Source organism: Tursiops truncatus, chromosome 16 (assembly GCF_011762595.2).
Source record: "Tursiops truncatus isolate mTurTru1 chromosome 16, mTurTru1.mat.Y, whole genome shotgun sequence".
In the NCBI taxonomy this organism is placed as follows: Eukaryota; Metazoa; Chordata; class Mammalia; order Artiodactyla; family Delphinidae; genus Tursiops; species Tursiops truncatus.
The window spans coordinates 27187236-27329377 of record NC_047049.1 but is presented as its reverse complement, the minus strand read 5'-3'; the positions used below and the strand labels follow the sequence as shown (position 1 = coordinate 27329377).

The 142142-nt window shown below is 50.9% G+C and overlaps 1 protein-coding gene across 4 annotated transcripts; it reads left to right on the top strand.

The window, feature by feature from the left end:
- The first annotated feature begins 30625 nt into the window (after positions 1 to 30625).
- On the top strand, positions 30626 to 108579 carry PAX2 (paired box 2). Of its 4 annotated transcripts, none has more exons than XM_033841749.2 (11): positions 30631 to 30736; positions 34256 to 34424; positions 35243 to 35440; positions 62482 to 62567; positions 64086 to 64205; positions 69922 to 69990; positions 88691 to 88866; positions 91055 to 91181; positions 105371 to 105472; positions 107746 to 107832; positions 108330 to 108579. In XM_033841749.2, exons 1-11 carry the CDS (start codon positions 30694 to 30696, stop codon positions 108449 to 108451), a joined length of 1299 nt encoding a protein of 432 aa, XP_033697640.1. In that variant the 5' UTR covers positions 30631 to 30693; the 3' UTR covers positions 108452 to 108579. The 4 variants fall into 4 exon arrangements, with proteins under 4 accessions (XP_033697641.2, XP_033697640.1, XP_033697642.1 ...); XM_033841751.2 differs by having other exon boundaries at positions 108311 to 108579; XM_033841750.2 differs by lacking the exon at positions 69922 to 69990 and having other exon boundaries at positions 30626 to 30736; positions 108311 to 108579.
- Positions 108580 to 142142: the final 33563 nt, after the last annotated feature.

Sequence of the window (142142 nt, the reverse complement as noted above, 5' to 3'; positions counted from 1 at the left end):
GCTCCTGGTCCGAGGTGGAGCTGGGAACGGGGTGCAAGGCCATTAACCCTTGCTAGCGGAGCTGGGGCTCCGCTGGTGACGCAGGGGCACTGGCGGGGAGGGGGCGGCCTTCAGTATTGCATTGAGGCGAATTCCCCGCCAGGTCCAAATTGGGGGCGCGAGGAGCGGGGCATCGAGTGCCCTGCTGGCTGAGCTGTCCCACCTCCAGTCCCATTCCCCGACCCCACCTCCGGGGCCGCTCGCGGCTCCTGCGATTAGCGCTCCAGATGTTCGGCTGCGCTGGGGCTATTTCCAGAGAGTTGGGCATCTCTGTTTTCACGTGTGGGACCATGCTCCCCTCTGCATGATAAGGAAGGAGAGTACCTCGTGGTTCGATCTGGGAGTCCCTAGGGAAATCTGACGGGGTGGCTTCTTGAAGACCAGCTGAAAACACCTCATATCAGTTAGGGGAGTAGTGCCCTCTGTCAAATGGGAGTAGGAGTCTCTCCCGCTTCTTGGGAGCTTGAGCAGGAGGAGGAAGATGAGAAGCTCTGGAGTTCTTATCAAGCCCTGAGGCCAATTCGCTCCCGCCAGCTTCTAAAGGATCACCGAAAGCCACAGGAAGCAGTGATCCCAGTTTGCAAGTTGTGCGATTATTTGATTAATATCTGTGACTTCCAGTAGCCCGTAAGTTCCATGAGGCCAAGGACTGTGTTTTTACTTATTGTGTTCCCTCGGTCTAGCACTGGGCCTCAGTAGGTGCTCACAGTGGATGCTCAATATTTGCTGACTGAATGAAGGCATTCATGTGGTCTGCTGTAGTCTTGGATAATATTTTCGTGTGCTATTATCACTGAAGACAGGCCCTTCACCCCATGCTCCTAAACATGCACACACAATCCCCCTCTATGGAGACGCTTCCCAGACTGCAGGCCTTGTCTTTCTAGAAAACAGCCCATTTTTCCCCCTACCTCCATGGCGTGTCTTTCCCATTAGATAGAAGAGGACCCCAGGGCAAGATATGTCTGACACTAAGCTAGGGCTTCTTTGGCCAGCTGCCTTCTCTCCCCAGACCCCAGAAGCTAGGACCCTCTGACTTTGCCTTCCCGTGACTCTTGGACATCCTCTCCCTGCCCCCAGCTGACCCCTTCTGTCTGCATGACCACAGACACCGTAACCCTCTCTGATATTCCTGTCCCCTAGTGGTTCCAAACATACCCCCAATCCCAACACAGCCCCAACCTAGTCCAAAGCCCCGTTTCACTAAACAGGGTCCATCCCATCACCGAATCTCCCCACTCTCCAACCCAAATGGTTTCTGGTCTTCTGAGAAGAAAAAAGGGAAGGATGTGGAGACTGGAAATGCAGAGGATAAAGAGGTGGAAAAGAGAAAAGCCTGAGAGGAAACCTAGACCACTGGAAGAAGAGGGTCAGAGAAGGGCACAGAGAACGGAAGAAGAGCGCCTTAGAAATAGAGAACAGAGGCAGACGTAAAGACAGAGGAGGCAGAAACAGTGATTGGCAGAAGCAGCCAAAGAGGCCCAGACGGACAGACAGAAAGAGGGATAGAAAAGAGGGAGGGTGCGCTGGGGCCTGAAGAGTGGAGACTCGTTCTCCGGGAGCCGGAGCAGCAGCGTCGGAGAGGGAGACACCAAAGGGCGAGGGTCTGGGATGGGGCGAACCGCCGCGAGCCCGGTCCTGCCTTAGCCGGGCGCCGCCTGTCGGAGCCGCCCCGGGCCTAGGCCGCAGGGTCCACAGGCGGGCGGCCCTGAGAGGCGGCGGCGAGGGAAGCCGGAGTGAGAGGCAGCCGAGCCGCATGTGTGTTTTTATTATTATTATTTCTGATTAAAGAGGAATTCATCTCGTATCTGCCTCCTGCCAGGGGCCGAGGCGCCGCCATTGGGGTTAACGGTGCGGAAGAATACAAAAAAATTTCATTGAGGAGGATTATAAAAGTTACTAGCTGGAACATTAACAGAAGAGTAACTTGTAAAAAATGCAATATTACAATATTCACAAGGACGGCAGAGCGTGGTAAAGCTATAAAATTCAACATTAAAATCTTCCACAGCCTAGATAACCTAGTTAACAAACATGGTATTGGAACTACTTTTCTGTTGGGGCCGAGGCATACGAGCCGGGGGCTGAGGCGTATGAGCTAGGGGGCTGATGCATGCGAGCCGGGGTCTGATGACACCTCGGCAGCCGCGGGAGGGGGCGGGGCGGCCTTGGGATAGCCCCGCCCTTTCCCAACCTCAGCCTCCTCCCCAGGAAAATGGGGATAACAGCCCCCATCAAGTGTTGGGGAGTGCCTAAGGAAGCACCTCAGAACGTCTGATGGGGCTGTACACTTGTGAGGTTATTTTTGTGTGTGAAGTGCTAATTAAAGCAGACAGTTCACTGTGGATTTAGTCATGCTGAATAGGACATACATTTCTGTAACTGCAAGATGTGCATATAAAATATATGAAGAAAGGATTGTACGTGTGAATGTATACATTCCGGGTGGGCTATGTGTGCATGTGCAGGATGTGTGTACCCAGGGCCTCTGTAGACAATATATGCATGGTATGTAAATATGTATGTAGGTAGGGTATGCAGAGCATAGAGCTTTGGGGTTCAGAGTGTGTGTGTTCATAATACGTGTATATGCCTAGTGAGACTCTGTGTAGGGTTTGTATGCATAGAATCTATGTGCAGGTAAGATATGTGTCTAGACAGGATAGGTATTTGCTGAGTATACGTGAGTGCATGGTGTATTCATGTACGGGATATGTATGCTATCACAGGCACATAATGTGTCTTTTTGCAAGATGTGTTTTAAAGAAGATATATGTTTGCTTGTTTCGGTGGGCATGCATGTGCAAGGTATATATATCACAGGGCATTATGTGGTTGTGAACACAGGATGTTTGTGTGTGCAAATAGCATAGAAAGTAGGCTCTGTATGGGATAGTATGCATAAATGTGCATGTATGTGTTTAGGGCATGTGTATATGTGTGCAGTATGAGTGCATGTGAGCAGAGGGGATGTCTGTGAATGTGTGTGTCCAGGTATTTTTTGTATATTCAAGTATTTATAGAGTGTATATATGTGAGCAGAGTACATATATGTGAAGGGCATGTGCATGTGTATGTTACATGTGTGTGAAAATACATAGACATTATGTGAGATGTCTGAGTATGTGAAGTGTCTGTGGATGTCACAGAGCATCTGCTTCTATTCGGCACCCAAATACTTGTAGTGTGGTTGTTAAGAACACAGGCTTTGAAGACAGGCTGTTTGGGATTGAATTATGGCTTTGTCATGTACTAAGTACACAACCTTGGGCAAACTTAACTTCCATTTGCCTTAGCTTCCCCATCTGCAAAATGGTAATAGTGATATCACCTACTTCACAGAGTTGTTATTGGGATTAGATGAGTTAATACTTGCTGTGGTAGGCAGAATAATGGCTGCCCCCCCAATTCTAATCCCCCAAACTTGTGATTATGTTACCTTACATGGCAAAAGAGATTTTGAAGATGTGATCATGTTGAGGATCTTGACATGAGAAGGTGATCCTGGTTTATAGGAGTATGCCCAGTGTCATCACAAGGTTCCTTATAAGAGGGAAGCAGGAGTATCAGTCAAAGAATATGTGAGGACAGAAGGCGAGATCAGAGTGATGTGGCCATGAGCTAAGGAATGTGGGTGACTTCTAGAAACTGGAAAAGGTAGGGAAACTATTTCTCCCCTAGAGCCTGCAGAAGGAACACAGCCTGCTGATCCATTTTAGACTTTGAACTCAAGAAATGTAAGCTAATAAATGTGTTGTGTTAAGCCACTAAATCTGTGGTAATTTGTTACAGCAGCAATAGGAAACTAACACGCTTGTAAAAGTATGTACAAAAGTGCCAAGTACGTAGCATGTATGTTATAAGTATTTGCTAAATAAATTCCTTGGAGGCAATGCTTGAGGCCCTAGGTAAGGCCTAGTTTCTCAGTCGCCAGATTTGCCACCCACATCTAAGGCTGCCTCTGGCTACCCTGGACCCTCCAAGATTCTGGATCCTGCCAGAGCCTGTGTTTTGCCATCATAACCATGGACACAACTTGAGGGGTGGAGGGAACACTCCTTCAATACCTGCCTGCTTCTTCTTCCTTTATCATGCACTGTGGGTGGAGCTAGCACATGCATTTAGGCCTGTGGCTGAGGGGATTCAGGGGACAGGTTGAGAATCTTCAGACCTTCCCATTCACTTGCTCTTTGGACCAATCTCGGTAGGACAGGGTTGTTGTGGGGGAAGGGAAACTTGTGTGGGAAGTCGGTGTCTGAAGAGCCAGTGGAGTATATACACGGTCTTGTGCACAGAGAGCTACGCTAGATCGCTGGTCACACTTGGCCACAATTTTAGCCATACAACTCAAGCCACCAATGGGGGGAGTTCTTGCTCAAAGGACATGGCTCTTCCCTTAGCTCTCTGCTTCTTTTGCTGTCTTCCTCCAACTCCAGCTTGGAGCCCCTGGGGAATGATCCTCCCATGGTTCCCAGATGGGCACAGGGACTTTCGAGACATTGCCATGAGATAATGGAATAAGTGGATTAATTTGTACCGCAATATATTTTTCATTCTTACAAGTATGTGCACATGTGTGTGTAAGTGTGATGTGTGACCCTCAGTTTCCTCATCCACACAAAGGGAATAGTAACCCTTTCCTGCCTTCCTCACTGGATGTTAAGAAACTTGAAAGAGAACGTGCTCTATGATCACTTGGTATTGTCAGCGCCTGGGCCCTGGAGCCAGACACACATTTTCCTGGAGAAAAGAGGCAACTCCAGCCACTCTTGGGCATGGGGCAGTGCCAAGGTATAAGTGGGAAGGGCAAGTCACAAGGAATCTGAAGGACCATTGCTAGCAGTTAATATCCATTTCTTCTCACCATAGAAGATAACAGGAAGTCTGTCCCCCGAGGACACCTGCTTCAGGGCTGTGCAGATGTGTTTAAGCAAACAAATGTGTCCATAGGTCCACACTGTAGGGGTCAGTGTACACTCATGGAAGGCCCCAAGGAGATGTGACAGAGCTTTCTGGGAATGAGCCCACCCGGGGTACAAAAATAGGATGGAGTGTTCTCTTTGTGCACTGAGATGGTTAAGCACAGAACTCTGGAGTTAGAATACCCAGGCAGGGAGCTCAGCTCCACCACTTCTGGCCAGTATAACTCTGGGAGCCTAGTTAACCTCGCTGCCTCAGCTTCCTCATCTACAAAATGGAATAATAATGATGTCTAATTCATAAGGTTGTTGTGAGGATTAACTGAGACATGAAATATTTATCACAGTGCCTGGCATATAACAGGTTCCCAATAAACACTGTTGTTGACAGCGATGATGTTATTGGCATCATCATTCCTCCCCTCTTCTTGGAGGAGGTGGTGTGGTGTTGTGGCCTGTGAGCCAGAGGGACCTGGCTAGAATCGAAACTCCACTGCTAACCAGTTATATAAACTTCACCAGCTGCGCAACTTTAAGCCTCAGCTTCTTCATCTGTATAATAGGGTCAGTAATATCTACCTCAAAGGGACATCCCATGAGGATCAGAATTTATATATACGTGGCCCAAAAGCCATAGCTGGCCTTTAGCTAGGTTTGCTCGGCCTACACTGTAAATACATAGCTCATGCAGTTAATGAAAAAGTGAAAACATGCCAAAGGGTATACAGGGAAAAATAAGTCTTCCTTCCACCCCTGCCCTCTTCCTTGAGGCAACTACTATTTCCAGTTTTTGCTATCTCTCCAGAGCTAGTCTCTACAGGAACTATGTGTGCCTCTTTTTCTTTCAGTAAATGGTAACTTATACTTTGTTCCATGCCTTACTTTTTTATTTGGTTCACCTTGGAGATCTCTCCTTATCTATATACGAAGACTCACTTCATTCTTGGTTAAGGCTGCATAGTATTCCATTGAACAGATGTACCATATGTCATTTAACCAGGCTCCTAATAGTGGACATTTAGATTACTTCTAATCTGCAAACAAAACTGCAATGACTATCCTTACACATCCATCATTTGGTCATCTGCCTGGTCACGTGCTTTTTAAAAAAAATTTTAGATAGTTTACAATGAATTTCCAAGAGAAAACAAGATTCCTCATTACTCTTAAAAACTCAAACAACTAGCCATCACTGGCCCCCACTTTTGCATGACAATCCTATCCTTTAGAGAGAACTTTGCCCTCTCCAGTTGCCCCAGAACCCCCCTCCCTGCTGTCTTCCCAGCCATTTCTGCCCCACAGGCAGCTGTGTTTAGGAACCCCTGGTAAGACTCATGATACGGTGTATGGAAATAGTGTCTGGTAGCCAAGAAATGCTATTGTTACTCTTTCATGGGGAATTACTCCTCTATAGTTTTTTTGAATGGGCCTGTCTTAGGAGCACAGGTTCTTACATTCACACATGTGTGGATGGGTGGCCTTCTTGTTGCATGTGGGGAACTGGTGGTCCAAACAGGAAGAGGAGGCATGCTCAGAGGTTCCTTGCTCACAGTCACCGGCCTTCCACAGCTCTGGAAGGAGGGAGGAAGTTCCTTCACATAGATCCTGTTCCATTTAACGAAATGAAGACTAACCTGCCTGTGAGACCTGTGCTGGCCAGTACAGTAGCCATTCACCACATTTAAATTAAATAATTCAATAAAATGAAAGTTAATTTTTTTTTTTGGCTGCACCTTGTGGCTTGTGGGATCTTAGTTCCCCAACCAGGGATTGAACCGGGGCCCTCTGCCGTGAAAGTGCAGAGTCCTAACTACTGGACAACCAGGGAATTACCTAAATAAATAAATGAAATTTAAAATCAGCTCCTCAGTCACATTTGCCACACTTCAAATGTTCAACTACCACATGTGGCTAGTGGCCACCATCTTGAAGTGCAGATATAGAACATTTGCACTATCACAGAAAGTTCTGTGGGACAGCACTGCTCTAGACTGTAATCTCCATGGAGGCAGGGGCTGAGTATCTCTTGTCCACAATTGTGACCCCATGCCAAGCTCAGAGCTGACACAGAGAAGGCACTCAGTAATGGTTGTTGAATTAATGACTGAGGAATGAATGAATCAACCAACCAATGGCCCACAGGGGATACAGGCTCCTCCACAGCACCCCACTGAGGCAGGTTTTTGAGGGGAAACTGAGAATGCTCTAGGTCACAGGGGACTTCAATGCAATGCTGGAGCCTGGCTGTTCCCAGGTAGGCCAGCAGGGTCACCCCAGGACTGAGGCCTAGAAAGGAAGCAGTCACCCATGGATGGTTATTTGAGTCAGAAACCTGTGTTCTAAACATTCCTGCTGTCACTTTTGGTGAGGTCTCCGTCCTTAGAATCTAAATAAAAGCCCCTTCTGAAATGCCCCAGTGTCTGTGGGCCTGAACTGGGGAGATCTCATTAACGCCTGGGGGTCAGGGCAGAGCACTTCCAGTAGCTAGATGGGGCAGCTGAGTCCTCCCACACCCAAGCCAGAAGGTGTTCCAGAGGCTCTGGTGCCTGATCTGTTCCTGCCTAGACCTCCAGTGTACATATGTGCTGAGAGAGAGGAGAGAGAACACAGGGGCTGAGAACCTGGGTAAGAGGACAGGAGAGGACAATGTGGACACCTGTGTGTTTAGAATGTGTGTGAATTCCTGCACTTATGTGTGTCTGTATGTATCGGGAGCCATGTGTGTGGTAGGGAGCTGTGTATGTATTGGGGGGCTGTGTGTGATATGAGGGGGGCTTTATGTACAGAGAGATCGGCTACATGAGTATGGTTAGGAGGGTGTGTGTGGAGTGTGTATTGAGGGCTATGTGTTGGGGGCTGTTTGTGGTGTGTGGTAGGGGCCTTGCGTGTATTAGGGGGTGTATGTGTGGTGTGTATGTGGTGGGGGCGTGAGTGTATTGGGGGCCGTGTGTGTGGTGTGAGGGGGCTGTGTGTATTGGGAGGGCTGTGTGTGTGCATGTGTGCGGTGTGTGTAGTGTGTGTGGCTGTGTGTGTGTTGTGGGTTGTGCGGGTATTTGTACTGTGTGATGGGCATGAGCATGTCCCTCCTGTAGCCCTGCTTCGCTTCCTAACGCTCCTGGATGTGGGCCCGAGTTGGCCCCTGGAATCAACCTGGGGAGCCCCACTGTGAAACACCTCCTCCATCCATGAGGGGAGGCTCCAGCTGTTGTCACAAATGGCCTTTCCTGCCTCTTGGTTCTGGCAGGGCAATGGGGATGCTGGGTGGGGAGAAAGCAAAGACCCAGAGAAACAGACAGAAGTGGAAACAGAGAGAAAGATAGGAAGAGAAGGAAGACCTGACCAGGCCCCGGAGACCCGGTGGGAGACACGGTGGTGGATGGGGGGGGGCGGGGAGAGCGTAAGTGAGCCGGGGGGAGGGGAAATGCAGAGAGACAGTGGTCAAAGGCCAGAGGGAGAGATGAGAGGGAGAAGAGAGCGAGAGAGGGATGAGAGAAAGAGAGATTGATGCGGAGTGGGGAGAAAAGAGCGGTGGGGGCAAGCAGAGACAGTGGATCAAAGGCCAGAGACCGGGCCCGCTTTGTGGGGGGTGGGGAGGGGGAAGAAGGGGCGAGGGGAGGGGGCCCGGCGGGGGAATTGCCGGGCGGGCGCTCGGGCGCTGTGAGCCGCATGGCTCCCCGGGGAGACGGCAGACACTTGGCGGAGATGTTACTCCGGAGTTGGAGACGATGATAAATATGATAATTTGTATAAAATCTGAATGGGTCTTGTTTTCAGGGAGAATGCCTCGGATGATGAATGGGTCCGGCTCTCAGATAGATGGCTGATAAAAAGTGTATTGGATTGTTGAGAGCGATTTTAATTCTCATTCTCTACCTGCAGATGCCGCGGCCGCCGCGCTCGGCCTCCTCCTCCCTCCTGCTCAGGCGCGGGGCGGCCGGCGGCCCGGCCGGCCTCGGCGGCTCAGGAGGCTTCTGAAATGACTCTAATTACAGAGTTATTAATTTTAAGAGGAGGGTGAGCAGGGGGTTTATGATTATTAATCGAGTGCCGGCTCTCGGCGGGCGGGGCGGGCCGCGGGCGAGCGCGCTCTGAGAGCGGAGGACGGGCCGGTCCCGGGGCAGCTCCAAGCCCGGAGGGCTCCGCGGCGGCGGCGGCCAGGCCCACCTCGCACACTGGCTGAGGCTTCAGGGGACTCTGAGCGCAGTCCGCACCGCTCATCTCCACCCCCAATCCGACCAGCGGTCCAACCTCTAGCTCTGGCCCGTGCGCCTGCGCAGCCGAGCGTCCTGCTCTCTGCCGGGGAGACAAGTGGGTCCGCCGCCCCAGGCCCACGAGGCGCGGCTCTGCCGCAGGAAGCGCACCCTCCCGTCTCCCAGCTCCCACAGGTGTCGAGGAGTGTCCGTGAACCCCAAGCCTGTGACTGACGCAGTGAGGGCTCCTTTAAAGACATACAATAACAATAGCATTTATGGGAGACCCTACGTGTGCCAGGAGCTGTGCTGGGTGCTTTAATGCTTTAATTTCCCCGTGCAGAATGGATGAGTCTCCCTACTTCTCAGAGGAGGAAACTAAGACTTAGAGAGTAATTTGTCCTTGCACCCCTCCCCTCCCCAGACAACTTCCCTAGACCAAGGGTGGCGGGGGAGGAAGGGGGCAGCAAGAGAGAAAGTTCCTCTCTCTAATTCACATCCGTCCAGTCACCTTCATCCCTAGTGTCTGCTCTAAGTGATTTGGCATATTGCCTAATACATTGTCCATCTGGGAGGAAGATGTTCAAAAGACTAGGCTGCAAACTGGGAAGGCAGACACCTAAAAGAAGTCTATAAATGGTTTTGCTCCACGGGTGCCAGCGCTTTGGGAATAATATCTGCCTGGCCACCGTGACTATTTTAAAGAACTCACAGGTCATTCAGAAGAGGCCATTTGCTGTATTAGGTGGGGAATTGGTTAAATTCCAGTAAAAAATGAGACCCCTCCAAACAAAAGGCCCAGACCCCTCCTCCCCATACACACAACATTCATTTCGGCCTCACTCTTCCTAGATGGGTTAAAGATAGTTTCCACATACCTGAATCATTCCAGAGCTTCCTCAACTTTTGTCTTTTGGCAAAGATAACTCCTGACCTAAGAGGGAAAAGACAGACCTCTGTGGGCCTAGGGAAAGGAGAGACTGTAGGGTGTTTCCAGCATATAGGAGAGGGCAGTTCTCTGGCCACAGTAAGGTCAGTTCTGAGGTGCCTGTCACAGGGCCTGTTGTGTGGACCCAGAGGAGCCAGTAGAGAGGATGGGCTCATGAGTAGGGCCCTCCATACTCCTCTGTAGTTCTCAGGGCACCTTGACGGGGAGCCATATGGGACAACCCAAGTCAGGCCTGCGACGGGAGGGCATCAGGTTCAGTCCAGGGAATTCTCGTCTGTGGCTGGCGTTGAGGATCAGGATCCACAGAGGCCCAATCAGAGGCTGAGCCCAGCTGGGGTGAGGCGTGGAGGGGAGCCCCGCACCCCATATTGAGGCTGCAGGCCTGAAAGCTGGAGAAGCCTGAGGGCCCATGGGAAGGGACAAGGCCTGGTTGGAAAACTCTTAAGGTAGGGCTCCCAGCTTTCTGGTTGAGGGTTGGTGAACTTGCAGCCTCACGGAATTGGCTGGTCTGGTCACAGAAGCCAACTGTGAGTTTCCAGATTCAGAGGCCCTGAGCAGAGAAGAAGGAAGAGCGTAGAGATGGTGAAAGGGGACTGGTGTGAGGCTCTGGAAGAGAAAGGGGAGAAAGGCTTCTGGGTTTCACCAGCTGGATGCCCTGAAGGAATCCTCTCAGACCCATTCAACCTCTGAGCCACAACTAGTGTCTCTTTTCCCTCTGACTCCCCTCTGGGCACTAGGAATATTTAGCATAGCATGTGCTTAGGAGTGTAGGTTATGGAGGCAGTATCTGGGTACAGATCCTACCTTTACCACCCAGTCGCTGTGTGATTGTGGACACGTGACTAAAACTCTCTGTGCCTCAGTTTCCTCACCTTTAAAATGGGATTAGTAATAAATAGTAGGCAGAATGAATGAAATTAATATATGTGAAGCATGTAAAACAATGCCTGACATGCAGTAAGTCCTCAGACATGTTAGTTGTTTTTATTATTAACCTTGCTCCAATGGGGCACCTGGCCTTCCCTATGGATCAACAACTTCCCCGGAGTATCTTTATATCACTGCTCTTTCTACCCTTGACACCCTGTGACTCTGCAGGAGACAGTGCTCCATCAGTGCATGCGGAGACATCTGGGCCTGGGGTGGGCATCTATGTATCAGTGGTTACTATACCCCGTATTTAATACCACCCAATAATTCCATAAGGCAAAATTCTTATCCTTGTTTTATACATGTGAACACTTAGGCACAGGGAGTTCAAGGGATGTGCCCAAGATCACAAAACTGGTATGTTTTGGAACTGAGAAAGGGGGGCGGGTCTACCTCAGGACCACCTGGCTCCATTTTTCACTCTTGGGTGCCGCCTTCTTTGTCTTGGGGTTAGTGAGAAATTTTCCTCTTCTGTAGTGTGCATGAGGCTGCCTGGTAAGGGTGCATGAGATGACGGGAAAAAAGTTGCCTTCAGACATGATACATGGGGTTTCCACTTCTGTAATGGCTAATGGGGAAGAGTTTGCAAGGGGAGGGGAGGGGTCAGAGTTGAGACTGAAGATACCCAGAGATCTAAACAGACCTTAATTTATCATCTCACCCCACAGCGCGTGCGCACGCGCACACACACACACATACACACACACACACACACACACACACCCTCCAATCTGTTCCTGAATCCTGACCATCCTGCCTCCATCTCTCACATCTACCCTCTCTTCTCTATCTCTCCTAGACGTTCTTCTTCCGAGTCCTCTTCTCTTCTCTTGCTGAGACTGTTCTCCCAGTTTCTGCTGCTCTCTCTACCTCCAGCTCACTGTCTACACTTGCAGAGTGGTCTTTCCCCTCCAAATCAGATCTTTTCTCTTCCTTGCTTAAAATCCTCCAATGACATCCCATGGCCTAAAGGAGAAAATCAAAACTCCTTAGCAAAAGTGCTCCTTGATCTAGGCCCTGCCTACCTCGCAACATTATTCCCCTTGCCTCAACTCTCACATCCATATTGGTCTCACAGAATCCTTTGCAGTTTCCCAACTAGGTGGGTTGCTGCCCCATCCCCATGTCTTTGCTCCTGATCTCCTTCTGCCTGGGAATGTTTCGCCCAGGTACCCCTGCATCTAGTGTACACTTCATCATCTTTCAAGACCTCATCCTCTTTATGAAGCATTCTCTGACACTACCTGGGTCTCAATCACCCTTCCAGTCCATATCTTGACACTTTCTGGAGTTTCTTGGCAAAGCTTTCTCTTTGCCACCAGGTAATATCCTCCTTAAAAGCGGGGCCAGTGTCAGATATACCTCTATAACTGTAATAGGGAAGAACAAATCTGACTCCATATTAGATCTGTTTCTTTTACTTCAACCTTTGTATTCTACTGCTTTTGCTTTGAGTTAAGAATGTTGCCTATAGCCTGAAATATACAGGATAGCCCATTCTCAAGGCTCTGCTCTTTAAGAGTGTAACACTTCTCCATTCATATTGAGATTTTAAAAGTTGCAGAACAGAGAATAACGCCTTTCTTGTTGGAGGCTTACAGGGAACTGACCTACATGGAGAGCTGCAAGAACAAAGGATTCCAACACCAAGAAATTTGCAATAACCAGCCACGCCCCTCCCTCACCTGGCCTTTAAAAATGCTTTGCTGAAACACTTTGGGGAGTTTGGGGTTTGGGGGGGCGGTATGAGTCACCCTTTCTCCTTGCATGGCCCTGCAATAAACCTTTCTCTGCTCCAAACTCCGACGTTTCGGTATTGTTTGGCCTCGCTGTGTGTTGGACCCATGAACTTTGGTTAGGTAACATAACCCCAGTGTCCGTCACAGAGCAGGCCCAGGCGTACTGACTGACTGACCAGTGCCCTCCCACCTGAGTCAGCTTGGTCACTGCCTCCCTGCTTTCCGCAGCCCAAAGGATTCTGGTCTAGGTATCAGTTTCTCCTGTCTCTGTGCAAAAGTAGGAATTGCCTGAGTTGCCCCTTTTCTTCCTGTAGGTATTTTACCCCCTACTCCTCTAGTCCAGCTCTGTGGCTGACCAGGCCAGACAAACAAGGCAGGAGGGAGGGGTAGAAGCCATGAGGAAGAGCAAAGTGGGTTGGACCACATTGACCCAGAAGTCCCAAAGGTTGGAAATTTTCCAGGCGCCTGTCATCCCAGGGTCTGCGTGGGGGGCAGGAAAGCCTTCCTCTCCTCAACCTTGGTCCCACGGGCACAGAGGCCTTTTGGGGTCTCAGTCTCCAGCTCAGCATCCTGGGTGCACCAGAGCTTGAAATGAGTGAGACCTGGGAGGGAGCGTTCCCACCTTTGTCCACGCAGAGACCTCGTCAGACCCAAGGGGTGATGCTCCTTAACACCCTTGCTCTGCCTTTCCCTCCAGTCCGCATCTCCACTTTTCATTTCTCTCTGCTTCTCTTCTGCACGGCTCCTGTCCCCTCCCCCGCTTCTTTATCTTTTTCCCTTTCCTCCTCCCCACCCTCTGGCCTGCGCAGTCCAGTGCCGAGCCTGGCCCCTAGAGCGAGCCGAACCTGCGCCTCGCCTCTTAGTCGCCGCGGGGAGGCGGTTCAGGAAATGCGCCCTCCGCTGGCGTCGGGTCGCGGTTCTCGCTGAGTTACTTTTTTTCTCGCAGCTGTGCCCCAGAGCGCCCGCCTGGGCGCTAGGAATCTGTAAGCGAGGGATGGTCTCCGAGACCCTGCTGAAGGGGGGGCGGGGGTGGTGGTGGTGCTTCTAGCTACCGGAAAGCTGAGGGCTCTGCGCTAATCAGCCAAAGCCTGTCCTCCCCGGGTTCTTGCCTCCCTTCGCGCTGGGGCAGGAAGTTCCAGCGGCCCAGTGCGCGCCCAATAAAGAGCCGTGCGCCTTTTATTTACCCATCCCCTCCCCGCCATGGATCCAGGATGACATCCCACACAAAAAGTCCATTGCTTCCAGGGGCAGATACTCCTGTGCGCTTCGCGCCCTGGAACTTCAACTTGGAGTCTGGCTCTGCGCCGACACGGCCTAGAGCGCGGAGTGCGCAGACTGCGCTCCTCGCCCGGGCCTCCCGGGTCTTCCGCCCTTGAGCGTGAGCCCCGGCCGCCGCGGGGCGCGCTTCCACTGCTGAGCCTCGCAGGGGAGTTTTTGTAGATCAACAAAAGAGTTTGCTCTTTTGAGTTTCTTTTATTTTCTTTATTCTTTTGTCCCCTCCTTCTTAGTCTCCCTCCTTGCTCTTCTTTCTTCCCTAACGTCCCTTTTCCCTTTCTTTTCGTTCGCTTTTCTTTCTCACTGTCTCTGACCCGCTTCTCTCCGTCTTTTTCTGTATCTCCTGCTTCTATTCTGGCCCCCTCTCTGCCTCTGAGTCCCTGTCTTTCTTTGGGTCTCCCTTCCCGGACCCTTCGCTGCCCCTGCGCTAGGGTTGCGCCATCTTCCTGCATCATTTTTCCTGACTCGGCCGCCTCTTTCTCACTTTTTCTTTCTCCCGGCGGCCCCAGTCTGGCGGGCTCGGGTCCGGCTCCCCCGCCGCCGCCGCAGTGATTTATTCGCCTCACCCGGCGGAATCAGGTGCTGAACTGCGCCCCGGAACGAGGGAACAGATTTCTCCCAGGAAGGGTTTTGTGAACTAAACGATGCTAATTACGGGGTGGGGGACGCGCCGCCCGAGGAGGGGAGGCGCTCAGGGCTCAGCGCGCCGGGCGAGGGGAGAGGCCGGGGCCCGGCCGCAGCCCTCCCAGGCCGCCTCCCCTGCGCCTCTTGTCCCAGCATTCGCCTTTCCCTGGGAACTTTCCCGTCTGAGTTAACTATTAACCGCCGGCGAGAGGCAATTTTCTTCGGAATTTCAGCGATTTCCTTTTCGCGGTGGAGGCAGATTAACATGCAAATGGTGAGATGCTCGGCTTGAGTCTGCGCGCGGGTGAGGATGCCTTTGCCCCTCCAAGCAGTGTCCTTCGCGACGGCGGAAAACTACAGCGGAGCTACCCCACTCCCCCGCCCGTGCCTGGGCACGAAGCCGTGACCGAGCCACTGCCCGGCCGGTGCCCGGGGTGAAGGTGGAAAAAGCCGAGCGGCTCGTGCTTGGGGGCGGGGTTGAGGGGGGAGCTTAACCGGGCACGGCCACCCGAGGATCCCGCGACCAACACAGCCTGGTCCCTACTCGGAGCCCAGCACGCGGGGACGCCCTTGTTGGCAAACTCGGGGGAAAGCCCTTTCCCGACTGCAGAACTTCCAGACTGTCCCTCAGTTCCTCCCCCTTTGCCACTGCCGAGACCCCCCCAACACACACACACCCTGCTCTGGCTTGTGATCGCTGCAAACTTTGTCAAACTTGAGCCGCTGTGCACAGACTCCTCGCCTTTTCCTCCTTTCCTCTTGCCCGTCCGGCTCTTCTTGAAGCAGGACAGGAGGGATTTCTGGGCCTCCGGACTTGGGCGAGGACAGTTTGGGAAAGTCCAGGCCTTGCCTGGATGGGACGTTAGCCCCTGACCGCCCGCCAGGCCGCCGGACACCCAACGCGCTCCACGGCGGAAGGCTGGTGATTGCCGCGGCCAGGCTTCGCGAGGCTTGGCAGGGCCCTGGCGGATATAGCCCCGCCGCTGCCCGGGCCGGGCCTTCCGGGGCGCCGGGCCCAGCCCCTCACTACTGCAGGCCGCGCTGGGCTTGGAGACCACAGTTCAGGGCTGCCTGCCGCTCGCCGAGCCGTCCTCTGCACTCTCAGCCTTTCTAGCTTACTTCCCTCCAGCCCTCGCCCCGGGTTAGCTCTCTCCCCCGCCCGCCTCGCCGGCTCCATCTCTGGCCAGGCTGCCTCTGTCTCTCCCTACCTCTGTGTCTCTGTCTCTCTTGTTTGTTTCATCGCGGGGACACTGATTGCGCCTTATGAAGTTCTAACTGGTTTTGTGTCAGGAAGATCTTTCTCGCTGCTACCCAGCCTGGCGTGACGGATTAAACATCAACTAGTTAAATAAAAATTAATATCAACTGCCTCCTAACTTCTAATGTCATGTTGTTTATAACTAATGAACTGATTAGGGGATAAACACATCACGGAGACATTCAGCTCTCCTGCCTGGGCTCCGCAGCTGCCCTGTGCCCACTCCCCAGCACTGCCCGCCAGCTGCCAGGCCAGGAGGAGGGCGGGGGCTGGAGGGGCTGCCAGCTCCCGGGGGCTTGCTCCTCTGCCTACCTTGTGCTCTTTCTCTCTTTCTTTCTCTTTCCCTTCCTCTGTACATTTCTTTTTCTCAGTCCCTCTTCTTTTTCCCCTTCTTTCTTTCTTCTTCCTTCTTTCTTTCTCCCTTGCATTCTTCTCTGTCCTCTGCTTCTCTGCAAAGAACAGCCCATCAGACTGACTCCGCGTTATGTGTGTGTGTGTCTGTCTGTCTGTCTCTCTCTCTCTCTCTGATAGTCTGACCCCCCAACCTCCCTTTCTCTATGGGAGTCCCTACCTCTCTCTTCCCACTTCTCCACCCTCATTTGCATTCATTCCTCCCGTAGCACAAAGTGTAGTGACTAAAAGCATCCTTGTGACTGGGCTTCTGACCTGCTACAGAGCAGGAGGCTGAAACCTCTCCCTCAGCACTTTGTGAAAGACTGACACCCCCTCCCCAGTTATTTAGGGGAAAGGGGAGGGAGCTAGAATAAGTGAGGCTGCGTTTTCTATTTCTCTATTCAATCTGGAAGGGGATGGAGAAAATAAAAGGGATTTTTAAAACTTTCACCTCTCCTCAAGTCCCAGAATCAATTAATACAGGTTCGAGTGCTAAATTTAATTTTCAAGGAAAGAAAAACTACTCTGGTGTCCTTCCTCCAGGGGCTTCAGAGCCCTCTTCACACACGTCCACCTTGCCAGCCAGCCCCAGCCTGACCTGAGTGGCCTCCTGCAGGGCCCTTTTCCTAAAGATACTTAAACCAAATCACAATTGTCATCATGACCACAATAAGGCAGGAGAGCGAGTAATCACAGACCTGGCCCCGGTGATTTTTTTTTTCCCTAGGAAGCCACAACGTTTTAACTTGGTTTGCCCTGGACCGCAGGGTCTGACAAGACAATAACAACAGAAAAACCTTTTAAAACCAATTTAGCACACGTGAAAATGTAATTCTAATGAAGAATCAATAGGCTGGCGGATCATTTTTCCTGGGACTCCTTGGAGAAGCTGAGAGAGACTTTCAATCAATGGGGCGGGCAATGAGCAGAAGGGCCCTGAGAGGCAGTGTGGGACAAGGGTGAGGGCTGGGAGACAAAGAGGAGCACAGACTAAGGGAGGAGGCTGGAGGGAGGCTGAGGTGCAGGGCCTGCCCTTTGACTGGCATCACTTTGCAGGTTTCCAGGGTCCCCAAGGCTCCAAAAGTATCAGAGCCAAGAGCTAAGAAAGCTTCTTCCTCCTCTTGGTCCCACTGGTATTCGACAGGCTGCTTAGCACAATGGCCTCAGCTGCCTTCCCCCGGGCCTAGGCCCCAGCCCCGGCACTGCCCCAACCCTGGGCCCTGTGTTCAGGTAACTGTGACAAGCCGGCTCAGGAGCAGCAGGGACACTGAGCTGAGTCTGTGAGTGTCCCCAGTTCAAACCACCTGGTTCCCCAGTGGGTGCCTCCCTGCTGTGTGTGTGTGTGGAATGCTGGGTCTCAACTCCTGTTTCTGAAAACACAGGAATAAGAGCAACGAATATGTCTGTGGTAGCACTTCACATTTTATCCATCACTTCCACCCAAGTTTCTCAAGAGAAACCTGTGGGAAGGGCAAGGATTAAAACCACTATCTTAAAGCAGTGGTGACAAAGGCACAAAGAGCCCTGCAGTGGAGGTGTGACTCAGCAGGTCATGGCCCATGTGTGTGGTTCTGAGTAGGTGACAGAGGGGCTAACTATGTGTGGGAACATCTCACGTGGTGTGTATAATGGAATAACCACATGAGAATGTGGTGTGTGTATGTGTGTGTGTGTGACTAGAGTTTCATTTATGCACATCGCTCTCCCATCCTTGTCCTCGGGAATGGTGTTCTGTGTATTACAAAAGGCAAAAACTTTTTTTTTTTTACTTTTAAGTTTCCGTACTCTTACATTGGAAAATCATTGTTTGATTTTTAAAAAGAAGTAAGAAAGCAAAGAAACACGAGCAAAGTCTGAGGCTTTAAATCACATATTGTGATCACATAAGACAGTCATTTGGCCATGATTTCCCTGAAAGAGTAGAGATTCATGCTCCTGTGGGAAGATTTTAAAAATTTAAGTTGGGGAAGGGAATTTCCTGGCAGTCCAGTGGTTAGGATTCCAAGCTTTCAATGCCGAGGGCCCTGGTTCAACCCCTGGTCGGGGAACTAAGATCCTGCAAGATGCACGTGGCCAAAAAGAAATAATTTAAGTTGGGGACCACGATAAGGCTTTTGCCTCTGGGAGCCTGTGCCTCTCCAGTCCTGAGTTGCACAATTTATCTGAAGGAACTTCAGCTGAAGTGTCTGAGACGCCCAGTGAAGAGCTTCCATTCCTAACCTAAGCTGGCTCAGTAGGCCCTGTGGACCTAGGCATTGACCCTTTCTGTGGTGCCTGAGGCCTGGAGGTGTATGTGCAGGAGATGGGGCCAGCCACAGACCCCTGTCTGCACACTGGGGCTTACCTAGTACTTTCCTTGATGGCCTCTCAGTGTTACTCAGCACGTGGGATCGAGGCTGCACGAGAGTGGGAGGCCCAAAGCAAGTGAGTGGGAGTGTAAAGTGAGAAAGGGGTACGTGGGGGGTAGAAGTGGGAGCAGTTGTGCTTGAGAGGTGTGTGAGTGTGTAAGAAGGAGGAGTACAAGAAGGTGGGTATGAGCAAAGTGGTGTATAAGAGGTTTGAGGGAGAACTTGTGACAAAGGTGTGAGAGGTGTAAATTCCAGATCAGGAGAGCACGATGTGGGACAAAGCTCAAGTGAGCCTTTGATCAGGGATGAAAGCGTGAGTGTGTTTGGAGGAGGTGTCAATCTAAGGGTCCAAGAGACTTGCAGTGAGAGGACCAGAATATTGTGGAATGGTGTGGTTCAAATGGGCGGCCTCTCAGCATGGCCAGAGCTGGGGAGGGGTCTGGTAATTCTCCCTTTCCTCAGGGCCTGTGTCATCTCCTTAAGGCAAGGAAGCCAGGACTTTTTCCTTTTGTTCTGAATTTTTAAAAAAGGAAGGAAGGAAGGAAGGAAGGAAAGAAGGGAGGGAGGGAGGGAGGAAGGGAGGGAAAGAAGAGAAAAGAAAAGGAAAGAATTTGGAGCAGGAAAGGCTTGTGAGAGATTTAGTGAGCAGTTCCACAATGTATTGGCGACAGGGAATGACTATGTTGCCCAAGAAAGTTGGGGTGCGTCTGTAGGAATCTTGAAAACATGGGCTGAGATCCGGGCGTGTGTGTCAGGCTGTGGAGCAAGTGCTGGTGGAGAAAGTAGCAGGGGGCGAGCGCTGAGAGTCGTGGGGAAGGGGAACGCACAAAGTTGGGGAGAGCATGAGAGTGAAGACGCCCCTGCTTGTGAAGCTGTCGACTGACGGGAGCGAGTGACAGCGAGGAAGAGGGGGTGGGGTGAGCGGGTGCGCCGGCGTCTAGGCTGGGGATTCGGTCTCTGGGTGCCTGCGGCAGCGCGGCGGCTGCTTGCCTGCGGCGGGCTCGGGGCCGGGGTGCGTGTGCGCGCGTGTGCGCGGGGCGGAGAGCCCGGGGCTCCTGTACGCGTGGCTGTGCCTCAGCGCTGCCGGCTGGGTGAGCGCGGGCGCGAGCGGAACGCACAGCCGAGGCGGCGGGCAGCCCGGGTTATCTGAGCCGCTCGGTCTTGGGTGACTGCGCCCAGATCTCGAGGCGGCGGCGGCAAGGGCCGCGGAGGAGCCGAGAAGCGAAACCCAGGCCCAGACGGCAGCGGCGGGGAGTAAAGCATGGAACAGCTCTCGGGCCGGGCAGGTAAGAGGGAGGAGGACCCGTCGGCGCCACAGGCAAGGGGGGTGCGGGTGACCGAGAGGCATGGGAGCGGCCAAGTCGAGGGACCCCACTCCTCTTTCTTTCTGTGCTTGCCTGGCGGCGGGGCTGGGGACTGGGGCTCTATGGCCTCTTCCCACCTCTGAGGCCTCCGGGCCTTCCGTCCCAGTGTCCTCTGAATCAACTAAAAACTTTCCACCCAGAAAACGTGAGTTTTACAACTTCTCTTGGTCACTTTGCAGAACCTGGGCTTTGCTCTCTGTTGTGCGTTTAGGACTTTATCTTTCCACCTTCCTTCAGTGTAAAAATATTTTGCCTGACTGCCTCCAAGCTGGGAGCACTGGGAAGGCCTTAGTTTCTAGTGGGGTTGGAGTATGGATGCGTGTGCATGTGTGCTAGTGGGTGGGGACAGGCTGTGTGCACAAGTCTGTGTGCATATGTGTGAGGGCCTTGTGTATTTGAGTATGAACCAAAGTGTAAGCACTGGTGTAGATAATGCAAGTGGAGAGAAGGCTGCTCCCCAAATAAACGACTCAAGAGAGGCCTGGGGCAAGAGGAGGGATGGCAGGCCCCAGGGGACCCGAGTGGGGAGGAGAATCTGAAGCTGCTAAGGGAGTGGAGGGCTCCTCTCTCTCTTTTTTTTCCCCTCCACCCCTCCCTCAGGCCTGCCAACTCCACTCCATCTGCCCACTAGGTGTCCTGGTATAGCACAGGGGTGGGAAGCCAGGGACCCAAGTTTAGTTTTGGATTGCTGGGAAGGGAGAGGGTCGGATCAGGTTTCCAAGAGTTTTTCAAATAATACCACAGAGGTCAAGGACTAACTCCAGGCCCCTTTTGCCTCACTTCTCTCCTTCTCCAAATAGCCTTCCTCCTCTCCCTCCTCCCCCCATCCCCTACCAGCTCAGGCTCTAGTTCTTTCAACTGATAATCCAGTTTCCACCCTCAGCACTGCCCTTCCTGTAGCTTCTTGGCCTAGTCCCTCGGCTGCCTCCATTCCCCCTTGGGGGCCTTGTCCTCACTGGGGAATCTGGGCCTCCAGGAGTGTCAACTGTCACCTCCTCGGCTTTTAGGGATCTGGGCCACCCCTCCACATCAGAGGTTTAAGTAGGGAGATCAATAGCAAACAGTTGTAATGATCTAATTAATTATGGCAAAATTAAAAGCGAGTACAAAATCAATCTCTGATGGTGTTGAAGATGGAATTCAATTGAGAGCCCATCTGTGCACCCCCTCGACCGTATAAATACGCAGCCCAAGGACAGACCTAATGGCTGGGCCTTCCTGGGAACCTCTTTCCCCCTTTCTTCCTCTCCTGCACAGGGCTCCTCTCTCCCTCACTCTGCCTGAATCTATTCATTTTGACTCCTGCCGCCTCCTGACCCCACCCCTCCTTCCTTCCCCGTCCTGTCTGCTCAGGCTCCCGACACTCCCACTTTGCCATTTTCCCTCTTGGAAGGCGGCTCTCACTGCTTCGCAGGCCTGAGGTGTGTGAACCTTGTTCCCAGTCTCTGCAAATCTCCCGGAAGACGTAGCCAGGCCCTCTCCCCAGCGCCTCGGGAAAGAGAAGGAAGAGCGGTGGGGGCATCCTTGAGCACCTGTCCGGGCTCTCATCCCAAGTTTCCTGGCGCTCGGGATACTCCACAAGGGACGAGGGCGCTTACCCAGGGGCGCCTGCGCCTACCTGCGTCTGCCCGGGGAGCTGCTCTCCCGGCACGCTTGGCCGGGCGGCCGGGAAGAGCAGCTGCGCACCGCAATCCGTTTCCTTTCCCTCCTTTCCCCGCTTTTGCGGGGATCAAACGCCCGCCAGCCCAGCTGGAGCTTGGGGAAGTGTGGGGAGGAGCTGTGGAACTGGGCAGGGCTGGGTCTGAGAGAAGGAAACCTCCGTTCCCTTCCAAGCCGCCTTCTATCTTATTTTCACGGCTCCCCCCGCCCCGGCCCCTCGGCCCTCACCTCTTTCTTATACACTTCTGGCCGGGGCACAGCTCCCCCGGGGACCCTGCGTGCCCCAGAGGGCCCCCGCGCCCCTTTTATACCCATCCAGCTGGTTCAAAATGACAATGACACGCACGCGCGAACGAGCGTGCGTGCCTTGCGGACGCCCTGGTGCAGCCTCCGCAGCCGGGTTTGCGAAGGATGCGGGTTTTATTTAGTCTCGCTGAGCCCGTTCGGGAACAGCGAAGACCAGGAAAAAGCGAGGGAAAGGGTAAGAGAAGAGAATCGGCTACCAGGTCAGTTGTGGTCTTTGGCCATCGACGCCTCTACTCCCAGCACCGTAAAAATAAGCCCTTTATTTGATGACCTTCCTTTTACTCCACTGGCCTGTCCCAGCTGGCTCTCTGCTTCCCTGTCGCTGGTCCCCTGCCTCTCCCTCCTGGGGTCCTGGGCCCACACTGGGTTCCCAGGGATTTTTATGCCCTCGGAGACCCCTCCCTATTCCCTTGTCCTGCCGCCGGGTCCTCAGGGCCTGGGGGAGACACAGCCCTATGCCTCCCCGCCCTCTTTTGCCAGGCCTCCTCACCCCGTTATTAATTGCTGTGTTGACCGGCAGGATTGATTGGCGGCCCCGCTGGAAGAGGCTGGGGAGGCCTTGGCCTCGGTGCAGCCTCGGCTGAGGGCGGAGAGAGGAGGAGGAGGTGTGGATATGGGTCCTGAACTCCTATCTCAGCCCCGCCTGGGACACAGCCTAGACACTCACTGCACCCCGCTCACACACACCTTTACACACCCTCACAACACTCACACACTCACATGATCCCTTCACCAAGAGGCGTTCAGCCCCCAAAGAGACACATCAGAAATTCTCCTTAATCGATTTAGAAATTGAAAGAGGCTTCCTCCCTCCATCATTCATTCTCTTCACTATATTCGTTATCCGCGGGTCTAGACCTCACGACCGGCCTGCTCAGAGAGAGCAGAGCGAACTACTGGGACCTGAGCCTTTTCTCTGTGTGAGATTTACTTTGCATCTCCCCCCACCCACCCCCAGGAACAGTTGCAGAAAGTTAAGAAATAATCCTGGATGCGGGTAACCCTTAAAGTCTTAAACCAAAGCATTTTTTCCAGAAAGAGCCCGTGCCCTGACTCCTGAGAGATTCGGTTAAGCCCTTTTGTTTCAAGTTCGGGGGATGGACGGCTCTCGACCGCGGAAAGTGGAGGGCGGAGGCTTGCAGCAGCGTGGGGCAGGGGTCTAACCCCAAAGCGAAGGCCCTCCCCTCCCCTCCCCTCCCCCTCTTCCCTAAACCTTGTCGCGCGCGCGCGCACACACACAGACACACACGGCCCCAGAGCCACAGCAACACCCCTCTGCCCGGATCTCAGGCCACAGGCCCTCCGGCCAGCAACCCAAGCGATAGTGAACCCCCGGGACGTCCCGGCTCCAGGCCGAGGTGGGCGGAGGCGGCAGGAGTAGACGAACCTCGGCCGCTCCCCAGAGAGACCCCTCTTCCTTGGTTCTCTCCCTGTCTCATCAGCCTCTCTCGACACCCCCTCGTGATCTCCTCTCCCCTCCCCCCCGTGATCCCCTCTCCCCTCCCCCCATGATCCCCTCTCCCCTCCACCCCTGTGATCCCCTCTCTCCTTCCCCCCGTGATCCCCTCTCTCCTCACCCCGTGATCCCCCTCTCCCCTCCCCGCCCCGTGATCCCCTCTCCCCTCCGCTCCGGTCCTTTGTCTCCGGCCAATTCGCGGCGCCGAACAGCCTGGCCCCCGCCTGGGCGGCCCTGCCCCTCGCTTCCCTGTTTGGCTGGCGGGGCTCCCCCTGCCTTCCTTACCCGCTCCCGGCTCTGGCGCGTTCTCCGCCTGCTCCTCACGTCCGCACAGCAGCTGGGAGAGGAGGCAGGGAGGGCGGGCGCGCCGCGGACGGATCCGAGAGAGTAGATTTGGTGCTTGCTCGCAACTCCGGGAAAACTCAGCCCGCCCCCTACAACTATTCCTCAGCGACGCAGAGCCGCGCGCCCTCTCCCGCGTTTGGCCCTTTCCTTTCCTTGTACATTGGCGGTGGCTATTTCGCTTCCCCTGGTCTGCCCAGCATCTGAAGTTGCGCTCCCCCTGCCCTGCACTCCGTTCCGTTTCGGGCTGCCCCATGCTACCGTCTGCCCCCTTCCTCCGCAGCCCCTTTCTTCGAGGTGACGGTGGAGGGTAGCGCTGGGGACGTTGGAGGCCCGCCGGCACTGTCTCCCTTCACCGGCCAGGTCAAGCTCAGGGCTCAGGGCCTGGCTGAGAAGGTTAATCATTACTCGCATGGACCCTCAGCCTCACTGGGACTCTCTCACCCTTGGGGAGGAAGGGAGGGGGCAGTTAGCCAGGTGGGGACCTCGGCTTGGCCTAAACCAGCCTCTTCGGTCCTTCCAGAGACAAGTGCCTTCTCTGGTCCCGCAGCGCCTTTCGCATCCCTTTCTTTTCCTCCTCTCTCCCCTCTTCCACAGCTCCCCTTGGTCAGGCCTCTCCCCGCCGTCTCATCTGCGCTCTGGCTTTGGCAGGTTGACTGCAGGTCCTGGGAGGACCAACTTTCTTTGTTTGGAACCGAACTGGACGGGATTTCCTTCCCCAAGTCTCCACCAGCGGGCCAGCTCCTCCCAACGGTTTTGGCCTACTGGCCCAAAGGCGACTGCGCCTGAGGCCACAATTAACCCGGGTGTCGCAGGGGGCGGGGTGATATTTAACTGATTCTCTAGCAGTTGCGGTGGTGCAGTGGGACAAGGGGTGCAAGAAGTGGGAGTGGAAGAGTGGCAGGAAAGAGACAGAGAGCAGAGTGATGAACATGGACAGGGTGTGGTATCGACAACGGAAAGAAAAGAAGTCTGAAAGGGAGGAACACAGAAAGGAAAGCAGTGAGGAATCCTCTAGTTACCTTTATAGGGTAGAAGTGGGATGGGAAAAACCACCCCCTGCCCCGCCTAAGTGCCCAAATCCCTCCCTTCCCTCTTTGTGGATGGTTAGGGGTTCAGAAAATTAGGCACTTATTCCTTTATCTACTATAGAAATGTTTGGTTTTTTAAACGCTTTCCTATTGGCTAGCTCCATGGAGAGGCAAGACAGGTGTAATTATCACTATTTTACAGGTAAGAAAATTGAAGCTCAAAGAGGCAAAGGGACTGTGCATGTGGAGGCTATTACTCCTTCCCTGGGCTTTGGAGTGAGTGGCCCCTTTAGCCGTGCAGAGGTCCATAAGTGTGCGTGGGGGAGGCTGTGTCCAGGAGTACCAGAGCCTCACCGGGCCTCTTGCGCCTCCCTCACCTCCTTCTAGCTTTTTCTCTGTTGGACAGAGCCCTCCACTCCTACTCTATAGATTGCTGGCCCAGTTTCTCCTGGCTTGACCATTTTTTTCTGCTCCCCAGTCGGGTGGCCCACCGGTGGCAGCCACCTGGCAGGCCCGTGCGGCTAAGAGGCCGCTTTGGTGGCCAAGTGGCTTGCATTGTCCTTTCCCCTCAAAGGAGCTGTGAAGGGCCGGCAGGTCGCTAGGACCGCATGTGAGGAGAAGCCGGGTTAAAGGAGGAGGGGCCGGGGAAGATGAAGGCGCAGCACGTGCGCCCAGCTTCCTCAGGACCAACAGACAGAGCGGGCGGGGCCAGCAGGGAGCTAGGCCCCCCGGGCTTCACGCAGGGAGCCCAAATATTGGGAACAAAAGCGGGAAAAGAGTGAGAGCGGGAGGGAGCGAGGGAGGGAGTGAGGGAGGGAGCGAGGAAGCAGAAATTAGGGGGTCTTAGATGAAAAAAAGAAAGTAGCTTTAGGGGGAATGTGCCGTGGAGTGTGAAATTGCAGCCCATGGTGCTCCATATTGTACCAGAAGCTCTTCCAAAAAAAAAAAAAAAAACCATCCTCCAACGTGACCAGAGGGCTAGGAAGGGGGAGGGGCGGGGAGAGAATGGGGAGGAGGAGGGGAAAGGGCCGGCCGGGCTGGAGCCGGTCAGGGCGAGCTGGAGAGGGGCCAGCGTGCGTGCGCCGGCTGCTTGGGACCTGGTCGCCGAGAGAATGCGCCCCGGGGTGCACGCCGGGACCCTGGGGCGAGTGGGCCGCAGCTGTCCCGGACTTGGATTGTCAGACAAACTTTTTTTCTTTTTCTTTTTTTCTGGTGGTGGTGACTTCCAAAACTGGGAATAATTCTGAAGAAAAAGCTTGGCTGTGGAGCTGCTGCTCTGCTCTACCCCTCCGCTCCTCCTTCCTCCGTTTCTGCTTTTCTTCCCTTTGGACTTGTTTTTCCCCCCTTGGTTCTAAACAGCTTTCCCCGCCCTGAACTTTAATGCGTTTAATTTGGTCCGCGCTGTGGGGAGCATTTCCTAGGGAGATACATTTAATTTCGGAATTTCTAATCCCCTCCCTCAGAGCCCCGGCCCTGGCTCCCCTTGCCGCTCCCCGGGAGGTGGAAGGAATGGAAGGAGGAAGGTTGGCCCAGGCCACCAGGGAGGGGCTTGGCTGGGATGCTCTCCGGGCCCCCACCAGGCGCCCCCCTCCCCCACCCCCTCGCGGCCCAGCCGCCTTCCTCAACTGCTCCAGGTCAGGCGCCTGGGGCCCCAGGTCAGGGCCCTGCCTGCAGAGGGTAGGCAGCCAAGACTCAGCTTTTCCTCGCCAGGGTAGAAAGCACTGGGCCAGGGAATGGGAAAACGGAAAAGGAGCAGAAGGGTCGGGCAGGGAGAGGGTGCAATCGGGGGCACCGGAAAGGGTTTACCGAGCACTTCATGCACAGCCTGCACAGAAATGCATTTGGGAGCTCAGGGTGCTAGTCGCTCTTGGCTTGCTTGGGGTGACTTTGCGTGTGTATACTGTGGAGGAGGAGAGAGCAGCTCAATGGCGACCAAGGCCTCCCGGACACCTACACCCGACAAAGCAGACGGGAGACAACTGGAGAGCCTGGTGGCCGGAGATCGTTAGAGAGGAAGGAGGCAAGGGCGGGGGTGCCCGGCGCCAGGCAAGCCTGGCAGGGAAGGGAGCGGAGAAGGTGAAGGAGCGGAGATCCACAAGGAAGATTTATTGGGCAGATCAGATGCACAGAGGCGGCTAATGAAGCAAATCCCGAGATGGGTATCAGAGCAACTCCCCAAAAGTTTATTTGCCTTTAAATTTCCGCAGCGAGGCGGGCGCCTTGTTTGAAGTGTAAATGCCCCTAGGTTGGGGGGTGGAAGGGCTGCTTTGAAAACACCAGAGAGAAAAGGTTCATTTAGAGGCAGACGGGAAAAGCAACCAACCCTGACAGGTCGGAGCCCGGGTTGTGTTTGGGGTTGGGTTGTTTTCTTTCTTTCTCTTTCTTTTCCTCTTTCCTCTTCTTTCTTCTTTCCTTTTTTCCTTTCTGGCTTTTTTCTCCTCTACTAAGACTATAGGAGAAAAAAGGGAAGAACAGGAAAGGGAGCATCAGAGGGAGAGGGCAGCACCTCTGGAGAGAAATCCGTAGGCCAGCCCTTCAGGCTGGAGCCCTGGGAGAAGGCTGAGTCTTGGCTAAAAGGGTTTCTAATCATCGGGGAGTATTGCTCTTTGATTTTCTAGACACTTGAACAGGCTGGAGCCAAGGAGGAAGCTGCCAGGGGCTGGCTTTGTGGGAGGGTGGATGTCCAGCTAATGCAGTGCTGAGGAAAGTGTCCCAGGAGCAGGGGGAGTGGGGTTCTGGAACCTCAGGGGCTACCTGGGAATTGGACTATCACAGAAGTGTCTTCATGGGGTACATGTGTCGTATAGGTGTGTGAGTGCAACTTCCAGCACACGTTGTGCACTAAGTCCTCTTCTTTACAAAACATGAAAATCCCTCTTGCTTAGTATGTAAAAAATGCCTGTTGCCTGCACCCACACTTCTTCGTAGTATGTGTAACCTAGGGACATGTCTAGCTGATTCTAGAAAAATCTGAGTCTGTGTGTGGAGAGGGGTCCTGCCCACAGTCCAGTTTTTCCAAGAATTCAGACTCCCTAAGACAACATCCTAGACCAACATAGGGAGACCTGGAGCAAAGGGCTCCTTCGGTTCTGAGCTCCTCTCAGTAAGGACCCTTCCTCGATGTGGCCCCCTCATCCCAATTCTGGGTTAATTACCTCCCTGAAAGAAGCCCAAGGCTGTACCAGCTAATAACACCTGAGAGCCCTTTGCTCCCAGGCCCGGGAGCCTTTTCCTTTAGGCTGCCCGGAACTGTTTTCGTTTTTCGCTCCCCACACCAAGTTAGTGCGTGTTCGTGGGGTTGTGAGGCCAAAGCAAACCCGGGAGCGCCATCTGCAGGTCTCGAGAGGAAGAGACTGACCTTTGGGGCTGGACCCTGCGCCTTCCACCTACAGCCCGAGAGAACCAGCTTGGCCGCCCAAAGGAAGTGGGGGTGAGGGCTGGGAGGGAGGGGGCAGGGGGGGATTTTTCCTCCCAGAAGTTACTTCGCAGGTGGATTAAGCGGATTGGGCTCCGGAGGATCCAGGAAGGAGAGCAAATGACAGGATCTCAGCGGATCCGGCTTCCTAAAGAGTGGGAAGCTCGGAACCCTGTCGGGCTGAACCTGGCCCGAGCCCCACCCGAGGATGAAGGGCGCTCTGAAAACCCAGGTGCAAGAGGCCCTGTAGGAGTTTCCTCCTGCCTGAGTTGAGCGGGTTCGGCCCCCAACCTAGCTGCCGCCTGGGCGCTGGCCAGAGGGACAGCGGCGCGAGTTCGCGGCGCTTCTGCGGGCGCCAGGGTCGGCAGGCAGGGGCTAGAGTATCCTCGAGTACCGGCTGCAAGAGCGCAGCGCCGGCTTCCCTCAGCCGCCCTGTCGCAGACCCAGAAAGGGAGGAGGAGGGAGCGAAGGAGGGAGAGTTAAAACATCAGCTGAAGTGCCAAGATGATTTATGAGACGAGGGAAAATATTTCATAAAGATCTCCCGGATATTCTGTACTTAACCAGTTAGGAGACAAAGGGCTTCTCCTGCCTGGTGCGTGCGAGCGGACCTGAGCGAGCGAGGGAGCGAGTGCGGAGGAGGGCTGCGGAGGCTGGACCAGCTGCTCCGGCAGGAGCGGGTCCGGGCAGAGCGCGCTGCGCCTCCTGCGCTTGCTCTGGATCCGCCGAGCTGGCAGCGGGCGGCGCTCAGCCTCGTTCGCAGCCTCTTCTCCCCAGCCGGGGAGAGCGAGCCGAGCCTCGGTCTCCCGCGTCCTCAGCCGTCAGCGACCAGTCGTTCTGCACTGTCTCCCCAAGCCCCCTCCCCGGACACCCGAGGGTCCAGGAGCCAAGTCCCCGGGCTCTCGCACCGTCCATTGGGTCCCACTGAGGCAGGTGGGTCCCCGCCGGAGGTCTCGATTCTAAACCGAGCGTTCTGGGCTGTCCAGACCCCGTTAGGCAAGGGGACGAGGGAAGCCCTGCGCGCAGCCGTGCGTGGGACGAGAGAGGAAAAACCGCCGGACACTTTGCCCCGGAATGAGAATTGGGGGTATGTGGGTGGGGAGTTACCTCAGGAGGGACAGACGAAAGAGAAGGACCAGAGAGAGGAAGGAAGAACGAGGGGGAACGGAAGGGAACTGAGAGCTGAGAGTAGGGGAGATAGGAGTAGGGTTGCGGACCGAGCTCGGGGCCCCGTGGCTCATGCGGGCACTGGCCAGTGGATGGCAGGGCTGGGTGAGTTGGGACTTCGAGCCGGCTTCCGAGCGTGGCGTGTTCTGCGACCCTCTGTCGTTGCCTGAATATTCATTAGACTGGCCGCTCTTTATCCTTATCTAACGTTTATCTTATCGGCGAGTTTCGTTTCTCAATGTAGTTTTAATCCCAGGCTCCCCTGCCCCCTCCCCCTGGCCCGCTCCCCTCCCCTGCCCTCCCCCTCCCTCCCCTTCCCCTCCCCCTCCCTCCCCCTCCCCCTTCACCCGTTCCTCCCTCCCTCCCTCTCTCCCTCCCTCCCTCCCTCCCGTTTCCCCCTCCCCTGCCCTCCCCTCGCCGGCACCGGAGTGACAGGCGCGGGGCCCTCCTCGCCGAAGCTCGGGGCTCCGGCGCTGGCGAATCACAGAGTGGTGGAATCTATTGCCTTTGTCTGACAAGTCATCCATCTCCCAGCGCGGGGAGAGGGAGGGGGTCTGGAGGGGGCTTTGCAGCTTTTAGAGAGACACACACCGGGAGCCGAGGCTCCAGTCTCTGGCCGAGTCTTCTCGCAAACGCAACCCACCTGGGGCCAGTCCAGTGCTGCCGGCGTCCCTCGGCTCCCTCCCTTCTTCCCTCCCTCCCGGCCCTTCGGCCGCGGCGGAGCGCGCCAGCCTTTTCCGGGGGCGGGGGCCCGGCTCGAGCTCTCCCCTCCCGAAGGCGCCCGCTCGGACATCCCGAGGATTGCTACTTCTTTGCCAACTTCGCCAACTCACCGGCACTTGGAGCGGCCCGGCTCCCCGCCCGGCGCCCTCGGGCCGCCCCTGCTCCTCGGCTACTTCGACTGCCGCCACTGGATGAAAGGGTTCCAGGGGAGCTGAGCGAGCCGTCTCCCCCGCCCAGCCTCAGCCCTGGCCGCAGCTGCCGCGCGCGCCATGCGACCCCAGGTCCCCCCGGCCCGGCCTGCCACCCCGGGGCCGTTCTGCTGACCGCCCAGCCCCGCGCCCCGACGGTGGGAAGTTCCGGGCGCTGCGGTTGCAAGCTCCGGCAGGCCCGGGAGGAGTCCCTGCGGGGAGCGCAGCGCGGCGCCCCCCCGCCCCCGAGCGCTCCGCCGCAGCCGGGAGCCCGCTCACCCCCCCACCGTCCCTCCCTTTTTTCCTCAAGTCCTGAAGTTGAGTTTGAGAGGCGACACGGCGGCGGCGGCCGCGCTGCTCCCGCTCCTCTGTCTCCCCATGGATATGCACTGCAAAGCAGACCCCTTCTCCGCGATGCACCGTGAGTACCGGCGCCCGGCTCCTGCCCCAGCTCGGGGCTCCCCGTCCCGTCCTGGCGCGGCCCTGGCTCCCCACGCCTCCAGGTCCCATCTTGGAGGCCACCCTGGCTTCTCCTGGTCACCCCTTTCGTTCTTCCTCATTTCCCGGTGTTTCTAAAGCCCCCAGTTTCTCTCCCTTCTGCCTTGTCGCTCATACTTCTTCTACCTGCCTTCATACCTCCCTGGTGCCCATCACCCTCCTTCCTTCCACCTGCTTTTTCTTAGATAGTGGATCCACAGCCCCTGACCCTGGCTCCAACCACTCTACTCCCTGGCCACCCTCTTGACTGGAGCTGGGGGACTAATGGACAGGCAGTTTTCAGGGTTTTGTGTTGTGTTGTGTTTTCTTTATCGTCTCTCTTTCTCTCTCTCTGCCTCCCCCTCCTCCCTCCCCTCATCTCTACCTTTCTGGAACTTAGAGTGTGGTGGTCCAGGAGGAGACTCCCAGCAAGGGCAGCCTCAGTGTCAGGACAATCAGGCTGAAGAGTGTGGGGGTGGGGTGCCCCCTTCTGACCCTCAGCTCCCAGCACCTCCTGGCCCTGCCAGCCCAGCCAAGGCTTCTTGTGGGCTGGTTTGAAATACTTCCTTCCTCTTCTTTTTTTTTCCTACCTTCCATCCTACTCCTTCCCCTCTTGTCCTGGAGTTGGGAGTCTGAGATTGGCAGGACGTGGTGGTCATCTTTCTCTGCCTCTCCCTGGGAGATGCTCTAAAAACAAAGAGGGATTCCAAGAAATCGAAGTCTGTGAAAGATCACGTAGAAGAGCCTTCCAGGCGATCCCTGGGTAGAGCAAAGCTCAGCTTCTAGTTCTGGAGGCTCCTTGCTGAGCTCCCACTCCCTGGTAAGGATGGGCCAGCCAGTAACCTGGCCAGGGGATAGGAAAAGAGGGAGAAAAGGAGTGGGGAGAACAAAAGGAAGGCAAATGCCAAAGCTGGGGAGAAAGGAGAGAGAAATCAAAACAAGGGGGAGGAAAGAAGAGCCAGAAAACAGAAAAAAAATGTTACAGGAAAAAGGAGAAGGGGAGAAAAGAAATTTAAAACTAGGAAAAGAATTATTTTAATGAAATTTGAATTTATCTAATTCTTGTCATATGTCTTTAGCTTGGAAAACAATTCAGAGGTATTTTTTGTTTGTTTTGTTTTGCCGCCTTCTTTTTTTTTAAAGATAAATAGATTCTAAATAGAAAACGTCCCCTCCTCTGTAGGTTAATAATCAAGGATGATTTGTAACTTTTCACAGGGAAACTTTTTAGACCTGGCTTGGATCTGTGCTTCGGACAAGAGAGCCTAGGAGGGAGAGCTGTATTTTTCTCTAAGCATATATTTAGCGCATATATATATATATATATATATATGTGTGTGTGTGTGTGTGTGTGTGCGCTTTAAAAAATACTCCTGTGACAAAATATATTTCCCTGAATAATTTCCAAGCACAGGAAATCCGAGCCAGGGGCCTCCGGCTGCCGCGGGTTTCTGGGAGCCGAGGCTGAAATCCTGACTCCTTTTCGGAGGGAGGGGAACGGGGTACCACGCCGTCTTCGCCCAGCCCGCCGGCCTCCTGGCCCCGCTGCCTCTCCTCTCTTGCCGATTCCGCGGGGGATCTGCCGAGTCCTGGCCGCCCACTGGGTGCCACTTTGAAACCGAAAGGGTAGCAAGGCGAGCCGAAGGTGGTCGGAGGAAGGGAGAGACCGCGGCGCGGGCGGGCTGGCCGGCCAGCAGCGGCAGCCCGAGTCGGCGCCGGCGGCAGTGGTGCATTCCAGGCCCGACTCAGCGCAGGTTCTCGGCCCCAGCCCTGGACTCCCGCCGTGCCCCCTTCCCTTACCCACCCCTTAGATTGGGGTCGAGGGGCCGGGCCCGGAGCCCGAGGAGGCTGAATTATTCATCTTTAATCTGCCCGCAGCTGCCGCCTTTTCATACCGGTAACGCGAGTTCTCCCGGGGCCTAAATTATTGATGGTCGGGTTTGGAGGGAGGGGAGGGGTGAGGAGCGGGGCTAGAGGTAGGGAGCCTAGCAAGGATGAGGGGTAGAATAAGAGGCTCCGGCCTCCCCCAACCTCTAGATCAGGGGCCTCTCCCCAGGGGTTTCGCCGGCCCCTATTCTCGGTCCCCCAGAAGGGAACGGGAGAGAAGCAAGTCGGGTGCAGATGTCCCCGCTTTCTCCGAAAGTCGCCTGAGGCTAGCAGGACAGGGACTGCAGGTTGCTGGCCCGGTCGGGTCGGACTCTGCCGCTAGAACTCTCTGCGGTTAGATTGCTCAGTAACTGCGGCTGCAGGTTGATGGCTTTGGGTGCAGGATTTCTAGACTCCTGTCAGCCAGGGAGAATGGGGCGCCAGGCAGCGTCCTCAGGCCTGGCATCCGGCGACCACCTCGGCTCCGAGGTTGGGAGCCTGCGCTGGAGTCTGGTTGGAGACCCAGCACCCTCCTCTTGCCCAGGAGAGCAAACGCCGTTACTGCCCGGTTTCCCGAGTGGCTGCGGAGGTCTAAAAGGTCAGATGGACACGAGCTGGCTCGGGCTGGCTGCACAGGGTGCCCCGTGCGCCTTCAGCCCGCCTGAGCTACCTGTACCGTGCGTCCTGAGCGAGGCCGTGGGCCCCAAGCCTAGCGCAGCGCGGCAGGCGGACGAACCCAAGCAGTCTGCGTTCTGTGGCTGCTACCCCGGCACCTTGCCGCTTTCCACTGCCTCCCCGTCTCCGAGCGCAGCAGATTCTGGGCCCCTGCCTCTTCAGCCTTCCCTCCTCCACTTGGCTTTCTTTGAACTTTAAACACTACAGAGGCGAAGGGGAAATATGGCTCCCCAAATATCTAAAGATAGAAAACATAAAGGAAAGAAAAGCTCCCCATCAGAAAACAAAACAAAGCAAAAACACAGGGAAAGAGGCAGGAAAACTCTAACTCCAATTAAAAATAAATACAAAGAAAGAGGTAGGGAGCAAAAGGGGGGATGTCAGGGACTTAGGCCCCCTCTGTGCTTGGAGTCCTTATGTACAGAGTCAACCGGACCCAAACACCCCAGAATCATCCGCCTCCAAGCAGGCTCCTACAACTCCCTCTTGCCTGCGGCTCAGGCGGGATTCCGCACCGCTCCGGTTCCGTCCTCCGCCCGGCCCTTCCTGTCCTCTCTTCCCTACATTTTTTCCTGCTGGCATTAATTCCCACTGTGCTGTTTTTCTCCCCCTCTTCCCTTTTTTTCCCTCTCTCCCTGCTTCCCCATTCCTTCCCTCACTTTCTCCCTGGCGTAGCACCGGTCTTAGAGCCGTTCTTTCCCAGCCCTCCGCCCAGCATCTGCGCTTCCGCGTTTCTGCAGCTCCGCAGATTCCAGCCCCTAATCCTCTGCATTGTGGTCGGCAGCCTTCGTTCTCCCGCGAGTCCGGGAACATGCCCTTCCGCCCTGCCTGCTCCCTTTGCACGTCCTGGGTCGCGGACCCTGACTAATGGCCGGTCCCTGCTGTGTGTGGGGTGTTGTTTTTTTTTCTTGTCTTTCCCCAGCAGGGCACGGGGGTGTGAACCAGCTTGGGGGGGTGTTTGTGAATGGCAGGCCCCTGCCCGACGTGGTGAGGCAGCGCATCGTGGAGCTGGCCCACCAGGGTGTGCGACCCTGCGACATCTCCCGGCAGCTGCGGGTCAGCCACGGCTGTGTCAGCAAAATCCTGGGCAGGTGAGGGCCTCGGAGCTGCCCCTGGTAGCTGCCCTGTCTCCTTTCCTGTTTGGATAGCCCTGGGTCTCCAGCTGAGGGCTTGGCTAAGTCGAGGTCGCCAGTGGGAGAGGGAGGTTCCTGACTGGGGCTATCTGGAGAGCTGCTCCTTTTGGAGAGGGCACTCAGGTGGTGACTGTGGCCTCAGAAGCGAGGTTGGAGCAGGGCCATCCAGCACCTGCCCCGCTCCAGGGTCCTCACTGGGAGATAGCCTGATTCCAGTCTTCAGAAACGGAAGGACAGCCCTTCCCTTTGGAAGGGAGGGTTGGAGGATAGCCTGATTCCAGTCTTCAGAAGCGGAAGGACAGCTCTTCCCTTTGGAAGAGAGGGTTGGAGGAATAGGGTGGAAGGTAAAAATGGGTCCCTGAGAAGAGAAAAATCAGCTTGGGGAGGTAGAAGGTTGGTCCTGGTTCCCATAGGGTCCCTATGCTCTGTGGGAAAGGTCTGGAGGCCTCCAAGTACTGTCCCCCCCACCCCACCCCGCTCTTCCCAAATGAGGGGCCGGGCTTCCACTCCCAGGGGCATTGATTCCAGCTGCTGTGCGTGCAGCCTTTGGTATGGCCACCTCCAGGGAGGGAGCGCCCCTGGTGTCCCTCCCCTCATCCTCCAGTGCGTCCCTGCCCTAGCCAAGTGGACTCTGGAAGCCGGTTCAGACACTCTGGGCCTTTTCCCTCCGTGCCACTGCCTCAGGCAGGAGAGTGGCTCAGCGGCTCCGGCGCCTGCAGCGCCCTGTCCCTGCCACCACCCGCTTCTCGCTGACCCCGCCGGTCTTCCCGGCGCAGGTACTACGAGACCGGCAGCATCAAGCCCGGAGTGATCGGCGGCTCCAAGCCCAAAGTGGCAACACCCAAAGTTGTGGACAAGATTGCTGAATACAAGCGACAGAACCCGACTATGTTCGCTTGGGAGATCCGGGACCGGCTCCTGGCGGAGGGCATCTGTGACAATGACACAGTGCCCAGCGTCTCTTCCATCAACAGGTGAGCAAGCCACGCCGGGCTGCAGGGTGGGGCTCCAGCTCCTAGCTCCTGCCCACCAGGGCTTCCCCTAGCACCGGTCTCCGTTCTTTCTTCGGCCTCTGCCTGCCCTTGCTCCTGCTCCCAGCTCCCAGGTCCTTTGGGCAGGGAGAGGGGACCTGGGAGGCAGAGAGATAGACAGACAGACAAGGCTGTCTCCAGCTCAGGGCTGGGTATTCCCTGCCAGGCTTCTCCCGCTGGCGTCCTGGAAATGAATCCAAGTGTTTGTGGTAATTAAGACTCCAAGATTACGCGCCTCGGTATCTAGAGACAATCACAGCCCACAGCCGAAGCCTTTAAAATGACCAGTGTCTATTCATCGCCTCCAAACAGACTTCCCTTTCTAAAGGCATGCTCCCTTCCGCAGGGGCAGCCGCCTGTCCTGGCTCCCCCGCCATCCCTGCTGACTCCCACAAAGCTGGCCTCCCGGGAGCCCAGGACTTGCTAGCCAGCTCCTCACAAATTTCCGGCCTGTTACCACCAGTATCCAGGCCTGCAGAGCAAACGCCAACCACCGGTCAGCCATTGGCAGGGAGTAGAGGAACTAGACCTGGAGTGGGATGCCAGGTCAGCAGGGAGAGCTCTGGACCCTGAGACTGAACCTTACGAGATGCCTCCAACCACCTAGAGTACCTACGTCCAGACCTAAGTCTGCACTGATGACAGGCTCAGGCACAGGGGGACAACTCAGGCTGGATTCAGCTCGACATACAGTAGCACAAGATAGCCAGTCTCCCAATCTCTGAGCCACTCCAGTGTGCTCTCTGGGACCCATGCACACTCCATGTATGTACCCCCCGCCCCCGGCCAGTGTACACATGTGGCAGGTACAGCACATAACAAGAGCACTTGGACATGGGAACCCAAGATGGCTTTCCCATCACAGAGCTGTACAACCTGATGTCAGCAGAGACCCTGTGCAAATTCCAGACAGCCTTGGCCAGCTTTTCTACCCCCGCCCCGCGCATTGTAGGGCAACGCCCCAAATGAGAAGAAGGCTGAGGGTTTCATACCCTTGTTTTTCTTTACACTCTTCATAGGCTCATTATCAGGACAAGTAATAATTCAGCTGGTGCCTTTTTCTGAAACTGGCATCGCGTATCAAGGGTTTTTTTTTTTTAATATTTTGCAAATGAAATGGAATTATCCCAAGTCATGCTGAAAACAGCAGGTAAAATTAGCTGGTAGAATGTACCTTGGCTAAAGAAGATTCCCTCTGCCACACTCGTGCTGTAACGTACTGCGAGGCGACCCCAGAAATTATCCCAGTGTGTGCCATCTGTATAAAATGGTTATTCAGTTATGAACAGGGTACCATAATACTGATCAGCTAATTATACACCCTCCGAAAATTCTCCAGCTCCCTGGGCCTGGCTCAGCTAAGTATTGAGAGCATAGTGGTTTGACATTCAGATACCTTCCAAAGGAGCTGGAGAAATTCTCCTGGTGGTTTGGGAGAGGAATGAGTCTTTTGCATTTAAAAGCCAGAGGAGGAAGCTGGGGAAGCTTTGGGGCTGGGGCAGGAGTGGCGGTGAGGGATGGGAAGGGGCCAAAGCATTGTCTCCTCTCAGCCTCTAGGCTGGCTACTGGTCTTGGGAGTGAGTTGGAGCCGAGGTCTTGGGAGGAGAGCAGCCCTGCTGAGGAGCAATGTTGCTGGGACTGGGTGCTGGTATTCTGGAGAACATTTGGTAGAAATCTTGTTGTTGTGATAGAATTTGCAAGCCGGTGGAGGAACCCAAGATATGTTCGGTCAAAGGCAGTGTGCTTCTCTTGATGTGTGGAGGATTGGAGCAATCAAGGCAGGTGTGGTGGCAGCGCCCCTTGCCTAGCACTCTGTCTAGCACCCCTTCCCCCCCTCCCCAACATATACCCCTCACTGGCCGAGATGTTTTGGGAAGCTGCCTTATACAAAAGTTGGGGAATACTCTCATCCTGACAAGCCACGGAGAGCAGGGGACGTGTGACCCCAGGATCAAGCTCCAGAGGCCTTGAGGTGCGCTCACCAGAACTGAGAGAAAGTAGAAGAGTGAGCTACTAGTGGGATGAGAGTGGGAGAAAGAACGGCTTCAGCTTGACAGCTCTGACAGCAGAATTTGCTCAGCACGGAGCCCTATCACCTGAGGGGCACGGAGGCTACCTTTGGGTGTGGGAAAATAGCCATCTGTGGACAGGTGTTGCTGGAGATGACAAGGGAGTGGGAGGAGAATGGGGAAGCCACCGGCAGCATGGGCAGCCAGCCCTGGGTCTGCAGCTAGGCTTCCTGGCTTGCTTTGTCAACAAGGCACAGTCAGGGTATTCTTGATTTTGCTTTGGGACAGAATCCTACCGTGACTCATACTTTGGAAAGAATTCTGGGGGCTTCCCAGTGTGCTGCCGAGTCAGGACTGGAGGGATGCATCTGGGCCCGTGCCCTTAGTGTCATCCCTCGAGGTGCTTTGCTCTGAAAGGGAGGGTTTATCTGAGATGCGTTGCTTCAACCCTAAAACCTGCTGAAAGCGGGATTTCTGCTGGCGCTGCTGATGCCAGGAACTTTGTGAAATCTCACTTGCTGTAAGGAAGAGCCTACAGATTTTCCTCTGTGTAGAAAGTGTGACGCATTGGCGACCGGGGGGTTCTTGAGTTTAGCGCTTTACTGTTGGTGAGGTGCCCACTTGTGTTGGGTACTTTATAACCCTCATGGTAAGAATGTGCCCGTGCCGGCCGTCGGCAAGAAAGGAAATCCACACATGCTTATCCACCTGAGCCAAATCATGAGGGTTTTCACCTTCTCCTCCCCAAACAGATGCTGTTGCCACACTTGAAATATACTGTTATGGTTATAAACTAAATTGCTTTTCATGCTTTAAAAATGGTTTGGGCTTTTTCTGATCCTGTCGCGATAAAGGCTTGGACCTCCAGCCCGCATTCTCCATTGGCAAATCCTCATAGAAATACCTCTCTGAGCCAATGGAGTAGGTCAGAGAGGCCTCCCAACCTCACCCTCACCCCAGAGACCACCGTCAAAAATCCGGAGGGTTGACTAGATTGCTTAGCGTGCGGAATTTATTTGAATGACTCTCAATATTGGGTTACTGATCGCTGAGCCTGGAGTTGCCAGCTCTCCAGCTTGTACACCACTGCTGTAGAGGGCGGGTGTTTATAAACAGGTGACTTGAGATTGAAACCTGGTGTGGGAAGTGGCCCGGAGGGGGGAGGAGATGGAGGGAGATCCAAGCTGCTGAAAGGGAAACAGCCACCTAGTTACGTTGCTGAGCAATTGGCTGGGCAGGAAGGATTTTCCTGATTATATGCCAGAGTCTTCAGGTTTGTCTGTTGCTCTGGGCAGGGAATATAGCTCCTTTGAAGGCACAGGCGCAAACTCCAGATACAGTCTAGGGTTACTGAAGATCCCCTGAGGGCACTGTCTTGGACTGAGCTGGCAAGGAGGCCCTGGCTCGCTTAACTTTTTCAGCCTGCCCTATACTCTTTGGGATCAAGGCACTCTCAGCTCCTAGATCCTTGGAGTGGACCCTCCCAGAGTCAATTTCCCCCCATCACCTGCTACCCACACTCTCTCTTAGCCTGTTGGGCTCTAAGTGAGCATATTTACTCTCCTAGCAGTGGCAGCACTGGCTTCAAGAAGGCGCCAGCCCCAGGGCTGTTGAACAGCTCCGTCTCGTGTCATCTGCAGGTCTTCGTTGGAAATCTGGCACTGGGGTGACAGTGGCCTAGCTGTTCATTCAAAGGCCTTTCCAAGTAAGCTGGGAGCCACTCATCCCAGCCAAGGGAATGCTGAAGACATGTTCACGGTGGGGGTCTGTGTCCCTTTCTCAGACACAGGTTCTAGAACATTGCACATTTGACTCTTGGACCGGGCTTGGCACAAAGCTGGCCCAGAGAGGCAGCGCTGCCTGCCCATCTCCGTACCCTTGCAGTTGTTTGGTGGTCAGGGCTGTTGGTCTAGTGGCAAAGAGCCAAGGCAAGTTGGTAGGTTAAGAAGAAGACTTCTCCCCACAGAGGAAAGGGAAAAGTAAGGATAGAGAACTTGCTTTCTGTGGCCCTGGGCCTACTGGATCAGGCCGCCTGTAGTGGACAGACAGGCCAGTTTCTGTCTGAAAAGCCTTTCTCACCTGTCCTTCCCCAGAGAGCATCTCCTGCTGCTGAGGCTGCCCGTCGTTAGAATAATGTGTGAAATAGTCATGACTGCTGGCCTTCTTATTTCTTAAAATGAGCTGAGTTGTCCCCCTGAAAAGCCATTTTTGCTCCCTTCGTTATTTTAGACTTCTTGGCCAGCAATTGTATCGGCCTGTTTCCCTGCGGCCAGGCTCCGAGTGGGCGGGCAGGCCACAAAATGGCTTTCAGGTGAGAGCAATGGCTGGTTGCCCTGAGTTCTTACCTCCACTGGCAACTCTAGGAAAGAGGAAGGCAGGAGGGGTTGTCCCTAACGAAAGCTCCAGGTGGGTTTTGGAGGGTGATGCAAAGAGGAAACAAGAGGGGAAAACCCTAAATAAATAAATAAAGTGTGACCAACGATTCTGAGAACTCAATAAAACAATCACATCAAATATGAAGAGGCATAAATCTTGTATCTGCACAGGTAACCTACTCAATTGCTTTTATTATCGCTCAGGCTGCCTCCATTTATTACCGTCCACAGTCTGGGCAAAGGAGGTTGCGTGGAGGGTGGTCTCCAGTGCAATCCTACACCCCAAGAGGCAACAATCAGCCCATACAGCCAGGGATTTCGATGGGAGCTCGGGAAGGGCCCATTTGTCTGCATGAAAACCAATCAATAACTCTGTAACCAGAGCCCTTGTCACAGGGAAATGGACAACACAACAGTTCAATACAGGGGCCACGGGGGGAATTAACCAAGTGGAGATGGGGCCAGGCAGGAGCAGCCCCTAGAGAAGGGAAACGGGGTGCCTGGAGAAGAGAATATTGGGGAGGGGGGGAGATGGGGCAATGGCTTTGTGTGCATATTGGCACAAGGTGGGAATTATTGTGCAAAGTAGATCCAGGGCACCAGAGGCACCGTTGGAAGTTGGGGTGGTAGGGAGCAGTTGGGAAGTGGGCTTGTTCCAGTACCCATGGGATAGTGTGGTTGTATGTGTGATGGCGTGTGTTGTGGACAAGAATATTATGCTTCCATAGAAAGAATCGCGGTAGTAGTAACTGGTGCAGAAGATGAATCAAACCCCACTACACCAGAGCCTGCACGCTGAAAAGGGGGCTCCCTCTGAGCCCACAAAGGAGCGCCTTAAACCAGGGGCTCCATTGTCTGCCCCCAGCTCCCTAGACCTTCAGCTCCAGCTACTCTGCAACTTTGCCTCTTAAAGTTCAGGTCCATCCTTGGCCCTTCCTCGTTGCTGCCTGGAGTTGGAATTCTTATATTAAGAGGAAACTGTATGCTGGAAAGAATTCCTTTCTCACTTCCTGTTCTTTAAAAGAATTCAGTAAAGGGTGTGAACGTGGCCTGCCACTTCTCTGAATCCCTGCTGTTTCATCTCAGCAACCCCACCCCCAGGTCAGATTCTCGGAGGGCAAGTTTCTTGCATTCAAGTTCAGATTCATGCAGGGGAAGCTATGCCCAGTGCTGCTCACCCAGCCACGTGGGTGAGCCTAGAGAAGAGAGAAGGGGCCCTGATAAGTCTGAGGAGTGGGCAGCGGTCTCACAACCAATGCCCTAGTAACAACCATTGGTTGTGGTCTCACAACCAATGCCCTAATAACAAGTGAAATATTAAACGGGTGGAGAATTAAATCGCTGCGGGTTTATCTGTCTACCACTAAACTACTGGGTTGAAATGTTTTTCTCCTGTTGAGCAAGTTGTTTGTTTTGGTCCTCTAAAGGCGCAGCTTGACTCGATTCATGATGGTTTGTGGGCACAGAGATTGATGTCTTCAGGGCGTGTGGATTTGTGTGTGTTTGTGCCTACCTGCGTCTGCTCTTAGGTAAATGGGCTCTGAGGCCAAGAGGAGGAAAAAGAGGAAGACCTGCAGTCACAGACAAAGGCTGGACACCTTGTCCTTGGGACCACCAGGTCAATCAGTGAGGCAGTCATTGGGCCCTTGGGCAGCAATAATAGGGCTGGGTTGGAGGGTTCTCATTTCACAATTTGGGAAAATTGGGGCCAAATTTTTCTTCAATTTTTATTTGCACTGTAACACTCCATAGTCTAGTTAGGCCCCAGTTAGAGGGGCTTTGCTGCAGCGATGCTGCCTTTGTGATAGAGAGCTGTGTGATCCACTGTCCATCTTCAGTTCAACACTTGAGTCCCAGCCCCGTTGGCAGAACTAGTTAGAGACCAACTGCATAAGCAGCCAGGAAGATGGCCTTCCTGGCGTGCCCCCTTCCTGCAGGGTTCCGGTGCAGTGGCCCACCAAGGGACCTGCGGGTCCCCCAGCAGGAGGCGTGTCAGCAGCACTGGGACACGGTCATTGTCAGAGCTCTCCCAACGGCCAGGCCCCAGGCTCAGCCTCCAAATCCTTCCCCAGTAATCCAGGTGCCAGGGAAATAAGGAAGAAGCTGGGTGCAAGGAACACGTAACTGGGAACTAGAGAAGGCTTGGACACCAGACCAAGTAGAGCATGATGGCAGAGGCAGAGGCCTGCGGTCTCCTGGGGAGGGCTGGGCATAGGGGAGCTGTCGAGGGTGTAGGAAACCAGAAGAGGATGACCTGGGACTGGAAAAGAGGAAGCAAGGGTCTGTGTAGACCTGGGAACTCTCAGGTAGGAGGGGAAGTCATGTAGGAGGGAGACGCGAGAGGCCATGGAGCCAGGCTCGTCTTGTAGTTCATCCTCACCAACCACAAAAATAACTGGACTCTTTCTTTCAGTTTTTGAGAGATAATATAAGAAGAAGATATTTTGTGTTTTTCATGCGAGAGAGAGAGAGGCAGAGTCGTTGGCATCCTAGAGAGGTTCGGGTTTGTTGTAGGCTGTAGGGGGAGGAAAGTAGTGCCCCAAAGTCCAGACTGGTGAGAATGTGTTAGTGGAGCTGCCGTGTGGCTGCAGGGGGTCGTGAGCACAGAGGCCTCCAGGACCCCGGCGGGGAAGGTTAGCAGGAGAACCTACGATGCTGAGACAGAGGTGGTGAGAACTGAACAAACAGGAGCTGGAGTGCACAGGCCCAGCCTAGAGGCACTGAGATTTCGTTTTTTAAAACTCTGTGCTGGGGCTTCCCTGGTGGCTCAGTGGTTGAGAGTCCGCCTGCCGATGCAGGGGACACAGTTTCGTGCCCCGGTCTGGGAAGATCCCACATGCCGCGGAGCCCGTGAGCTCCCACATGGGCCTGTGAGCCATGGCCGCTGAGCCTGCGCGTCCGGAGCCTGTGCTCCGAGGCGGGAGAGGCCACAGCAGTGAGAGGCCTGCATACTGCAAAAACAAAACAAAACAAAAAAACTCTGTGCTGGTTAAATAAAACACATCTCCAGGCCTGATTCAGTTCATGGGCCAGCGGTCTGCAGCCCCTGGTCTGTGTAACTGCCCATAACTTATCTCTCTGCTTCAGACCAGAGCAGTAATCTCAGTGCAGGTACAGGGGAATGTGACATTTCCGAAGCCCCCGAGGAAGGGAAGTGGGGGTGAGGTGTAACTCCCCACAGCTAGAGGAGGGGAGGGGGAGATGCACATGGAAAGGGAAGGACAAAAGTAAGGATGAGGAGGAAGCGTGAGGAAGGAGGTGATGAGGGGGAGAGGTGAAAAGCAGAGTCCTGGGAGCTGGGACGGGCTTGCCTGGGAACGGAGCATGTGAAAAGGTTGCAGGGAACCAGAGCTCTGGGCGGCTGGTACAGCAGGCTGGTGGGGCTGCCTCTCAGAAGGTTATTAAGGAGAAAAGGGGAGGCCAGCCAGGGAGGAGAAAGGTGGCAGAGCAAAGGAAGTGGCATGGGAGGTCAAGTCACAAGACCTGGAGCCCACGGTCACCTGTACCACGCAGAGCACCGCAAAGCAGGCCGGCAGTGGATGTGGCGCTGCTGCAGTGCAGTCGCTCAAGCCTGGTGCCTGGCAGAAGGGAGAGTGGGAGAGAGGCCAAGAGGAAGGGAGGGAGGGCCCCGCTTCCTGGGTGTTCCAGGTTAGAGCCCCCTCCACCCAGGAGCCTCTGGCCACTTTGCTCTGGACTCCCTCCTCTGCCTGCCTTCAGCCTGCCATGCAGTCCTCTGCAGTGAGCTCCCTCTGCAGCCATCCAGAAACAGAGGAAGCCAGAGGACGTGCCGGGTGGCTCCTGGCAGCTCCTGGCAGGAGGAGGAGAAAGGGCTGTGAGACAGGGCAGCAGGCTGCAAGAGGAATTGTACCCACGTTGTAGGCACAGTCGGGTCAGGAAATAGAAGGACTCAGAGGACTTGGAGAGGGCAGGAGGGCGAGAAGGGAGAGCAGCAGGGGCCCTGGAGCTTGAACAAATGGGCGTGAGCACTGGGGCGGCTGCCCCTGGTCCACATGCTCCCTTGTGGCCCCAGGGTATTTGCTGGGCTGGTGAAGGAAGCCAAAGGCAACCAGGAGCCTCGTGGACAGCATCTGGCCTGACAGGCCACAGAGATGGTCAGGGAGGAGGCCCTCATTCTGCCCTTTATCCTGTGACCTTTGGTTCTAATTCTAGAGGACAAGATGGTGCCCGCCCCTTATGTGTGGTACCGAGAGGGGTTGGTGCCTCTGTGTTGGGAGCCTCCGTGTGGCTCTGTTTGGGGAAGAGTGTGTGGGTTCATGGTATCTGGCTGAGCCTGGCATTCAGGCCCTAGGAAGCTGTCTAAATGGCCCTGGCATTACAGGGAGCTCTTAAAAGTCGTCCGTCTTGTCCAGCGAACAACGGCAAACTGGTAGCTGGCCATTCAGAGGGCTGAAGGCATCTTTTGGTCCCAGGATGAAAGCATCTGCCGTCACTGGGATGGCCCGCCTGTTCGAGGTGCTGGCACATGTTATCTGGAAAGCCTGGGGTTGAATGGATGGTCAGCGTCCCAGTGGTGGATGAGTGGGGGTCCTGTCAGGTGCACAGAGGGTCCCAACTCGTTTAGTCTGCTGCAGGCACATGTGCACTTGCTCTGCTAGAGGCGAGGGTGCAGAGCTGTGTGCAATGCCGGGGTGGCACATGTGTGTGGCATGCTGCTAGGAAAACTGGCAGCAGCTGTTTGGCTTGTGTCTGCTGAGGTCCTCATAGGGAGTGTGCACTTAGGTAGGGACAAATGTCAAGCTATTTTCTCTCTTATCATCTGCAGAGTGCATACCTCCCCTCCCTCTCCACATCCCTTATCCTTTCTTTTCTCTCTCTCCTCCTCATCATTACCCAGGTTAGATGGTTTGGGTTAGGAGGCCAATTAAGGAAGAGTGAAGAGAATTTAAGATAAGGAAGGCCATCCTTCCTCTAGGGACCAGAAGAGGTATTGTGTTCCCCCCACTCCGCTCTGCTTCCCGGAGGAGCTGACACCAGGACAGGCGGCCTTCCCACGGGCTGGGACGGGGAGAGCCAGAGAAACGGGGGTGTCTCCAGACTTGAGACTTGGGCTTCTTTCCCTGGTCACCCCGGGCCTGGGAAGGAAAGTCTAAGAGAGCCCAGGATGGGGGAGAAAAAAGGGTAGAAAAGAGATGGCCAAAGACAGAAGGTGAGAAGCAAGAGCCAGCTGTGTTGACACCAACCAGCCCCAGATAAAGCCTGGTTTTGGCCACAGAAGTGGATCGGCTGTGTGTTGGGAAGGTGGGGGGAGGGGTGTCTTTTTTTTTTTTTTTTCTTTAGGGAAGAGGCTCTGAAGTCTTTTAGCCAGTCCGCTGGGCTGACCACTCAGCTCTTTGCAGAGGGTACAGCCCTCCTAGAAATCGTGTTCGCCCTCACTCTCACACCCTCTGACCTCCCATCCCAGCACACATTTGTCTCTTCAAAGCCAAGTTAAAGGGAAGTGAGGGTGGGGGAAGAGGCCCCAGGAAGACAGCTTGGAGGGCAGTGCAGACTCCTCAGGAGATGACCTCCCAGGTTAGGTACAAAAAAAGTTGAGAGAAATTCATTTCATGGCCAGTGGCTACTTTAAAAAGGCGATTCCAGCATACGAATGTGATAAATGTTAACTGAGCATTAATCGCATTAAAGAGGGCCCTATAAACTTTTCATTTCTAATTAAATTCGTCCAGTGATGCTGCCCAAGCGAGTACTCTGGGCCTTTGTTTATGTGGAAAATTAAAATGCAAATACAATGGGATTTATTTCCTGGAGTGGAGTGATGGGCTGGCCCCCTGGCTACTGGTCTCCAGGCCTGTCAGGCCAGGTAACTGCTTCTTTGGAGGTTCTGTCCCCCTTGGGACACATTCTGGTGTGAAAGGAGAGGCCAGAGTTCAAGGTCAAACAGAGTTAGAAATAGAGGAGAAGGTGTGGAAAGAATTGAAAAAAAATAGAAAAAGACAACAGATGGCCCAGAAATAGAGAGAGAGGCATTGTCCTGGCTTCCTACCCTCCTCCTCCAACTCCCACCTCTAGGAGAAGGGACCCCAGACCTTGCTTGTGAGTAATGCCACCACAAGCCTCCCCTGCAGTTCAGGGAAGAAGGGTGGATGTGGGAGGGAGAGTTTGGAGAAGCAGCCCTGCCAGGCATATGTGGGCTTGCTCCGCAAAGAACCGAGTGGTCATCAGCACAGAGGACCCAGGGCCTGGATTTATCTTCAGCAGTTTGAGGGTCGGCTGCTGTCCGCATAATGGCTTCACTGGGCTTTTCCTGCCAGTGCCAAGCAGCATTGACACAGGGCAGTGGAGCATAGATGCTCAAACTGAGGACGCTGTGCATGCACGCCCGCACGCACGCAGCCTTCTCGAACGTAGAGAGAGCCGATCGCTCATGAGAATAAACAAATGTCCCTTGCAGGGAGTCCTTTAGTGCCGTGATCCCTCTGATAAAAGTGGTAACTCTAAATGCTATTGAATGGAACGATCTAAAGTTCCTATTTACCAAAATGTAAATTAAGCTGAGTGGAGAGAAAACCTGGGCAAGAAAAATCATTTGGGTTTATCAGTAGAGGAACTGAAAGATCGCTGTGCTGCACTATGGCTAGGGAAGTTGTAAATAGCATTAAAAAGTAGAGAGGGAAAGAAAATGGAGGTAGGAGAGATGATAAAAGGCAGAGCACTAAATCACAAACAGGGGTACATGGACAAAGGCGCAAACCAGACTTATGCCAAGCCTTGCAAAATCTACGGCTTGGACTGACAGTGCGTAGACATACTACGCACACAGGCATGAGGCATCCGGAGAGTGGATAAGGCCATGTGGGTATGAAGGTGGATTGACCACAGTGTAAGCTGTCTGTGCCTGGTGCCGGGACTGATCCGTCAACTCCTCCACACTGCGATCTGATGGGGTAGGGTTCTGTAGACAGTCAAGGATACAGCCTTATGCGGTTTTTAAAGGTCTTTGAGCACATGAGTCTCTCGTGAGCTGGATCCACGTTCTAATGAATCTCCAAGGCAGCAACCCATTCCCAGAACGGAGTCTGCTTGACTGGTTTTGTCGAATAGCTGCTACCCCTGTCCTCTTTAGTCTGTTTTATTCTGGGTTATTCTTTTCCTCTTTAGTGTTCACTTAGGTCTCTTGGAAATGCATGAGCACTTGCTGACAAACAGGTCAATGACTGTGGCAGCTCCCAAACATCTGGATGAAAACCCAAACCTTCAGTCAGTCATCTCTAGAGATTATCAGTATGATGCCAAATATCTGGGGATTTAGAGATGTCCACATTATTGATTGAATTTCTTAGTTTTTATCCAGGCACAAAACCAACTCCTGTTTTCATTTCATTGGTGTTTCATTTCATTGGGAGACACCCGTTTTCAGAGGGAAATATTCTAGGAAACAAAATGTTGTGGTTAGAAAGCACCTTTGATGTATTTGGGTCTCATTTCTGGTTTAAAGGGAGGCTGGGCTTGGCCTGAAAGTCAAGTGGAGAGCTGGTGGTTGGGAGCACTTAGTATCTGAGCAAGCATGGCTGATAGACTCTTTCCCCGGAAAGTTGGTTGGGAGGGCAAATCACTTTGTCCAAAGAAAGCTTAAGCTATCCGATAGGCCTGGCTTCATAAGGGAACCCACTTTGCTATCTTAAGGAAGTATCAGTGTTCTTAATAGATATGGTCTGTCCTTCATTTATTCTTTCATTCATCCATTCAGAAAACCTTTGCTGAGCACCTCCTATGTGCTAGATATAAACCTGTGTGGCCTAGAAAACATAAGAAAGTGGGCTCTGGGAAGTGATTGCCAGAGTTTGAATCTAGCTTCCCCCCTCACTGGCTACGTGGTTGTGGGTAAATCTCATATCTTCTCTGGACCTCAGTTTCCTTATTCTGATCTAATATGGGGATAATCATGTAGCTAGAGCTCTGTCATATGTTCTCATGAAGGTTGAATGAGTTATTCCGCATAAACCTGGTAGATATCAAGTGCTCAATAAATGTTAGTTATTATTATGGCAGTAGTAATAATCAAGTTATGTGTCTGCCAGCGTAGGTGAGTTCTGGCTTGTGCGTGCATAAACACTGAAATCTTTTAAATAAGAAAGCTCGAGGAGCCAGAAAGATACTCTGTGAACAGAACTGTGTATCATGAATGCCAGTGAGAATTATGGTCCACGGTGAGCCCAGCTGGATTTAGGAAGGGGGCCTGCTCTTTGTACTTCCAGAAAAAAAAAAAAAAAGGAACCTTTATGACTCAGTTACATGACCATTGAACAGAATTAGATAATTGCCCCCTTTGTCCACTTTTTTTGAGAGCCCAGCCTGTGTGTGTGTGCGTGTGCGTGTGTGTGTGTGCGTGTGTGCATGTATACTTCTTATGACCGCACACTCCTTCTCTGGGATAAGGCTATGATTGCTCGAGGAGCTGAAGGTTGGCATTTTCTGGGCTTCATGGCATCTTCATGCGTTGTGGTGCTTTGCATTTTGTAGTTTTTTTAAAAGATAAAATGAAATGGTATTGGGGAAAAAATCCTTATTTGATGGGTTTGAAGTGTTCCTCTGATGCTTAAATATCATAGAGGGGAGAGGACAGGGAGGTAAACAGAAAGAGGAGGGGAAAAGAGGAGAGAAAATGGAGATAGGGTAAAGGATGGAGAAAGAGGAGAGGAGGAAGTGAGCAAATATTTGGCAGATTCAAACCAAATCTGTCCACTGTGGCCCCGCATATCTGGATATTCCAGGGAAGCATGGGAGATTGATCGTCATTGCAGTTATTCCATTGCTAAAGGATAAAATATTTTTTAAAAAAGTCAGGAGAAAAATTCACTTTTTCAGTGTAATGGCTCAAAGTAACTGGGCTTTGTGAATTCTTCTATTTATTTAATCTGTGCCCATGAGCAAAGATGAAAATGGACGTTTCCTAAACTGACAGTATATTCTGGTTCACCATCTTTATGGGAAAGCTTGTGGAATAAGGCTGAGGCCCCAACTTCTCCCTGCCCCTTGGGCCTAGTTATGTAACCAAGTCCAGCCCAATGGACTTCTGTAAGGTCCACACCAAATGCCTTAACATTCACTCCTATTCCTTTCTTATCTCTTCCGTAGTTCTCAATTTAATGCCTATATTCTGTTACTCCTCATTGACACCTATTAGCTGGTAAAGGTCCTGATTTTTAAAATTAGAAAGTAAATGTTTTTAATGAGCTAAATTTGAATCCTGACAACTCAATCATCCTTAAATTTTTTTTTTTTTTTTTTGCGGTACGTGGGCCCTCACTGTTGTGGCCTCTCCCGTTGTGGAGCACAGGCTCTGGACGCGCAGGCTCAGCGGCCATGGCTCACGGGCCCAGCCGCTCCGCGGCATGTGGGATCTTCCCGGACCGGGGCACGAACCCGTGTCCACCGCATCGGCAGGCGGACTCTCAACCACTGCGCCACCAGGGAAGCCCAATATATTTTTTTTATAATTGCAAATGTATAAGGGCCACCATCTTTCTTTCTGCCTCTTCATTACCACAGTGCTGGGTATAGCCCTCTGTATGGAGATGGGTAGTGGTGGATTCTTATCAACCCCCAACCCCCCCTCACTGTCCACATGGACAGAAGCCCAAGGAGAAAACTACCCCCTGCCTTCATGCTACCTGACTGCAATTTTTGCACTTCTCTGCTGAAGTCACACACATACACACACACAACTTGATTTATCTCAGATTTTATTCACATTAACACATGTGGTTATACACACACATAGGCCAATCTTATGGCCACTTTACTTAGTAAGTCCTTATGTTCATAACAATAATAGCTAACAAGTGCTTACTGCAGTAGGAACTGTTATAATCATGTTAAGTATATTAATTGATTTAAGCCTCATAAACAACCCCATAGGACTTTATAGGATTGTTTATAGATAAGGTAACTGGAGTACAGAGAAGTTGAATAACTCATTCAGGTCACAGGCTAAGTAGCACAACTAAGATTTGAACTCCTGCAGTACTGGCTCTAAAACCCATGTGCTTTTCCACTGCTCCATACTTCATATCAACTTTGGATCAAAGGAAGTGCAGGAATGTGTGATCTCTTGAGCAACTTTATATATTTTGAAGTCTCATGCCAGGGAGTACATGTATGTATACGTGTACTTACAAGCTCAGAACAGAGACACTGCACCTGGTAGAAAGTCATGCCTAGTACGAGCTTCTGTACTCTTCCTGGTGCGTGTTTGTGGCCCTGTGAGTACAAGCCACAGCTGAGCCACATCATCTGGGGATGCTGGGAAGGAAGAAGATGCTGATGGCCAGAGCCACAGGGTAGAGTGAACTGGGGATTCTCAGAACTAGAGTTCATGTTATTCCCATTGGGATTGGGGAGCTTAGTCCCATCCATCCTCCCGTAGTCCCACCAGGGAGCTAGACTTTTGACAGGCATTGGGTTTGGCCCTGGGTCTTAACTCTCCAGATTAGGCAGATATGGGGAGGGTGGCACCAGAACCTGTGTCGCTGTGGTAAGGTCAGGTCTGTTCCGTAGGGCAGGGGCAGTTTGCTTGCAAGAACAATAGAACTGTGCGAATGGTCGTCAAGAAGAGATTTGTCCTCCATCTCTAGAATCCTCCTTCTGGAAAGAAGCAGTGCAAACGACCAAGCCAGAGCAAGCTAAAAAAGCTAAAGGATGGGTCTTCTCACACACAGCCACATCAAGAAAGCAATTACCGAATCATACACCACCACCCAGATCCAACATCATTACTCAGCCCACATCACCAAGGAGACACCCATTAACCTAATCTCTGAGACATACATTACGAAAAAGAAAGATGCTGATATGATCAACGAACACAATAATTCAAAGCAGAAACACAGACATTGCCACCAAACAATACTCAAATTCCTCCAACTCAGTGTTACACAAAGTGCAGTCACCTTGATACAATACCACAAAACATCAGGTAACAGACCTTAAGCCAGCTGCCGGAATGTGTCAGCAATACATGGTACCACACAACACAATTCAAGTGCTCCGTCCCACAGGCACACCCGTGCCCAAAGGCTGAAATCATGTGGCCACCTGAGCGATAGTAAACACTGGTCAGGCATCCACAGAGATGGAGCCAACAGTGCAACACCCAGCCCTCCTGCATACCCAGCAGAAAAGGATCACTGCCACAGCCTCCCCAAACCCAGCGCTCTCCTGGTCCCCAGCACAGTGCAGCCTGCCAGAAAGCAGCAGCGCCATCCCATCTCTCCAGCAGGCGGATGTGTCCAGACCATCACCTCCAATAAAGCCTCTGGGCTCTCGTTGCTAGTAAGAGAGTAAACTGTCCCCTGAGCCTGCTTCCTGAGACAGGACAAATCAGCCCTTTCCTGCTGGGGGTTTAGTAAGACTTCGCCATTACTGAAAATGACAGCGCTCCAGGGATGGAGGGCAAGCGGGGGCGGGGGGGGGGGTGGCCTGGGAGGGGGCTCACCAAGCTGGGTGCAGGAATTCCCCTTCCTCCACCAAGCACTGCCTTCTGTGGCCATTCCAGAGCTGAAGCCCTCTTGCTGGGTGTTCACCGAGTATCGATTCAGTCTGCAAGCAATTTTAATATTTCTTCAGGGACTTTCCAGCAACAGCACAAGTCATTAATTCACCCTCCCAAATTGCTTATTCAATAGCAGGAACATGGCTCCTGAATAAAGTCCCAGAATTTATGTGACTCGCACGAGTCAGGAGGTCAAACAACTGTTATGGAGCGAAGTTAAAAATCCAAATAAAATATTGACACTTTTTGGCGGGGGGGAGTAAAGGTATTTAAAATAGGTTTTTGTTGCAATGCCCCCAGGATAAAGAATGGAAGGAGACTGAAGACAAGTTGGAGTTTATAAAATCAATGGAATTTATCGCACATCTACTTGGCATTTAATAATTCTCTCATTTCCACAGTCCCCCACCCCCACCCCATCCCGGCCATAGACAGAGAGATACACAGGTATACAAATGCACATTTATGTACATCAATATTGGTGCACGGACCAATATAGAAATGCAGTTGTGATGTGAGCGTCTGAAACACCTTGGGAAGGGAACAGTGATGAGTGTGGAGTCATGTATGACTGTGGTTTACAGATTTGAAAGGCATAACTGGGCAGAAATTCATGAGGGGACTTTTGACAAATATATCCAGTATTATAAATCTTGAATCAATGCATTAGAGCAGACATGAATATAAAGATACACTAGTCATAGAAATAGTTTCTAGAAACTGAGAAACACGTCTGTATTCAGTATTGCCGCACAATCATGTACACGATTTGGAAAGTAGATAGATAGATAGATAGATATAGAGAATTTAGAAAATCTATCCCCCAAACCTACCAATGTATATAAAATACAGTGAAACCATAGTCACTTAACCTAAAATTGAGGTTAACACAGACATGATGCTTATCAAATGCAGCTATGGCACGTGCACAGGAGAGGGCAGGCATGTTTAGAATCACAGCTACATGCAATCTCTGTTCATTGTCTACATGTACATTTGCACAGTTGTCCAGATCATGGATGTGAAAAGACTGAAAGAAAAAAATTGTTTATGCCCAAATAGTTAATAAACACAAAGAAATATTAATATAGAAATTTCCAGAAGAGGTAACATGGTTCAGCCTACAGACATTGGAGTCACAGACCCAAAGTCTGGCTCCAGTGCTATTAAGCACATGACCTTGGACAAGTTGCTTAGCCTCTCTGTTGTCTCCTTAGTAAAATAGAGAACACTCCTGTCTGATAGAGTTGTAGTTAGGATTTGGATGAGAAAATGCATTTGTTATAACACCTGTCATAGAATGAATATGAAATAAATGATAGTTATTACTTCTACTATTTTTACATGCAACTCTTCTATTCAGACCCAGTTTCTCATAGATTCTACCATCTGTTCTTGTTACGACTGACTTATTCTACCCAGTGGTTAGCAACATGGGTTCTGGAGTCAGCCTCCTAGGTTTAAATCCTAGTTCTGATACTTAACAGCTGTGTGACCTTAGGCAAGTTACTCAACTTCTCTGAGCCTCAGCTTCCACTTCTGTAGAACAGGGATAATAGTCTTCATAAGAAGTTGTGAAAAATAAATAATCCATGTAAAGTACTTTGCAGAGTGCCTTGGCACATAGTGAACATATATTAGTTCACTATGTCCCTTAAGATTGTTATTGTTATTATTAATAGTAATAACATTTATTTGCTATTCAACAAATACTTTTTAAGTACTTATATTATGCCAGGCCCTGTTGCTAGGTGCAGGAAATACAATGGTGAGAAAAATAACCATGACATGTGCACTTGCAGAGCTCAGAGTCCAGGGGAGGACTCGCTGTGAATTGAGTAAGCAAGAAAACAGGTTTCAGCTCTGTGCTGGACTGTAAGTGGAAGAGGGGAACAGAGAGAAATAGATTGGAAAACCAGGGCGGAGCCAGATTGGGAAAGATTCTGAAGGCCAGGCTGAGGAATTTTGAATTTATCCTGTAGGTAATAGGAAGCAATTGTAGGCTTTAGCCACATCGCATTCTTTCAGGAACAGACACAGAGAGACGGATGGATTGTTTTTGAATACTGGAGCAAGAAGGTGGGAGGTGGGAGGGGCCAGAGGCAGGGAGGCCAGGCAGCCTCTAGCAGGCCCCAGCCGGGCTGCTGCTGAGGACCCCTTCCCTCCCGGCTCCCTTCTGCTTGCAGAGGGAGATGTACCTGTGGAGGGAAGGGGAGAATGGACAGGGAGGACTTGTCCCAGCAATGAGTCTATAGCAGTACCACTTTCCCCATCATATTAGGCAGTCTTCTAGCCTCTGGACCATGGGGTGGACAGCTGGTAGACCCCAGCTCTAGCCCAGAAGCCCTGACAGATGAGGGCAGGGCTGGTGGCGAGAGGAGCTAGTCCGGTCACGCTCTGGGCTTGGCATGCACCGCAGACTGGTTTCCAAATGGTTAGTTAAACACATTGCCCCTTAATTTTTAAACCTATGCATATCTTGAATTTAAATCAATCCATATGCTTACCATTCATCATATAAACCATCGCTATTGCCCCCTTGGGCCAGCCCCATGGCCCATCTAGCCTGGTAAATTGTATCTGGCCTGGGCTCCCAGGGACACGTGGTAGAAGGATTATCATCCTCAGTGCCAGTCTTAGAAGGCTAAACTGATGCAGAAAGTATTCCTGGTATCTAAGGAACCCACTGGAAATCTGTCAGCCTGGAAGGTACCAAAAACTATCTTGAAATTATTTTTATTTGTGGCTTATAGTTTAGTTTCCACAGAGGAACTGAGAGCCTCTTGAATTTTGGTAACCGTGTCAGATAGAGTCAGGGTTAGCAGACGGGTCCTGTGGGTTGATAGAATATGAGGAAGGAACCTTCTGTAACTCACTAAGACATTCTCCCAACTCTCTCAAGGATGGTTTTCTTACCCCCTGGCTTAAGCTAGTTTTCTCAAATATTAGAGAGTTTAAGAGTAATCTGTAGAGTTTGCTTAACTACAGATTCCTGGGCCCCACTAAAAATTCTAATGCAGAAGGTCTGAAGGGGGCTCCAGGGCTTTGCACGTTAGCATGCACCCCAGGGGATTCTAATGCAAGTGGCTCAAGGACAGTAGTTTGAGGACACCTTTCTGTAAATTTTAGGTAGGACTGTCATCTCTTAGAGCTCAGTTATGACCTCTGAGAAGCAACAAAAGAGACAGAAACTCTTGACATATTTGGGGGGAACCCTGGTAACCTCAGAACCTGTGTATTCCAGTTATATCCTGCTACAGCGAGAATGGAAGGTCCTGCCCATAGCCTCCCCTCCTCGGCAGCCATCCTCACGCACAGAACCCTGCCTGCCATATGGTCAGCTGTCCAAACTGAAACCCATGAGTGGGCGTGGGCAAACAGCTCTAAACTCTGCACAAAACGTAGAGCGGGGCCTAGGAAAACAGAGTGCATGTGAATCACTTCCGGGCTGCCAGGGGGGCAGGCTGGGTGGCTGCTGCTTCCTTGCGGTTCCTGTGAGGAGGAGGTGGTAACTTACCGTTCTTTAGTCCTTGGGATGTACAGAGGGGAGATTTCAGTTCCTTAGAGTTCTCAGGAGTAGGGAGAGGTAGGAACCATTTTGGGAAGAAGGAAAATTTTCCTGAATAATCTATGAGATCTCACTTGAGGTTCTGCCATGAAAAGTCTCCAGCTGTTTTTGTAGCTCTGATTTGCCTCAGGGCAGAGCCAGGGACACGTGCCTGACTAGGCAGCTCTCAAAGGCCTGAGTTAAAGCAATTACCTGCATTCTTGTGTAAAATATCCTTTGCTGAGGCAAATATCATTTTGTCCTCTTGAATGATCCAGCCTATAATACCCAGGCAGCCGGAAGTCACTGGCAGAGGCCCCTCCCACCATCATCTTGTTTAATGGGCAGTGGGGCCAGCTAGTCTGAAACATTCTCCACCTTGGAGTTCCTTTGATTTACTCAATCAAGAAAGACTTTCCTGGACTTCCCCGGTGGCGCAGTGGTTAAGAATCCGCCTGCCAATGCCGGGGACAAGGGTTTGAGCCCTGGCTGCGGAAGATCCCACATGCCTCGGAGCAACTAAGCCTGTGCACCGCGACTACTGAAGGCTGTGTCCCTAGAACCCGTGCCAACGCAATGCGAAGCCCAAGCACCACAATGAAGAGTAGCCCCCCCCCCCGCTCGCCTCAACTAGAGAAAGCCCTTGTGCAGCAATGAAGACCCAATGCAGCCAAAAGTAAATAAATTAAAAAAAAAACTTTCCCCATACCAGAGATTAAGTATTTTCTGCAAAGACTCTAGAAGTAGGCAATTTAAACTGATTCATACATGTATACAACACATGTATGTTAATACTTGACTTCTTGCCCCAAAGACTCTTTGAGCAAACCAGTGATATGACTGGGCCTGAGGCCAGCCTGCTAGGAAGTAATTCCAAAGTGGAGAAGGCAGTCAGTCCTAGGCAGCTGGACAGGATTTCATGGGGACATGCTTGGAGATCCCATGTGGATATCACGCTGTCAGCAGCTGGTTCCAGCAGGTGGTATACTCCCATTTTATAGAAGGGAATGCTGAAGCTCAGGGAGCCCCTTATCCTTTGTTTCTCAGAACACAATAGAGCAAGAGAATAGAACCATAGAATACTGGAGTTTGGATTCTGGGCTTTTGGGTATCTCTCTCCTGGAGGCAGTGTGGTTTCCTGGTTAAGGGTATGGGCCCTAGGATTAGTCTGCCTGAATGCAAACCCCAGATTGTCCGTTTCTTAAATGGGTGACTTTAGGCAATTTATTATATGTTTTATCTGCAAAATGTGTCGTTGGGAGGATTAAATGAACTATTTGTTTGAAGCGCTTAGGACATTGCCTAGCTCATAGTAAGTACTCAGTAGACAATAGTTTTTTATTACTGGAGCCTCTGCTAAGGAAGCACTGCTTCTAGAAATCCTGACCAGCCTAGGCCTGGAAATGCTGCCACCTGACTTCCTCCAAGGTGAGCTGTCTGAGGTCACCTCAATGCTCATAGGACCTCTTCTTGTCTCCACCTCAGGGGGAGTTTTTGCACACCATTTATTATCATATAATATAGTACAATATAATATCATACATAACAGAACATAATATGATGGTAGGTTAACCTGGAAACCCTGAGGCGGACAGTGGATGGATAGATAGATGAATAGATACATTTGTACTAAGTATACATACATTATATCATTCTATTGATTTGTAAAAAGTTCCCGGTCTGCCTGGCTGTAATGAGATTTTTGAACTTTGCGTGGCGATCAATGAGAGGAATATTATTGGCCTGGAGAATTGATATACCTGCTCTCAGTGGCTTGTTCTGCTCCCAGGCTGCCCCGGCCCCCCAGGTGTACGATTCCAGCAGACACTTAACCTTTTTTACAGTGTCATCAGGCTAAAAGGAATCTAATAGTGACACAGGACTTGTGCTCAGCACTCTGCCACTATTGCTTTCCTGTCACAAATAATTTATAGCCTTCTATTTCCATCCCCGAGCCTGCACCCCAGCCCTGCCTCCCACTTTCCCCCAGCTCCCAGGAATCAATAAGCTCACACAGCCACAGTGGGACTTCAGGGTGCAAAGAGACAGACAGACAGACAAAGGGAAGGGAGACAGAGAGAGGGGCAGAGACAGACAGGAAGGGGAGAGAATGAAACACAGAGGAAGGATGGGGTGGGGGGGAGGGACGGGGGGAAAACCAGAAGAGGAGTGAAGCCTCACCCCAGTGCTTTCTTAGAATTGAGAGTGCCTCAGTTTCTTCATGAGTTTAACAGATTGTTAATAGGAGACTCATTACATGCTTTCATGCTAACTCACAGAGCTGATGAGACTGTTTTGATCTCCAGCATGGTGGGGAGTGGAGACCTCTGGGGAATTTAACCAAAGAGGGAGTGACTTCACCTGCCTTGTCATCCTTTACTCTAAAGCTCTGCCACAGGCCCCTGGCAGCTCTTAGGTCCTGAGGGAGCTGCTGCTCATACTGTCTATGGATCCCTCCCAGTGCCCCAGGCAGAGGTCCCCAGTCTGTCTTCCCGAGAGTCTCTGATGCATCTCTTTTGGGGTCAGGTTATGACACCTGCTGCTGCTGTTTCCTGTCTTCTCAGTGCTCTTCCCAGGGTCCCTGAAGCAGCTGCATTGACCAGGCTGGGGCATATTGGCCTGAGAGGCCTCCTTGTCTGCACCTGGCCCAGCCCCTCCAAAGAATGCAGCCAGTCCTGGGGATCACCCATAGGAATAACAATACTAGTAGCTATTATTATAGCTGGCATTTATTGAGCCAAGCATCATACTAATCATTTTACATGAATTATCCTATTTAATCCTCACAACAGTCCTACAAAAAAAAAAATTGGTCATGAAGAACCTAGGGGCAAGATGGGAATAAAGACGCAGACCTACTAGAGAATGGACTCGAGGATGGGGGGGGGTAAACTGGGACAAAGTGAGAGAGTGGCATGGACATATATACACTACCAAACGTAAAATAGATAGCTAGTGGGAAGCAGCCGCATAGCACAGGGAGATCAGCTCGGTGCTTTGTGACCACCTAGAGGGGTGGGATGGGGGGAGTGGGAGGGAGGGAGCCGCAAGAGGGAAGAGATATGGGGATATATGTATATGTATAACTGATTCACTTTGTTATAAAGCAGAAACTAACACACCATTGTAAAGCAATTACTCCAATAAAGATGTTAAAAAAAAAAAGTATCAGAGCTGGGACTCAGACTCAGGCAGACTGAGCCCAGAGCCCATCCCCTTCTTGCCTTTGCTCTTCTCATACTCCTGTGAGTGTGAGGTTCTAAGCGCCTGCAAGGCAAAGCCTAGGAGGTTCTCTGGAAAGGTGGTGGGGGAGAAAGAGCGTCCCTGTCAAGGAAAGCACGCTGGAAGGAGAAGTGGGGAGCAGGCACCCTCGCAGGGCAGCCTTTCTGTGGAAATGGGAAATGGCACCTCCAACCCCCGGTAAATGGGCCCAGGGCTCCTGACTGTAGCCCCGCAAGGATGCATGTGCAGGAACTTGACTCTCCAGGCCAAACCTGTGGGGGGCCGTGGTGGCCACAGATGTGTCTGGCTGTCTTTTGCGGCCAAGAATGAAAAAGAATTAGAGAAAGAGGAGGAGGAACAGGGGGCAATAGGACCAGGCAGTCACACAAAGCAATCTCTTTATCCTTTTAACCCTTAGTGATATTCCTATTAGTCAGTGGGTTTGTGTATGGGACGCAGGGGGGCAATGGGTGACCATAACGTTTCCACAATCCCGGTTCTTAAACTCCCTGAGATCACCGTTGGGGACTGGTGAGTGTCCACCTCCTGGGGGGCATGGACGGACACCAAGAGCATTAGTAACTCACAGCAGGCACCCTGCCCAGCTCGTCTCCCATGCACCACCAAGCCGCTGTCAGGGAGTAGTGATTTTCCATCACTTGCTGCCTCAGCTAAAACTGCACCAGCGCCCCAGGGGTCAGAGGCTGTGGGTAACAAAGACAGCAGCTCCACAAGGCCGTCCAGTTGTCTGTCTCACCCAGCCTCAGTCTTGGGGTTCCCTCAGTCCAGAGCCCAGAGTCCACCAGCTCTCAAGTCAGAGCCACCCACAGGCCCACTGAGATCCCAGAAGCCTTTTGCTGCAATGAATTAGGAGCAGCTGCTCTGAGCTGCTCAGCCTCCTTCTAGACTTTTCGTGTAGACCAGTCTACACTGCCCTTAGCGACTGTCAGGTCTTTCCCATTGTGATCATGCTCCAGACCCAGAAGCTTTGGGCCACCTCACCACGTGCCATCTCTTGCTGCCTCGTCCCCGTGGCCGCCATTCCGTTCTCCCCTTGTTCTGCCTTGTCTGGCAATCATCCACTTTCTCTCAGGCAACTCCAGCCTCTCCCTCTTCACCAGTTCTTTCTCCTTAGCCTACAGACTTAACCAGGTCCTTCCTCCCCTAAACAGCCTTCCCTCCACTTAGCTGCCACTTCCATCCTCAGCTTCCACACTTTTCTCTCCTTTTCTACACACTTCTGAAGCAATAGTCTACGTTCACTGCCTCCCTCTCCTGCTGTCCACTCCCTAGCCTCTTTTTATCTGGCTCCTGCCTCAGTTGCTTTGTTGAGGCCGCTCTCCCAGGGTCACTAGTGGTCACCAAAATTCCCAGATCTGTGCCTCTTCTTATTCCCAATACCCTTCAATCTTTATGTCACCACGGATGCTGTGGATTACGTTCTCCTTCTGGAAATGTTCTTCTCTGTTGACTTAGCTAAAACTGCCTGATCCTGGTTCTGCCATTTCCTGTGTGACCAACTCTGACCCTTGTGTAAGGTCAGGTTCTTTTCCTCAGCCTCTGATAGTAGATGTTCTCCAGGGTCTTCTCTTTAGTCCTCTCATCCCAACCAACACTTCCTTCCTTGATAATCTCCTAAATCCATATCTACTCTGCTGGCTGGTGCACGGCCATCCACCTGGACACTCACCTACCTCCTCAAATGCTCACATCAAGGACCAACCAGTCACCTCCCTGCATCCCTCTTCCTGACAGTGGGACAAACCACCAGACTTCCAGTTACACAGAACTGGGGTTTTAGAGCCATGGTTGACTCCATTTAGTTGCCAAATCCACCTTACAAATTCTTCCTTCTCTTTTTTTTTTTTTCTTTTGGCCACGACACGAGGCTTGTTGGACGTTAGTTCCCCGAGCAGGGATCGATCGAACCTGGGCCCTTGGCAGTGAAAGCATGGAGTCCTACCCACTGGACTGTTAGGGAATTCCCTTTTTTTTTTTCTTCCTTCTCTTTTCTGAGGCCAGCTACCTATGGCCTTGTGCCTGTCTATTGCTTTACCTGCATCGGTTTGCACATGTCTCCTTTAGTTTAAAAATCACTCATGGCTTGAGATTCTGTAAACCTGGTTCCTATATACTGGGGGAAGTCTGACAAAGTAACAAAAAGCACACATTTTAAATACTGAATTCCAACTCTGCCCTAGCTGGCAATGTGATCTTGAGTAAGCTCTTTTTTTTTTTTTTTAGTTGTGGCCAGTGAGGGCTACTCCTTGTTGTGGTGCCCGGGCCTCTCATTGCGGTGGCTTCTTTTGTTGTGGAGCACAGGCTCTAGGTGCACAGGCTTCAGTAGTTGTGGCACGCAGGCTCAGTAGTTGTGGCACATGGGCCTAGTTGCTCCACGGCATGTGGGATCTTCCCGGACCAGGGCTTAGAACCCGTGTCCCCTGCATTGGCAGGCAGACTCTCAACCACTGCGCCACCAGGGAAGCCCTTGAGTAAGCTCTTTAACCTCTGTCAGCTTTGGTTTTCAGTCTGCAAAACAAGGATAATAGTAATGCTTTGGAGGTTGTTGAGAATTAACAGTAGTATGTATATATATATATATATATATATATAACTGTGAGAATTAACAGTAGTATATATATACAGTAATATAAATTGCATATAACGTTGGCATATAATAGATGCTTGATAAGTGGAAAATCGCTAGTATCATCATTACTTCCAAGTTTTCAGCCTTATTTCCTCTTACTCCCTTACATCCCTCCACCGTTCCTGGCCTAGGCATTAGCCCCTAACCCAGCGTGACCACTCGGCTCCTGTGCTTTGCTTCTACCCTCCTCCAGCATCTGCTTCTAATGCCCTCTTCTCCACTTCTTTGTTCATCTTAGAATCATACTGGGTTTTTTTTTACTGGGGAAAGAGACCTTAGAGATTCTGTAGTCTAACCTCTTTACTTTATAGCTGAAGAAACTGAGGCCCAGAAAAGGAGAACAATGAGGCCAAGGCTATGTGGCCACTTAGTGGAAGACTCGGGGCCTCAGCCACGAAGCCCAGTGACTTTTCCACTATCCTCTTGCCTCTGGCTCCTGTACATGTGTGTGTATATATATTCAGTATATATATTCAGCCTTACTCTGCTTTGAGGATCTACATCAAGTTCCACCTCCTCAGTGACTTCTTTCCCATTTCCCCCACCTGCAAGGGGGGTGACTTCTCCCCCACATCCTCCTGGCCCTTACTGCCTGGCCCCCTCTGGGTTACTTAGCTTTCTCGGGGTGTGTCCCCTCCCTGCCCGACTTCATTCCCGGCCCTGGGAGGCAGGGGCCTTGTCTCGGTTGCCTGCAGGTGAGTGTTCCAGTCCACGCACGGCTTGTGTCTCGCCTGGCTGGTTGTCTCACACGCCTCTCTGCAGGGAGAGCAGCGCCTCCAGAAAAGTGGCTTCCAAGGGCACCTGACTGACCAGTGGGTGGAGGAGGGTGTTCCTTGGTCCTGGCCCTGGGCTTGGTCTTTCGTGTCGCTGAGCCCTGCGTCCTTGGATCACTACCAATCCCCAGCCCTGGGGCGTTTGGTCTGGATTCCCCCCACTCCACCCCAGCGGAGTGCGTAGGGAAGGTACTAGGCTTTTCACCTAGTCTGGTAAAGAAGGTGTGATCCAAGTAAGGCCTCTGAGAAGGAGGCCAGCGGGCCAGCGAGCGCGGCAGGGACAGGGCTTTGACAGGTTTGAGAGCCCTAAGCGGGCTCAAGGAGCTGCTCAGGGCCTGGCAGAGGGACCAGTACTGTGTTGGAATCCTGGAGATGAAAGGATTACCTGCGACCCAGCCCTTTCACTGGCTACTTCTCTTTAGCTCAGGAAATGGGGAAATCTCACCCCTTCCCTCGGCTCTGGAGGACTGTGATACAGTCCCAATAGGAAAGCCAGCTCCAAAATGATCTCCTCTCGGGAGGAGATGTGTGTGGTTGAGGAGGGAAGGATGGACAGCAAGTCACCAGGGCAGCCCCCACTCCCAGAAACGGGAAGGATGCTGTGCTCCACTCGCTCTGCTGCCCGATCCTTGCTACCAAACATCAAGGTGCAATTCACGAATCACACAGCAGGACAGAATGCAGACTGTCTCTGCCCAGGTCTGTACTAGGCTGGATCACAGAGCCAACAGGAGGGCAAGCTCCTGCCTTGCAGTAGTCAGAGAGGGCAGGGGTGCAGGGAGCAGATGGGTGAGGAGGGAGCTGAGCTCAGGGGAGCGCCTCTGCAGGACTGGGCTGCAGGTGACCAGGGCAGGAGAGGGCATGTGATGTGTGATGCTGTTGTCACGCTGTTGCAGGATCATCCGGACCAAAGTTCAGCAGCCTTTCCACCCAACGCCGGATGGAGCCGGGACCGGAGTGACTGCCCCTGGCCACACCATCGGTAAGAGGGCTCAGGGACGGGGGGAAGCTGATCCCCCTGAGAGCTGGGAAAAGCAGCTCTGCCCGTGGGAAATGCCCACCTGTCTGAGGTCCAAGGGCCGTGCTCTCCCTGGGCTCCTAGAGGCTCGGGATCTTCCTGGGAGACTAGCTCACGAGGACCGCTCTCTGCCTCCTGTGAGCATCTCCTCAGAGCTGCGTTACCTTTATCCGTCTGTGTGTCTGTCTCTCTCCCTCTATTCCCTCTAACTTTCCTTCTCTTTCCCGTCCTCCTTCTCCATCTTTTGTTCCCTGTCCCTCTGTCATATCTACTTGCTTACTCCATTTTTTGTTTTTTTTATTTTTAAGATTCTCCTCCTCTCTTCTCCCCTCCTCTGCCTTCTTCTCTCCTCTTCCTTCCTCTCCTCTCTGTCCATATGGCCCTGGACCTGTTCCTCTGTCTCTCTCCCTCCCTTCTCACGGCTTCTCTCCTCTTTACCAGTGTCTCTTGATCTGTTTGTCTCTCTCATCCGCTCAGTAACTGTCTGCCCCTCTCAAACCTCCTCATTTATTGACCCTCGCTCACAGCCTCACAGAGACATGACCCAGGTCCACCAGAACACCTGCTAACAGCCCCCATCCCCCCCACACACTATCTTCCCTTTGGCCCAAGGGCGCTTGGTGCTGCTGAAGCCATAGCTAAGGTCTGGGGCTTTAGGAGCTGGGATGTGGTTAAACTTCTGCTGCTGCCCCTCTTGGCAGCTGTCCCCGCTCTCTTGACCAGCAGGAAGTAGAAAGCGCTGGTCCCAGCCCTCCTGGAGTTGGCAGGAGTGCTGTTTACTAGGCCTGTGTTACAGCATGTGCTGGGAGGGAGGGTTGGGCCAGGCTGTACCTGAGCTGATCACCGCAGAGTGAATGTGTTCACTACTCTGTGCCCTGAAGGAGAAATTAGGAACTTCTCAAGTGATTTCAAGACCAGGAGCAACTGGGGGAGAGGAGCTCCACACTCCCGGGGAATATCAGGACCATTCTTGTGTCTCTAAGAGACTCAGATAGACCTTAGAAAGCCACACTCTAAATCAGGACTGGGAAAGACTCCGCTCAGGAGACTAGAAACAATGGCCTGGGGTTTGTTTAGAAGGATTTGTCCGGCGGGGATCAGATAGGATGAGCTGTGCAAGGAGGCATCCTAGGAGCTGTGCTCTCTGCACGACCGCTGAGTCGCTTTCTAGGTTGAGTCAGCTTTTGCTGTTTGCTGAACCCACATACTCAGGGAGTGGGTTCAATCTATAGTGAGTGAAATCTCTAGGTCTGCAGAGAAGGCCTGGGGTTGACTGGTCCCCACTCAATCCAGGGTGGACAGCAGTGAACAGCCTAAATTGTATGTAGCAATGCGTTCCCCCTTAAACCTCAGAGGAAGGAGGGGACTATGGGCTCCCCATCCCTCCTCATTTCCTCTGCTTCTCTCTGCCCCCAGCCTTGGGGCTTTGGCCTGCGATCACAACTGCTATCCTGATGGCATTTCCTCCTTACTCTCGTCCAGTTCCCAGTACGGCCTCCCCTCCTGTTTCCAGCACCTCCAATGATCCGGTGGGATCCTACTCCATCAATGGGATCCTGGGGATCCCCCGCTCCAATGGCGAGAAGAGGAAACGTGATGAAGGTAGGGAGGAGGGAAGAGGCTTGGCTTCCCCTGTGCATGCTTTTGTCCTTGGACTCGGAGCTCCGGTTTCGGCCTAGCCTCGCAGCTGCTCTGCTGTGAGATCAGTTTTAGTAGCAAAGCCTGGGTCCCCCCACTACCCTGCTGGCTCCTGGAGAGAGGGAGGCAGGCTGCTGGTGGGGCCATCAGTTTCACCATCTGCTCAGCAACCCCGACTGCCTCACCTTCCGCTGGGATTCATCCCGAACATCCCGGTGAGATGCCAGGAGGGAAAGCATGAGCCGTGGACTATGGGAAGGTTTTGGAGGTTGGGGGACAGCTGGTCTCTGACCTGGGGATGAAAAGCCAACCTGACTTGTCCTCCTCTGATCTCAACCCGTCAGGAGATGGGGGAGTGTTGTCATGCGCAGCTGACCCTTGTGTCCTTTCTCTGTAACACGTGGACCCTGTGCCCATTCAGACCACTTGGGGAGCTGGGCATGGGCCCTCTCTGCTCTCCTCTATGGGAGGAGACACCCCCCAGGCTCCTCTCTGGCCCTTCCCCTCATTCCCTGTAATTCCTCGGGTGCAGCTAGCTGTTAGGCAGGGAGTTAAAGGGTGAGGAGATGAAGAGGAGGAGCAGGGAAAGGAATTCAGAGGAGAGAGTGGTGGAGATGAACTTGGAAGAAGGTGTTCTTCAAATATTATGACATTAAGGTCCCTTGGTGACCATCTGGTTCTCTTTTATTTGCGGTACACGGGCCTCTCACTGCTGTGGCCTCTCCCGTTGCGGAGCACAGGCTCCGGACGCGCAGGCTCAGCGGCCATGGCTCACGGGCCCAGCCGCTCGGCGGCATGTGGGATCTTCCGGAACCGGGACACGAACCCGCGTCCCCTGCATCGGCAGGCGGACTCTCAACCACTGCGCCACCAGGGAAGCCCCATCTGGTTCTCTTTTGATGCATGAGGCCAGGGCGCAGGGCTGGAGGCCCAGACAAAGGGAGACACCAGTGTCTGGAGCCTGCTTCCTGCCCTGATCTTATGGTCCCTGCTGGGGAGACAGTAACTTCCTGGTCTAGGAAGGGCATATGATTTTAAGGGTCTCTCCCATGACATAGACAGAACCCTCTAAATATGAACATAGGGGGGTGACCAAATATCCCATTAGTCCAGACAGTCCCAATTTATGCCTTTGTCTCTGCGTCTTGGCCAGTCAGCGTCTCCTTTTTCTCTCAAAAATGTCCTGTTTGGACAGTAAATCATGTGGTCATCCTAAGTGCAGACAAGCCCTTGATTGGGGCAGCTCTAGAGGGTAAGGAACAGAGAAAAGAGACAAAGCTGAGATTCCCTAGACCCAGGCTGAGGGAAAAGAGAGTGTGAGAGCCCCGGCCTCCAGCAGAAAGGACAGCATGTAGGAGAGGCCTGGGCCTGGCAAGACAGGGATGACCTGGGGCTGGCCTCCTTCCAGAAGCCCTAATGGCCTCGTTTCACAGGAAAACAGCTTGTCTGGCTCTATTTCTCCTTCTTCCAAAACATCCAAACCCATTTGGCTGCCACGGCCTTTGCCACTCACTAAATGTCATTGTGGTTGTTTTGGCGGCAGCCACCGACGGGCAGCGGGGGTGGCTGCATGAAAGGGCCTAAGTCTCAGTTCTCTCTGGGGGTTTCCCACACTCAGGCCTTCGCCAAGCTCCCTGGCACTCTGAGTGATCTGGAAGATTCTGCCTCAGAACCTGAGGCTTTCTCCTTTAACCACCAGCACCTGTGAGATGACCAGGACCCCTCTTTGTCCTCTCCCCCATTGGTCTGCGGTTGGGGCCAAGCGTGTCCTCTGCTTCCTGGGCTCCTATGGGCCGTGAAAGGAGCTGGGGTTAGAGAGTCGCTGGCCTGAGGCTGCGGCCACTGCAGGTCGGGCCCGGCTGGCCCAGAACAGAGTGCTCTCCTCTCTGAGCAATTGATCACATTCATTGTTTCAAGTCAATTCAATTCAGTCACCCTTTCCTGGGCATCAGTCGCAAGAAAGGCTTGGTGCTGTAGGATCCCAGAGCAGAACAAGATATGATTCTTGTCCTTAAGGAGCTTACAGTCTAGTGGGGCATGTAAAACACGTGAGTCCAGAGAGCAGAAAGGCCCATCAGAGATCTAGATATCTGTGTTGTGATGGAGGTCTGGGCTGCAGGCCATGGGAACTCAAAGTGGGGAGGCAGTGAACCTCCAGGAAAGGCTGCTCTTCGAGGAGGGGCCTGAGGGATGGACAAGGGGCACGGTTCAAAGACAACGGTAGTTGAAATTCTATCGGACACTGTGCTGAAAACACAGGGGTGCTTTGGCTGGGATGAAAGGGCCTGAGGGGAAGTCGTGGCAGTAAGGCTGAGCGGAGGGGTTAGGGTCACAGGAGAGCAGGCCAAGACGGGGCCCTATAAGGAGTTTGGACTTTCTCCTGCAGACATGAGAAGCCACTGCAAGTGTCTGGGCAGGAAAGGACAAGAGCAGGGCTGGGCTGGGGAAGACCCTCCTCCAGGAGGCAGTGGGGAGACATCTCAGGAAGCAGTTGAATTCTGGGTGAGGGATAATGGCAGCCTCTAAGTTTACTCTTGCTGCTTAAATACTTACCACAGGCCTAGCCAGTTGGCAAGAAGGATCAGAGACCCTGCTTCTTTTTGGGGGAAGAGGGTTCTTTTGCCTTGACACACCCCTTCTGACCAACCCCAGGCCAGATGGAGCTGTCCTTCCCCTGGTGGAGGCCAGAGCCTATTAGGGAGGCCAGTATTCCCTGACCACACCCCTACCCCAAACGCACACCACCACACACACACTTGATCCATCGGACCCAGGTGGAAAGGGAGGGGAAAGGAGAGGCTAGAGCAAAGGCAGGCCTTTCACAGCCCATTCCCCCCTTCCCCCATTCTGGGTGCCTCCAAGCAGCCAGGCCCAGTTTGCATTAGGGAGCAGCTCAGATGATTAAGAATAGGGGAGATAATTATGTGTCAAGATGATGTAGCCCAACTCTGCAGTCAGGCCAAGGTAGCACAGCAGCTGGCACGGTCGCAGGAGGCAGCCTCGGGCATGGGCTGCACAGACACCCAGGTGTATCCTTCAGCCACTGGGCCAGCACCACAGGCAAAAGAGAGAGCTGACTCAGGCGGTGAGGGACGCTGGGATGGGAATGGGGATACATGTCAAGGGACTAGACCTCGAGGGAGTGGAGGGGCAGGTCTGTTTCCAGGTGGACCCTGTACCCCTGCCAGGCTGGCTCGATTTTGGCCCCACCCACTGGGGCATCTCCCTAGAAGTGTCCTAGCCCAGGGGTGAGCTGTGAGCCTCTCTGTCCTCAAGGAAGCCACTCCCACTCCTGCCTGTGGGTACGGTTCGGCCTATTCTTCAGCACTAACAATGTAACGGTGGTGGGCATTAGCGAGGACAGTCACTGCAGCGGGCGCTGGCATTATTGGAGACAATCTCAGCAGTAGTTATTGGTGTTCGCAGTGATAATACCCAGAGCGTTACTGGCATTGGTACTCAGAACATGGACAGCGTTATTAGTATCTGCAGCAATCAGATCTGTGGGGACATTAGTGAAGGGCCAATCAGCTGTGACTCTGGGGAAAAAGGAAACTGACAGTGCCTGTGAGCCTGCTTGAGACGCCTCTCATGCTTTGGCCTTTGGAAGCATGGAAGAATCCCCAGACTTGCCTTTAAGAAATATGCAAGTCAAGAAGCTTTGACCTCCCCTCCCCACAAGAGTCCAGGAGGTCCCAGAATGAGACAGGTAGACAGACCAGGGATAGATGAGGAAGTTATGTCACAAAGCACCCGGCAGACAGGCTGTCCATCCGTCTGAGAAGGTAGATCCCCGTTCAGTACCCTGCTAAAATCTTTCCCTCTTCTTGGCTACAATTATGGGTGGGTATATTAGGGTCCTTTGAAGGAACACTGCTTCCCCGAATGTTGCATGCCCTGGCGTATGTGGCTGCAGGATAGGGACTCTTGTATTCTTTTTAGGCTGAAAGACCTAAGTCCTTTACCTTCACCCAGTTGCTTTTGGCTGTGGCCTAAAGCATTGCCGTCCATCAGTGTTGTTGAAGGCCGGAGCAATTACATAACTTGTCCAAAAATCTGAATGAAGTCCTATGTGTGAGTCTTTCGATCTGTGTGAGGGGAGGTGTGTTGGTATCATCCTTTGATGTGTGGGGTTGCAGGGGGCCGCGCTTCTGTCTTCCATTAATTAGGTGCACAATGAATTGTGCAGTCGAGTGCTGCCAGGCCGGTGCAGTTGTACGTTTGCAGGCAGGGCAGGCTGCATGGCTGCAAACAGCCGAGACCTGTCACTGCCTTTAATAGCTCCCTTCTGCTTTGGATGAAGCTGTAACTTCAAGAAGTGGTTTATTTCCTTAGTTAGTTTCTCCCCAAAAGTCCCCCAGTGTGTTGCTCAGATTTGACTTGGAGCAAGTGAGGGGATTAGGCTGTGGGAAGGAGCAGCACCTGCTCTGTCTAGGAGCCTGGGCTTCAGGCAAGAGAAGGCTGCAAAGACCCCCACGCAGAAGAAGGATTCGGGTGGAGGCCAACAGGCAGTCCCGGGAGCGCAGCAGGGATGGGCAGTGTGGCTCAGTGGGGAAGGGGTCTGGAGGGAGGGAGGTGCAGCCGGGTTTGAGTCCTAGTGCCTTGGGCAAGTCACTTAACCTTCATCAGCTCAGTCTTCTCCTCTGTGAAATGGAGACGGTGACGGTACTTACCTCACAGGGATGTGGGGAGCACTACACGCGATCATGGAGATGGAGTTGAGCCGACTCCGTCTCGGAAGATGGCTTGCTGTGTGTCTGGGGAGGAAGGCATAATTGGCAGGTTTATGTTTCAAGGGGAAATGAAGTTGTGTCAGAAAGAAACTTTTTTAGGTACAGCCTCTCTCATCTTGGTGCAGCTCCTCTTTCATACGGCAGCCTAGGGAAGCTGATGCTGGGATAAACCGACCTAGATGGGACCAGGGCAGTGGGGGAAAGCTATGAGCCTCCCCTGTGTGACTGGGAGGACCTCTGTCCATCTCTGCTTGCTCATCTGCTCTGCGGTTATCCACTTGGGCTGCATGTCATCTCTTATTAGCCTCCACAGGCATTTTAGATGTGGGTAAATAAATACGGGACCCCTTCTTCTCTAACATGGAGGCATCCCTCCCTCTATCCATTGCTGTGTATTTCTGTTCCCACATACAAGTTTATGTATTTACCTTGGGAAATGTTTGTTTTGTGGCCGCATGTGCTTTTTTACACGGGTTATGCAAATGTCGGTATTGTGTGTTCTCTACCTTTCTGAGATCGTTGGGTGAAAGGGGATGCAGAACTGCATTGGGCAGGCATGCAGTTTTCTGGGTAGTGTATGCACGCGAAGAGATGTTCAAATGTGAGCAGGTGCATGTCCATGTCCCTGTCAGCAGCTCCAGGGAGCTGTGGGAGAGCTCTAAGCCAGGCCTGGGTGTGCTAAGGCTGCATGGTCTTGAGGCATAGGTTCGCGTATGGAATTTTGCCCAAAGGGCCCTGTAGGCATCACCCTGCATTCTGTTGGCAAAAGGATGGGCTGTCCTGATCCTGCCTCCATGGGTGGACTGGCTCCCAAGGCAATGGAGACTGAGACTGGGAACCCTTACAGAGGAACCTGGTCTCCCAACCTCAGGGTTTCTCCCCCCTCCCCGGTCTTCAACCTGCCTGTCTTTCGCGATCTCTCAGTGTCTGTCTCTTATTTGCTCTAGTCGAGGTATACACTGATCCTGCCCACATTAGAGGAGGTGGAGGTTTGCATCTGGTCTGGACTTTAAGAGGTATGGGGGCCAGAGGGAATATGGTGCAGGGACCAGGGGAAAGAGCCGGGGGTGGCCATTAGAGAGTCTTCAGAGAGTGGGTTCCTAAGGGCCAGAGAGCAGAATAGGAGGAGGTGGCCCAGGATTCCACTGGGAAACCAAGAGGCTAACAGAATCTCAGGGCCTGGCTCACTTCCGCCTTGGGCTACTGCTGGCTTTGGGGGCTGAGGCCCTGTGGCCTGGAGGGTCAGGCCCTCAGTGGATGGGAGACACTTTTTCCAGCTCTTGGAAAAACAAAGAGCAGATCGGGTAGTAAAACAAAAGCAAAGGAGACCTGGAAACACCTGACAGCCCTAATTCATCACGGCCCAAGTTTTTTCCTGTGTTCCCATTATATTTGTTTGTAAAAGTGGAAATCAATTTTGAAGGTAATTTTCTGGAAAGAATGGAAGGGAGGTGGGAGGGCCGGATAAGGCAGAGATGGTAAAAGGAAAAATTTAGGCCAGGCACAGCCCAGGGGCAGCTCTTGGCAAGGTGAAAGAAAATTGCATATTCAATCTCCGTCCATGAATCTCCCTCGCTGCTGCCCGCCTCCTGCTTGAAAACAATGAAGGCTTTTTCCCAACGCTGGGCAGGGCCTCGGTATCAGCCTCACTTTAACTTCAGGGTCATTAATTCCCTGATTATTGAAGGAGAAGAGAGGGTTGCAGCATCAATTCCAAAGGCACCCCCCCATGTGATCAGGCCCTGGTTGGGGTGGGGTGGGGGGCAGCCAGGGTGAGGTGAGGTGTTGCTTCAGAAGAGCAGAGGGGTGGGAGGGAGGAAGTGGGGAGCCAACTGGACTGGGGGGAAGGAAGCCAGGAGGAGGGGAGAAGAAGGCAGTCATTACTGCATACCTCTGTTGTGTTGTTATTGCAAATTAAAAGTAGCATGTTCCACTCCGCAGCTATCTTTGGGGAGGGAGGGGCACCGAGGGAGGTGGGGGATCTTATCATTGCTTCTTCAGCAGACCAGCCGTGGTGTCACCGTGTGAGGTGACATTTGAATTTACAATTCCGCTGAGAAAAGCCATTAATTCACAAATTAACATTTCTCCCTCTCCCTCTCTCTTTAACACTCTCTCCCTCTCTCACATGGATGTGCAAGCAATTGAAAAGACAAAGGAAATAGCCTTAAGGAAGAGACTTTACTGCTAGTCTGTCTGTGCTGAGATTGCTCCCCCTGCTTCCAGATAGATAAACCAATTACCTGAGCAGCTCTGCTCCTGGCCGCCCGAGATCACCTCCCTTTGTAGGCTGCCTCCATGGCTGGATTACACTCGGTGTATCTCATTAGTGTAAACCAGGCATGCCCTGGTCACCGGGCTCTCTTCCCTGCTCTCTTTCTGGAGGGGCAGCAGGAGGAGTGCTGGTGTCAGAAAAGGCAGGCAAGGAGGACCCTGGGAAAGAGGAGAGGCCGCCGCTGGCCAGCTGCCAGGCGCTGGGACTCTGGTGCTCAAGGCCCGGACCTTCGGTCCTGGAGGAGGCTGCTGGGGGGATCTGCAGGTGAGCGCTCCTTCGCAGGTTTGCATGGGTGGACATTTAGAGGCAGAGGCAGGAGCCAGAGCCTGACTCTTTGGGGCCCACAGCGCCTGTTCTCTGTGGCCTTTTGGTCCAGGGGCTGGGGGCTGGCAGAAGCAGAGAGGGATCTGAGCGCTCCCTGCATGGGAAATGCTTAGGGAAGTTTCGCTGAGTCCACATCATCTTAGTGGGACAGGATGCAGCCTGAAGGAGCTGGGAGGGGTGCAGAGGAGGGCCCAGAGGCAAGGTGAGGTTGCACTATGTTGGGTAAACAAAAGGAGGTTGCACTGATTCCTTAACCTAAACCCAGCACTTGGGAGCAGTTATGTCTGTTTGCCACTCAGTCCCTACACACACACTCCCAGCCATCCAACTCCTTTCTTAGAGAAGACCCATCCAGGAGCGTGGACCCGGGGTGCTGTGCTCTCAGACCTCTGGAGTGCGCTTGCATCGTGGGCAGGATGTCGCAGAGCCATTTTTGCTTTTACTCTCCTCCAGGCCCCGGCCAGGCACTGCATGAGGACAGTATATTGGCAGAGGGAAGCCAAGTGGAGTTTGAGTTTCTGTAAGGAAAGTACCTCTGCGGGTTATTGCTAGAATTATATTATTTCACAAACATTACATACTACCAAGCACAGGTCACAGACTCTGAACCTAAGGAGGCAGGTTCTATGAAAGTTCAGAAACAAAATCTGCATGGAGGTAGTCATCTGTCTAGACAAGCACCCAACTTTAACTGTATTAACAAAGCTCAACCTATGTTCATTTTCCAACAAATATTCAAACCCTGGCTACTGTCCACTCCAGCCCAAGAGCAAACTAAGTTTTAAAGGTCAGTATTTGCTAAGACACACAAACCCCCAAACCCACTGCTGAACACACATTCATTGTTATGAGTATATCTTCCTAGTAACGTGGGAAATTAGACCGTTCATACCTGAGGGGGGAATTTTTCTATCTTAGTTGGATCACATATTTTAGCCTAACTCTCAGGGTAATGTTGGCTACGAGCCTGTTGAACACCAACCATGTCATTATACAGAGTTAGGTTTAAAGGTTTTATTGAGACCTTTGCCTTGCGCCCTGTGCACACTCGGACTTACTTTTTTCTGTAGAGAGATAGCAGGGTTTAGCCATGGCTGTGTGTAGCTGACATAGGTGTGTGAATTTGTACCTGAATCCCTGTGTTTATATCAGAGACTGTAGCCACGTCATTAACCCCCTTAGTTTCCCAGCCAGTTCATGCTGTTGTGGGTAAAGAGTTATATGTGGTTGTCTGAGGAAGGATGTTGAGATTTAGCACAAAAGAGTATATTTTTTTCGTAAAGTGCCAAAAAGTCAGAATGGATGGGTTGACCCCGCTCCCCAGGAGAGGAGGTACAGACTTGCAGTGGAGGGGCTGTGTGTGACCCTCCACCACTGGAAATTGGGGTGGGAATAGCAATAACTTTCTCAGCAGAGGCCTCGGGTCCTCCCCACTCCCGCATCTGTGCGCTCCTGTGCACGTGTATGCACAGCCACCGTGTCAGAACACATCTTCAACCCCTTGTCTTCCACTTGGCAACTACCTTCCAGCCCTGCAGGTAGGTGTCGTCCTCCTTCCCCCACAGGCAAGGGCTACAAGAGAGAAATCCGGCCAGGGGCCTGGAGGACCCCTCAGAAAAAGGGTCGGGGAGAAGGTAAGCTGGGGAGACCCAGGAGTGCCGCCTGCCAGAGGAATGGGTCCCAGCAGCCTCCCGACCATTGCTGGCTGCACAAGAGGGGCCCCAGAGCCCAGGGAGGGCCCCTCCCTTGCTTGCCTTCCTCAGGGCCCCGGTGGCCGGCAGGGGGGACCCTCCCCATTCTCCCCCGTGGGGGTGGAAGGGCCAGGAGGGTTGGGGGAGGGCTGGGAGACGGATCACGAGCCTCAGAGCCGAGTAGTTGCAGCACAGCCAGTAATTCAAACCATCCTGACCCTTCGGTGAACTCAAACCTGCTGACCTTGACAGCACCAGACAAGGGAGGCCTCACAGACCTCAACCTGCATGGAGGCCTCGCCTTCTCTCCCTCCCTTCCTTGGAGCCCGTATCCCAGCCTCCAGGTGGCTCCTCATTTGGCCATCCCAGCGAAATGTCAGCATCCCTCCCTCCCTGAGGTGCCCGCCGGCCTGCCTCAAAGCACCCTTTGTGCTCATCTCCTCTGGAGGCAAGCGTGTGGACATCTCACGGGGGTCTTTCCAGGGCTGGGCTGAGGCTTCCTCCTTCGGACAAACCTTTTACACCTTGCCCACCCGTCCTCCTGCCCAGGCTTCATCTTTTTCAAGAGCTATAGTGTGTGTGTGTGTTTTTGTGTGTGTGTGTGTGTGTGTGGTGTCCGGGTGCACACAAGGGCAGGGATAAAATGGGATCGAGACAGAGCAGACAAGGGGAGGGAAGAAAAGCAGGAGGAAGGCAGCCCCAGGAACCTGCATTAAAGTAAATGCAGTTTATGAAGTTTATGCTCTCCTCCTGGGGAGAGCTGGAGTCCATCCAACAGCCTCTTGGAGCCTGCCAGACAGCTCCCGAAACAGAAAGTGCAGGCAGGAGTGCAAGCAAGCCGGTGGCAGAGGGAGAGATGCACGGACACACACACACACACACACGCACACACACACACACACAGAATCTCTCTGTCTCTCTGTCTCTCTCTCTCTGTCACTGGCTCACACAGATCTCCCTAGGCCCCAACAGACTGCAAAGCCTGGGATGGAGGGATGCAGAAGAGTGTTTGGTAGAAGGGACCCTGGGAGCTTCCCTTCCCTCTTACCTCCCCACCCGCATCTCCATCTCCTTTGCAGTGTGGACCACTGGGGCAACCAGCTTGTGGAAGCTGCTCTGGGAAAAGGGCAGTGCAGGTGGTCTTGAGGTCTAGGAAGGAAAAGGGACCAGAATGTGGTCTCCCAAGAACCTGCCTTCTCTCTGATGCTGGGCATCCATTTTTGTCTGGCACCTTGGTCTAGACCAATCAGGTACCCCACAGCTACTGAAGACAGTCCTTCAGGAGAAATTTAAGGAGTCTCTTAAGGAAAAGCAATCAGAGACAGTATTTTTTCTGGGAATTCAGAGGAACTAAATAGTTGACCAGGTTAGGATATGGGAGCTCTCAGACGGACTTATAAGCAAGGCGGAGTAACTGCCTTTCTAGACTCTTCCGCATGTGCACCAGCACTTGGGTTCATGTGTGTGTTCACTAATAATATGTAAGTGGGCCAGAATCCTTGACTTCAGACAAAAGGAGAGTGTGAAGAAAGATGACTGGAAAGGGAAATATATAGCAAAGCCTTCTCTCTGCCCAGGGCAAGGTGGCAACATCCATCTCCTGCCCCATGAAATGCCTGAGCTGGGGACGGGCAGTGGGGAGAAGCCTACCTCCCACCTTTTCCTGAGAACTCCGTGTCCCTATTCAGGTTCTTCCAGGAGCTGGGACAGAGCAGGAAAACAGAGGTAGAGTCATCTGAAGGCAGAGAGTCAAGCAGGAGAGGGTACAAGGGAAGGGGAAGGATGGCTGGAAATTGATTGTGGAGGATGCTCTGGGAAGCCAGGAGACACAAGGCATGGAGGGAGGCAGAAACTGCCCAGGGATGGCTTTTGCCCTTTCTCTCCTCTTTTCTCTCTTCCTCCCTCCTTCCTTCCCTCACTCCCCCTCCTCATCCCTCCCCTCTTCCCTCCACACATCTTTATTGGTTCCAGTAATAGCGTTGATTTGCATGTCAGGCAAAGCTTTGCTACACACACAAAAAGAAAACCCCAGCCGTGGCGGTGTGGCAGTGTCAGCTCTCGCTGTTGTTCGACAGTGTAAAATTAAATTAATAAAGCCCCCAACACAGGAAAACATAACAGGAAATTAATGGCCTTTACTGTCGCTCTGATGCAGTCATTTGCAACCCTGCTTTCCGCACCAAAGACTTCATAAATGCAAGCAGTTTCTCTAAACAAGCATACTTAGAGCGGCCTGGTATGTAATTTTTCGCCTTGCTTGTGTCCTTTGAGCTAACAAAGGCCCCTTCCCTTCTGGCTCCAGAGAGGTTTCTAACTCGTTCTGGCCCCAGCTGGAGCCCGGCCCCAGGCAGAAGGCCGCAGCCCCTCCTGAGAGCCCAGACAGGAGTGAAGGAGGACTCAGGTCCCCCTCAGACAGACCCTCAGCCAGCCCTCCTTCCCCGCCAGTGGCCAGTGCGCCCAGAGCCCCAGCCTCTGCCTGCAGGCCAGCAGGAAGGCTCAGCGTATGCTCTCAGCCAGGAAGGTTGATCACCCTGGGGAATTCACCCAAACCCACCCAATGCTCACCCCTCCCCTTCCTCTGTGCAGCGGTCCTCTCTCCCCACTACCTGTTTGTTCCCCTTCCGCCATCTGTCCCTGCTCGCCGTCCTTCTACTTCTTCACGTAGGGGTCACAGCCACCACGCTGGCAGCATGTTGGCAGTAGGCGCCCATGACCCACTTTTCTACAGGTAACTGGGGGCTAACTTATTCAAAACGGGTATAGTGACAGTGTGGATGTAATTCTCTGGGGTTCTAGGTCTCCCCCATATATCCCTCTTCTCCCCTGGTTGGTTAGAAAATATGAGGGCCCTAAATGATCATTCAGACCATCTCTCTGTCCTTGGGCTGATTTCCCATAAAGCATTTCAGAGAGCTGAGGGTCTGTGGTTTTGCTTCAGTGTGTAAACAGGTGGGATATTGAGAAAACTTACACTGACCTCTCTGGGGATCTTTGTGGGCCCAAGTTCCCACTGTGTTAGGATGTGTAAGAGGAGCAAATAACCAGGTTGTGGATCTCACGGAACTTACAGTCTATGGAGAGGTAAGGCTATCCCAAACCAGACAATAAGCTGTTAATTGAAAGCTGAACCATGTGGCTGAGTGTTCAGTAGGAATCCAGGGAAGTGGCTAGAAGAGCCCGCAGGAGATGGGACTTGAAGCTGGAATTGGCTGAGATTTGGAGAGGCTGTCTCCAGGGCTATCTCGCCTATGGAGGGAGGCCAGTGGCTGGGCTAAGGCTGGTGACAAGACAGTCAGATTCTTAAAGGTCATCTGGTTTTATCTGCCACTCACATGGAACTCTCCCCTCTAGCAGTTCTGTTTGACAGGTCACAGCCCCTGCCTGGGCATAGGACATAGATGGACAGTTGTCATTGTTAGCAGCACTGCCTTTATACTGAGTCAGCGTGGTGTTGAGGGAAGAGGATGGGACTTGGAATCCCGATGTCTGGATTGGGCTCCATCTCCTCTCCTTGCTTGCCTTGGGACCTTTGGCTGATTACATAATCTCTCCGAATCTGTTTCCTCATCTTTAAAATAAGATAACAACATTTGCCACATAGGGTGGTGGTAAAGATCTCCACGCAACAGCCCCTCTTTTCTCCCTCCCTCCCGCCCTTCCATTCATTCCACCTGATTTACTGAGCACCTAACACCGGGCTGAGCCCTGAGTGGATTTCAGTTTCTCACATGGTGTGGTCCCTGTGCTTGTGGAAGGCCCTTCACCATCCTGGTTACCCATCTCTGAATTCATTCTTGACAGTTAAAGTCCTTCTTAAATGAACACTAAACTCTAGAGACAGTCTAGCCAAAGCCGAGTACAGTAGAACGCTTGCCATTCTCCACCTGGAGATTCTGCATCCATAATGTAGCTTAAGATTACGTTCGATTTTTTAGCAGCCGTGTCAGACTCAAACTCATATTGAGTTCGTGGTCAACTAAAACCTTGAGATCTTTCTCACATCAATTGCTATCAAGCCAGGTCTACCCCATTCTACACTTGTGTAATTGATTTTTTTTAAACCTAAACATAGGGCATTCCATTTATCCCTGTTGAATTTCATCTTGTTGGTTTGGGCTCTTAATTCCACCCAATTAAGATCATAAGGATGTCTTCTATGTCATCATCCAAGTAGTTTTTTTTTCTTGTTTGTCTGACATCTCCTACTCATTTTTTAAATTTATTTTTATTTATTTTACTTTATTTTTTATTTTTAATATTTGGCTGCATCGGGTCTTAGTTGCAGCACGCAGGATCTTCTTAGTTGCACGGGGGATCTTTCATTTCCAAGCGCAGGATCTCCGTTGCGGTGTGTGGGCTTCTCTCTAGTTGTGGCACACAGACTCCAGAGCACGTGGGCTCTGTAGTTGAGGCACACGGGCTCAGTAGTTGGGACCCGCGGGCCTAGTTGCCCTGCGGCATGAGGGATCTTAGTTCCCCGACTAGGGATCGAACCCATGTCCCCTGCATTGGAAGGTGGATTCTTTACCACCAGACCACCAGGGAAGTCCCCCAAGTAGTTTTTTTAAAGAGTGATTTTCCTTTAAAATAAAGGAAAGCCACATGACCCACCAGTGGAGACGTCCCTCCTGGGTGCTTTAGGGACCATTGAGCCCAACAGCCATCAGCCATTTCACTGTCCTTCATCTTGTCCATAAAGTTAGGAAGACTCTCTGTGAAATTCTCTGTTACCATTCACTATACCCACAGTGTTTCCTTAATCAATCAATTTTAAAAATCCAATATAAGTTGATGAGAAAATTGAATGTCTGCTATGGATAAAGCATAGCAGGACTGATCTACAAAGGTAAATAGGAAGGACACAGTCCCTGACCTCAAGAAGCTTCTAATCTAGTAGGGAGATAGATGTGCACACCATTACACAAGCAGAATGTGATAGATCTATGATCAAGGTATAAAGTGCTATGATAAATGTAAAGAAGCGGGGGGCAGTTGCTTCCCATCAGGGCGATTGAGGAAGTCTTTGTAGGGATGGCATTTGATCTAAGCACTGATAACTAGTTAATGTGCTACCACGTATTCTTGGGGAGTGCATGCAGACTCCACAGTATTACCATTTTCTTTTCTAATGCCCACACATTAACGGCATGATAATTTCTTCTAAAAGATTTCCAGACCCTAATATTAAATGTACTAGACTGTTGTTTGCATAAGCTTACCTTTCTCCCCTTTTCACGATGGCATTGGTTTTGTCACTGTGTTGCCCTTTTATTGTGACCACTCAAGGATTATCAACAAAAACTTTAGGATGCTATCTACCTCCCCCCAGCCACCACCCTGCCTCACCTGAGTTCTGATATATGAATTATCTGGGCCTGGGAGAGGTAACTCAATTGAAATGGTTAAGAGGTACCTGCCTGGCCTCCTCCTGACCTGGGCAACTCCTCCTGGTCCCATTTTGAAGATCCTTTTCTTTGATGGAGAAGACCACGTCAAGCCAGGGGTTGAGAAGTTCCGCCTTCTCTCTCAGCATTGCATCCTTTCCTGAGCACTGAGCTTAAGCTAGCCTTCCTTTTTGTTCTTTCTCCAGACGTAGCTACCAAGGCCCTTTTTTGTTGTTTCAGCTTGTTCTGAGCTTTTGTCTTCCTGACAGGCTCCTGCTACTCTCATATCCATCCCTGGTTATGGTCCCCTCCTTCCATCTGTTGTGTGTGTCCTTTATAAGAGGGAAAAAAATAACTTTTGTCTGATAATAAGTGTATCGTATACTCATTGTAAAAATATTTGGAGGATACAGTAAATTAAAAAAAAAATCACCCATAATCTCATCACCAAGAGAATTTTGGTGATGAGATTTAGAATTTTGGCATAGTCTTTACAGTCTTTTTTTCCCCTGTGTATCCATAATTAAATATATATATAATTTTTATCAGAATTGGAATTATACTGTATATACAGCTTGTGTCTCGCTTTTTTCACTTAACATTATATAGGACCATTTTCACATATCATTAAATATTCTTTGAAAACATGATTTTTTAATGGCTGCATAATCTTCCACTGTTCCATGTACATGTTCTTTTAAAATCTAGGCTCATCATATTTTAAAGCTTATTCATGTGCAACAACAATGATTTCCCTTCAAGACCCTCTCTTTCCACCCTTCCCCCACTCCCACTCCCACTCCCTTTACTTTGTCAGGTTGATTATTTGAGCTTGTAGCAGCAGAATTTCATTTTTAGAGCATCCTGTCCTCATGGAATTATATTCCCTTCTAGAATCTCTTGCCACGGGATCACACAACCATTCTTTCCCTCAACAGATAGCAGTTTGCTTTTCTCAAGTCAGATCCTGTGCAATGCCCCCTCCTTTTGCTACTGTCACCTCTAGACATGGGTGCTTTCTGCCCAGATCCCCAACAGTTCCCTTTTATCAGTTTTTTCTTTCTTGGTCAGAATTAAGCAGCCTGGGGTAGCGGAAAAGGGCACGAGTCTGAGAAACCTCTGTATCCTAACGATGACTAGCTGTGTGACATGGGGAAATTACTCAACCTTTCTGAGCCTCTTTTTTCTTTTTAAATCTCTAAAGAGGGAACGGATTAAATTATCTCCATGACACTTTCTGGCTATAAAATGTGATAACACTGAATCCAGAGTGGCAGTGTCCTACACTGCTTCTTTTTCCTTCTAAAAGGTAAACTGCAAGGCAAGTAAAGAATGGATCAATCTTTGCTTTAGGAATTCTATGCAACAAATCAGCCAACATTTTTTGCCACCTACTATGTGTCAGGCCCTGGGCTAAGTTTACATACATGAAAAAGATGGGTCCCTGCCTTTAAAATAGTCACAGTTTAGTGAAGAAAACAAACATTAAAAGATAACGACGTAGGAATTCCCTGGCGGTCCAGTGGTTAGGACCCTGTGCTCTCACAAGCCGCGCCATGTGGCCAAAAAAATAATGACAGTAATAACTACGATACGTATTGATTCTAAACTTGGCTTTGCCACTTACTGGCTGGAATAAGTACTTCGGGGCGAGTTACATAGCCTGTGTAGCCCTTGGTTTATCCAGATTATGAGCTTAACTGCCCGAGGCATATTGTCTGGGTTTGCTTCTGACTGCTCCATCACGTGTTAGCTCTGTAACCTCAGGAAAGTTCCTGAACCTCTTCACCTCCATTTCTTCGCCTACAAAATAAATGGGGATAATAATAGGAGCTTCCTGCTTAAGTTCTGGTGAAAATTAAACAAGTCAATATGTGTAAAATTCTTAGATGAGTGCCCTATGTATAGTAAGCACTTAACGTGAGCTGCTGTTACTGTAAGGATTGAATCAGTGGATTACGTTAGGCATAGTGTCTGGTACCATTATAGGAGCTGGATCGATTTTAGTTATTATTATTATTTCTACAACAGCGGTTTGGATAGATGTCTACTGGAACACAGAGAAAAGAGAAGTGAACACTGCTGAGATAGGAGTAGCAACCCTCTGGTGTTCATCTGAGGAAACTCAGTCCAGAAAAGCTCGAGGGACTTGGCCAAGGTCATATAGCACGTGAGGGACAAAACTAGGATTTCAACCCAGGAGATGATACTCCTAGTTCAGTGTCACATTAGGGCCACTAGTGTAGTTAGTGTCCCCAGAGGCACATGGGTGTAGATGGGCCCAGTAAGACTGAGGTCAGGCAGGCAGGTAGCCATGCCCCTGCCTTCCACCCTATCGTGAACTCATGGAGTGTTTAGAAGCAGGGCTTGGTCAGGGTTAGCAGGTTCTCCGGGGCTGGAAGGCTGGGCAGAAGCTGGTCTTGCTCAGAGCCAAAGCTTCGGGCCAGGTTTCCAAGGACTTCTTTGTGCCCTCCTCTTGAGCGTGGCTTGGGGTGACTGGCCAGGGCAGTCCCACGGATCGTCTGGTATAAGGACAGGAGACCATGGGGAATGTCATCCCACCTCCTTGGACAGACAGTGTTTGCATCAGCTTCTTCCCAGCTCATGGCTCCCCCATTTCCTCCTCCCTCCTCCTTCTCCTGTCTCCTGCCCTTCTCTCCTCACCCCTCGTGCTCCTTCCTTTTCCTTTCTCCTTCCCGCTCCCCTCTGCCCCCTCTCCTCCCCGTTTTGTTAATCCTCGCTCTTCTCCCAGTCCGGAAAGCAGCCCCATTCCTCAGCATCCCCGACCTCTCTCCCCGTTCTCAATCAGATAGGAGGCCAGGGTGGCAGCCCAGACCTCGCGGTCCTGCGCCACCGTGGGGGTGGGGCCGGAGCGGCACAGGCAGGCTGCCCTGAATGACAAGCGGGGATATTGATCGCATTCTGAACTCAGCCCAGCCGATAGAAGGTAATTAATGACTCCATTTGCCTCAGCACTGAGGAGAACAATTGAGTTTGAAACTGCAACAACTGGCAGCTGGGGAGACTGGGGGCGGCCTGGGAGTGAACCCCTCAGAGGAGGAAGGTGGCGTTAGAGGAGCTAAGACAGGGAGAGGGGGCAGAGGCCACTGGTCAGACTGGGATGCAGCAAAGAGCTCCCACCCGGATCAGCGCCCCGACCCCTCCTCCTCCCCGAAGCCCCCTAGAGGCTGAGGTCCATCACCTACTGTCCCCACTTCCTCCACACATTTCTCTTTTCTTCCTATATCACTTTTTCAGGTCATTTTTGGTCTACAGGTGAAGTGAGACTGACTTTCCCTGGGATTGCTCCTTGTTAGCTGTGTGAAGCACTCACATGTTTTTCACTCTCCCTCGGCTTGTTTCTTCTTTTGTAACATTGGATTAATGGTAGCTCTTCTGCAAGTGTTATGTGGGAATTAGAGATAATGTGTAATAAAGAACCTGGAGCCTGCCTAGTACATAGTTAGTGCTCAGTACATGACAGTGATGATGATCTTTGACAGGGAAGGCAAATTTGATAGAGTGGAGAGAGCTTTGGAGTCAGACATTCCTGAGTTCAAATCCAGCCTTTGCCTACTTTCTAGTTGGATGATATTGAACAAATAATTTTGCCTCTCATCTGAAAGATAAGAATGATAGTAAATACCTCGTAAAAGTGAATGGATTTAATGAGTGTTAGGTGGAAGCCCTAATATTGTCAGTTTCCCCATAGATGGGTAGATGTGTGTATTTGGGCTTGGAAAACTGAAGTTAATATAGTTCTTTGCTATACTTTAAAGGAATTTCTCTCAAATGCCTAATTCCTACTTCTTGGGGTTTGGTGGGCAGCCCCTATTCATTCCACTTTGATTTTGATGAGCCTTGGTGCTTTCTGACCAAGGAAATGGCATTATTTCATTCTCTCTATTACCATCACCCCCACCTACCTTTTGGTCAGCACACGAGAATTTCTCTTGTCCCTTGTAGGGACTGCTTTGGAGATTCAGGTACAGTGTCAACACACAAGGAAGACAGAACACTTCTGTTTTGTCCCTTGTCTCTAGCCCTCATCCCTAATACGTGGTGTTCAGTGCCTGTTCCCCTCCCCAAGCTGCTGAGACCTCACCGGCCAGCCCTATTCATGATTGGCCAGCAAGAGGGCTCTGGCCTGGGGTCAGAGGCGTGGGAGGTAGGGCTCTGCTCCAGGGTGGCCCAGGAATGGATGGGGAGTGACAAGGTTAAGTGAATGAGGAAATCACATCTTTTTGTTGAGGAGTAAAAGCCATTTTTATTAATGATTCTAGAAGTGGTATGTGCTTCCTGTACAAGGCCTGGATCATATAGAAAAACTTAGATGAGAAGAAAAGAATTTGCTCACGATCAGGGAGTAATCACTGTTACCCTGTGGGTGGCTCTCCTTCCAGTCAAGGTGATCTTTGGTTTTACAATTCTCTTCTTTTGCACGGAGATCAGGGCCCCACTGCTGGATCCCAGGCTCTGCACATGGGCTGGGCAGGCAGCTGCTGCTCCTCATTGGGGCTCAGGCCGCAACTGTCCACAGGCATCTTCCCTGTGCCAGGCTCCCTGGTAGATATGCCCTTGACCTAGCCACTTACCCTCATTTATGCTGCACTTCATTTACTCTGAGCCTCAGTTTCCTCACCAGTAAAAAGGGGATTATAATCCCTAGCTACCTTGGAGAGTAGTTAAGAAGCCCAAATAACATAAGGTCTATGAAAGCTTTTGTTAACTGTAAGCAAATATGAAGTGGTCAGAGGAGAAGACAATATGAACCTTTGTTCCCTTTGAAAGAATAATCTACGTCAAAGTTTTAACTCAGCAGTTTGTTTAATTTAATTAATGTATTTATATCTTGCTTCATTCCGAAAAGGACTTACGGTAGCTCACTCTCCTTCAGAGATGCCATAGTGGACAAAGCACCTGGAATGGGCTCCAGTTCTGAGGGTCCTACTACTCAGTTGTGTGACCTTGGACTGGTCACCTCCCCTCCCCCACCTCACCACCCACCCTGCTAGTTTTCATTACCTTAAAATGAGGAGTTTGGACCAGGTGTCCCCTCATCATTCTCGGCAGTCTGGGCTCGGCCAGCTCAGGGGCCATAGGCGGTAGCCTCAGTATAGGGAGGGTACAAAGTAGAAAAGGGGGGATGCTGGGAGGGATGCAGTGTCCTGGGTGGGGCCAAGTGGCCCTCAACTGGGTCCCCTGGGATTGGCACCCGGGGCAGCAGAGTGAAATGATGTGGAGAGCAGGCTCTGGAGTCAAACAGACCTGAATTCAAATCCCAACTGTCATTTACCAGCTGCATGGCCTTGGATAAGCTACCTAACCTCTCTTTGCCTCAGTTTCCTTATCTTTAAAATAGGTATCACAGCACCTACCTCACAGGGTTGTTGGGAGGATTAAATGGCATGTAACAAGCTCACAGTACTGTGAGCTGCTAATGGATGGTGGCTGGGCAGGGGACAACAGAACAGGACCGAATCCTCCACATATGGGACCAACGAGCACAGGGTATCTTCCTTGCTCTGGGAAGTCTTACTAAACCTTCGCAGCCACGTTTTCCAACCTCAATCTGAAAATGTGGCCTGAGAGTGGGAAAGAATACTGGAAATCAGAACTGCTCCAGAAAGTCCAGGCCATGCGGCATCATACTCCAGCCCTCCTCTTGGAGCCCTGACAAGGTAGGGGCTGGTTTTCCCATCAAGGTGAAGGCTGAGGGCCTGCTCTGTCATTTAGGAAAGGCCTTCCCTGGAACCAAGAATGAGCAGATAGACCCACTTTATCCTACTCTTTGCGAAGGGCCGTGGTGTGGTGAGTCCAACATAGGGGCCATCTCTGGGCCCACTTCTCAAGCAGCCTCTGCCAGCTGCCTTGGATGGCAGTTCTGCAGCTCCAAGGTTGAGTTTCACTCTTAACTGGCAACACGGTGTGCTCTGTCCTTGGGTAGGAGTACCATAGGTGGGCAGGAAGGTGTTGGTGAGAGTGGGAAGGGCCTCTGTGGACCAGAGTCAGTGCTGTTGGAAGTTAACAAGCAGTGGGGCAGGTGAAGAAGGGGCATGAGTCTACCCAGGGGCCTGTCGTGGGTCTTCCCATATCCTCTGACAGCTAAGGATGTGTGGGACTTGCCTGACAGGTAACTGGGTGTCCTGGGATGCTAAGCCAGCCAGGTGGCTGGTCCAGAGGCCTTCTGCCAGTAGTCTGGCTTTGAATGCCACCCAGGAGAGCCTCGTTCATTCATTCATTCATTCACTCATTCATCCATTGAGTATCAAGTCTGTGCCCAGCTCCATGCCTGGCACTGGATCTACAGAGATGCACTGGTCATGGTTCCTGCCCACAGGGAATTCCCAACCTGGCTCCTTGGCACAAGGGGGTGGGTGCTATCTAATTACTTTCCTTGCTACTCACTCTGCAGCCCAGATCAGGAGTTGTTTCTGCCTCTTCCTCCATGTTAGCCCAGCTCTGCCAGAGAGCCCTTCAGTGCCTGGGCCTGGCAGTGTCTCATAGCCCAGCTCCATCCCCCTCCCTTGCTGCCACCGCTGAGACTCTACCTTGGGAAGCACCCGCCCCCGCAGCCCTCTCTCTCCATCTCCTGAGTAGGTCCCTGCAAGTGGGTGGTACTGACAACGGCTTCGTTTTCTCTTCCTTTTCAATTCTCTTCTTCCATGTTCTTTTTTCTTTTTTGCTCTTCCTCTACTCTCTTCTTCTTTCCTCCTCCAACCTCTACCCTCCAACCCCACCCCCGTCCAGGCCCCGGGCTACCGTCCTCACTGGATACACAGGCTTCCGGGAAAGCAGAACCAGCTGGGTTATTCCTGTAGCAAGGGCCCTCAGCCCAGCCTGTGCTTCCTGAGGTGTCTGGTGTAGGAAGCTTCTTCCCTTTCTTCCTCTCTCCCTTTCTGCCCTGCCTCTGCCTCTGGGCTTCCTTCTTCCCTGAGCTTCTCCTCCTTTGACCTCTGAGCCCAGGCTTCTCCCGGCCTACTTCCCTCACTCCCTTCCCGCCCTTCCTCCTTGCCTTCACTCCTCCCTTCCTTCTCTAGCTGAGGGAAGGGCACCACCCTGGCCTCTGGGGAGAGCCTGGGAGAGCCTGTGGGCCCTCTGGCTGATTTGGGGGACACTGCCTCCCTGTCCCCCACCAGTAATGCCACTGCCGTCTCCCTGCCCCTGTGGCTGTCCTCCCTGTTCCCCAGAACTTTCTTTGTGCTCCTTCGCCGTTCATCATGACTGCTGCCTTTCCCACCTCCCTGTCACCTTCCTTCTCCTTTGAGGAGTTTCCTCAAGCCTCCTGCAGCCTCCCTTGGCGATTCTCTCCTGCTTGCATCAGACTAGTTTGCTTTTCTGCTCCTCTAGCACCTTCTGTCTCTTCCTTGCCCCACCCCCCTTCCCTCTCCTCTTCCTCCCTTTCCCCGGACCCTCAGCCACCTCTTCCAGTAGCAGCCATCCTTTTGCCTTTCCTTCCTCCCTCCCCCTTTCCATCGCTGCCTCTGTAACCTGTTTTATCACCAGGGCCTGAGTATACCAAAAATAAATAAATAAATAAAAAGGTCAGTGAGTGGAGGGAGCAGCAATAACCCCTAAAACAGTACTATCAGTGGAACATGATTGATCAATTGAATTCCATAGCGGCTGAAAAATGTGGGATTAAGTAGTGTATTATACGCACAATGAGTTGAGGCATGATGTTCATTTCAAGTTCATTTCGCCGGCCTCTGCCACCAGATCAGGCAATCAATAGGGGCAGCAGATATCATATATCACCTCTCTGCGGGCTGGGGAGAGAGCACCATAATCTCTCGCAAATTTAGAGTGACAGATTTGTCAAGAGCTGAAGAGGCCCTGAATAAATGAAGGAAAAGAGACTCCTCCAGCCAGTGACCTGAGGACAAAGCTTCAGTTCAGCCCCTACACACACACACACACACACACACACGCGGGCTGGGCCAAGCCACACACAGGCATATACACAAATTTACACAGAGGCATAGTATGAGTCTCACCACACATATGCACACACTCATGCACATAACATGTGAGCCCATGTTCGCAGACAAATGCACTTTACTTGCCAGGACTCATTGGTGACACTGCAGTAACCACACACAAAGACACTTGCTGTCTCCCTCTGCTCTGACAGAAGTGCTTCCCAAAAAGGTAGGAGGACTCCAGCAAGAGAGAATTAGACACAATGAAACATGCAAGTAGCCCCAAGGGGTAGCATTAAGATGATGGCAGATCCTTGAGAGAGAAGCAGGCACAGAAGAAACACGGGGGCACGGGGGCTCACACTCCCCATGCAGTCACACACGTACACACGCACCTTTTCAGAAAGGTTCCTGGACTGTCACTTACACATTCCCAGACGCTTATCTATCTGGATGCTTATTCGTGTAGAAATGCATATATACAGAAAATACACAAAAGGGAAAAATAAATATGTCCCACCCTAACTCATATAGAGAGATGCATACACTGCCTCTAAGACAGAAAATCACTCCAGAAGCTTACACAGAAAAAAACACCACAACCAAGTTTTGTGGCCTTAGGAACATAGGGAACATAGAAATATCATCAAGGCTGTCCCTGTGTCTGTCTGTCCACCTCAGACACGATCCTGGTCTCCATTCTCTCTCTCTCTCTCTCTCTGTCTGTCTCACACACACACACACACACCCCCACACACACCCTTTCTTTGCTCTCCCACCCCCTCCAGGATCGAGTGAAGACAGGAAGTCCCATTAGGAAAGCAGACCCCCTTGCTCCATCTGGGAGGCCAGCAAGAGAGGATGGCTGCAGGTTGAGGTTAATCAATACGTAATATTTTCTATGCTCTCCTGAATGATACTGTACGGTGTTACTGTATATAATGCAATATTGATTATATCATATCGTATAATCACCTATAAACTGATATATATAACAGTCCCAGAGGAGCACCCTGGGGCCTACAGCATGGGCTGGCCCCAGGCCCAAGGCTCCCCAGCTGGTCCTGGGCTAGGGAAGCCAAGGAGTGGCCAAGCTGTGGCTGGGAGGACCCAGCTTTGAGCCCGGGAAGTTGCAGGGTGTGGGGTCAAGGAGTGTAGGCACAGCAGGTACTTGGCCCGCTGTGAACTCTGAAAACCCCAGTGGACCGGGATAGAGGGCAGGTCCAGGGAGGGAAGGGTAGCAGAGTGGTGGGAGGCCTGGGGAGAGCAGTACACAGACAGGACTGGCCTACAGCCCCAGGGAGCGGGCACTTCGTGGCTGCACCGTGGTTTTTCATACATGGGGCGAGTCTCAGCTTCCTGTAGAGACTGCAGGAGGAACCAGGCGGCCAAGGAGCTGGCCTCTGGCGGAGCCTCGCCAGAGTCCAGGTCAGGGACAAGCTGAGGAGGGTGGCCCGGGCACAGCAGCATCTACAGGGACCCAGTCTTCAGTCTCTGCCCAAGTTGCATTTCATGACTCACGTGCCACTTGCTGTCTGCTCCAGTCTCAGGCCTGGCACAACGCAAGCTGGGCCTCAGCTGGGCCCTGAGTCCCTCCTCCCTCAGTGGTGAAGTTAATTACTTCACCCAGTCTCCATGTTACACTCAGCCTCGGAGATTTGATGATTTTCCACCCTTGGAGTCAGTGGAACTGAAATTCATCTCAGAGCCGAGTTCAATTCTCCACAGGCTGGGTAATGCTGGCCCAAGACACCCAGCTCCTTTCCCAGGCCAATCCAGGCCGGGGGGGGGACAGAAGGGGCTCAGGGGAGACGTGCCCTGGGGAGATGGCCCCTGGGAATCCCTCTGGCTCCACCGCCTCTGCCTAGTCCTTCCCACGCCCCCGAGTTGTGACAGCTTCCCTTTCTCTTCCCAGGACATTCAGGGGCTCTGGCTCTCTCAGCCAGGTCTCTGAGGCATGGCCAGCCCCTGGGCCAGCCCCTCCCAGCCTGAAAACTGGGGAAAAGGGGTTCCAGCAGGGGTGCAAAGCCCTGGGGGCCGAGCCAGGTGCCCGTCACCTTTGCCCACTGTGTGCCTCTGCTGACCTGCACTCATGCCCCGAGTGTCCCTGTGTCCTCCAGATGTGTCTGAGGGCTCAGTCCCCAATGGAGATTCCCAGAGTGGCGTGGACAGTTTGCGGAAGCACTTGCGAGCTGACACCTTCACCCAGCAGCAGCTAGAAGCTTTGGATCGGGTCTTTGAGCGTCCTTCCTACCCTGACGTCTTCCAGGCATCAGAGCACATCAAATCAGAGCAGGTGAGGAAGAAGCTTTCTGCTTGCAGAAGTGGAAAGGGACTGGGCAGAGCAAGGCCTCCGGAGGACGTGCACACGTGGGTCAGCCACACGCACACCCAGCATCGTGTGTGCTGCCTTTGGGTGCGCTGTGTGAACACGCTCACACAGGGACATCATAGCAGAGCTAAGAAAATCGTCATAGTATATGGTAGTTAGAAAGGGTGAGTTCTGGGCGCGAGTATGGCTGTAGGTAAATCTTAATCCCATTTCAGTTTCAGTTCCATCCTGTTTCCCCGTCTGTAGAATGAAGGGCTTGGACAGATGATCTGACAGGTCGTTTCCGGCCCTGCCATTCTGTGCTTCTGGCATAGAGTACTCAGGAACGTCCCTTGCCTAAATGCCCCTAGGGTCCTACAGAAAGTCTGAGTAAGCCTGGGGCGTCAGGAGGTGAGCCCGCTGTGTCTGCCTCCTGACAGCCTACCCCTCAGACCCAGTACTTCCCACAGATGAAGAGCAACCCAGAACACACAGCATGGGATGCAGCCCACAACACACCAGCACATCACACAGCGTAGAAACACATGTCCTAACTGCTCCCATTCACCTGTGTGCACGTGTTCACAGACCACCGCCACCCACCTGCTTGCTGCCCACCCGCCGCCCAGCCCACAGGACTCACAGCACAGCCCATCAGCCAGTAGGTGTGCACGCCCCACAGACCACCAGCTCAGCGCACTTCCACGCCTGCCTCCACGCACACACCAGGACAACCCCCTGTGTACACACTCCGACGCGTGAGCACACACCCATCCCCCCCCCACTAAAGCCCAGGCCAGGCCCACGGCCTCAGCACAGCACAGCCACTCGGGCACACACCCACACGCACCAGCGCAACCGCACAGGCTGCACAGCACAGTTCCACTCTCGGACTCCAACAGCTCCCAGCCATTCGCCTTTCTCCCCGCCCGTCCTTTTATCCCGTAAGCTGTTTGTCTTCATAAAACAAAAATCAAAAGTCTTTTTAAGGTGCCCTGAGCCATAAACCAACAAAGGAGGAGCCGGCGGAGGCGGGCGGCTTGGTGCACCCTCCCCGAGTCCCCGGCTGTATTACAATGAATAACCTTTATTTACTTTCATTAGACTATTAAACACCAGCACAGTCATTTTTCCCCCTGAAACTCGGAGCAGGGCCCATAAAGCAAATCCGAAGCCTAATTGAGTTCATTTTAATTTCTCTCCGATCACAGCGAATTACTCTGGTGATAAATCAGGGGGCAGCTTCACCCCCAGTAGAAGGCCTAATTTGCAGCTAATTACAAAACTGATTTCTACAGGAAGATCAATACGAGAAGGAATTGGAAATGACGAGGCAATCCTGTCCAGCCAGGGAGGGGAGGGGGCCCTCTGGGGGGGCCAGGAAGCGGAAGGGGAAAAAAACGGACCCGAAAGAGCAGAAAATCAGTTTTAATTTAACGTAATATTAATCAGAGCAACTTTTCCTGCTTCGTGCGGGCTCCTGGTCAGCCCAGCTCTGGGGTCTGGCTTGGCGGTGGCTGCAATAAAAAGGCAATTACCCGAGTGTTTCAGGCAGGACACCCTTTCAGAGTCAATGACTGGCCCCCTCCCACCCTTCTGTTAGCCATGTGGACTCTCCCCCTCCCCAATTTCATACCCCAGTGCACAGGCAGAGAGCGAGGGGCCCGTGAGGCAGTCTTTGTTTGTTTTTTAAAAAGGGGCTCCAGCACCCGGTCAGCCAGCCCAGCAGTGCCAGGCTCGAGGCCCCACTAGGCCCTTCCCCCAGCTACTGCCTCTGCCATCATGTCAGGGTTCGCCCCTCCTCCCCAAGATTCCCTACACCTGGGGGACCTTAAAACACCGCTTGCCTCTCAGCAGGGGGATTCCCACTGCTAAACCCCGCCTTTGGGGCTTCTTAGACAAGAGATGCTACAGAGATGTAAAGGGTGCTGGGGTGCCCACCGAGAATGTACAGGCTGTACCTCAGCTTCCCAGAGTCAGGTCTGCCCCCACCCACACACAACTCTCCATCATCCATCGAGCCCGCCCCTCCCACACTCCCCGCCCTCTGCCTGGCCATCTCCTTCCACCCCATCTGGGAGGGCTCCCCGTTCCTCCTCCCCATCTGCACACCAAGCCCTCTCTCCGCATGTGTACGTAAATAGTGAGCTGTCTCTTTTCTCTCTCCTCCCAGGGGAACGAGTACTCCCTCCCAGCACTGACCCCTGGGCTTGATGAAGTCAAGTCGAGTCTATCTGCATCCACCAACCCCGAGCTGGGCAGCAACGTGTCGGGCACGCAGACATACCCCGTTGTGACCGGTAAGGGGGCTTCCAGGAGGGTGGGAAACTGCTTTCAGTGGGGGGGCACCTCAGCCCATGCCATCTGGGGCCCAGCGTGACAAGCGGGCTCCCTGCCATGATCTCTGTAGAGAGAGTGAGTCTCCAGAAACCAGGGTGCTTCCTGAACAGATGTGTGCAGATGTGGGAGAAAAAACCGTGGTCAGGGTCTCTGTACGCTCCAGCCTGGAAATGTCAAAGCCAGGAAGGGCTAGGGCTGGTTCTTTCTGCCCATCCTGTTGCCTCTTCCTTTGCCTTTTTTCTTGCCTCCACCAAGGTGGCCGGAATTATGAGCCTCTTGTTAGGATGTGTGCAGGAGAATGAGGGCAAATAGGCCGGGCTGGCAAGAGTGGAGCATGAGTGCCCAGTGTCGAGTCTCCACACTCCTGTGTCCCCGAGGCCCCTGGGGGACCTGCTTTCCTCTCCTCTGGGCAGCCTGGTGTGCCAAAGCTGTGGCTTTGGGCTTCAGAGCGTGGCATCTGGCCATGTGGTTATAGGTAAGCTCAATTATTTCAGCCTTTCTCCAGCTTCCCAGAGAAATCACTAAGACCAAGGCTTGATTTCAAGGCCAGGCAGGGTCCGGCCTGTCCCTCAGTCAAAAGGCAGGGGGAGGGGGCACCCAATCCAGGTGCTGGCATGGATGAGGGAGGAGCAGCGGACGCAGCTAGAGGGGAAGAAGGCTGAGGTACAGTGCAGTGTAGAGCCCAGCTGATGAGGCTCCAGGCCACAGAGCTGAGGGCTGTGGAAGGCGGCTGGCACTGCAGAAGGGTTTCCGGGCCAGGAAAGTGCCCAAGTGGGAGAGACACACATTGAGGTGTTATTAAAATTCACCTAATTATTCTGGAGACACTAAAGCCAATGTGCCGTTTGTTCCTTGGGAGAAAGAATGATTGAGAAGGGCCTTGGTGGTGATTGGGAGACACTGAGGCGTTACCTGCCGACAAGGCGAGCGGAGGCGGCCTGGGGACCTGGCAGCAGCCAGAGTCACCAAAGACAGGGAGCGGGCATGGCCCCACTGGAGGACAGCGCACTGGTTCTGACTTGGAGCTGTTCTGAGCACGGCTCAGGTCTGAGATGGGCTGCGAGTGGCCACCTGGCCTCCACCTGGGGGGCTTGGGAGAGCCCTGTTGTTAGCTTTCCCAGATTCTCCCTAAGGGGTGTCCTGGTACAGCTGTTTCCGGCCTGGACAGAGTCGAGTTCTTTGGCTAGGCAATCAGAGGTTGAGTTCTGGAAGTGTCGGAGACCTAGATGGGCTTTTGGGAGTGACAACATAAGCTGGGTCAGGATACAGCCTATGATCAACTGGCCCTCGGCAAGAACCCTCCATAGCCCGGTTCGGAAGCTCTCTGAGCTGTGGGTGTTCTGACCCAAGAAAGAGTGATGGTCCAGGCCAGGCCATGTTTCTCCGGATCTGCTGAGAGTCACACTGGTCACCTCCCAAAAGTGGCCCACCCCAGGCAGCAGCAAAACAGAGCCCAGGAGACTTTTCTCTAACCCCAGCTGTGCTTCCCTGGGCCCAGGGCCACAGTCTAGAAGGCAGAGGCTTCCTGGGGTGGAGAGAAGGATCTTTGTGGTAGGGTTCCTGCAGCAGGAGAACTCAGGCTGGTGCAGAAAAGTGCCTCCACCTTGAGCATCCCCCGCCCGCCTCCCCCCCATGGCCCTGGAACGGTCCCAGCTCAGCCTGGGAACATCTCCGGCTGATCCATCTGGATCCAAGTGTGAGAAAAGTTCATTTCAGACCCAGCTTGACATTCCCAGGTGGCAAGTTAGCACTAACATCTCAATCTGTATGCGACATTTCAATCAAGCCAGGAGTAACAAAAGCAGAACCATTAACATTCGGAGCTGTTCACCAGTGGTAATGACAGGGAAACTTACTCAGAAACTGGAAATTACCAAAAAGAGAGAAGTGTGTGGAGAAGTGGGGGAGGGGTGGGAGAGGGGGGAGGGGGGAGGGGATGATTTTTCTACGCTTAGGCCAAGATCCAATGTTTGGATTAATGGTGCCATTACCCGAGAAAGGGCTACAGATTATGCTCATTCTTAAAATGTTTTTGCTGGCAATTAAATGGCTGCAGTTATTGATCTTTGTTGATTTTACGTCCTCCTAATTTGCATAATCTATTAAAGATGAATGATTCATGATGTGTTTATTATGGGGATGAACAGAATTTGCTGGAGGTACTGTCAGGGTGAGAAACAGGGCAGTGCCCAGAGGCTTCATGGATCATCTCAGGAATGGGTCCAGCACATTAGCCTTCGGGCCAGGAGTTTGCGGGTAGTGGTGAGCGGTGATGTAGAGAGCAGACCAGAGAGGTGGATTTCAGGTGAGATTTTCTAGAAGGACGTTGGCACCTAGAACTGGGCTCCAAGAATAGCTGGGATATGGAAGGGGCTTTTGGTGTATTTGTAAAAATTGCCCTCCAAGATTCTTTAAGAGCTTATTTGGTTGGAGAGTATGAAGAGCTTTGGTGGAGGAGGAAAAGGGGAGGCACCTTCCGACAGGTGATTCTGGCCAGGTATGTGCTACAGGTGAGAGAGCAGGAGGGCATCCTGTGGCCACAGCCTGGCTTGAGTGTGCCAAGATGTTCAAGGAGACCTCTTCATCCCCCACATCCTAAACCCCCAGCTCATCTTCTTCCCCAGGGACAGGCAGCTGAGGCTGCAAACCTTTGGGAATGAGTCCTGAGGAAACCAGCCCAGGAAGCCCTAGCCCAACCTGAAGAGCCGACCTTATTGATATTCCTGCCACCTCCTGGCACTGGAGGCTGATTTCAAACTTCACCAGCCACTTGATACAGCTGTTCCACAAGGTCAGGACTGAGAGGAGAGAGGAGCCTGGACTATTGTGTAGAGGGGAGAGTGGGGCCCAGTGGGCCAGGACACAGCTAATCACTTTGCAGGCAAGGGTGGCTGCCAGAGGCCGGGGCTCGGCCCAAAAGCCTCCCCTCCCCACCTTCTCTCACAGAACCAAGGAGAGAGACTGATTTTTCTGAGTAGTGTTTGCAAGTTCTGCCGAGATTTTAATTTCACTGCATCACAACTCAGCAAGCTGCCAAGTCAAGCTGGTTATTTAAATTTATCACCCACTTTCCCTTCCGCCGCTGGGCTGCTCTAGCTCAGCAGCGTCTCTTCTCTCCAGCCCACTGCTCTAGGCTGCTGGTCTGGAACGGAGCCGAGTCTCCTAAGTGATAAGGAAAAAGGGACCAACTAGATGAGAGAGTGGGTGGGGGGCACTCTGGCCCCAGGCTTCCTCAGGTTGTCTGGCTGTGGCTGGTACCTTCTACCTCCTTCTTACCCTTCCAAAGGACCCCACAGTGGGCTGCCATCAACCCCTCAGCGGTCCCGCGGGCCTCTGGGTCAGGGCCTCTTCAGTGAGGACTCTGACTCCAACTGTGTGCTGGTGCCTTCAAGTCGCCTGTCACTGGTAGAAAAGAGCCCCCCTTCCTCATAGCCTCCTCACCTTGACTCCTCCCTTCCTGTGCCTGGCCAGCTCTGCAGCCATAGAGGGGACCTTGGCAGGGATGTTGATCTGGGAGAATAAGATGAATACTAGTTTCAGGAGTCCCAGAGTCACTTGGAGATGCTTCTGAGAATTCTGAGAGTCCCTTCACCTGGCGAAAATCCACCCTGATAATGAGAGCGGGTTCCCTGCCCTGGAGCCCAAATGGAACGAGACAGTGCTGGAGGAAGTCGGGGATGGTACAGTGGTTCTCCATGCTCACTCTAGAAGCCGAGGGATGCACCAGGCCCCAGAGCTGCTGCACCAAGTGAGCAGGCTTCACTGGCCTCTGGTGAGGCTCACTGCCGAGCACTGGGAGAGGTTTGTGCAAGTGTAGTCCTCGCCATCCTCATTTTAGTCCCGGAGGGGTTATAGAGGAATGAGATTGATATCTAGAAACAAGGCAGGCCAAACTCACCAAAACACAGCTGGATAAATATAACAATGAGAATTCTACCACACAACCAAACCTCACCATCTTGTGCAAGAAGTAGAGGGAGACCCAAAGCCAGAGCAGATTGAAAGGCTGCTGGCATCACACTGGAGGCAGACCCTAATTGGGGGAGGCTGGGGTTGTAACACACCAGACAGAAAAGATGACCTTGGGCCCCAAAGAAGCAGGAAACTAGAAGTCAGCATTCCCCTGAGTAAAGCCAGGGATGGAGCAGGACAACGCTATCTATGCATGGGAAACACACAAACTCATCCCAGGTGCTCAGGAAAGCAAGGGAGGGAAAATAACGTCTCCATGAGAAATGGAGACCCCCAAGCCTGACCCTGAGTCCAAATTTATACCATGAGGATGTGGCAGGAACCCCCAGCTAAGAACTTACATAAAAATGTGTCTAGGATAGTAACCCACTCAGAAACCCCAGCAGGAACAAGGGCAAACCTTCCTTGCAGAGACATTCTACAATCCAGGGCACATGGGACTCCCACAGAAAAAAAAACAAAAACGCATCACTAAAGATGAGCTCACTAAAAAAAATTACACACCTCATATGAATACAAACTATCATGAGGGAGAGTTAGCAGAAGCAATATACAGGACAGTTAATACCCCTAAGAACTAGAGATAATAGAACAATCCAAAAACAACTATAGTGTAAGCATGTTTAACATTCTAAAAAAGATAAAAAAGAAGTATGTTTTGTGTTAATCACAGATCTTGATCCCACATCCCCTTCCCCACCACTGCTCAGCAAATTGTCAGATAATGGAGATCTTAAAGGGCAAAGAAGGCACCTATAGCGCATTGTTTTGGGACTCGGAGGCATGGAAAGAGAGGAGCCCCAGGCAGCCCTGAAAGTAGAGCCTCTCCCCTGCTTATCCAAGTTCCCAGACTGCTAAGTCTCAGCAGAGAGTCTTCCCTTTTCTTTGGAAAAATGTCTGAACATTGGAGCACTGTAACAGGGACAGTCCATTCCTCCCTCACGGGGGAAAAAAAAAAGCCTTGTCAGCTTCCCCATCCTGGTGGGGAGAAGGTGGTTTTATTCAAGAGCTTGGGAGAAACTTCTCTTGATGCCTGGAGACTGCAGCTCTGCCGGAATCTGTAGCTAAGATCCGGGAGGAGATGTGGATGCGTCCTAAGAGGGGAGTGCCCACGGTGGGGAGAGAGAGCAGAAGATGGGGGTCTCCTGGAAGTTGGCAAATTTGAGCAGAGGTGGAGGAGGCCAGTAAGGCAAAGTTCAAAGAAAAGCAGGGGCTGGCCCCCGGGGCCTAGAGAGAGTAGTATGGGCTCGGCTTCTGAGAAAGGGCTGCAGACTCTTAGAAGTTCAGACTCCTTACCCACATCTAGGATGGTTAGTGAAGTGGCCTTTTAGCAGACAGAGGTGTGGACCCTGGGAAACCCTCCTCCTCCTGCTCTAGGAGTCCTGAGGACCTCTAGGAAGTGCCTCTTTCCTGTAGTTAACAACCCCCTTCCAATGCACTGCATTTCCCTCCATAAAACAAACAGCTTAGCCCTTGGCCAGCCTCTTGGGGGAGGAGAGGGCAATAAAGGCTGAGAAATGTTTCTGAAGGAGGCTGGGAGTCTCCTAGCCTTGTCTGTCAGCTCAAAGCCCCTGATTAGCTGAGGAATTTAGGGCACAGACATCAGAGTTCCTCGCCAACCTTGAAAGGAGAGGGCTAGGGCAACTTCAGACACACCAAGCCAGAGGGCTTCTCCTCTGCCGAGAAGGCCCACTGGGAAGAGGCTAGCCTCCTCCAAACATCCCTGAGGCCTCCAGCCACATCCCCCAGGGCCTCCAGCCCCCAGACCTCAGCTCTGATTTAATTACAGGGGCATTTCCATAGCAATGAGACATTGACAGATAATGTGGGTGTCCTGGGTCTGCAGCCTAGGGAGTCACTGGATCAGGGCTCTTTCCCTTCCTTCTTTATCCAGTCCACCCCTAGAGGGAAAAGATATGGCAAAGAAAAGACATGAATTTACTCTAGGACTGGGGGAGTCAGGTCAAATTTGAATAGAACAAAAGCTGGGCCACCACAATCTCCAGCCCCAGTTCCACACCCATGTCTGTGCCCACCAGCCATCCCAGCAGTGACGGGCTTCCCTCCCCAGCAGGGCGCCTTGGGCAGAAGCACGTGAGGCTGCTAATGGAGCTACAGAGGGAAGGAGAGGCATGAGGAGCAGGAGGAAGGTATGAAGGGTACCCGGGCATCTTAGCAAAGACGTAGTTCTGTGGTCTTCTAAGCTGAGCTCAGCTTTGGCCCATTACCTTGGGCCTTACCTCTTGACTCCTTCCTTCATTTCCTCCCTCTGTCCATGAGACCCAAAGGCTGAGCACGCCAAATGGACTGTGCTTGGCCCCCCTAATGAATCACTAATTCATTTAGAGATCAAGGAGAGAGGACAGTTTGAATTTGAATCAAAATATTTTTGAGAAATCAACGAGCTTTATTTCAAATGCATGTAGTAGCCAACTACAAAAAAGTGTTGCCTAGTAGAAAGCACTGGGCACTGTTTTCATGGATAGCTGGGTTATAGGGAAACTTTCTGCTGCTGTAGATATTTAGAGATGCTTGGGGTGTCCCAAAGGAGAGTTCTCCAAAGGGGGGGATCCCCCAGTACTAAGCCTGTTTACTCCATTACTTGGCACTTTCTAAGAAGAAAAGGTTGGCTAAGTAAAAGTGAAGTCAGCCAACCCAACCTTTTCTGGATGACCAGAAACCCTAAAGAGGGGTGTCCCAGTGAATGTTACAGGTATGTATTGGGACCAAGGGCTCAGAAATGTCCTGGTGGCCTCAGAGTCACCTAGGTAAGACCTAAAAGCCTGTTTCCCCCGGAGAGCCAGCCATCCGCAAGGTGACAGGAAGACCTCCCACCCTCCTCCGGGTGATCAGAGTCCTTCCTTCCCCTGCTCAGGACAAACAAGCCAGCACTTTTTCAACCCTGAGCTTTGGGAGGCAAAAGCCCTGCCACTATTGTTACTTCAGAGAGGGCTTTGCGTGCCTTCAGCCTGGAATGCTCCCCTCTCCTTCTCGGGGGCCGCTGCGCTGGCGGGCAGGGCGGAGGAAATCCTGTGGCAGGCTCGGAGAGTCGCCTGATGCTCCCGCAGCTTAAGTGGCCGTTTTCCTTGGGATTAGGGTTTCACTTACACAGAGCGCCTGAAAAACGCTGCGCTTTCGGAAGGATTAGAGCTGACAATTCAGTGCTCTCAGAGAACAAAATAAAGCCGGAGAGGAACTGGGAGACCTGGAGTATCGGGAGACTGTGCAAACAGGCTTAACCTCTGCCCACCCAGCACGAGGGGCTCTGAGCCCATCAGTGAGCCTGGGCCCAGCCTCCAGAGTGCCAGCACCTGCCCAACTCCAGTCTTCCTCTGCCACTTTCTAGTGGAGCCAGAGAGGGTAGCCTGGGGAAGTGAACCACGGAGAGGGCTGGCATGTCTTCCTCTCTCTCCGAGCCTGTTTCCTCTTCTGTAAAATAAGAGGGAGTAGACTAGAGGATAGTCAAATTCCCTTTCGGCCCTGAGAATGTGATTCTCCCCAACACTCCCTATCCTTATCCCACTATCCCGAGGCTGCAGCTCCACCCATGGTCCAGCTGAGTTAGAAGGAGCGCCTCTTGTGGGGCCCTAGGCCAGCAGGCTACCGTGGCCCATGAAGGGCTGCGTGCTGGGAGAAGGGGTAGGAACAGCATGACTGGTTGTGTCCAGCTGGTTGGCTGTCGAGGTGTAGACCTTACTGAGCCCACATAGATCTGGGCAGCATCCCTGCCTAGGACACACCGGGGACTAAAGGTCCAGCTGTGGGTGGGAAGTGAGATCGGCTGGGAGTACAGCCGCCCTGAGCGGCAAGCACAGCCCCGTCTGCCGGAGCCCAGGGCAGGCCAGCCTCGGGATGCAGAGCTATGGGGCCAAGACAGAGCCTGGGGCTGGGGACCCTCATACAGGCGCCTCTGCCCCCCAGGAGAAAACTTCCGGAGAATTTGGAAACCCGGGAAATAAGGAATAAAATGAAATATGTAGAAAGCTCTTCCCCTCTCCTTTTAAAGCATCTTTTACAGATTTAAAGTTTGTTACTTTGGTGTATTCTGTATAACTTGGATTGGTCATAAAGGGATCATAATTGGTGTAGTACAGGTAAATGTACGGTATATTTAGGCAGTAATTACAAATTTAATAACTGTATTCTTGGAAGTATTATAAATGCTTGTGTCAAATTCAGGCACAGACTGCCAACCTTGAAGCAATCTAATGTCTTCATTTTCACGACCTTATGAGAAGCAGACACAACTTGAGGTTAGGATTGTAAAACAAGAGTTATGTTTTTCGGCCTTAGGGTCCTCCATAGTGTCAAGTGGATAGCAAAAGTGCTCATTTTCAGAGAAAGATACTGAGGGAAAGCATCTCTAAACTGATTGAATATAACTTTTACTGTATAAATCTGTGTCTAATAAGTCTGTTGTCCTGCCATCACTGAACTAAAGCATCTCTGCTGCTTTGGCAGCTTCCTTTGTATTATTCCCTTGGTCTCCTGGATGCTGACATTTGCCTTACTTGAGATAAGCTTCCCTACCCTTCACATGTTATTTGACTGTTCTTTGTATGATCTGGTTTATTGGTCCAATTCAAATAGTTTCAAACAAATCAGTGTCTTTCTTACACCAAAAAACAAAGGTTCTTTGGTCTTTTATAAACACTGCTTATTAATCTTTTTTTTTTAAGATGTTGGGGGTAGGAGTTTATTAATTAATTTATTTATTTTTGCTGTGTTGGGTCTTCGTTTCTGTGCGAGGTCTTCCTCTAGGTGTGGCAAGCGGGGGCCACTCTTCATCGCAGTGCGCGGGCCTCTCACTATCGCGGCCTCTCCTGTTGCGGAGCACAGGCTCCAGACGCGCATGCCCAGCAGCTGGGGCTCACGGGCCCAGTTGCTCCGCGGCATGTGGGACCCTCCCAGACCAGGGCTCGAACCCGTGTCCCCTGCATTAGCAGGCAGATTCTCAACTGCTGCGCCACCAGGGAAGCCCTGCTTATTAATCTTTGAGTCATGAATACTTTTGAGAACATGATAAAAGCCATCTAGATATTACATATATGTATCTGTAACATCACATGTATAGTTTTATATGGACTCCCTGAAGCACGTCCATGACATCCTACAAGATCGGTGAATCCCAGTTTAAAAGCCTTGCTGTAGAAAATGGAAGAACCTGAAACATGCAAGAAACAAGAAGCGACAAGATGTTCTGTTATAGGAAGGATTCGCTTAGCATAATCCCAGGTTACTTCCCTGGACCAAATACCTATTTTCTGGGTCTACATTATTTGAGAATGTCATTCTAGAATCCATCCCCAAGTATACGGCTTGTTCTGTAGTCCAGGTCCTGTCATCTACTGGCTGTGAAATCTTGGATATAATACTTAACCCCTCCGAGTTTCAGTTTCTCATCCATAAAATGGGGATTTAAAACAGATCAACATCATAGGTTGATATGGGGATTAAGTGAGATAATATATAGAAAATATTTAGGACAGTGCCTAGCATGATGGTAGGTGCTCAGTGAATGCTAGCTAGTCTAGGTGCAAGTAGAAACACAACTCTGCCCTTGGATCCTAAGACCTGAAAAAACAGCATAAATTATCCAGTGACTGAAATTTTCTTAATAAAGTCTTTCACTTTGCTTTTCTCTGTACTTGTAAGAGGAACTGCACTTAGATTCTCCGAAACAGTTGATTTGATCTGGCCCATTTGGTAAGGAATGTCTGACAAAAGTGCACTGTCTGATTCAGATGTAGTGATTGCTGTAGAAATTGGCTTTAGAATCTTCAGGGACTTCTGCAGTTGAACTGAGAAGACATCCTCATCAAATACAGTGCTTCTAACACTTCTGGGTGCTTTAGATTCTCAGCTACTCCTGTTTCTTGAAGAGCCTCTTTGTTTTTCAGAAAACTCTCCAAAGAGATTGATACTCCACCCCATGGGGTTTTACTACAGACTTTCAGTGTCAATATTTTATGCTTTGTGTCCTGTTTTTCTTGCCTCATCCTAATGACAGCAGTGACAATATGAGATTTTGCTTGTCAGATGACTTCTTTTTCCTTTTCTTTGGCTCTTTTGGGGAGTATCTAACTTCATGTTATCAGTAAAAGGCAGTGTGGTACAGACCTAGCTTCACACGTTGGCTCCGTCAGTTACTAGCTCTGTAGCCATAGGAAAGTCACGATGCCTCTCTGTGCCCCCATTTTCTCAACTTGAAAACAAGGAAGTGAGACTGATCATCTCGAAGGCTCTTCCATCTTTAAAACTTCGTAATCTTAGGAAGCAATTATCCAACAGGAAATGCCCATCCTCTTGTAGTACGTGGGTTTTTATCCATGTGTAATTCTTCGTGCTGCTTTCATGTTCCTGGCATTGTCAGTGAGCAAAGCAAATGCTTTACTGCTTCCTATCGTCTGTCGGATGACATATTTTATAACTGATGTATTCTGCTCTGAAGCTATTTTTCTCCTCTTTCTGCACTTTTGCCTGTTTGCTTGAAGGAGGTGGCTGTGATGTCATACAGTTTTAGAGTCTGTCTCCGCTCCCCTTTGTCCACCCATCGGTAGTAATGCAACGCCCAGCACTCTGTCGATTCTTCCTTGCACAGATTCCATTACCCATTCATATTCACTCACTAAAAGAAGTTTGCTTGCAGAATGCTGCTGGGCAAATGGTATGACAGTCTTAGTAATTTGAAAACTTCCTGCAGTGTGTGCTTTCTATTATTGACAATGGTGTTCCAGAAGAATATATGGCTCTGGCAAGAGTTTGGTCAATTTGTTCCTGTTCTTCAGGTGTCACCTGTGTGCTAATGAAGCCATCGAGGGTGCTTTGTATGCAGTGGCTTATACCTTTGTTGGCTCAGGGGTCCTGAACGGGCACCTCTTGGTAGTGACGCTGTACTGATGTTACAGAATCCAGTGATACTGTAATGATGTTACAGAATCCACAACAGCAGAATCACAGCCGCGTGCTTGCATGCTTTTTCCTCATCATGGGTCTCGTCTCTCACACTTAAAAAAATGCTTGAATAGCACTTCCCAGATTCAGTTTTTAAAATAGAATTTGGAAATGTGTCTCTCAATCAACAGTTCTGTGGCTGACTTTCAGCAGGTCAAAGTTTCTATATGCTGGCAGTTGGACCATTTGCAAGAGAAAGATCCAGTGGAAGTAAACACTGCAATAGGGGTGCCTCCAGGTAGCTGGAAACACCTTTCTAGTCATCCCACATTTCCTCTTCTCTCCTGAAGCTAAGTAAGGGAGTGTGTGACACAACCTTAGAGTACAAGGAATTTGTGTGTGAAAAGCTGAGGGAGCTATGCAGCTGCAAATCAGAATTCAGATGCATTTAAATTCCTGTTTATTGAGAAAGAAGCAGCCTTCTCTTCCTGACTGCTTTGTGGACATTAGGATCACAAGACCAAGAATTGGATTTCTGTATTTTTCTATTCAAAACCTCTACATCCTAACTCTCCTCTCTTAGGCCTTTTTTGACAATGAAATGCCATATTATTAATCTCTCTAGGAATTGATAGATGTTGCTTACTTGTCCACTTGAAGTCCTCTCCACTGAGAGATGGTCAGGAAGATTGTACATTTAGTTGACAGTAGAAGTCAATGAAAGAAAACCCACACAGAGCAAACACAGATTCTCTCTGCTATCTCTCTGGGAGTTCAAAATGATCTCTTGTTTGACAGTTCTACTCTGTTGTTTGTCCTTGAGTTTTAAAATGTAAGATATTAGCTATATTAATAAGTAGAGAGAAAATCATTCTGTTGCATGATAAAGCTGAGTCACATCGTATGAGTCCCTCTTTCATCATCCTGTATAAATCTTTCATCATCTTATAAAAATTCACAATCCATTGTTCAAATTATTTGTAGGAAAAAAGCAGATTCAACCATTTACATTTTGCCCAGCTTTTACCTCTTCAAAGGACACCAACATATATGAAACAGAAAACAATATAATCCACCAGGAATTGGCTATTAAGTCCAATAGAGTGATAGAGAATTAGTCAATAAGTTTTTATTGAGCATCTACCGTATTCTCAACTGTATTACAGAGCAGAAGACAGGGCCTGCCCTCCGTTTGATTATGATCTGTTTGAGGAGGAAAACAACAGGGCTGATGTTTGATGAACTGTAGTGACGTGGTAAACCATGGAGCACAGACACTATAGAAGTTTAGAAGAGAGAAACTTCTCCGATGGGTAGAATAGTAGGGGTTTTAAGCCTTGAGCTTATAAGGGAAGGAAAGGGAAACTATAGCAAGAAGAAGAAAAGAGGTAGCAAAAGCAGAGATTTCACAGCATCCAAGCCAGTGAAAACAGTCACACTAAACCAGAAGGGGTGAGAATCAGAGCTGAGAAAACTGGGTGGGGAAGAGTACCTGGGAGGCTTTGAACGCCTGGCAGAGTGTAGACTGCCTGAGAGACACCCAAACTGTAGACTACAGAGAATCCATGATGGCTCTTACAAGGGAAGTGATGTGATGAAAGCAGCGTTTCATGAGGGCTAGCCAAGCAGCCACGTGAGGCATAGACTGAAGGAGAAGAATGTGGAGGCAGGGAATACAAGCAAAAAAACTGTTGTGGCAGACCCAGGGCAGGTGCTTAGGCGCTGAGCTGTGGAGGTGGTGGAGGAAATGAAGGTGGGACAGATGTAACAGATATTGCTAAGGAGAATTGACAACACCCAGCGACTGACTTCAAAGCTGGGCGTGCTATGTCAAGAACGACTCCAGAGGTTTTGGTCTGATGGTCTTCAAGTAGGTCAGTAGAACTGACTGGGGGGAAGGTGATCTCTTTTATTCCTGTCAGGGTTGAGGTGACAGTGGGACAGCTAATGAAAAGGTTCACAGGCAGCTGGGAATGCAAAAGCCTGAGCTGCATCCCTGTCTACTTAGGGAAGGATGAATCATTCAGATGTGTTAAGGTAGCAGTGAGGAAACTCACACATTTCAGGGAAGTTGGAGGTGAGGTCGACTTTAAGGAGAGAGTGGCAAGGAGAGAGAGAAATGCTTTGGAATAGCCATCGGGAGGATGAGGTCTAGGGCAACTGATGAAAAGAAAGTGGGCCAGAGATGCCTAGTTCTTGCCTTCCTCCAGCCACACCTCTTCCCAGGGTTGGACAGAGGCACTGAAGTGGGAGAGTGGCACTGGCTGACGAGGAGTGTAAGGGAAATATGGAGAGGAGAAAGGGGACCCAGGACCCAGAAAAGGATGAAGTAGTCTCTAGGGCATGGAAGTATGGGAGAGGACAAATTTATTGTCATTAGAGATTGGAGCATGCTAAATTGCAAAGAAGGCGGTGACCGCTTCATGGCGATGGAGGGGGCAGGCAAGGAAGGGGGGCCGTTCAGATACAGCTGTGTTCCAGAGATATCTGTGGACCATGGGTATCTCCCTAAGATTGGCTCACTTTGCCTTCACTCCAGGATACTAGGAAAGCCCTTCCTCCCACTCTCCACACTCTAGCTAATAGACACCTCCAGGGACAGAAGTCTAGCAGCTAGTGGGGAGAGCAGGCTTTGCTCATTGGAACTTGATCTGATCCATTTGCACTGTTAGCTCAAAGCTCCTGATTTGCTTCAGGGATGGTTTTCTATCATTTAAATGCCATGAACACTGACAGCAAAATAGCCCATTGGCTGGCCCCCCACTCTTCACACCTGCCAGGCCCAGCACCTGCAGCTTCACTTGGAGAGGACAAGGAATACCCATCAGCTCCTGTACAAGTGCTGGTGGGGTGTCCTCCAAGCCTGAAGGAAAGATGGGGTGTTAAAGAGGGGAGAGGTGAGCAAGATGATAGAGGTCCATTTGGCTACTGGATAGACCACAGCTGAATATCTCACTGGGAAGGAGGAGTAAAACCAGGTCATCTCCCTCCCTTCTCCATCTGGGTTTGGGCTACAAAGAGACACAAGCAAAGGCGAACACACATACACACATGCACAGAGAGACACACAGAGAGCTACACAGAGCAGAGGTGCACACACACAGCTGCTCATAGGACATTGAGGTAAGCTTAGATACATGTAAGGGCACACCTGGACCTTCTCATTCAGGTGTGCCCCTACATGTCTGCACTCAGCGCTTTCTTTTCCATGGAGTACCCTTGTGTGAGCAGAGGCAGGCCCCTCTCTTCCAGGCCTCACCCCTTCCCCTTTGTGTTTTTCCAGGTCGTGACATGGCGAGCACCACTCTGCCTGGTTACCCCCCTCACGTGCCCCCCACTGGCCAGGGAAGCTACCCCACCTCCACCCTGGCAGGAATGGTGCCTGGTAGGTGACAATGCTGCAGCTGCCTATTTTAGGTGGGAGTAGCTAAACTGTGGGTGAGCCGCTGAGTGATCTGTAGTCTGAGGCTGGGGCTGGGGGAGACCCAACATCTCCTCCCCTGCAAACCACTGCTGTTCTATCCCTCTCTCTCCCTAGAGGCTGCAGCCGGGGTCCCTCATCCTCCTTCATGAGTAATCCAGTGAGGGAACTTGCAGAAGTGCTTGCAGTAGTGTGTGCACCCTTCTGTACGTCCTGGCCCCTCCTCAGTGCCCACCCACCCCAGTCTGTGCCCAGGAGCACGCAGCCTCAGCTCCACACTCAGTGCCCCAGCCCACCCCCAGCCAGCTGACACTGCTTGGAAGAGTCTGTCCTGGTTTCCATGGAAACTTGGAGCCAAGAACCATTTCCAGGGGCATGTCTGTCACTCAGACAAAGCCACCCTGGTCCACACCAACCCACAGGGAAGACCAGTGTGGAGAGCCGACCCCACCCCAGGGAGAGAAGGGAGTTATTCCCTAAGGAAAGAGGAACAGAAGACAGACTGTGGCAGGAACCAGAGAGACTGGCTTCAGAGAGAGACAAGCTGGAGCACCTCCACATCTCCTGAGAGGAGCCCTGGGCCCTCATTGCTCCTGGGGGCTCTGACCCGTCCCCATCTGAGAGGAGCTGGGTTTGGGCTGTGTGGATCAGAGAGACAGAGGCCATATTTGGGGTCTGGTGACTGCAGCTGGAGGTTGTGCTCTCCCCAGCCCCTCACCCCAGATTGGGAGCTGGGCTTGAAGCCAAAGAGAGTTGAAGTTCCTATTCACAGAAGCACCAAAAAACTCTTGTCTTAAAGAGGATGAGACTCACTGGGCCTGCTTCCTGTCCTGCTGGCTGCCCTCTGTGTGCCCCTTCCCTGAAGCTCAGCTCTCATGCGGGGGAAGATAGAGTAGGGTGACTGGCCCCGTTCCTGGACCGTTCATTCAGGGACAGCCCTGGGTAAGCAGAGGTGGATGTAGGGGGCTGGCCAAGAGGGAGACTGCTGCTGGGTGTTGTAGAATAGGGGCTGAAGGGAGTTGGAGGAACTGGGTAAGGAGAGCTGCTGGTGTGGGTGAGGGTATCCCTGCCCAGATTTGGGGTAGGGCGAATGGAAGTGTTGGGTGCCAGGAGATTCTTCAGGGAAGGTTCCAGCAGTGAGCAGGTGGAGGCTGGAGGAGGTCTTAGAGAGGCGGGGGTGAGGGAGGGGGGAGTCTGCAAGGGGATGGGGATGAGGGGAGCCTCAGAGAGCTCATGGTGGCAAGGGGGGAGTCGTTAAACAGAATCTAGTGCTGATGAGGAAATTACACTTGTTTCATTAGCGATGGGGAAGGAGATAGCTCAGTTCCTCTTGGTCACAGTTGAGCTCAGAAGCTCATTATCCTGCTGCACGCATGCTTTCCCTCCTCGTCAATAAACAGGCTTTCCAGTGGCTGCATCCCCCACCCCCACCCCAGCTCCCTCTCCGAGAGGGGCCCCTTCTCCTCTACTTAACCCGCGGTTAGGGATCACTGTAAACAGTCTGGGGTCATCACACAGGAGAAAGGGCGAGGGGGAAACCCGGAGGCCTGGCCTTTCTCCCGCGAAGGGAGGGAAGCAGCTTCCGACGGCTCCCAGCCCACGGGGCCCTCCGCTCACCGCTTGAGAACCGGCGGGCAGTCCACCTGCCTCCCGCCGCCTCCTTCCCCTGATGCGTGGCCCACCTATCAAATCTCTAGAGGGAAAGGAGGGAGGGGGGTGTTTCCCAGCAGAGCCCCCACCCCTTGTACTGGCACCATGCTGAGATGCCATTCTCAGGACTTTCTGGGACAAAGTGTCCCGAGGGCCTGTCTTCGCCACCCTCCCCCGCTTCCACCCTATGGGGCTGTGGCTCCTAGAACCAGAGTTTCCACTAAAGAGACGCTGGCCCCCAACGCAGCGGCGTAGGCGCTCCTGGACCCGGAACAAACCCTTCCTGGGTGGCCCGGAGCGCCTCCGCGGGGGGAGCCCCAGGCGGGCACCGCCCCGCAGTTACCTCCACGCCGGTGTGCGAGGCGGGTCGGTGCTTTTGCGCGCACACGCATACACACACCCCATGGGCTCCCCCCATTTGGACCAGGTGGATTGTTCCGCCTCCACCCTGCCGTCCGCCCGCAGTGGGCATTACCCTGCCCGCTGCACCTGAACCTCGGAGAGACGGGGGAGGCCGCTGGCCGGGCACGTCGGGTCCGCTCTGGCGTTGCGCCGAGTCTGATCCCCACTCCCTCGCCCTCCCGCAGGGAGCGAGTTCTCCGGCAACCCGTACAGCCATCCCCAGTACACGGCCTACAACGAGGCTTGGAGATTCAGCAACCCCGCCTTACTAAGTGAGTACGCCACCTGGCTGGCCGGCGGCTCAGCGCTTCCGTCCGCCCCCCGGCCAGCTCGGCAGTGCTTCCGGACGCGGGTCCGACTCCCCGCGACCCGCCCTTTGGGTGCCCAGCCGGGCAGGCTTGTTAGTGCAGCACTGAGGCCCCGGGATGTCTAGAGGACGCCCGCGCCTCCCGCTCCTCCTAACTCTCCCCTCCGCTCCCTTCCCCGTCGCTGGAAGGCTCTGCGCCGCCCCCACCCTCGGGCCCCCTGAAGGTCCGCAGTCAGGCGGCGGCCGACACCGATCGGGTCCCTCTCCCACCCGGTGAATGCAGCTCTCCTGGGGGCAACCAGCCCCGCAGCCCAGCCAATGCCTCCCTGCCCGGACCCTGCTAGACCCCAGCCCGGGGAGGTCTTTGCTTTGCTTTTCTTTCCTTTTTTGTTCTCCTGTTTGTCCTCTCACCCAGCCCATTCTTCTCCTGTGTTAACTTCCAGGTTCCCCTTATTATTATAGTGCCGCCCCCCGGGGCTCCGCCCCTGCCGCTGCTGCCGCTGCCTATGACCGCCACTAGTTACCGCGGGGACCACATCAAGCTTCAGGCCGACAGCTTTGGCCTCCACATCGTCCCTGTCTGACCGCCCACCCCGGAGGGAGGGAGGATCGACGCGACAAGAAGCCTCCCGGCCACCGCCCCAGACCCACCCCATCCCAGGACCCCTACAGCCCTTCACTTCACCCCGTCGAAGGCCGGACAGGACGGGTGGAGCCGCGGGCGGGACCCTCAGGCCCGGGCCCGCCGCCCCCAATCCCGCCCGCCGCCCCTCCCCGCCTGCCTGGACAGCGCGGCGTCGCGAGGAGGGTCCGACACAGCTCATCCCCGCCTCGCCCGAGCCGACCCGGGAGTCGACCAGCCACACCGCCGGACTCTGGCCGGGCCCGCCGCTGCGCGGGGGACACGTTTCTGTGACACACAATCAGCGCGGACTGCAGCGCGGCCCAGCCCCGGAGCAGCCCGCCTCGGACGCTCCGGCGCCGGGGGGCTTCGCTGGGCAAAGGAAATTAAGAACAAAACGATGTTCTGCAGAAGGGGGAAGAGCCTCCCGCCAAGTCCCCGGGAAAAAGTCCGCACCCCGGCGCCAACCGGACTGCTCCCACCTGTGCCCTGCCCAGAAGGTGGAATGGAATGGGGGCGTGAGGGCCAGGCTCTAGGGACGGGGACGGGGGCGGGGGGGGGGGAGCTTGGTTGTCAGGTGTTTCCAAGGTTGTGACCCAAGGCACGTAGGCCTCAGCAGCCCGCACCCACGGAGCCCGACTCTTGGCTCTTCCCTACTCCACCTGAATTGCCCAGTTCCCCAGGTCCCAGGCATCTCCTACTAGTGACCAGACTCTCAGCCCCGCCTTGCCCCTACCTCAGCGTCTCTTCCATCTGCCGACCTCGCACTTCCCCCTCCTGCCCATCTTTTTCCCAGCCCACGACGCTCTGCATCTCTCCTCCCTAACTCGCTGCCCCGCCGGAGGCTCTTCCGTGCCTGCCTCAGGACCAGTTTCCGCAGGCCGCGGCACTGGTCTTCCCCGAGCGGTTGCTTGATGCCCCCCCCACTCCCCCGACACAGACTCTCAATCTGCAGGTGGTGGGAGCAGGGTCTGAGCTGGCGTATGAGCTGCGCGGGGTGGGAGGTGGGGGGCTGCCCACTCCACCCCCTCCCACCCACCTCCAGCCTCCTCCTCTGGCAGGAAATGAACAGGGCCGCAAAAAGTCTACATTTATTTAATATGATGGTCTTTGCAAAAGAGGAAAACAAAAACAAAAACCCAACAGGCTGCTGCTTCGTAGAAAGACGGTGTGTGTCGTGTGAAGGCGAACCCCTGTGTATATAACCCCACCCCGTCCACCCCGCCCCGCCCAGCCGGGTAGAGTCCCAGTTGCCCGCCCGTCCTGCCTGTAGATACGCCCTGCTGTCTGTGCTGTGAGAGTCGCCGCTCGCTGGGGGGGAGGGGGGGACACAGCTACACGCCCACTAAAGCACAGCACGTCTTGGGGGAGGGGGGCTTTTTTTTTTCTGTTACAAAAAATTACGAAAGAAAAGAAATCTCTATGCAAAATGACGAACATGGTCCTGTGGACTCCTCTCGCCTCTGTTTTGTTGGCTATTTCAATGTAATTCCCTGTTTTCGCTCTCTCCTCATCTCTCTCCTCTGCATCTCTCCCCTCTCCATCTCTCTTCTCTGCTTCTCTCCCCCGACTCTGTCTCTCTCAGTCTTCGTCTCTCTTGTCTCTCTCCCTCCCTCGGCCTCTCTCCCCAGCCCTGCCCTGGCTGCCTTGCCCCCTGAGACTAGATCAGAGGTGGCAGCTCCAGCCCCCAGGCTCGCCCCTCGAGGCCGTGCCCCGCGCGCCCTGGGGCGCCGGCGGCCAGGCCGCCCTGCCCCGTAGTTGCTCTCTCGGTAGCGGCGATGCGCCCTGCATGTCTCCTCACCCGTGGATCGTGACGACTCGAAATAACAGAAACAAAGTCAATAAAAGTGAAAAAATAAATAAATAAATAAAAATCCTTGAACAAATCCGAAAAGGCTTGGAGTCCTCGCCCAGATCTCTCTTCCCTTGGAGCCTTTTTTTTTGAAAAGGAAAACGAGAGAGAAGAGAATAGTTAAGGGAACTGCCGGTGCCCAGCCAGGCTCCAGTGGCCCGAGCCGGGCAGCGAGGGAGCCGAGGTTCAAACTCCGAGGCCCGTCCCATTCCAGTCCCTGTGGGGCTGGCGCGACAGGGGACCCAGACCCAGGACCCAGCCGAACCCTCGGAAGATCCCCCGATGGCTCTGGTCTCCTTGGCCACTTTCAGCGCGTCGGTTCGTTTTGATTCTTTTCCTTTTTTTTTTTTTTTTTTTGCACATGACAAATAAATAATAATAATAAATAATAATAAAAATAAAATTTTGTATGTCACTCCCCATGGCTCCAGGTTTGTCTCTACCTGTCTCTGAGACAGGCCTTCCCTCACACTGTTCGATCTCAAATAAACCCTCAATAATCCTCCCAAGGGCACTTCCATTGCGACCACCCTGCCACCCCTTTGCTGAGACCCTCCTCCCACCCCTTTTCGGACCCTCTCATCGGCAGCCGAAAGCCGGCAATGGCCCAGACGAGTCTGCCTGCCCCCCACCTCCCCCTTCCGGGCGAGGAGTTTTCGCTTTGCAAAACTTGGGACTACCTTCGAGTGAGTGATTTGGTCTCCCTACCTCTCCAACCACACCCAAACTTAGGGTGCAGGCTCTCAGAATGCGACGTCGGAGGTCCTCTCCGCATGGGTGGGGGGTTGTCTGCTGTCCTGTCTCCCTCCTCCGTGCCTCAATTTTTATCCCCCAGGCCACACAGATACCACAGACGCTTGCCACCAGTTTCCTCGCTGCTCATTTATTTCCGGGCCGGGACAGCATCCAGCCCTGCAGAGACAGGGGAAGAACCAGAGGGCTCAAGCGACCTCGCGCACCCCCTGATTCTGGTGGAGTCCCGGCCTGGGCGAGCAGCTGCTAGGATTGGTGCAGTCCGGGTGTATCTTGAGGGCATACAGGCGCCTATATTGTGGGTCGGTTGGTTGGTCGCTGGCTCCCATTTCTGTTGGTCTGCGTGGGTCTACATGTCCCTGTGTGAGTCTGAGGGTGGGGAAGTGGGAGAACTGTTGGGTTTTCTCAGACACCCTTACTGTTCTTGTGCCCGGTGTCCAGTGAAGGATGAGTGTCTGTCCCTGGGTCTCTCTGTTCCTGTTTGGGGGAGAAATGGAGTGATTGTCCAGGCTGCTTCTACGATACTTGGAAGGGGTTTGCTCTCCATCCCTTCAGCAGCCTCCCAGTTCCAGCCCTCCCACAAAGGCCACAGCCTCCACCTGTTCTCCGCCCTTGGATACCTTCCTTCTCTGCCCCTGGGAAACCTTCCCAGCTCAGCTTCCATCTCTGTCTCCTCCCACTTGAAAGCCTCTTGAAGCTCTGAGCTGCCAGGGGTGGCTGGGCAGCTGCAAGCAGAGCCTAGAGGCAGACCTAGGAATGACCTTTCCCATTGGCTGCAGTCCGTGTCTCCCAGGCACCTCCTTTCCATCATGATTCCAACAGGCCTGTCTTTCCCCAAGCCTATTTGCCCAGCCTACTCACATCATGACACTGTGGGACCCCCAACAAATCAGCAAGCCCTTAATCAAGTCCATCCCCTTCCTTCTCCCTCCCCACTTGTGTCTCCTCCCTATTCCCATCTTAGCAAATGACAGTCCCACCTTCCATCCTGCCCAGTGCTGCTCCTTTTAATCACCAGTCTCTTAAAAGAGTGGTCTTCAAACTTCTTTGATCATACACCCTATCAGTAAAAAGAAGTAAATATGTACTTGCAATATAAGTATAGTTACTTGTTTACAAATTCCATAAATGTACTACTAGACTAACATATTATGAATCTTACAAGACATAAAATAGAAAAAGGATGAGATTGGAATACATAGAAATTCCAGTGTTCTCTTCTCATGCATAAATTGCTCCCCCTGGAAGATGTGCACCCCACTTCAGAGAGCCTGCTCAGAACCCATGGAAATCCAGCAGGGCAGAACTCCTGATTGTTGCCTGGTGCACAGTGAGTGAATTCCTGGAGGTCGTCAGGGCACTGGGTTGGCCCAGTCAATGCTGCGTTCATCCCGTAGAGTAGGCTATCTGGCCCCAACTGCCCGGCTTGGCCTCCAGGTGCCCCCAGAATGGGAGCCCTGGCCTGCTCAATTCATCAGATTGGGAGCCAGGGCCTCTTACCTGGGTCCCACCAGAACTTCTTACCTTCTATTCTATTTCTGGTCTCCTTCATACCAAATTGGACAGCGAGGATCCGCTGTCAACAGTAACCACCACTGCCCAGCTTTCATGCTGTGTCGCTCCTGGGGTGCTGATTTCTGCTTGGAATCAGCCTAAGGGCCCCCAAAACATGTTCTACAATCTTTGACCAGTTGCCTGTTCTAACTGCAGTCTCATTTACCCACCCCAAACACAAACAGGGCCTATTCTCCAGCCTCGTTGTTCCTCAGAACTCACCTAATTCTGACTCTGCTAGCCCTGTCCCCCCACCCTACTCCCACAGAGTTCCCAGCTGAGGTTCACCAAGTATGACAGAAACTGTCCTGGGTTGAGGGAACGGCAGGAGCAAAGACATGGAGGCATGGAAATATACCAGACAAAATGTGGCTGGAGGGCTTCCCTGGTGGCGCAGTGGTTGAGAGTCTGCCTGCCGATGCAGGGGACACGGGTTCATGCCCCAGTCCGGGAAGATCCCGCATTCCGCGGAGCGGCTGGGCCCGTGAGCCATGGCCGCTGAGGCTGTGCGTCCGGAGCCTGTGCTCCGCAACGGGAGAGGCCACAACAGTAAGAGGCCCGTATACCGCAAAAGAAAAAAAAAATGTGGCTGAAGTATAAGCTGCCTGGTGAAAGACAGAGGGGGTTGGGAGAGGTGACAGGAGATGAAGCTTAAAGGTAGTTGAGAGCCAGGACACTAGAAATGTCCAAATGGTATCCATCACTTGACAGCTACTTTAAGGAAGCTGCCCCACTCACATCCCTTCCTGCCCGTGTATCCACCAATAACTCTGTTACTAGAATTGGACTCATGCACAAATCCAAGCTAAGCCAATTAGTCCCCCTCTCTCAGGACGCAGAACTAGGAAGTACAGAGAGAAAGAGGCCATTTACCATGAAAGTCAAAGCCCAACGGAGGCCCTGAGGGGATTCCCCAGTCTTCTTCTTCTCAGTCAAGGACAACTCCATTCTACCAGTCACTCAAGCCAAAACCCCAAATCTTCCCCTGACTCCTCCTGTCTCTCCCATAACATATCTGATCCACCAGCAAAACCAGACAGTTCTACCTTTAAAAGATCCAGAATTTGACCACTTCTGGTGATCTGCACTCTACCATCCCAGTTCAAGCCAGTAAAATCCTTCACCTCGATTTGCAAAAAAGTTCTAATTGGCCTTCCTGTTTCCATCTTTGCCCCGCCTACCCCAGTCGACTCTCTTCCCATCAGCAGAGTGATTCTCCAAAATGTAAAGTAGAGCATGCTCCTCCTCTGCTCAGAGCCCCCCAGAGGCTCCCTTTCTCCATCGTAGTCAGAATGCTAAAACTGATCTATAAGGTCCTGCGTGTTCTGAGTGTCCCCTGTCGCCCCACCTCCACCCCTACAACCCCCCCCAGCTCACTGTGCTCTGAGCCTGTTGCCCTCTGTGCTGCGCTTCGCCTACACCAAGCATGAGCCTTCTCAAGACATTTGCTTTTTTTTTTTTTGGCCACGCCACGTGGCATGTGGGATCTTAGTTCCCCGACCAGGGAACAAACCCGTGCCCCCTGCAGAGGAAGCGCGGAGTTCCAACCACTGGACCGCCAGGGAATTCTCAAGACATTTGCTCTTTTTTCTTTTGAGGTTTTTGGTTTTTTTAAATTTATTTGGTTGCTCCGGCTCCTTAGTTGTGGCATGCGAACTCTTAGTTGCAGCATGCATACGGGATCTAGTTCCCTGACCAGGGACTGAACCCGGACCCCCTGCATTGGGAGCGTGGAGTCTTAACCACTGCACCACCAGGGAAGTCCCAAGACATTTGCTCTTTTTTTTTTTTTAAGAAAGAGCATCCAGTATTTTTATTTATTTAATAAATTATTTTTTATTTATTTATTTTTGGCTGCATTGGGTCTTCATTGCTGTGTGCGGGCTTTCTCTACTGTGGCGAGCAGGGGCTACTCTTCATCATGGTGCGCGGGCTTATCGTTGCAGTGGCTTCTCTTGTTGCACAGCATGGGCTCTAGGCGCATGGGCTTCAGTAGCTGTGGTGTGCGGGCTCAGTAGCTGTGGTGCACGGGCTTGGTTGCTCTGCGGCATGTGGGATCTTCCTGGACCAGGGCTCGAACACGTGTCCCCTGCATTGGCAGGCGGATTCTTAACAACTACACCACCAGGAATGCCCAAGACATTTGCTCTTGATGTGCCTTTTCCCCCTAGCAGCCCCATGACTGGCTCCCCCACTTCCTTAAGATCTCCGCACCCCCCCTCCATTTGAAACTGTCCCTCCCCCATCCTGTGTAGTTCTTATGGGACTGTCAATCAGAATGCCCCATCAGCTCCTGACCATAGATGTGGGCCTGAGACCTATGTCTGGCCAATGGGGACCCCATATCCCGGTTCAAAGCACGTAGATTTCAAGTTATGAAGAGTCCTCTTAGAAGGCTTTTTACTGGGGACTGGAAGAGAGAGGGCCTCTTCTTCCTTTGGTCTGTGAGCTGCAACGATAGGGCTTTGGACCCCTAGCGACAGCTTCCCACCATGTGGAGAGTCCCTGCCTGAGAGCTCAGTGCAGTCACATTCAGAGTCAAGCAGGGACACGCAGAGCTGAGAGGGAGATAGAAGGAGAGCTCTGGCGATATCATTCAAGCCTCTGGAGCCAGCTCGGCCTAAAGCAAGGCCACTTTGGGACTTCCAGGGTCGTAAGCCAGTACCTTCTCCTTTTTTTTTTTCACTTAAGCAAATGTGTTGAGTGTCTACCAATTGTAACCCCAAAGTTCTGACTTAAACAGTTCTGGGGGGCATGGATGCCCTCTTAAGAATTTTAATTTTTTTCTATAGGCAAAGAGGGTCATGGAAAGTTTTTGAGCAAGAGAGAGTGGAGTAATAGACCCTCATTTCTTGAGGAGTTCTCTGTCTTCAATGTGAGGAGTGGGATGCAAGGAGAGACAGTGGGTATGGGGAGACCTGTACGAGCCCACTGCAATGGTCCAGGCAAGAGATGATGGGGTCCATGCTAAGGATTAGCTCAGCGAGGACACTGACTTGGAGACACAACAAGGTTAGAATTTTAAGTAAAAGAAGAAAAGTACAGAACAGTGGACACACTGTGTGAGAAAGAGGGAAAATAAGGATTTTACCACATTTGCTTATATATATATAACAAACATTGAAAAAATTAATAATCTAATAAAAAATGGTTATCTCTGAACAGGTGGATGGGGACTAGGTAAGGGTGAGATTTCTGTGAGTACACTTTCTTAATGTAGTTTTGAGCTTAAAAATTTTAAATTAAAAAAAAAGTAAAGAGACAACCAGCTCCTTGACACAGATAAGCATAATTGTTTGATGAATAAGCTAGATTTTGCTTTTTTTATTGCATGACTGAGGGAAAGACCATTGGATTTGGTGAATAGGGGCCACCTGGCGACCAGAAAGCTAGTGCTTTCTGAAGGTGGAGGGAGAGCTGCAGGGGGAGGGGTGGCTGAGAACTGGGGAAGTAGATGGAGGCAGAGTGTAAACAATTCTTTAGAAAAGTTTGGAAGGGAAGGGAACACAAGAAGGGTCGGGAGATGCTGCAGTCAATGAGATCAAGGGAGGGTCCTTTCAGGCTAAGGCTACGTGCGCGGGCCTGTGGCTGCGCAGAGGATGGAGACTGGGCGGGGGAAGAGGGGTTGTTCAGAGATGGACTGAGGGGCTTATGGAAAGAAGCCTGAAAGAATGGGGTGGAGGCATAGGGGTGAGGGATGGGGAGAAGCCGAGAATTCTGCGGGGAGGGGCAGATCATGAGGGGTTAGGAGCTCCTATCGCTGCTCAGAGAGAGTGCAGGAGACACAGTTGCTATCTGCTGAGAGTGGGGGGAGAAGGGCTGGGCCCTGCCTTGTGGAGGGTAAAGAGTTTTGGAAGAATCTTTCTGGGAGATTTAGAAGGTAGTCTGTGAGGGCAGAAGGAGCACTTTGCCAGGCTGCAGCAGGGAGAGCACACATGGGTGGTGGACCCTTGCATTGATCCAGGGCTCCCCTCACCCTGGCTGGCTCCATCTCTCAGGACTCAGGGTTCAGGGCCCGAGATTACACTGCTCTCCCCTCTCCCATCCCACTCCTCCATTTGGCCTCCCTACCTGATTGAACCCCAGCAGCACCTTGGGCCCATTCCCATGGTCTGACCTTTGTGACCGTCCATCCCCAAGTGCCCAGGCTCAGCCTCAATTTCCTGGTAGAAGAGCCACCCCCTCCCTAAGGAATTCTCAGCCCCCAGATGCAACCTAGAAGCAGAGCAAAAGGCATGTGTGTATGGAGTCATCTCCAAGCCGAAAGCAGAAGGGACCCAGAAGTTGGCTCACAAGATCACTGTGTGACCTTCAACAAGCCCCTCCCTCTATCCATGCCTCAGTTTCCTCGTGTGTAAAACCAGCCTCTAGGACTCCTTCCCACTTTGACATTCTAAGCTTCTGCAGTTGTATATGGTAGGTGGCCTGGCAATCGCTGTGGCCCAGAGAAGTTCAAGAAAGCTCTGTGGAAGTGGGGTGGATACATTCAGATGGGGAAGGGGATGGGGAACTTTTTAAGCTAGAAAAGGAGGCATGGATTTATTAATCTGTTGCCATTTCTCCGACCTGGGAGTCAGTACTTCCTTTTGCTGTCTCTCTTCCCAGAATCTGCCCAGGGAGCTCTAGGAGGATGGTGGGGACCATTGAGGGTGCAGGGCAGGGGACTATGGGAGGGAGACAAAGGAAGCAGCTATTTGGGGCCAACTACATTTCCTGCCTCCTCCTGACACCCCCGCCTGCCCAAACCATTCCAGTACCCTAATTAGCCAGTCCCTTAGGCCCCTGTTAGCCAGGCCGGCTGAGCGCCCAACTCCCTGGGGACCAGCCCCCTTACCCCCCAGACTAATCAGTCCCTTTGCTCCTTGAGTGCACGAACATGCACACACACATGCATGCATACACACACACACATACAGACACACACTCCCTTATTCTCTCCCAGAGCCCCAGGCCCCATTCCAGCCTTCAGAGGGTTAAGGTAGGGTGGTGCTGAATTCCCCCAATGAAGATACCCTATCTGAGATGATTGAAGGATCGGGAAGGAGTCAGACAAAGTTTGGAGGGTCCTCTCCAATTTAGTGTTTTCTCTCAAACTTGTGGGATCAAGGATGTGTATCAAAGCATGCAGCCATGATTGGGGGTGCTCTAGGGCACCCCAAACCCTTGGGCTGACAATTCTCAGGTCCCTATCTATGGTCAATACTCACCCCAACCCAGACACCCTCCTCCCCTTCATCTCAGCCCCCCCGATTCATCTCTCCACCCCCCTGCCCCCCGACACCCGCACTGTCAGCCCAAACACATGATAAATTGCCCTGTCAACAGAATTCATTCAGGGACCAATTAATTCCACAGAAATGAACCAGGAGCCATCAGTTGCTGAAAAACTCAGTGCAGGGAGCAGAGGGAGGGGGTGCAGGCGGGGGGTGGGCGGCAGAGGAGGGGACGGGGAGGCTGGGGAAGTTAGTCTGACAGAAATTGGTCATTTAATGCTTAAGTGCACGCTAGACAGCCCTGTCATCGCCCGCGGCCCCCGTGCGGGATTAATTATCGGAGGAGGAGAGGGCAGCCCAGCCCAGCCCAGCCGTCTGTCACCAACCAAGGCTAGAGTCACCTAGGACTTGGCCACTCTACGTCCACTTCCAAGTCTCCAGGCGTCCTGCTCCCTCAGCTTCCAGGTGCCCCCAGATCCCAGCCCTAGGCCCAACCTCATGTCTTAGACCCTCAGCCGCATTTAGTCAAGGCCTTGCCATCAGCTATCTTAATCAGGAAGGCTTCTTTGGCCCCTTGACTGTGTTAGGCCCCATAACTTCCTGTGCCCCCCATCATTACCCTCAACCATCTTGGGTGACTCTTTGTGCAGAGTCTAAGGCGTGATTGTCCCAACCGTTGATCCTAATCTGAGGGAACGGCACCATTTCCCACTCAACTACTTAAGTCAGAATCCCACAAGTCGTCTTTGACCCCTCCCTCTCCCTCATCCCACTCAGCCAATCAGAATCCACGTCCTGTCAGTTCAACCTCCCGGAAACATAGCAAATCTGGGCCACCTGCTTCTAGCTCCCCCTCACCACCATCAGCGACTCTGCCTGCTCTCCTGATTTAGGCTCTTTCTTGTAGCTAATGTTATCTTTTACAATGCAAATAATATCCTGATGTACCCCACCACACTCATACACATACACACTAACTTCCGGTTTAACACTCTTTGATGGACCCCCATGGGCCTGCAGGGGGTCAAGTCCAAACTCCTGACTCACAAGCCACAAAGCCCCGACCTCTGCCACTAGCCCAGCCTTGCCTCCAGCACACTTCCCCTGCTCTCTCTGCTCCAGCCCCACTGACCTTCCCCTCCTGCATTTGCACACGCTGTTCTTCTCGAAGCCTGAAAAATTCTACCCTGCCACACCCACTACTCACTTGACTAACTCCTATTCATCCTTGAGATTTCAGATTAAATGTCACTCCCTCCAGGAAGCCTTCCCTGAACCCATGAGGTGCTTTTACAGCTCCCAAACTTCCCCATTCATCAACATGTCACCGTACTTGTGCATTGTCTCTCTGTCCACCAAATGTTAAGTTTCACAGGAATGGAGTCCGTGTCTTTATCCTTCGTGTCTGGAACTTAGTGGATACCAGAAAATACTTGGTGAATAAATAAATGAATGAATAAAGGCCTAATCTTGTCTTGGCTCTATCCCTGGCCTGACTCTGGGGTCAAGATCCCCAGAGTCAGATCTCTCCTGGCAGCCCAAGACATGTTGGGGTGGCTGGGAAGATAAGAAACCCTCAGAGGACACTCAGTCAACCTGTGAGCCCATCAGACTGACTTAAGCCAGCTGTGCTGGGTGGATTCAGATGAGGCTGCAGACAGTTGGAGGTTAGAATGGTAGAGAGAATGACCGGAAGGACTTGCTAGAAGAGCAAAGCCCAGGATCTGGAAGAAGCATGCTCTGTGCAGCGAGTTGGGTGCATGCGAAACATGGGGCTGACCAGTGGAGGAGAGGGAGAAACAGTTGGAGAGCGAACTTTCCAAAACTGATTTTGATATATTTACCTAAGTTTGAACTGACAGGACAAGGATACTGATTGGATGAAAAGGATGAAGGAAAGGGAGACCAGTTTGTGAAGGGCAATGAGTGCCAGGCTAAGTTTGGCCTTTCTCCTGCCCTTGATGAGGAAGGGGGTCACTGGTTGCTTCTTAAGACAGCCAGATGCAAAGTTTTGCTTGCAAAGGTAATTCTGGATGCCAGACAGAGTGGTTGAAGGGAAAGGTTAAGGCAAGGAGAACTTTAGGAGGCTGCTGCAGTTATGAGAAATGAGGAAGAGAGATTGACTTGTGGAAGGAAGGTTTGTGATGGAGAAGTCTCCCACGAGGGACAGAGGGGGATGAGGTGAACCGAGTGGACTCCATCAAGCTGCCCAAGAAGGTCTAGTGACAGCCTCACTGGGATGGCATATCTGGACCTGGCTGCCAATTGGACCTGAAGGTGAGGAAGAGAGATAGGGCAAAGATAACTGCTTCCAAGAAGCTGGGTGGCTGATTGGGCTATCAGTAGAGGTAAGAAGAGAGGCCTCCTTGGGACTAGAAACAATGAGCATGACTTTGTATGCTGAGTGTACGCGTGTGAGCAACATACATGGGCATGGTGTCCAATAGACAGAATTATAGGGAGCAAATCGGCTTTGGGATGTAGAATTGGGAGATATACTTTCCTGCTCTCACTCTCCTATCCTCCAAATTTGTATTTTAGTTTGGATGAGCCAATGTAATTTTGTGACAAAGTAGTAGTATAATACTGAAACAAAGTGGTTCTACAATAATATAATGCAGTAAAGATGTGTCACCAGGTATAAGTGATAGGGTAGGGCTGTAATGGTGTAATCCAGAAACAGGATAACCATACAATAATTTACTAATATCAACCAGGAAATGATTTACTGGTTAACAAATGGGGCTATATTGTGGTAATGCGGTAACCCTGTAATCAGGGACACCTTCGGGCTGAAATGACTGTAAAAACCATGCAACCAATCAATGAAACGACCAACTTACAGTGTAATCATGTTAACTCAGTAACACTGTACTAATATAGTGACGTCAGAATGGTGATGATGTCACACAATAATAAAGCCTCAAGGACAGTGGAAGGGAAGAGGAACACTTATCCTGAGCCCAAGGCCCTGAGAATGGAGGGAGAGAGCTCTTTCTAAGTTTGAAAAGAAGCTTCCTCAGGAAACAGCAGAGGCCTGGAAGCAGCTTCTGCAGGGATGATGCAGCCTGGGACAAGAAAGAGCTGAGTCAAGAAGGGAAGTTGGGGAAGCAAGAAATAGTGGCCCCTGTCGGGCTTTGCAGGCCAGGACACAGCTCTCTGAGGCTGGCCAGAATGCAGGGACCCAGGCTGTAGTCCGAAGGACACAGCCCCTAACTGACAGCATTCAGTGCTCTGAGTACTCACGTGGCCCAAGTGGTATCTGCTTCTTCTGAAACTAAAGGGATGGTAAATCACATTCAGTAATTGTAAGATTCTTGGAATCGTCAAGTTGACAAAAATAGGAAAGAAAACTCAGAGCTAATAATAGCATGATTGAAAACAACTCACATTTATCCAACCTTTAGTATGGGCTAGGCACTGAGCTCAGTGTTCTTCCTGCATTATCCACAATAACCCTATTAAGAAGGTTTTATTATTTCTATTTTACAGATAAAGGTAATGAGACCAAGACATATTAACATATTTGCCCAAAGTCACACAGCAAGTAACAAGTAGAGGTGGAATTCAAACCCAGGTCCATTTCCCTTTTAAAGTACATCCATACCTTGACATTGGGTATCTGCTTTAAGAAGTGCATGCCCTTAGGTAAGAAGCAAAACAGGGAGCAGGCTGAGTCACAACATAAACATGGAATATATTCCTGGACATAAGTTTTATTAAAAGACTAATATTAAGGTGGATAAAAATGTGTATAATAGGCAAACATTTATCTAAGAAAGGAGGAATATGAAGGCATATACTTTTTAACTTACATTTTACAAAATGGAAAAATAAACAAAAAAGTTTTTTTTTAAGTTCATCTATTGAAGAAGGGAGGAAACAAAATGGAAAGGACAGGGTAGAAGGTTGATATCACTGATATCTCATATTACAGATTTGACTTTAGAACCATGTAAATATTTTACATAATGTCACAACAAAATTAAGTAAATAAATAAGCAATCCCCAAAGAAGCAAAAGCAAAATAAAAACAAATGAACCTAACTCTCTATTGAGCTGGTATCATAACCACATAGAGAGAAATTATTCCAAGTAATTTAAAACCTAGTAGTTGACTATATATGCATTGCCTAGTGGGGCATACACCGATAAAGCAAATAAGTAATGATATTTATATTCTTGGAGTTTTTTTGATGTGGGAGAAACAAACAAAACCAGATGGAAGATCAAGGAAGAGAAGTAAAATCCCTATAGTCCTGGATTTAATTGGATGTATTACTAGTAGCTCTTGATGCATTCTAACTTTTAAAAAATTCATTTCCTGGCTCTGTGCACTGAAAAGGACAAGAAACTGACCAACTCGGTAGCAGTAAGCACCTCTAGTTCCCAGATTGTGGTCTTTAAATACCACTTTGCACTAAAAGGAACCAGGACTCTTTGGGGAAATGGAAGATGTCAAATCTGAAACAGGAAATGTACAAGATGATCCTGGAAATCTTGTCATAACAGAAAGCAAGGAATCTATTAAAGACTACAAGGGTCATGTCAAAAGGACCTAGGTGCCAATTAGAGGCTCCCACTGACCAATGATGAGATAATTGAGCATCAATGAGAATAATAGCTGCAACTGATTGAAACTCATCAAATATATCTAAATCATTAGTACATAATTATACTTAAAAGAAAAACCTTTTTGATCTTCTTTAGAGGAGGGAGGGAACTAACTCATTATTTGGAAAACTGATAAATAAAAGAATCAAGCATTTCTACTGCCTTTCTTATAAGAACTGTACCTCAGGAAAATCAAATAGTGGGTGAAGGGACATTTCTCTTTATAGAAGTCTTCCAACTAATAAATGAATAAGGAATGGATAGAATTAGAACTATCACCATTTTGCAACACCTAATGGAATAATAGATCTGGGCAATGATCATCAATGGCTGTTAATTTCACGAAAAGAGTAACGACAGACAACTATGTGTCTCTTGATGAAAATACAAAGAAACAAAAAACAAAACGAAAAATCCTTAAAAGTAGTATTTCCAAAAAAAATCAAACCTGAATTTGATCAAGGCTTTAGATGTAACTACCATTTTACAGAAAATACTATAAACAAAGAAACCGGGGCTTCCCTGGTGGCGCAGTGGTTGAGAGTCCGCCTGCCGATGCAGGGGACACAGGTTCGTGCCCCGGTCCGGGAAGATCCCACAGGCCGCGGAGCGGCTGGGCCCGTGAGCCATGGCCGCTGAGCCTGCGCATCCGGAGCCTGTGCTCCGCAACGGGAGAGGCCACAACAGTGAGAGGCCCGCGTACGGCAAAAAAAAAAAAACACAAAAAAGAAAGAAACCACAAGGATGCAATCTGATCCAAGCTCTTGCTTGTATAGTTTCCACAGATTGTGAGAAACTTTAGTGCAAATAATCAGCTTCTTCAATGAAGAAATAGCAAAGGGGAAAAGAGACTTAAGAAACATATCAACTAACTGCAATATAATTGAATCCTGCAAGTAGTTAAAAAGAAGAGGAGGAACAGGAAGAGGAGAAGTTATGAGGTAACCAAGGAAATGTAAATACCACACTAATTGCACATTATGGAATCTTTTAGCTGTGCTAGTGATATTATGATCATTTTTAAAAGTGATTTTATTTTAGAAATGTAAACAAATATTTATAGATTATATGATATGATGTCTGGGATTTGCTATAAAATAATCTGGGGGTTGGAGTGGTTGGGAACTATATAAAATAACACTGGCTAGTAATTGATAATTGTTAGAGTTGGGTTTATAGTAGCATATTTTTATATATGTTTGAAATTTTCAACAATAAAAATTTTAAACCATTGTTATATTAAAATGAACTAGTTAAATAAATTTGGGGATTGCCATCACCCCCACCTTGACTTTCAGAAATTCAATTGCTTAGCTGTCCAGGATGGAGACAGTGACCAGCCCAGAAGAAAATACCTCCAGATTCTGGCACTTGGGTCTTCCACGAAAGTCTGGGTCCCCACCTTACCACTTTTCAGTGATATCTACTAATCAACAGATCCCAAACGTGCACGCAGAGTTTCCAGTCTTTTACTGCTTTACTTTTGTGTGTTGATGGACTGGAAAGGATACTAATGGTTTAAAATAAGCTTCTAACATGAAAAATAAAGGACAGAATTAACTACCACAAGAAAAAAAGCTTGAAAGAACCAAAGCCAATTCAGGGAAGAGAAGAAAACTAAAAACAATCCCGCCCCAAAAAACCTACAATTAATAGCCTCAGATAGGAAAAGAAACTCATATCTATGAAGCATAAATAGTGTATTTTTAAGGTACATTCAGAGAAGAAGAATAATTTTTAAACTCCTAGAAACTAATACATATGTATATGTGCATATATGAATATGTGTATATGTATTGATATAAATATGATATCAAAAGTAAAAATATTTAATAGAAGGTTTTCAAGGTAAAGTTGAGAAAATATCCACAAAGTAGAATGAATAATAGCCTCAGAGATAAAATTAGAAAAGAAAAAATAAGAAAAATAAGAGGATAGATACAGTATACAGATACAGTATAAAGTATAAACATCTGACTAATGGAAGTCTCCGAAAAAGAGGACAAAGAAAATGAAGGTGGTCCAGCAGTTAGGACTCTGGACTTCCGCTGCCAAGGGCTCAGGTTCAATCCCTGGTCAGGGAACTAAGATTCCACAAGCCAGGTGACGTGACCAGAAAAAAAAGAAAAGGAAGATGAGAAAATTATTTTAAAAATAATTCCATATATTTTCCCAAATTGAAGGGCATGAATTTCTAGATTGCAATGGACTATCAAATACCCAGCACGAAGGATTTACAAATTCCCACATCAAAACACATAATCATAAAATTTTAGAACACCAAAGGATAAAGAGAAGCTTCCAGAAAGAGAGAAAGAGGGGAAATACAACAATTTGGAAATAACATTGGCAGCAAACTTCTCAACAGCAACAATGCAACTATTAAAGGAGCAATACCTTCAAAATTCTTAGGAAAAAAATGATTTCAAGTTTAGAATTCTATACTCAGCCAAAATATCAATCAACTGTGAGATTAAAATAAAGTATTTTTCAAACTTTCAAATATCCCAAAATTTCCCATGCATTCTTCCTTTAAAAATTACTGGATAATGTCCTTCGTCAAAAATGAATGACTAAACCAAGAAAGAAGAATACTCGGGACTTAGTAAGCAAAAGCTGTAACACAGGAGAAGAGCGAGGGGAATTCCCAAAATGATGGAGAAGGAAAAAATCTGTAATGATAGGTATACAACATATCCATGGAGTAACCAGTACAGATAGGAACTAGAACAGGTATACTACATACAGTTGTGTAAATTGTTCACTGACACAAGATGTCTCATTTGGGGGCCATAAATGAGAACCAAAGTCCATCTTGCACTTTGCTTGCCAAGCCACATTCGTGATGAAGGGCTGCATCAAACCTAGAGGAAGAACACACTCTTACTAATTGATCTTCACAAAGATAGCACTATTCTGTAATTTGTCATCCCAGGAAGCTCCTTTTTACAATCCATCTGTCTAGAAGGGGTGCCTTTTAAAAAAATTTACTTGAAAGGGACATTTGTGTTAGTGATGGCTCTGAATGGAAAAACTGTAGGTCCAAAAAGGATGCCACCAATAAAAATATGGTATCAATAGATTACAAAATATGCTTGACAAAAATAAAATGTTTTATATTTCTGCTGGAAATTTGGACATGAATTAGGAATAAGTAACTAGGAAACTTAGCAAACAACTGGTGGGGGCGGGGCGGGGGAGGACCTGAAGCTATTTTTTTAAAATCTATTTATTTATTTATTTATTTTTGGCTGTGTTGGGTCTTCGTTTCTGTGGGAGGGCTTTCTCTAGTTGCAGCTAGTGGGGGCCACTCTTCCTCATGGTGCGCGGGCCTCTCACTGTCACGGCCTCTCTTGTTGCGGAGCACAAGCTCCAGACGCACAGGCTCAGTAGTTGTGGCTCACGGGCCCAGTTGCTCCGCGGCACGTGGGATCTTCCCAGACCAGGGCTTGAACCTGTGTCCCCTGCATTGGCAGGCAGACTCTCAACCACTGTGCCACCAGGGAAGCCCCTGAAGCTATTATTAACTCCAGAAAAAACAAAAAGTTATGCAAGAAATAAAATGTAATGAAAGTCACAGCATGACTCAGCTGTTTAAAAAGAAGAAAGAAAAGAAATATTTACACATTTATATGCATAAACACAAAATATTGATTTTACTCCAAATTGTGATTAAGTATATTGAGAGAATGAACAAAGATAAAATGAATATAGATGGTGGTATAAGAGAGCCCAATTCTCATCTTCCATAATAGACTGTCAATAAAAGTATCTAAAAAATGAAAAGTCAAAAAAGCAAGATAAACATGATATTTTAATAGAAATAGGGAAGCAAATATCAGAGGATGTAGCTAAACAATTTTAAAATGGTAGCCTATGGGGAGCTAATAGGAGAAAGCTATAACCTTGCATTAGTTTAATTTCTGAGTTACATAAATAACTATCTTTCATGGAAATTTCAAAGATACATGAAAATAGAAGAGTACAATGAATTCCCATATTCTAATCATTCAGAGCTAGCCAATACCAAGATTTTGCTACATTTGCTTCATGTAAGCATATTAGTTTAAATTTTTTAAATTAACAAATGTTTAGAATACACACAACAAATTAATAATATGGCTACCTCTGAAGCACATGACTGACATAGGGGATGGAAGGTAATGGGAAAAGGGAGAACTTTTTTTTATTTTAAACAGTTATATTTTTAATTTTATCTTATAAATTCTTACGCCATGCACTGTTCATTTAATCCTCATAATAGTCTGAGGTGGATACTAGTATTGTCCCCATTTGACAGAAAAGAGTTGGCTATCATTTGAATTTTTTTCAATGAGAAGATATTAGTTTTTAAATAATAATTTTAGAAAATAATAGGCCATAGAAATCTAGTCCCCTTCTCATACGACAGCGATTTGGCTATTAGTATTCTTTTTTTTTCTTTTCTAGTACAAAAAGTCCCAGTTCTTCCAATGATGCCTCAAAAGTAAAATTATTATACATTGCAGTTGTTAATAACACTTTCTTTTTTTAAAAATATTCATTTATTTGGTTGCACCCAGTCTTAGTTGTGGCACTCGGACTCCTTAGTTGTGGCATGTGAACTCTTAGTTGCGGCATGTGAACTCAGTTGTGGCATGTGAACTCTTAGTTGTGGCATGCATGTGGGATCTAGTTCCCTGACCAGGGATCGAACCCGGGCCCCCTGCATTGGGAACGTGAAGTCTTAACCACTGCGCCACCAGGGAAGCCCCAATGACAATTTCTTTTACTCTCAAATGTATCCCAGTTTAGGTAATATTTTATGGTCAGTCTACTCATAGCTGTCACATAAACTCTGTCTTTTTCAAGTGATTCATTTCTAAACCAGGGCTCCCAGCCCTATATTTGTGCCTCTGATCTTTTTAATCTGCCTGTAGGACTCCACAACCACCCTCCTCCAAATATTATTTGTTCATGTAGGATCCTTGTTCCAACTTGTCAAGATCATTTCTAATCACAGTTCTGTCATCCAGTCTATTAGTGATCCTGCTCCTCTTTGTGTGATCTGGAAGTGTGATGAGCTGGGCTCCTACATCTTCATTTGAGCCACTGATAGAAACATCACATGACCAGGGCTGAGTCACAGATTCAAAGACCTCCTACTGGGAAGATATAAACCCTACCCTCATCACACCTCTTTGGGTACAGTGAGTCACCAGTTATGAATCCTCCAAGCAGGGTCATCATCAGCTCACATTTCTTCATTGAATCCACAAGGATAATATGACAAACTGTTGAAAGCAAAAAACAGTATCTTCAGCATTCCCCTAAACTCCTCATTCAGTGTCCTTATCAACAAAAGAAGCATGATATTCTGCTCTTTGGCATGTGTTCTTAAAGAGCTCATGCTGGCTTGCCAAAAGGTAGACCTGTTTTCCTTGTTAGGCATTGCCACACCCCGTATATAATAATCATTTCTAGAATTTTGCCAAGAATCAGTATCAATCTTGACAATCTTTAATTTCCAAATCCACTGTGTACTTCTCGCTGGGTATATTGGTAGTACTTGTCCATTTCCATCCCATAGCACCTCTCTGATCCTCCATGATTCCCCAAAGATCACTGAAAGCAGATTCCTGATCACATGTGATTTTGACACCTTTCTGGACCTGGATCTTTTTATCAAAAATTTTTCCTACTATTTCTGACTTGAAGTCATTCTTCTCAACACTCTAGAAAGAAGGAAAAAGGATAGGTAGCAGCTCTTTTCTCTGTATTTGGTTAACATCATACATGATCTTCTACCCCAAAGGTTGTTCTGGGTATTAAACACATTTTTTAAAATTTATTTACTTATTTATTCATTCATTAATTCATCCATCCATCCATTCATTTATTTTTAATCACACAAGTAATACATACTTATTAAAATGCAAATATTACAGATAAAGATAAAGCTATCATTGATCAGTTCTAATTCTAGTCCATTCTGTTTTTTATAATCATTTTGTATATTTCTTATTTTTATTTTATTTTTATTTTTATTTTGGGAAAGACATTTTATTTTAAATATAGCAGTATGTACATGTCAATCCCAAACTCCCAATCTATCCCTCCCACCACCCTTCCCTCCTGGGAATCATAAGTTCATTCTCTAAGTCTGTGAGTCTGTTTCTGTTCTGTAAATAAGTTCATTTTTATCTTTCCTTTTAGATTCTGAATATAAGCAATATCGTATGATATTTGTCTTTCTCTGACTGACTTACTTAGTATGATAATCTCCAGGTCCATCCATGCTCCTGCAAATGGCATTATTTTCATTCTTTTCAACAGCTGAGTAATATTCCATTGTATATATGTACCACACCTTCTTTATCCATTCATCTGTTGATGGACATTTAGATTTCTTCTATGTCTTGGCTATTGTAAACATTGCTGCAATGAACATTGGGGTGCATGTATCCTTTCAAACCATGTTTTTCTGCAGATATATGCCCAAAAGCGGGATTACCAGATCATATGGTAGCTCTAGTTTTAGGGGTTTTTTTGTTTTTTTTTAAAGAAGATGTTGGGGGTAGGAATTTATTAATTAATTTATTTATTTTTGCTGTGTTGGGTCTTCGTTTCTGTGCGAGGGCTTTCTCCAGTTGTGGCAAGCGGGGGCCACTCTTCATCGCGGTGCGCGGGCCTCTCACAATCGCGGCCTCTCTTGTTGCGGAGCACAGGCTCCAGACGTGCAGGCTCAGTAGTTGTGGCTCATGGGCCCAGCTGCTCCGTGGCATGTGGGATCCTCCCAGACCAGGGCTCGAACCCGTGTCCCCTGCATTAGCAGGCAGACTCTCAACCACTGCGCCACCAGGGAAGCCCCTAGTTTTAGTTTTTTAAGGAACCTCCATACTGTTCTCCATAGTGGCTGTACCAGTTTACATTCCCACCAACAGTGTAGGAGAGTTCCCTTTTCTCCACACCCTCTCTAGCATTTACTGTTTGCTGATTTTTTGATGATGGCCATTCTGACTGCTGTGAGGTGATATCTCATTGTAGTTGTTTTTTTTTTTGTTTTTTTTTTTGCCGTACGCGGGCCTCTCACTGTTCTGGCCTCTCCCGTTGCAGAGCACAGGCTCTGGGTATGCAGGCCCAGCGGCCATGACTCACGGGCCCAGCCGCTCCGCAGCATGTGGGATCTTCCCGGACCGGGGCATGAACCCATGCCCCCTGCATGGCAGGCGGACTCTCAACCACTGCACCACCAGGGAAGCCCTCTCGTTGTAGTTTTGATTTGCATTTCTCTAATAATTAGCAATGTTAAACATCTTTTCATGTGCCTCTTGGCCATCTGTATGTCTTCTTTGGAGAAATGTCTCTTTAGGTCTCTGCCCATTCTTTATTGTTATTAGCTTGGTGTATATTCCTCTATGCATTTACACACATATATGTACATAAAGAACGTATACTTTGGTTTTCTTGTTTAACTGTGTTGGCATATCCTGTAGAACATATTCCCCATTAACATTTTCCTGGCAGAACATCTCTAGGCTTTTAGTACCAAACTTTATAGAACACGTGTATCTCACAATAATGTTTCTCAGTTGTTGCTTATATAGGGAAAATATGTACAGTATTTGCATCCCCAAAGCTCAGCATGGCATTCTAAACATAATGATGGATGGGAAAAATCCCAAATTACATTTCAGATAGAATTGGTAAGGTGTCAGAATCACATGACATTTTGAAAAGTGTCAACAAAGAGAATGTGGGCCTGGAGTGTGGCTGACGCTGAGAGGCCTTATTATTGCTAACAAAGCAACCGTGCATTACAGCCTTGTTTGTTGTTTGGTAACCAGGAAGCAATATTCTGAGCATTTTACATCCTAACGTCATACTATGTTAATTCTATATAGGCATTTACTGGGACTTAGTTACCTTTTAGGAAATCTGTTAAGAGATTCAAGTTGACCCATAACCTGTTACAATTTTTCCCATTTTAAATAATGGAAAACAGGCTCCTAGTTAGTATTTTCACAAAGAATGTTTGATTTGAATAAATGGATTTCTGATTTAAGAGGGAAAATGCCTGTCCATCAACAGGCAAAGGGATAAACAAAATGTGGTATATCCATACAATGGACTATCACTCGGTCATAGAAAGGAACGAAGTTCTGATATACGCTACAATGTGGATGAATCTCGAAAATATCATGCTCAGTGAAAGAAGCCAAATACAAAAAGACAAATATTGTGTGATTTCTTTTATATGAAATATAGGCAAATTCATAGAGACAGAATAAAGTAGACTAGAGGTTACCAGGAGCTTACGAGAGAGGGGGATGTGGAGTTATTGTTTAACAGATACAGAGTTTCTGTTTGGGATGATGAGAAAATCTTAAAAATAGTTAGTGGTGACGGCTGCATAACATGGTGAATATAATTAATGCCACTGAATTGTACACTTTAAAATGGTTAAATAGTGAATTATACATATTTTTACCACAATAAAAAAGGAAAGGTATATATTTTTAAAACTTTTCAGCACCAAGATTCTTATTTATATTGAGTCCTGCGACATATGGAGAAATTCAGGGAGAATCTTGTTTTTACCTTCTTAAACTTTTTATTTTCCTTGAAAAACAAAGAGGTATGATGCCTTTATATACACAAATGACAAATATTTTGTTCTGTAACTTGCTATTCTCATTCAAAAATATACCTGATGAGCCCCCGTGTCAGTACCTGGCAATGCCTCCCTCTGTGGTTGTCTATAGGATAGATGTACAAAGGGGTTATTATCAACCTTCGCTCTTTTCAAGCTCTAAACTTTCAGGTGCTTCTCACAGTGTGTTGCCAATCTGGTGTCCCTCTCCCTGGTCACTCTTCCTTCCTTCCAGGCTGTATGCAAGGCCTTATCAATCTGACCTCATTAGATACCTTCCCAGGCAGTCACATTTGTATTCTCCCATACTTCTCTTGGATACATGTTCAGGGATGTTCCTTACGTTATTGTTTATAAAAACAGAAAGCATGCAAGTGTCCATCAATAACAGATTATTCAATAAAGCTGTCCTTTATTATCCCTTATAGTAGACTACTATGCAACCATTAACGACATTGGTATAGATTATAGAACTATAGTTATTGTCATTAATATGTTTTGGGGTTTTTTAAAGTTTATTTATTTAATTTATTTGTTTTTGGTTGTGTTGGGTTTTCTTCACTGTGCATGGGCTTTTCTCTAGTTGCAGCGAGCGGGGGCTACTCTTCCTTGCAGTGTGCAGGCTTCTCATTGTGGTGGCTTCTCTTGTCGTGGAGCACGGGCTCTAGGCGCATGGGCTTCAGTAGTTGTGGCGCATGGGCTTCAGTAGTTGTGGCACATGGGCTTAGTTGCTCTGGGGCGTGTGGGATCTTCCCGGACCAGGAATCGAACCCATGTGCTCTGCATTAGCAGGCGGATTCTTAACCACTGCGCCACCAGGGAAGTCCCTGAATATGTATTGTTAAGTGAAAAAAAGTTTCCAAAACAACGTTATATAATACCATTTTGTTTAAAAAATTGATTATATGCGTAAAAATAAAGTCCGGAAGGCTATACACCAAAATGTTAACAGTAGTAATCTGGGTGATAGGATGACAGATGATGTTTTATTTTGCATATCTGAATTGTCTAGGTTTTCTTCAATTAACATTCATAACTTACGTAATGAGGGGAAAAAGCTTTTTTAAAAAGAGTCAGGATTGACGTCCCAGACTCTGGTAACTGTACAGAGCTATCCTGGAGCAGAAATAACAATCCTCACACTCTCCTCTCTTTCCTCTCTTTCTCCCTGAGAGTCCCAGTCTCCAGTCTAAGGAAGACAGGGGCTGGGGGTGGGGTGGGGGGAAGGTGAGGGGAAAGAAGTGGGGAGGGGAAAGGGTTGGAGGCTCCCACTCACAGGCACAGGGCTGAGCTTCAGCCGGGGGCTTTGTCTCTGTCATTGTATTTAATCCTCACAACAGCTGAGGGGGGTAGATATTACTCACCCCATTTTACAGATGAGAACCTGAGGCTCTGAAATGATAATCACCTTCACCATGCAGCTAATAAATGACTAAGGCAAAATTCAAAGCCAGGCCTTCCTGACCACAGAGCCTTCCTCCTTTCATGAGTTCCAGTGGCATCCATTTCTACAGATTTATCTCAACCTTGCTTTTCCTGACAGCTTATTATCAACTTATGGTTTACGGCTCTTTTAATCAAGGAGCAGGTCTCTTCCCCAAACTTTCCAAACACCCCTGCACAGCACTCCCAGAGCAAATCCCACTCTTTAACGCCATCTGTAAGCTCACTGCTCACATCTCTTCTTCATTCTTCCTTCCAGAAGCAGAGCTCCAAATGCCAGAAGAAATGAAAACTCATTCCCCACACAGCCCAGGGTACCCAGCTTTCTCTAGGGTCTTTACCTAGGACCACTAAGTTCTACGGAAACCATCTGAGAGTCTGAACGTGTCTGGGCAGGGTTCTGCCAGACCTCAGATGCAAACCCCAGAAGGTCCTCCGGATCGCTGTCAGGGAACTTTCAGTATGTCACTCACCACCTACTCTGAGGGGAATTTCCAAGATTCTTACCACTTTGTTTCTGAGCTTCCCTACGTGAGACAACCTGGCACACTTCCTCTCTTAGCACCTGTTCAGTGATGGTGGTGCGGGCTGTCTCTTCCTCGTTGGCTATTTCACCCTGGCTTTGCCTCCCTTTCAGAATCTTTTCATTACCAAGTTTTTCCTTCCTTCCTTGTTCCTAGGAAGGAGTGCAGCGAGATGACCTTTTAACCTTTTTGCCTTCTCCTTTAGTAGAGACACCAGTTTACATTTCCAGCCCCCAGAGCTCATGACAGCCTCAGTCAGGGAAACACAAGCTCTTGCCTCTCCCACTTCCCTGATCTGGTGGCCACTTCAGCTTCATGGTCCTGGGAGTCAGTCATTCCTGAGAATCAGCCTAGAGGTGCCACATTCCCAGTATTAAATCCCTTTCCTGCAACTGAACTCCTTATGATACATAAGTAATAGTAATAACTTCCCCTTCTTAGGTCTATAGGCCTGATGCCAGGCAAAAGGCTAACCATCTGGTACCTCATCTAATTTACATAGCAATCATGCAAATTAGATATTATTTTCCCAATTTGTATGTGAAGAAATCGAGGACCAGAGAGGTTGCCCAAGTGCCCATAACCAGTAAGTGGCTGAACCTTGGCTCAAAACTAGGTCTGCAAACCCCAGAGACTGTGCTCCAAACCTCTACGCCATACTGCCTCTCCCATGGTTCCCTGTGAAAGGGACACAGGACTACAGAATGGACAATGTCCTCAACAGACTTTGTGGAAGATGCAGAGATGTTTTACAAACCATAAGCCATGCTTTATAATGACTTTGCATCAACTATTCTCTTCTCTCTCTCTCTCTGCCATCTCCTACCCTCACTCCACCCATCCAAGCCTCCACATAAGTTTACCTTCTCTTGACCCTGCCTCCCCCCAGGCCAGGACCCCACGGTCTCCTTTCCCATCATCACCACTCATTCTGGAAGAGTCCCCTCACTTGCTACTTTCCTCGTCCACCTCCAGCCCTCTCCACCCTGTCACCTGGCCTCCATCCCCACTACCCCAGCCTAAATGTTCCAGCCAAGTCTTTTTTTTTTAAATCTCATATTGATTTTTATTTTTTCCAGTTTTGTTTTTGGCTGTGTTGGGTCTTCACTGCTGCGTTCAGGCTTTCTCTAGTTGAGGCGAGAGGGGGCTACTCTTCATTGCGGTGCGCGGGCTTCTCATTGCGGTGGCTTCTCCTGTTGCAGAGCATGGGCTCTAGGGGCGCAGGCTTCAGTAGTTGTGGCTCACTGCCAGCCAAGGTCTTTATGTCCTCCCATTGCAAACCATGAGGCTCTCTTTGAGGCCCCTTCCTGCCTGAAATCCCTGCAGCAGGTCACACTGCTGCCCACCCCCACCCGCTTGAACTGCTCTTCTCCCTCGGCTTCCGACACTCTCCTGGTTTCTTCCAGCCTTTCTGATGGTGATTCTCAGCCTTAATCACTGGCTCCTCTAACTCCACCTGACCCTCACATGAAGGTGCTTTCCGCTGTCCCACCCTTAGCCCTCAGCCCAGACCCCTCCTCAGGCACCGTGGCCCTTCCCACAGCTGCAAAGGTCACAGAGACACACTGACAGCTCCTAACCTGTTATCTTCAGCTCGGCTCACTGTCCCCCAGTTCAGGCCCACATGTCCATCTGCCTATTGGACACCTCCCCTGCAACCCCAACTCGATGTGTTTAAAACTAAATAGTGCAATCTGTTCCCCCATAAACACACACACACACACACACACACACACACACACACACACACACACATTTGTGGGTGGTAGGATAAATGTGATGTTTTATTTTGCGCATCTGAATTTTCCAGTTTTCCTTCGGTTAACATCCATAACCCATATAATGAGGGAAAACAGCTTTAAAAAAAGAACAAGTCAAGGTTGACTTCCCAGACTCTGGTAATCGTACAGAGATATTTTGGAGCACAAATAACATTCCTCACACTCTTTCTTCTCTCTTTTTCCCTGAGAGTTTCAGTCTCCATTATAAGGAAGAGGGAGGGGAGGGGAGGGGCCCCTGTTCACAGGCACAGGGCTGAGACTCAGCAGGGGATGGGGGTGGGGGGCGCTTGTCTCTGTCATGTTTACTCCTCACAATAACTGAGGGGGGGTAGATATTATTATGCCCATTTTACAGATGAAAAACGGAGGCTCTGAAATAATAAGCAATAGCCTTCAATTATGCAGCTAATAAATAACTAAAGCAAACTTCAAAGCCAAATCTGCCGGAAGTGTGCTTGCTTGCTTGCTCTCTTTCCCCACCTCCACACACACATTCTCTCTCTTTAGAAGTACCCCGGAGTTCTTGGTTAAAATTTTCCACCAAATCTCCCTCTCCTCTCCACCCCCTCACATCAAAGGCCTGGTGGCAGAGGCCAGAAGGTGGGTGCCTGGGGGCAGTAACACACACTAAAGTTCCTAACACTTCGCACCGTCGCATCACCCTCATTTCTGTCAGAAGAGTCATTTATTCTCTCAGTGACTCTGTACTGAGCACCCTCTGTCTCAGAGAGCTAGACACTGGAGACTCTGTGATAAACAGGGCAAATGTGGTCCTTGCCTTCATGGGGTTTGTACTCTGGCTGGGAAATGCATCACTGACAGTGCATGGGTACTAAACAGAGAACATTCGTGCACAGTAATAAGCAGGGTAGGCTCACCGAGAACCAGTAGTCAAAATGGAGAAAGGAAAGGAAAAAGTAGATGGGTGTAAGGTTGAAAAGAAATTTCTAGAGCTTGCTCCCATGACTCCACCGTTGGCCCTCCTACTCTCTGTTTTTGTTAATGACCTCCAAGCTCATCAGATTATCAGAAGATATAAAGCTCGTTAGATGGTAGAGGAAAAACTTAGGGCCTCACAGACAGCTTGGAATAATGAATCAAAATTAACATAATGTAATTTAAGGGATAAATGTGAAGTCCTGGATTTGTGTTACAAATTGATTGCCCCAGTGCATCGAGACAGTCAGGGTTTGTCAGCGGCTCCTGTGAGAAAAAGCAGGGAGTTGCTGTTGCCCTGAGTTTAATGTGGGTTCTCAAAGCCACTACTAAATTCAAAGCAACTACTAAAAAGCTAGGACATAGGTGTGCGCAGCCCTGACGGAGTACAGCAGAGGCAGGAAAGACACTCCCACCGCCCTCAGGGCTGCTCTGAGAGGGCCCTCCACCCACCGGGACTCTGGGACAGACTACAGGTGTCAATAAAGACAGGCTGCATCCCTGCATTATCACATGTCAGGGCTGACCACTTGCTCCATTCCCTCATTTACAGAGTAGCTAACTGAGGACCAGAGCGGGAAGGGGCTCAGTGGGGTCAGCAAGTTTGCATCAGAACCAGGACAACCCTTGACTATCTTGAAAGAATGAATGAATGAATGAATGACGTACACGAATGAGGATAAAGTACATGGAGGGGCAGCAGATGAGATCAGGAACATCCATTTCATCTTCTTTGAGGCATCAAAGAGGAGTTAATCAAAGTGATAAGTCTTCCCACTGACTGATACACAGATTTCTTTGTGCTGAATCCATGAATGCACGTGTATATGTCCACACCACGCCCTAAGACTCTGCGTGACCTCCCACTATGCTTTCCTCCTTGCTCTAGGCCAGTGCTAGAGGCAAGGGGAAAGGCACTGCTTGCCCTTGTCTAGCTCCCTGGGTTTTCTTTCCTCTTCCGAAGGCCCCTCCTTCAGGAAGCCCTCCTGAATTGAGGAGGCAGTGGGGCCGGCCTCCCGCCCAGTCAGAGAGCCCTGCCAGCTATAGCAGCCTCTGTTCAAGGCAGTTATCCTAAATTATCCTAAGGGGGCAGGAGCCTAGAGAAGCCCCCATCTTGTACCTTTGCACCCTCTGTCTCCCTGTATGCTTCTGTGCCTCGGGCCCCTCATCCTCTCACCCTCGCCAGGGACCCATTCTCAGACCCATGTCTCCCTCAGACCCCAGACCCCCAGTTCCCTTTCCCTCCTCCTATCCCCTCCCCCGAGATCCTCTGTCATTATCTCTGGAAAGTGAGGCTTGTGCATCATCATTAATGGGCTAAACAGCAGGGTCAGCGAGGCAGGTAGCAGTAAACGCAGCAATTACGGCCGCGCCTCCATCCGAGCGCCTTCGCTCCCAATCCATCTCCCCTCATCACCAGGCGGTGCTGAGCCGGCCCTGCCTTCATTACATTAATCAGGTTAATTCCAAGTTAGAGCCCACATTCTAATCAAAAGGCAGTCAACAGGGGTGGGGTGCCAGGGGAAGAGGGAAGAGCTGTCCTCCCAAGGAATGGGGGTTGACAAGAGGCCCAGGCCTGGACACCTGACAGCCTGCCTCGAGGGCCCCATCCCTTCCTGATGCTGCTCCCATTCTATGTCTGGGCCTTGCTCCTGAGACCTCTTTTCCATCCTGGATTCAAGCCAGGGCTGAGGCTCTGGGTATATAATTAGAGGCTAAGAAGAGTCTCTTTCCTTGTCTCTTTAAACAGGCCAATCACGCTTTCATGGACCTTTGGCAAGGTTATACACTGACAACTCTAAGAGGGCAGCATATTCATGTTGAAGTCTAGGCAAATGATGCCCTTAGGGTTGCGCAATGTACGACCTGCACAACAGTACAGAGTGGCCCTACAGGCTACCTCCTGAGAATCCAAGGGACTAGGAAAGGTGGGGGAGAGTGGAGGAGGAAGAGTAGAGGTCACAGAGACACACTGGAACTCAAAGAGCTCGTTAAGAGGAAACAGATCAACAGACCTCCACCACCAGCAGCAGTTTCATCAACTCCAACTCATTGGCATGTTCCCAATGTTCTGTCCTCATCCTCTGCTAGGTAACCTCATCCACTTCCACAGCTTCGAATATCACTACATTGATGAAGACCCCCAACCTCCAATCTTCCCTACCCTGGCTTCATATTTCATATGGGTTGCTCCACATGGAAGCCCCTCCAGCCACACAAAGATCATGGTTAAAATAGCTCAGAAGCTTCTCTCCCAAATTTACTTTCTTGTCTTTCTCAATGAATTCCTCCCTATCCGGCCCAAGCTAGAAATCTTGGAAATCATTTGAGAGTCCTCTTGCTTGGACCCTTTATTAGTTTTGTATTGCTGCTGTAACAAATTACCACAAACTCACCTTAAAACAACACAGATTTATTGTCTTTCAGTTATGGAGGTCGGAAGTCTAAAAGGAGTCTCACTGCATTCAAACCAAGGTGCTGGCAAAGCTACATTCTTTCTTGGAGGCTGTAGGGGAGAACCTGTGTCCTTGCCTTTTCCGTCTTCTGGAGGCTGCCTACATTCCTTGGCTCATAGCCCCTTTCTCCATCTTCAAAACCAGTAGCATAGCTACTCTCTGACTCTGACCTTCCTGTCTCCCCTTTCACTTATAAAGGCCCTTGTGGGTACACTGGGCCACCCAGATAATCTCCTGGACATGATTATCAACCTTAATTCCATCTGCAATCTTAATTCCCCCTTGCCATGTAACACAACATATTCACCGGTTCCTGGGATTAGGATATGGATATCGAGGGGCCATTATTCTGCCTACCACAAACCCCAAATGCCCTATCTTCAAATCCTATTAATTTGATGCCTCTAAGATGATCCTTCCATCAGTTCCTACCTACATTCTTCATCTCTGATTGTCTGGACATTGCAGTCATCTCACTGGTATATCTACCTCTAACCTCTCCCTCTTCAATCCATCTCCCAAGTAACTATCAGAATAAAGCAGATGCTTTTATTGCTCTGAGCATCTCCTCCCCTCAGCCCACTTCTGATTTCAGTGCAGCTTGCCTAAGAAAGGGAATGCAATGGCCCAGGGGGCAACCTTCAACCAACGGGTCAAACAATCAGGGAGTGTAATGGCCCGGGGGCAACCTCCAACCAGTCAGTCAGTAGATAAATGCCCAGCTTTCCATCCTTTAGAGGGACAATTCTGAAGTACATTCTACATGATTACTGAGAGGGTCCAGGACTGAGCACCAGTTGCCCACAGTGGCCACTAGCTTTCTTCTCCCAAGTAAACTACCTTCACCCAAGTCTTTGTCTCAAGCTCTGACTTAGGGGGAATCTCTAGATATGGAGTGATATCTCTAAAATTAAAATCTGATCAAGTCATCTGCCTTATTAAAGACAGGCAAAAACTCCTGCCCTCAGATTAAACTACTAACCCATAAATTGGTATTCAAAACCCTATATACTCCCACTCACTTCTCCAGTCTCATCGTCTTCTATATCCATCCACTCATCCTATATGCCTGCCATACCAGATTCCATCACAACCTTTCACATCCCCAAGGTTTCACTCATGCTGAGAGCTCTGAGTGCTAAATCCTGCCCCCGGACACCTCCACGTGGATGTCTCATAGCAAAGCTCAAACTCAACGTTTCCAAAACTGAACTCGACTTCTCATCAACATTCTCCTCTCTTTCCTAACTTTGTCTCAGTTTTCCTCTGTTTTGTCTGATTCTTCATCATGTTTCCCTGATTCTTTTTCTTCCTCCAGTCCCATATACATGAGTGATGTCCAGGATTTTGTCCTTGACCCTCTTCTTTTCTTGATCTCCACACTTTCCCTGGCTAGTCTCATGCATTCCTATGGCGTTGTTTGCTACCCACACATGCTGATGGTTCTTTCCTTTTTGTCTCCAGGCCAGACCTCTCTGCTGAGCTTTCAGACTCATATCCAGCTGCCAGCTGGATACCCCAACCTGGATAACCAATTTCATCTTAAACTCTACAAGTTCAAGACCCTTTCTCCCAACTTGCTCTTCCTCCAATATCTCCCTTTATGGAATCACCTACTACCAAGATGCTCATAAACCTTCAGTACTTTCTGCCCTACCCCCCTCCCAAGATTCTGCCCATTCCACCTAATCTGTTCTCTCTTCCCTCTTCCCTCAGACCCTCACAATCTCTCCCCTGGATTTTGCAATGGTTGTAACTTGTTTCCTTGCCTCTGGCCCTTGTCTTCTCCAATCCATCCTCCACACAGCAGTCAAAGAAGGCTTTCTAACACACAAACCTGGCAGGGTTACTTCCCACTCAGTACCATATGGGGAAAGTCCATATTTCTTAGCAGGGCCCAAAATCCTTCTTGCTCTGGTGTCTGCCCTCCTGGGAGGCGCGCCTCCCCGTACACACCACATACTATTCCCTCTGGTTGAATGCCCTTCCTACATCACAATCCCATCAATTCCTTCTCTACTTGGAAACTTTCTTATCTTTAAGCCACCTCTTCTGGGAGGCCTTCCAGAACAGTGCTCCCAGAGCAATCCGTGCAGCAGTGTCCTATGACATTTATTTATGCGTCTGTCTCCTCTATTGGACTATGAATCCTTGAAGGCAGGGACCCTACCTTAGTTATCTTTGCCCCACAGCACTGCGTCTGGCTCTAAGTAGGAGTTCATTCAGTGCTTGTTGATGAAATGAACTGATAGATGTGCAGCTTACACACAGCTCAATTCTTACCTGCAGAGTGACACACATGTAGTCACTATTCATTGTTACGCAGCAGACGCAATCATCTCCGTTCACACTGTTGTTTTCATGTACAAGGAGTCTTCAACAGTCCGTCACCCACCTCTGCTGTCACTTACCTACAGCCAAATACCAACATTCACCCACATTCCCACCTCCACGTCGACCAAGTCACTCACAGTCGCAAACACTCCCACATGGTCGTACACACAAAATCACAGAGAACCACACATACACAGCCACACACACAATTCCAAACACCTCGAGGGCACACTTCATCTCCAATTGTGAGCAAATGCTGTTGATTTTCATTAATCTGCAGACTCTGTATTTGCCAGTCTCTCTGGCTCCCCCTCTCCCTCTTCCCCACTCTCTCTCTTTCTGCTCGGAGGCAGGTGAGCGCATCAATTTTCTCCTCGTCTGTGGCAGTTAAATTAAATGGAATCGGCCTGATTGCTGAAAATCAAAGGGAAGGCTGATAAAGCAATTAAATCCCTCTAATTCCTCGTCCTGAAAGGTGCAGCGGCTCTGAAGCTAATTAACTTCATAATGAAAATCCTTCTTCACCCTTTTAGGCTCTTCTCCCCGGGTCTCCTCTCCTCTTCTTCTCTCCTTCTGGGGAGAAGCTGGTTACTGAGGAAGAGCTGGATCAGCAGCATTGAAAGTCAGAACTCTGGAGAGGTCTCAGGGGGCTCTTTCCTGTGTTCCCAAATCCATCTCCCTCAACACCCAGCCCCCTTTCTCTGACACCCAGTTGCCTGCTCACCTCTCAGCATTGCATTACTATCATCCATCCGGAACCCACTCAGCACTACACCAACACCGTCCCACCCTCCAGCACCCACCCCATCTCAACACCAGCTCTACATCAACAACCACCCCATCTCTAGCACCCACCCATTCCACCTCTAACACTCAGCCCCTCCTCCAATACTCCGTTCTACCCCCAAAACAGCCCGACCCCTACACCCAGCCCCACCTCCCCATCAGCCCTATTCCAACACCCAGCCCTACCTCAACACCTAGCTCTATCTGCACATCAGCCCTCCCTTCAGCAGTCCTGTCTCTAATACCAGCCCTACTCAACACCCAGCCCCACCTCCAACTCCAGCCCTAGCTTAACACCAGCCCACTTCCAACATGCACAGCCTATAATTCTGAGCACCTATACTAGGCACTGGCGCTATAAAGATGAACAAAAAAGCAAGCCCTACCTTAAAGTATCTCCTTATCTAGAGGTAGAGACAGACAAGCAAATAGACAGTGACCATATGAGCTAATGAGATCTTCCTAAATAGAAGCCCATGACAGGGGCTCTAAGGGGGCTCTGGCAGAGAGAGAGAGCTCCCAGTTGGGAGACAGTTGAGCTGGGTCGCCGAGCTAGCAGGGCTGGCTGGATGAAAGAGGGAGGTGGTGTCAGGAGAAAGAGCATGTTCAAGGCTTGTAGGTGGGGGACAGCATGGGCTGACCAGGGGTTGGGAGTTAGTTTGGGAAGATAGCCACTGGGGCATCTGGGAGGTTGGGCTGGAGATGAGGCTGGGTAACTGGGCAGAGGCCAGGTCACAAAGGGCTTTGGAGTCTCATTGTCTTTCAATGTCAGGAG

Excerpts from the sequence above, each read along its gene's own strand:
- PAX2 (XM_033841749.2), top strand. The coding sequence starts at position 30,694 with ATGGATATGCACTGCAAAGCAGACCCCTTCTCCGCGATGCACC. Across the intron at positions 35,441-62,481 it reads AGCGTCTCTTCCATCAACAG|GATCATCCGGACCAAAGTTC; the intron begins GTGAGCAAGCCA and ends ACGCTGTTGCAG. Across the intron at positions 69,991-88,690 it reads TCTGGTCTGGACTTTAAGAG|ATGTGTCTGAGGGCTCAGTC; the intron begins GTATGGGGGCCA and ends TGTGTCCTCCAG.